Consider the following 141707-nt stretch of genomic DNA (forward strand, 5'->3'; position numbering starts at 1 on the left):
TGGCTGCCTACACGTCTTCCCTAATTCTACTCATTTTTCAAGACCCAGTTGAAATGTCACATCCTTGCAAATCTTTCCCGAACTGCTCCCACTATTTCACACTAAGTGGAAGTAAGCACTCCCTTTTTGAACTCCAGCAGCACATGAACTATATCTTTTAGTGCTGCCTTTTTTTTTTTTTTTTTGAGACGGAGTCTCGCTCTGTCACCTAGGCTGGAGTGCAATGGCACGATCTCGGCTCATTGCAACCTCTGCCTCCCGGGTTCAAGTGATTCTCCTGTCTCAGCCTCCTGAGTAGCTGGGATTATAGGCACATGCCACCACGCCCAGCTAATTTTTGTATTTTTAGTAGAGATGGGGTTTTACCATGTTGATCAGGCTGGTCTCGAACTCCTGACCTCATGATCTGCCCATCTTGGCCTCCCAAAGTGCTGGGATTACAGGTGTGAGCCACTACGCCTGGCCAGCGCTGCTTTCCTTTTAGGCCAAAGGCACACAATGAGATAGAAAGGTGTGGCTTAAGGAAGTCCAGCTGGCTGTCTAGACAGGTCCCGTTATACAGTGCTATAACCTTATGGAAATTACCATGATAGAAGAACTGATGTTTAACCTTGCAAACTCAGAAACCTAATTTTAATAGTAAGCAGAAAGTTGAACCATTTCCTGGAGGTGGGGGGTGTCTTATATTTGCTAAGCTCACAGAAACTTTTATATAAAGAGGAATCTGATTAGTTACAATGAAAAACACAATTATCAAAAGAACTAGAATCCTCTAGGTGGCAGATCACTTAATTCTGTTCCTATCGCCAAGACACTTGCTGGGTGAACATAGAGGAAAGCATGATCTTTTTTTTTTTTTTTTTTTTTTTGAGACGGAGTCTTGCTCTGTCGCCCAGGCTGCAGTGCAGTGGCACAATCTCAGCTCACTGCAATCTCCACCTCCTGGGTTCACACCATTCGAGGAAAGCATGATCTTAAGAAGCATTTCTTAGCTGAGGCAGTCTGAGATATTCCCATCCACTACAGAGATGATATGGACAAGGAAATCCTAATGCTCAGTGTGGTTTAACTGAGATGAGGCTTAGACGGGCAATGGTAGTGCTAGCCTTTGTGACTGCCTTGTTTTGGACTGCCATGGCTGAGCAAGTCCTTTTGTTCACAGACTTTCTCCAAACAGGGTACAGAATGGCTGACAGGATTGATTAGGTTCCATTTATTAAATTACAATCATATCTGGCGTCTTCAGATTCCTCCCATACGCCCTTGATTAGAGTTTGTTTTTTTTTTTTGGTCATGTTTGTAAAAAAGGTCTTGGCTTGGGCGCGGGTGGCTCAAGCCTGTAATCAAAGCACTCTGGGAGGCCAAGACGGGCGGATCACGAGGTCAGGAGATCGGGACCATCCTGGCTAACACAGTGAAACCCTGTCTCTACTAAAAAATACAAAAAACTAGCCGGGCGAGGTGGCGGGCGCCTGTAGTCCCAGCTACTCAGGAGGCTGAGGCGGGAGAATGGCGTAAACCTGGGAGGCGGAGCTTGCAGTGAGCTGAGATCCGGCCACTGCACTCCAGCCTGGGCGACAGAGCGAGACTCCATCTCAAAAAAAAAAAAAAAAAAGTCTTGGCTTACCCCCATTGATAGCTAATTTCATGGCTGTATTAGTCTGCTTAGCTAGCATGTTATGCTGCAACAACAACGAAAACAATCTCAGTGGCTTACAAAAAAGGTTTATTTATTGTGCACACAACATTACAGGTTATGTGTGTCAGCTGTGGCTCCACACATCTTCACTCTGGGACCAAAGCTGAAGAGGTAGCTCTATTTAGGACATGCCGCTCTTGTGTCAGAGGAAAGATAATATGGCAAAATCATAAGATAGCTCATAATTTCTGCTCAGAAGTGGTTCATGTCATTTCTTTCTTTTTTTGAGACAGAGTCTTGCTCTGTCGCCCACGCTGGAGTGCAGTGGCGCGATCTTTGCTCACTGCAATCTCCGACTCCCAGGTTCAAGTGATTCTCCTGCCTCAGCCTCCCAAGTAGGTGGGATTGTAGGCACACGCCACTACACCCAGCTAATTTTTTCATTTTTAGTAGAGACAGGGTTTCATCATCTTGGCCAGGCTGGTCTTGAACTCCTGACCTCGTAATCCACCCACCTTGGCCTCCCACCGTGCCTGGACGGTTCATGCCATTTCTACCGATATTTCATTGGTCAAAACAAGGCCAAGCTTGACGACATTAGGGTGAGAAGTCTTTCACCCTCATCTCCTACGGACAGGCCAGATAGCAAGGGCTTTAGAAAGGGAAGGGCAGAGGCTATTGATAATACAGACAATAGCAAGGACTAATATTAGGCTTATATGTACCAGTTGACTGTTATCAGTTATAACATTGACTATTAAAATACTGAAATACTCTAGTACTATCTGGTAAATAGCTGCTGTCCCAAACCTCCGGACCACCCCCTTTCCCTGGGATCCCCTGGGACTTACTAGTCACAAACCAGCAACTGAAGGGTTAACACCTAGCACACAGGGATACCTCCAGGATCCTAGCTGCATTTCTAATTCTGCTTCCTCTATGCTTGAGCACTACTTGTTGTTAAATATATTTAATATGAATCTTAGCTAATTTCCTCTATGTAGATTTTTATTTCTGAGGGCAACCCAATTTCCAGGCTCTTGGAAGGAAATGGACTGCACTCCCTAAGTGTGGTCAATACTTAATTATAACAATAATCACAAATAATAACTTGCGCTGCTTCATTGTCTGCTTCATTGTAACTAAATGTACATTTTTACATTTCTTTGGCAAGCATAGTATATGCAATAATTACTCAATAAATATCTGTAGAGACTTACCTCACCTTTTTCCATTAGCTACATCTGTCTCTACAATCTCAACATACTATTTTCTTATTTGGAGTCTTCCTGTTTTTAATTTTATGCCATTTCTCATGTCTGAAAATGTCATTATAAGTAACTTTTTTTTTTCTGAGACAGGGCCTTGCACTGTCGCCCAGGCTAGAGTGCAGCGAGACGCTCACAGCTCTTATCAGTAACTTCTTTACAACACTTCTGCAATTTAGGAAGCACTCTCACATTATTTCATTCACTCTCCCCAACATTACCAAGAGTGAGGAATTAGATCTTTTTATAGATGAAGGAATTGGGACTCCCTGAAGTCAACTGTCTCATAGTTACGTTTTGTTCATTCATTCATCAAATATTGAGTGCCTGATGTGAGATTTACTGAAATTAGATTTGAGAACAATTTTCCTGAATTCAAGTCAAGGGTTTATTCCACTATTCTCAATTACTTTATCACTAGGGTTATAAACCCAAAGAAACTGAGTAACAGTGTGATTTTGTTGAGGACCCACGCAACATTAGTCTCAGAAAGGCTCCAATGTCATTTGTAAAATTCAAGGTTACCATCAGCAGAGGCAGTCATTCCTCTCAGGGCTTGTTACCTAATGCACTAACTCTCATTGCAGGTAATTCCATTCAAGACACATTTGATGACTATATCTACAGGTTTTGAAGTTGTTCATATTGGGTTTCGACACTTACTAGCTGTGGGGCCTTAGATCCAATCACTTAAACCTTTTTGAGTTTCAGTTTTATCATTTGTAAAAGATATAATCCTGATGCCTTTGGACCAAGTGGTCATGGAAATGAAGAGAGATAAGTATTTGAAAGTCCATGCTCATAGTAGCTGTGGTTTCCAACTGCGTGATGAAGTTTTAAAATCTGCATTCAAATGAGAACAACTATGTCGACGTAAAGTTACAAGCTAACTATTCTTGGTAAGTACTGTTCTTTATTCTGGAGAATATCACTTTACAGTTTGGTGTTAAATGCTCTTTTATAAATTTAAGGTGCCAGTAGCTGTCTACTTGAACGGCATGCTAAATTTGGCATGCCGTCGTCCCAGCGCTTTGGGAGGCCGAGGCGGGCGGATCACGAGGTCAGGAGATCGAGACCATCTGGCTAACACAGTGAAACCCCGTCTCTACTAAAAATAATAATAATAATAAAAATTAGCTGGGCATGGTGGCGGGCGCCTGTAGTCTCAGCTACTCGGGAGGCTGAGGCAGGAGAATGGCGTCAACTCGGGAGGCGGACCTTGCAGTGAGCCGAGATCACGCCACTGCACTCCAGCCTGGGCGACAGAGCAAGACACCATCTCAAAAAAAAAAAAAAAAATTTGGCATGCCATGTCGACCTTCATCCCCCAGTTCTTTCTCCCCAAATTAAAAACACGAATACGCACATACGCCCCTCCTTAGTTCCTAAAGTTCAAGGGCACGCGCACACACCTACTTATCTTTTAACATTCAAGCTCGCACCAAAGACAGATCCACAAGGGTGGGAAGCGTGCTGGAGGTCACCTGGCAGCGCCTCCAGATCCCCGAAAGGGGGCGGGGTCAAAACTCTGAGATCTCGAGCTTCCGAAAGAGGGCGGTGTTAAAACTCCCAGCTCTCATTCCGCTTCACTCTGTCGTCGCCCCTTCCCAATTCTCGCGAGACCTCAAGCAGCAGCGCTTCTGCGCGCTGCACGATACTGGGAGTCCAGGCGCCAGGGGAGGGGGAGGGGAAAAGCGGAGACGGTGCAAACGGCGTGGCCGCCATCTTGCTTGTGCCCCCGCTTCGCGCGCGCTCCGTTCTCCGTGACGCACGCTTCCCCCTCCCCTCCGCCGTGCCTGGGCCTCTGCATTGCCCGACTCCGAAGGAGCGCGGGGGCGGCTCCTACTCTTCCTGGACTCCTGAGCAGAGGCGTGTGAGTGTGCGGGAGGTTCTGTGCGAGGGTGATAGGGGAGCGGCGACGGGGGGAGGGGCAGCGCTTCCCGCCTTCGCCAGAGACCTCACTTCCTCGCGCGGCCGCTGCTGTAGCTCGGTCCGGCCTGCTCGCCGCCATGTTGTGCTCTTGCCTGGCCCGCCGCTGTAGCCGCCGCCGCGCTCGTGTGGTCCGTGTGCCTCGTCGGCCCGGCCCGCGGGCTTTCTCCCATTGGCGGAAGGCGACGGCGGGGGGGCTCGCTCGTGATTGGTCGGTGGCGGGGAGGCCGCGGACCTGGCACCTTATTGGTCGCGCCGGCTCCGGCCTAGGGGGTGATGAAGGAATCTGAGGCTGCGGGGATGCGCGCGTCCTGGGCTAGGGCAGCTGGGGCAGTGACCCCCTGCGGCGCAGGCGTGGGGTTGCGGCAGGAGGGCGAGCCTAGAGGCTTTAAGGGGAAAGAGAGGGTGATGGCCTGGCGGGTACTGTGGGGGTCGCTTAGGCCACGGCCTGGAATGGGGGACACTCACTTTCAGAGGTGCTTTTCCTGATACATGTATGGCGCAAGATGGGGGTGTGCAGGCCCTCACGGTTCCAGGCCTGGAAACACCGAAACCCAAGTGACAGGGTCAGAGGATCTGAGATCCTCTCGAAGGGATGCTAGTGTGACCTAGTTTGGAAGTGGCCCTGAAATCCACTGTGTGAGTGCATGGTGTAGGAAGAGAGGCATCAGGGCTAGGGGCATAGCTGAACGGTAGAATCAGATCAGGGATTTTGCTGGAGAGTGCAAGCATTTAAACACTGAGGTTTTGGTGGAGCCCTGGAGTCCAGAGTCAACGGACCTGGGATGTGATGTGAGGAGCAGGTAAACCGAGAGAAGGATCCTGTTGATAGGTGTGCTCTGTCCGAGCCTTAGGAGGCACAGCATTAAGTAGTGTCAGATTTAAAGTGACTAAGTCTGATATAGGAAGGATTTTAGGGAATATTTTCGGACTGGGGAAGTGTATTAATAGAGCAGTTATAGATTTTGAGTCTCAGGACCATACAAGTAGTTTTGAGATATTGTATGTGAAATTTGCTGCTCTGGGAAGGATACAGGTCATGGCTGAGTTTCCAAAGCTACATTAGCAAATATTAGGTACTTGGTAGTTATTTGTTGAGTAAATATTGCTAGGTTCCCCTTTAAGGGAAAGGGAGCTAGCCAGAAATTTTGAGTCTTGATTTATTTCCTTGTATATGTGCCTAGAAAGTACACCCACTCCCATGTGTACTTTGATTTTTTTGTTTGTTTTTTCAAATAAATAGCTCCAAACCAAAAAAAGCCAGTGCATAGCTTCTTAAGGAACAGGACTTGTCAACACTTTCTGGTTTATATTCAAAAAGTTTTTATTCCAATCCAGAGTCATTCCAGTCAACTTGTTGGGGATATGTTCCTTTTCTGCTGAATCTGAATCATAGTTACTTGTATTGCTTTACATTTGCTCCTTCCAATGTGTGAGGGCTATGGAAACACATTTATGTTAAACCTCTGTGTTTTCCTAATTCGTTTTTCCTTGTTTTTGTTAGGTAGTCCTTTTTAGCTTTAGATGGTACTCTTTTGTTTTCATACCAATTTCAAGAAACTCCTATCGTTTTCAAATTTAGTCAGTTTTGTGTGAATGCAACTACATTTTCTGGAGAAGGGAATTGATAAGCAGAAGAAGAGAATTGCTATTTTGGGGCACATTTTAACACCAGTAGGTAGGCATTATCATCCCCATATTGTAGATGAGGAAACTGAGGATCAGAGAGGTTAAGTAGCTTGTCTATTGTCACTCAGTAAGTGGTTGAGCTGGAATTCAAACCCAGGTTGCCTCATGCCAGAGACTGTAATTTTATCGGCTACATCAGCTGTCAACATAAACCTGACTAATCAAACTTCCAGATAATTTTATATTTCCAAATGGATCATCTACTTTGATTTCTGGGTGTTTAGAGTGTATTAAATGGAAGACTATAATTCGTAAGAATTTGTTGTGCTGCTTCAAGATTCAGACCACAGAATTGTAACCATATAGAATATGGGTTCTTCAGCTAGGTATTCAAATTGTACTCCTTGGCTTCTATTGTGAAAGGGAAGATTTACAAAGTAAATTGCTGCATTTTTCCTGAATCCAGGTAGATAATGGGGAAGAATATGTACAGAAACTTGAAGAGTGCATTCCTTAAAACCAAGCTTCAGAATATTACAGATAGTCTTCTGTGTATGGAGGTAATTTATGCCAAGCGGCAAGGAACTACCAAGTGCATAGTGTAAGGAGCTCACTGGAGAGGTTTTTCAAACATCACCAGTTCCTTAGGGTGTCCCCAAATACGAGGACCTATTCAAAGGCCTAGTACTTTCTTCAGACTGTGGGATATTGATTCTAGGATATGCTTATCCTGAAGAATGTGTAAAAGTAAGACTGGATAGGACAGAATATTTGCAGTTCCAGTTTTGCATGGAAACCTTTACATCAGAGTTTGAGAGGAGACCAGTGAGTTGGAAATCTTAATTGCTTTATGTCTTGATGTGCTTAGGTGAAGCCCTCCCTCGTCTTTATTTACAATAATATTTCACTGTGGAAGAGAGAGGCAAAGCTACAAGTGAAAATAGGGTTTGCCATGCATTTCGTACATTGGTCATTTCAGGCTCATTTGGCTCAGTCATCAAGTTAACCAAATATGAAGAATGCTGTAGATCTATTATGATTTAGTTTCTTTTTTACTAAGGCTAGACAAGGTGATAAAAATGAGCGTATATGTACACCTTTTTTATTCAGCAGGCATTTCTGGAGCAACCTGCCCTTCAGCATTGGTGACCACCTTCATTCCATGTTAGCCCCTTACACCCGTGGCCACCTTGTTAAGATATGGAATTGACCACTCTAGAAATCTTGAACTCTCAGGAAATCTCAGTAGATCTGAGTTTATGTTGAAAACTTGTGAACCTCAGGTTTTTCTTCAAGCAGAAATTAAGCTGTATGCTTTATAGGCTGTGTCTATGGAATCTTATTTAATTCTTATGACAAATTATTCTGTTATCTCATTTATACTTACACATTTTTTCTTTGGTCAAAACTACTAGAGACTGGGTGCAGTGGCTCATGCCTCTGATCCCAGCATTTTGGGAGGCCGAGGCAGGTGGTATTTGAGGTCACGAGTTTGAGACCAGCCTCGCACACGTGATGAAACAAAATTACAAAAATACAAAAAATAGCCTGGCATGGTGGTGGGCGCCTGTAATCCCAGCTACCCGGAAGACTGAGGCAGGAGAATTGCTGGAACCCGGGAGGCGGAGGTTGCAGTGAGCTGAGATTGTGTCACTGCAATCCAGCCTGAGCAACAGAGCGAGACTCAGTCTCCCAAAAAATAAATAAAAATCCCCAAACCGTACTAGAGAAGATTTTACAAGGCATTTTTATCCCCTTTTAGTTTCAGAGAAATGTAAGGCAAAGCGAAATGAGGATTCAGACCACAGAATTGTAACCATATATGGGCTCACCCCATTCTATGTTAGGGAGCTATGCTGAGAGTCTTGTTTTGGGTTTTGTTTTTTGGGAGTTTTACTCTGTCACCCAGGCTGGAGTGCAGTGACGTGATCTTGGCTCACTGCAACCTCTGCCTCCTGGGTTCAAGCGATTCTCCTGCCTCAGCTTCCCAGGTAGCTGGGATTACAGGCATGCACCACAACACCCAGCTAATTTTTGTATTTTTAGTAGAGATGGGCTTTCACCATGTTAGCCAGGCTGGTCTTGAACTCCCGACCTCACGTGATCCACCTGCCTTGGCCTCCCAAAGTGCTGGGTTTACAAGTGTGTGCCACCATGCCCAGCCAAGCTATACTGGGTGTCTTTTTGAGGTAATTTTGAAATTTACATCTTTTAGTTCAAAGGTACTGAGCCACTAGGATCTATGAATCAAACGCAGGGATACTACAGTTACTACTTTTATTGAATGCTTACATTGTACCAGCTAGGATATAAATGTATTATGTATATCCTCATATACTATGAGGTAGATAATATAGTCACCCTCATTTTTACATGTGAGGAAACTGAAAAGTAATTTGCTTAAGGTCTCACAGCCAGTAAGTAACAGAGCCCAGATTCAGACACAGACACAGATTTGTAATTCTTTTTGTTGTTGTTGTTGTTGTTTTTTGAGACGGAGTCTCGCCCTGTTGCTCGGGCTGGAGTGCAATGGCGTTATCTTGGCTCACTTTAACCTCCGCCTCCTAGGTTCAGGTGATTCTCTTGCCTCAGCCTCCTGAGTAGCCGGGATTACAGACGCCTGCCACCATGCCTGGCTAATTTTTTGTATTTTTAGTAGAGATGGGGTTTCACTATGTTGGCCAGGCTGGTCTGGAACTCCTGACCTTGTGATCCGCCTACTTCAGCCTCCCAAAGGGCTGGGATTACAGGCGTTAGCCACCGCGCCCAGCCACAGATTTGTAATTCTTATTTCTTATGTAAGTGAAGCCCTTACTCTTAAACACTGTGTTGAGACCATAGAATGTTATGGGAAAAGAAAAAAGTCCTGGCTTCTTAGCTCAGGAAGCGAACTTCAGTTCTTTCAGGTGTGTCCTTTGTACTGAGACTTCAAAAGAGTGAGATGACCTTGGCAGGGTCACTTGGCTATGCAAGGGCAGAGCCAAATCTTGCCCACATCACTGGGTTTCTAGATAGGTGCTCATTCCACTGGATAGCATTGACTCTCCTGTGGAAGCATTGACTTGATGGCAGAGATGACTTTAAGTGACAAGTTTACTTCATTCATGGGAATGAGAATGGCAGAGGACATTACTAGGGTCACAAATGACCTTCTTGAGGTCAATCCTGGCCCTCAGGCATACAACCAGGAAGAACATTCCTTTGCCAGTAAGTTGTTCTTTTCCATTCTGTTTCTTGTTCTCAGAGGAAACTGGTTGTGAGTTATCTGATGTCTTACAGTCTTTCTTTTCATTTTGTTTATTCAGTTTTTCATGCATGCACTGTCACAATTTAGGAAGGCTACAAGGTCATTTTAGTGTTTTCCTGCAGAGACTCAAAGCACTCAGCATAATTTAAGTAGATTAATTGCAGGAGGAAATGGATTTTTAAAACCGGCCAAAAAGTGCCTTTGGGAGAGGACGGTATTAGTTGCGGATTGGAGTCAGGCCAAGGGAAGAATTCTGTCTCTGCAATGCATTTACCCTGACTGTGCTGGGGCAGGTTCTTAACTTGTTTCTTCCTCTGTGAAGTAATGACAATAATATCTACCTTTAGAGTAGTTATGAGAAATGAATATAATAGTGTCTGGTAGATGCCTGTCACTTAGTGGACCTTAACAAGTGAGAGAACACATTTTCGTTTTAGAACAGCATGAAATCTGTCCTTTCAGCCAGTTACAGCTTCCTTGATATGGAGGGGTAAGGCCTTTTGTAATTGTCTGCTCTGTTATATACAGTACGATTTCCATATGGAGGAGCAGCCACTTGGCCTGGAAGAACTAACCTAATTTAGTTGTGCTGTTGTGGTTTAGGAGCTGATTTCCAGTGGACCAGTGTGAGGTCAGTCTCACTTTTGAATGTACAAAGTAGTAGGATCATTTGTTTCAGGGGAAGGTTGTTTCCTGATCTCTTTGGTTCATCCCCAAGTGTTGAGTGGTAATGATTGTGATGAGATGAAAACTTTTTCATATTTGACAAATAGCAATGATGATTAAAGTCGGAGCAACCAGTGTTTTCGTTCTGACCAGAAGGAGAGGTTTGCATTATAGTCATTTAAAATTTTTGTAACTGTAGAAATTATCAGTTGAAGTAGGACTGTTGGTTTGGTTTGTGTGATTTGTAGTCACTTGAGTAACATTTTCTTTGAAGTAAGCAGGAAGACAGTATTGCGGAATGGTTCAGGAAAAATCTCTCTGCCTGTAGAAAATTTTGCCAGATTGCAGGAGTTGTTGCACCCTTCCCACACTTCTCCATGTGTTAGCAGTGATGTACCTGAGAGCTGTGAGACAGCATCTATACTCATTTTCAGTATTGGAGTTGTATTTTCCATTTTGTTATTTTCAGAACTCCAGATAGTTTACTTCCACATCCAGTACTTAGTGAGAGCTTTCTGTTGTATAAACTTGTAGTTTAGAGAGCTCAACTAGAGTCTAATCTTTGCATTTGAATGTTTCCCGTAGAATATGTTTAAAATAAAGGTCGAAATACCCATGTCTGGTCAGGCACGGTGGCTCACCCCTGTAATCCCAGCACTTTGGGAGGACACGGCTGGCAGATCACCTGAGGCCAGGAGTTTGCAACCAACCTGGCCAACATGGTGAAACCCCGTTTCTACTGAAAATAGAAAAATTTGCCAGGCATGGGGGCAGACACCTGTAGTCCCAGCTACTCGGGAGGTTGAGGCAGGAGAATGGCTTGAACCCAGAGGCGGAGGTTGCAGTGAGCTGAGATCATGCCACTACACTCCAGCCTGGGCAACAGAGCGGGATTCCCTCTTTAAAAAAAAAAATTCCTTATTGAAGGTACTATATATAAGGTGTCCTATTTAAATGAATACCATTCATTCATTCATTTATTTGCTGGAGTCACTCTGTCGCCCAGGCTGGAGTGCAGTGACATGATCTCAGCTCACTGCAACCTCTGCCTTTTGGGTTCAAGTGATTCTCCTGCCTCAGCCTCCTGAGTTGCTGGGACTACAGGTGCATGCCACCATACCTGGCTAATTTTCATATTTTTTGTAGAGACAGGGTTTCACCGTGTTGGCCAGGCTGGTCACGAACTCCTGACTTCAGGTGATCTCCCTGCCTCAGCCTCCCAAAGTGCTGGGATTACAGAAGTGAGCCACTGCGCCCAGCCTGAATACCCTTAATTTAAAGCCAATAGTATATCCTTTGCCTGCCGGGTTCGAGCTTTAAAGTCAATAGTATATTCTTAATAAATAAGATTCAGTAATTGTCCTATTATTCTTAAATACATTCATGAGTGTGAACCATAAATAGTGATCTTGAGCAGTGTTTCGAAGTGTTTCAATAAGAGGAATGGGCCAGGCGCGGTGGCTCATGCCTGTAATCCCAGCACTTCAGGAGACTGAGGCGAGCGGATCATGAGGTCAGGAATTCGAGACCAGCCCAGCCAACATGGCGAAACTCCATCTCTACTAAAGATACAAAAAATTAGCTGGGCGTGGTGGTGGGCGTCTGTAACCCCGGCTACTCCAGAGACTGAGGCAGGAGAATCGCTTGAACCCAGGAGGCAGAGGTTGCAGTGAGCTGAGATTGCGCCGCCATTGCACTCCAGCCTCGGCGACAGGGCGAGACTGTCTCCAAAAAAAAAAAGGAATGAGATGACTCCTAGGAAATGATGTTAGAGTATAGAATATTTTGTATCATGTCTTTGGCTTAAATCTATGAATTAATGAAGGTTTTCACCATCCCTAATTACTGTTACCCATGGCCTCCAGAGCTGTAAACTGTCCAGTGATCTCTATGAAGTGAGATTCTTTGCCCAGTGTTAAGAAGATATATCCCTTTGACACTGGCATGATTTGTTCATTTTAAAAGAGAAGAGAGAAAGGGCTAATAAAGTACACATTATCTGCACAGTTGACATCCTTGTCATTTTAAATTGTTTTAAAAATTATTGCTGTACCCTGAAGGTAAGTAGCACAGAATTTGCTCATTATGAAATGACAAAGTTGGGGCCTTTTAAGAAGCCAAGCATGCTTGGTTGGCAATCACTTAGGAGGCAAAGGATTGCTATTTATGGTGGTATTTAATGTCATTTTCAGTAGTACTAAGTTAAAAAGGAAAACGCCATAATGTGTGTAAAACTCTAACCATTTTGAAAGGTTGTTAGAATACAGTTGCCTATAGTCTTTTCATTCCACTAAAATTTGTAAGTTGGTTTAGAGCAGCATTTCCCAAGCTCTTCCACTGAACATTAGTTCTGTGTAGTGCTAATCAGTGTCCTTTGGGGATGAGAAGAGGATCCTTGACAAAAAATGACCAAAGTGAAATGCCTTTCTTCACTGCAGAATTATTATTCAGAGCGTTGGTGCTTATTTGTCTATGACTCTTCAGGAGGGAAGATACATTATGCAGCGTTACTCAGACTTACTTGGTCATGCACTGCTGTTTGTGAGAACACCTAATAAACGTTTCATGCTATGACTGGTGTGTAGCGGAGCCCAGTTAAGCAGTTCTGGTGTAGTCTATGAATAAAAAATGAATCATTTTGCATAAGATAGCTTGGTAATCATAGGAGAGGACTTTTCTGAGAACAAGATACATCTTCAAGGTAACATAGACTCTTAGTGATAAATGTGATTTCAAAGGTTATCTAAATCCAATGGCCAATAACAATAATAATAGTAACAGGTACCATTTTTTGAGTACATGATTTTTATCAGGCACAGTGTTGTTATTTTACATGCCTTATTAACCACTGGGTCTTAGTGATTTTTAAATCTTCTTTATTTTTTATTTTAATTAATTTTTTTGAGATGGAGTCTCACTCTGTTGCCCAGGCTGGAGTGCAGTGGTGTGATCATAGCTCAGTGCAACCTTGAACTCCTGGGTTCAAGTGATCCTCCTGCCTCAGCTTTCTGAGTAGCTGGGACTACAGGTATGTAGCACCATGTCTGCCCAGCTACTTTTTTTATTATTGGTGGTGACGAGGTCTTGCTATGTTGCCCAGGCTGGTCTTAAATTCTTTAGTTCAAGTGATCCTCCCACCTTGGCCTCCCAGAGTGTTGGGATTACAAGTGTGAGCCGCCGTGCCTGGTTTATTTTTTATTTTTATTTTTTGAGATGGAGTCTCAGTCTGTTGCCCAGGCTGGAGTACAGTGGCGTGATCTCGGCTTGCTGCAACCTCTGCCTCCCGGGTTCAAGCGATTCTCCTGCCTCAGCCTCCCCAGTAGCTGGGATTACAGGCGTCTGCCACCATGACTAACTAATTTTTGTATTTTTAGTAGAGATGGGATTTCACCATGTTGGCCAGGCTGGTATCAAACTCCTGACCTCAAGTGATCTGCCCACCTCAGCCTCCCAAAGTGCTGGGATTACAGGCTTGAGCCACCACACCCAGCTTATTTTTTATTTTAGAGACAGGGTCTCGCTCTGTCCTCCAGGCTGGAGTGCAGTGGCATGTTTATAGCTCAGTGTAACCCCAAACTCTTAGGCTCAAGCACTCTTCCTGCCTCAGCCTCCCAAGTAGCTAGGACTACAGGTGCATCACCACGCCTGGCTAATTTTTTATTTTTTAATTTTTGTAGAGAACAGGGTCTTGCTTTGTTGTCCAGGCTGGTCTTGAACTCAATGCCTTCACTACTGCTTTTCCAGTCACCAGATAACTTTAGCATCCTGTTTTCCACATTAGTGGTCTAGAGTGCTGCCATCCTCCCACTATGTCCCCTTCTCCAACTTGTTCTTCACATTGCACGCAATGGTAAGGAACTAAAGAGTCTTAAACATGGGGCTGGCACAATCAGAATTACACTTTAAATGTGGGATTGATTGTGCCAGTCCAGTGTTTAAGACTCATTAGTTCCTTATCATTGTCCTTAGAATAAAGTTCTAATATCTCAGCTTTGTCCAACCCTGTTTACCTTTCTTTTTTTTGAGAGGCAGTCTCGCCCTGCCACCCAGGCTGGAGTGCATTGGCACAATCTTGGCTCACTGCAACCTCTGCTTCCTGGGTTCAAGCGATTCTCCTGCCTCAGCCTCCCAAGTAGCTGGGATTACAGGTGCCCGCCGCCATGCCCGGCTAATTTTTGTATTTTAGTAGAGATGGGATTTCACCACTTTGGCCAGGCTGGTCTCAAACTCCTGACTTCAGTTGGCCTCCCAAAGTGCTGGGATTACAGGCATAAGCCACTGTGCCCGGCCTACCTTTCTAACTTTTACTTCTAGCTTCTTGCTTCTGGGCTGCTGCTATACCAAACTGTAGCCCTTTCAGGAATGTAATACTTTCTGTGAGCTTCAGGCCTTTGCACATGCAGTTCACTTTGTCTATCCTGGTTTTTATTCTTAGGATTTTAAATCTCCTAAGAAGCCTCCTCTGACCAGCCTAAAACTTAGGTGTAAGCCCTGGGGTAGGTGCTATGCTTATTTCCTCCCATAGCATTTTGCATTTGCCTGTGTTGTAACTCTTAATGTACAGCATTATGATTGCCTATTTTAACATTCCTCTTCCTTACAGTAGACTTTAATCTCCTTAAGGACAGGAACTGTGTCTTGTTTAGAATCCCCAGAGCTTATTTAGTACAATGGCTATGCTTATAATGTAAGTATTTATTGAACAAATGAAATTATCCTAAGCCCTAAAACCTTGCAAGATGTTTTAGTGCAGGAAACTGGCCTCAGTGGAGTTAAATAACTAGCATGAGGTCACTCACCTAAAAAGTGGTGAGGAGGGATTAAAATCTAAATCTGTCTAGCTGTAAAGATTGGGCTTTTTTTCCTGCTGCTGCACATGACTGCGCTCTCTCATGTTGCCTTTACACATCCCTGTCAAGTGTTCAAACAGCCCGTGCCTAACAACCCCATTCATAGCTTCTGAGGAAAGTTGTGTCATCTTTGGACAGCCCTGAGAGTTGAAGTGAGTCCTTGCAGAATAATTTCCCATCTGTTGATCTTAATTTATGCTTTGGAGAATATAACCTATTTTCAAAAAACAAGTAATTCAGAATTTGTCATCTCCTTAAGGTCCATTTATTAGTTTATTTCATTCCTTCATTCACTGAGTAACCATTTACTGAGCACCAGTGCAATGTTCCTTTATTCTAATGATGTGGTCATTGCTCAGAATGTTTCTGGGCCTTTTTTGGGGATTATCTTCAGAACTTCTTTTTTTTTTTTTTTTTTTTTTTTTGAGAGGGAGTCTTGCTCTGTCACCCAGGCTGGAGTGCAGTGGCGCAATCTCAGTGCAACCTCCACCGCCCAGGTTCAAGCAATTCTCCTGCCTCAGCCTCCCAAGTAGCTGGGACTACAGGTGTGTGCCACCAAGCCTGCTAATTTTTTGTATTTTTAGTAGAGATGGGGTTTCACTGTGTTAGCCAGGATGATCTGGATCCCCTGACCTTGTTATCCGCCTGCCTTGGCCTGCCAAATTGTTGAGATTACAGGTGTGAACCACTGTACCTGGCCTATCTTCAGAACTTCTATCAGATTATTTTGAAGATGTGTGAACATAGTTTTGTTTGTTTGTTAAAACTTGAAGGTGGATTGGATTTGAGAAATAGCTACTAGTTGTTCAGGACCAAGTTGAGTGAAAGATAATGGGTCAGAAATTATAATCTGGCAGTCCTCAATTTTCTTCGATTTTCTTATAATGTTTTTTGAGATGGAGTCTCACTCTGTTGCCCAGGCTGGAGTGCAGTGGCATGATCTCAGCTCACTGCATCCTCCACCTCCCAGGTTCAAGCGATTCTCCTTCCCCAGCCTCCTGAGTAGCTGGAATTATAGGCATGCACCACCACGCCCAGCTAATTTTTGTATTTTTAGTAGAAATGGGGTTTCACCACGTTGGCCAGGCTGGTCTTGAACTCCTGACCTCAAGTGATCCATCCACCTCAGCTTCCCGAAGTGCTGGAATTACCGGCGTGAGCCACCATGCCTGGCCTATGTTTTGTTTTTTGTTTTTTGTTTTTTTTAAACTTGAACTGAAACTTGAAATAGAAAGATTTGGCATTAAAACAGTCTGTCTTTTACTTCTTAAAGAATCTGGGCTGGGTACAGTGGCTCACACATATAATCCCAGCATTTTGGGCGGTTGAGGTGGGAGGATCACTTGAGCCCAGGAGTTTGAAACCAGCCTGGGCAATATGGGGAGACCCTATCTCTATAAAAAAAAAATTAAAAATTAGCTGGGTGTGGTGCCGTATGCCTGTGGTCCTAGTTATGCAGAAGACTGAGGTAGGAGGATCACTAGAGCCCAGGAGGTCAAGGCTGCAGTGAGCTGTGATCATGCCACTGTACTCTAGCCTGGGCAACTAACCTTGTCTCAAAAAAAAAAAAAAAAAAAAAAAAGAGTGTGAAGCTGTTATTGCAGTTAACCAGATTTCCTACATGGCCTTCTTCAGTTGGAGCTGTGTAGCGGTCACTCCTTTAGATGGGACACACACTTGGCAGTTTTCCTCAATCCCTGTTACTCCCTGTTGTTACTGACACTGTGGCTAAAATCGGGTTTGATTTATATCTCTATGCTTTGGGGATATATGTAGATAAAAATAAGACACTTGCTGCTTTCAAGAAGCCCTTTTCTGGTAATAGAGGCATATTAAAAAAATAGTTATAATATGTGTACCTGCTATATAATCAAGTGTATATTTAGGTATTAATTGGGCACCTACCACATTCCAGATATGTTGAGTGCTTTCAGTTATTTAAGCCTCAACACTCCTATGAGTTGGTGTTATTTCCTCCATTTTACACATGAGGAAGTGAGCTCAGAAATAGTTAAGTATCTTGGCCAATGTGCAGCTAGTAAGCAGGTAGCTATGATTCAAAAATCATTCTCCCAACCAAAAGCATCAATTCTCACTTTGCCTTCTTTGAGAGTATTGAAGCTTCAACGGTGTAACCAGAGTTACTGGTTTTGTCTCATAGTGATTTGAGTGCTTTTTTTTGGTTGTTGTTGTTGTTGAGACAGAGTCTCGCTCTGTTGCCCAGGCTGGAGTGCAGTGGCGCGATCTCAGCTCACTGTAAGCTCCACCTCCCAGGTTCAAGCGATTCCCCTGCCTCAGCCTCCCGGGTAGCTGGGACTACAGGCACGTGCCACCACGCCCAGCTAATTTTTTGTATTTTTAGTAGAGACAGGGTTTCACTGTGTTAGCCAGGGTGGTCTTGATCTCCTGACCTCATGATCTGCCCCCCTCAGCCTCCCAAAGTGCTGGGATTACAGGTGTGAACCACAGCGCCTGGCCTGATTTGAGTGTTTTTTAGGGTAAGAAGATGCAATTGGCTGCTGAGATCCAAGACCAGGGAAGAATGTTAGCTGAAATCCTAGAGATTCTGTTAGATTCTCAGTCCACAGTAATGACAGGTAGAAGAGAAAGCTATAGTAAGTGAATGAATTCAGCTGCCAAATGGAAATTCAAGAATAATTTGGGTTCTCTTCCTACTGTGGCTTGAATTCTAAGGTAAGTGTTGATGAGAAGTAGGACTTGAAGTAGTTTCCTTGCAAACTGCCAAGAAGTAATAAAAACTATGCTGAAGACCTTCACAGGGTGTTAAAGGTCATGATTGGTTTAATCTGGTACATCCAAAGCAGAGTCGAAGGGCCAGCTTTTGAAACAGTGATCAGACATTTGCTGGGATTAGTGGTGAAAAGCCTGGGTTTCCAGTCTAAAAACTAGAGAATTTTATGGCACCTGGTAGTCTTCCCGTACTGTCCTTTATGGCTAAGGAGTTGCTTTCTGCAGGGCTGCAGAGTATGCTAGAGATAGAAGAGAGGTATTTCTTCGAAGTGACTTCAGGGCCTTAAGCAGGTTTTCTCCCTTTCTGAACCTTAACCTTCTATACTTCAAGGAAGTTGAATTGGATGACATTTAATACTTCTCATTTTTTCAGTGCTTATTCAGGCATAGTACATATGCTTTACATATATTACGTTATTTAATCCTTAAGTGGCTCTCTGGTATACATGGTGATATCTATACATTATAGATAAGGAAACTGAGGCTCAGGGTTAGTTCAGTGTCATATAAGTAGAGTCAGAACTTGAAACTAACACTGCCTGACTTCCAAGTGCTTAGTTGTTTTGCCGTGCTGGCACTAATTAGTAATCAGCGAGGTTGTGAACATTTTCTCCCTATTCTTCTGCTCCCTACCCCCACCCTTCAGATGAGCTTCTTTGCCTTGTCAGCTGACTGACCCTCAGGTGTTCTGGGGCTAAGAGAAGCTCCGGTACTGATAAGCCCTGTTGGCCTTCTGCCTTCTCTTCCCAGGATGGGAGTAGCTATTCAGAATCTGTAATCTAAACTTTTGAGAAAAGAATTACGGTACCTATAACACATCCTGTTATCATAACCAAACTCTTTATTTGGATGCCATTGTGAAGTTGTCTCACAACCCCTTTAAATTTTAACAGTGTACTCTTGTTAATGATTTACCTACTTGTTTCATGCCCTTATAAATGTGGTTTGTTACTGGTTAAATGTTCCTAATAATTTAGTAGTAAACTTTATAACAACTTATAGGGTGCTATTTGGTCATACCATTGACTAGGTCTCTTAACTGGCAGATCAAATTTAACAGTAGTCAGATTTTAAATTTTAATATTTATTTATTTACTTACCTGAGATAGAGTCTCTCTGTCACCCAGACTGGAGTGCAGTGGGACGATCACGGCTGATTGCAGCCTTGACCTCTTGGGTCAAGTGATCCTCTGGTCTCAGCTTCCAAAGTAAGTGGGATCACAGGCGTGTGCCACCACACCTAGCTAATTTTTGTATTTTTTGTAGAGATGGGGTCTTACTATGTTATCCAGGCTGATCTGAAATGCCTGAGCTCAAGTGATTCTCCTTCCTTGGCCTCCCAAAATGCTGGGATTACAGGCGTGAGCCACCATGCCTGGCCCAGATTTTTAGTTTTTAAATTTGTTGAAGTTGGATAATGGTTTATGCTATCTATACATATATATGGCACCTAAGAATTTCCTTGGATGTGCTTGAGGTATTCCATGTCTTGGTAAGCAGTGTGGTGCAGTGGAAAGAGTACCACTCTAGGTGGGACCCGAGTTTGAATCTAGATGTATGGCTAGGGGCCAGTTTTTTAACTTCTTTGAACTTCACTCTTTCTCACTGGAAAAAGGGTATTGTAGTGAGAATTAGAGGGGTAAAGTCTGTGATGTACTTAGCACAGAACCTGGCACTAGTAGTTGTTCAGAAATCATTTCATCATGGGAAATGAGTGGAATGTATGTAGAGAAGTTAATACGGCAAAGTGATAGGGCAGACCACCTTGCTCCTATTTCGGGTCCCTGCTGAATCTCTGCACATGTCAAGGATGAGTTCTCATGTATGGTCAAGTGAGGAATTTCTAGAAAAGATCTCATCTATCTAGCAAAACAACTGTGTTTTTCAGTCCTAGGATATTTAGCTTTGGTGGGAGGAAGCAGATCTAAGGAGATTGTTAAAGGCCTCAGGTGATGAACGGTGAGATGTTTGTATTTGAATGTTTTGCTGAAAAAAGAAAAAAAGAAAAACATGCTAATTGATTTTCACCACATTAGGAGCTGCCTCTTAAAAAACCTAAGCAGCTGGTCCAAAATCCGTAAGAAAATCTTTGACTACCACTGGTAGCCTTTGGCACCCTGGAATATTTTCTGTAACTACAGTGAGACAAGTAAGAATACTTGTAATATCTCTTCTGAGATCAACTCTGTTGTGCTTATTTTTAAAAATATGGGGCCAGGCGCGGTGACTCATGCCTGTAATCCCAGCACTTTGGGAGACCAAGGTGGGTGGATCATCCTAGGTCAGGAGTCCGAAACCAGCCTGGCCCACATGATGAAACCCTATCTCTACTAAAACTGCAAAAATTAGTCAGGTGTGGTAGTGGGCGCCTGTAATCCCAGCTACTCGAGAGGCTGAGACATGAGAATTGCTTGAACCCAGGAGGCAGAGGTTGCAGTGAGCTGAGATCACACCGTTGTACTCTAGCCTCGGTGACAGAGGGAGACTCTGTCTCCAAAAAAAAAAAAAAAGATAGAAGGCTGGGGTGCAGTGGCTGACTCCTGTAATCCCAGCACTTTGGGAAGCCAAGGCAGGTGGATCACTTGAGGTCAGGAGTTCAAGACCAGCCTGGCCAACATGGTCAAACCCTATCTCCACTAAAAATACAAAATTAGCTGGGCATGGTGGTGGGTACCTGTAGTCCCAGCTACTAAGTAGGTCACTTGAACCCAGGAGGTGGAGGTTGCAGTGAGTCAAGATCGTGCCACTGACCTCCAGCCTAGGCAACAGAGGGAGACTCCATCTCAAAAAAAAAAAAAAAGAAAGAAAGAAAGAAAAAGTGAGAAAAAATGTGTCCTCATCCAGGCACAGTGGCTCACGCCTGTAATCCCAGCACTTTGGGAGGCAGGGGCAGGAGACTCCCTTCAGCCCAGAAGTTCGAGACCAGCCTGGGCAACATGGCGAGACCCCATCTCTACCAATTGAAAAAAATTGAAAAAAGAAAGGAAATATAAAAATTAGTTGGCGTGGTAGCACACACCTGCAGTCCTAGCTACTTAGGAGGACAAGGTGGGAAGATCGCTTGAGCCCAGGAGGTGGAGGCTGCAGTAAGCCAAGATCATGCCTCTGCACCCCAGCAACACCCCAGCTTGGGTGACAGAGCCAGACCCTATCTCCAAAAAAAAAAGGAATGATTTTTATCCTTTGTGATGTCAAACTCTGTGGCTGCCTTAAATAAATTAGTTAATCCATCAAATTATAATGTGCTTTTAATAAAACGTCATCAGCCCTCTGCATCTAAGCATTCAACCAACCATGGGTCAAAAATATTTTTAAAAATTGTGTCTGTATAGAACATATGCAGACTTTTTTCCTTGTCATTATTCCCTAAACAATACAGTATAACCGCTACATGTATAGCATTTACATTTTATTAGGTATTATACGTAACCTAGTGATGATTTAAAGTATACAGGAAGCTGGGCAAGGTGACATGCACGTGTAGTTTCGCTCACTTTGGTAGCTGCGGTGGGAAGATTGCTTGAGCCCAAGAGTTTGAGGCGGTAGTGCCCTGATTATGCCTGAATAGCCACTGCATTGCAGCCTAGCAACATAGTGAGACACTATCTCTTAAAAAAAAGTATACATGGGAATGTGCAAGTGTTTTATGCAAATAGTGTACCGTTTTATATTAGGGACATGAGCACCGAAGGATTTTGGTATCCATGAGAGGGTTGGCTGGGGAGTATCCTGGAACCAGTCTCCCATGGGTACCAGGGGATGATTGTATTCACTGATGTTCTAGCTTTTTTGTCATTATGTTTGTGGTACTTTCCTTCTTAGGTTCCTGGTTGACATTCTAGAAATGCCACTGTCTCTGCCACTAACTTCATACATTACCTTAAAATTTTTCTATTTAAATTAGTTTGTGTTTTCAAATAAAGTGCTTTGCCTTGATACCAGTCTGTGCCTTTAAAGTGCCACTAACATAATGACAGATGCCTTTTAGAAATCTTGCAAACTATTGTATGGCCATTGGCATCACTCTGTTAGTGTTAAAGAAGCTGCATTTTCTTTGCACTAGCCCTACCCAGTTTTTTCTTCTTTTAATGCTCAGCGGAAAACTGAAGATGGTCACAACTTTCCGACCTTGTGCACATTGCTTCTCTGGTCTATTACCATAGGATACCGTAGCAGTATCTTACAGACATCTTTGATGGCCAATCAGCAGCAGTTAAATTACCGTAAATTTTTTAAATGGAACTCTGACAGCCAATAAGAAATCCCGTGGGTGGGAACAGTAACAACCCTTTGGCTTGTTTTTAAGAACAATTCTAAATTTTCAGTATTCTGTTTTAGAAACACATGATTCCCTAGTGCAACTGCTATGTGCATTTGCCAGGCATTTCCACGCCTTAAGTGTTCCCCATAGTTTGAAGTCTGAATCTGACCCCTGTTCTGCTTCTCAAGGTAACTTTAAAACAGGAAGTGTACAAAAGAGGTAACTGATGACGTGAACAGCCAATCGTGGCTTTGTGTTCTTAGCCAATAAAGCACTTCAGCCAATGGGATCACTGTGGAGGCAAGGTTTGGTGTCAAATAGCATGCTAGATTGAATGCCTTTGACTGTTAAAGTGGAAGGAGGCTGCAGGGCTTCATTGGAGCCTCGGAGTTTTTCACTGAGGCAGGGGTCAGCTGAAAGACAAAGAAAAATGGCGAATAGTTTGTTGGGGGGTGGGAGGACAGCTGTTCGGGCTTTCACTGGAGTGGACATTCCAGACTCAGGTTTCTGCATCTCCTGCTGCCTTTTGTTTCCTCCGTCCTTTGGGGGGAGGGATAGGAGTGACTTAAATTCTCCCAGTCCGAGGAGGTATAAATAACTACATGTAAAATTAATGCAGTTCCCGGTAAGTTTAATTCTTTGTTTTGTGTTGAAATGATAGAAACTGTTTAGCTTCAGAGAGTGTAGACAAGTTGCACTGTTCAGAAAATGGCCACTTTACATTCCATGCATACCTTTTGGTGCACCTAGAATACCTTGCTGTGTTTAGATTTTGCATGTCCTTCAACTAGGATTTCTTTCCTAGTTGGCTATCGACAGGATCAGGTACATGGAGAAAGGCTAATCATTTTTCAGGGGCACACAGAAGCAAAACACTTTTCTGTTTGCATTGGGTAAACTTAACTGTTTTCCAAATAATTTTCCTTTGTTCAAGTGCACTGAAGCTTTCCTATGGAATAAGCTGAGTTGTTGTGAGAGTTTTTCTGTTTCCACGCACTTTGTTGACATCTGTGTTTTCAGATATGGAAGCGACACGTTGCTGTTAGAAATTTGTGTGAAAATATGATTTGCACTGCTGCAGGTTCTAATGGTGAAGGCCCACATGCCAGTGTGAAATTTTCCCATAACTTTCTTGATTTACCTGTCTACCTCTAGATTCTAATAAGTACTAATTAATGTAGTAACAGTCTTTGTTTTTAATGCACATTTTAGCTTAGAATGCTGGTTAGAAACATCTTCACTTATATTGACAGTGACAAGAGCAAATCTTTTTCCATAGATTTCACACATTTTGTCAGGTGTTGATTTAGTTCTTTAAAATGATATGAGCAAAGTGCTTTTCATTTTTCCGTATTAAATATTTAAAATCCTGCAGTTTATGAATAGGAAAGTTAAGAGTATAGGCACCCTATCTTTTGCCCTTGATATATATATATATATATATATATATATATATATATTTTCTCTTTAGGGGTACAAAGCTAACGTAGGTTGCTAATCAGTAACCGGCCAGTTATTATGAACAGTGAAATCTTCAATCCCACATACTAAGATCTATAATACACCTGATTTTAAAATGCAATTCTTTGTTTTCTTTTTATTTGCAAATACGGAATGAAGGTCATTGGAACATTTCTGCAGCAGACTCAGTGTGGAGCCATGAGCCAGCAGCACTTAGCCTCTGGGTAGGGAAAAGGAGCAGGCCCTATTAGAGGAGAAGTTTCAAGGGTGTTGATTTGCCTTCCCTAGCTTCCCCTGTAATAAAGGATTTACCTGAGAGGACTGATAGGATTTAGATTTGGGGCTCTTGGAGTTGGAATGATATAGCAAGTCAAAGTTCTAGATGCAGGCCTCTGTCGTTGCTTTCAAAAGTGACCTTGAAAAACTGCCGGGGAGTTGAAAGATTGAAGGACAAAGTTTGTTTATACAGATTTGGACTGAAAAGCTCTATTTAAGATGAAAAGAGACTGTACTTCTGAAATTCAAGTCGAGTGGTTAGTAGGAATATGTTATAGATTCAAATTAGGAGTTTTCAGGGAATAGGACAATAGGGCTGCATTCATTCTCTCTCCCACTCTTTTTACTTCCCTCCCCCCAGCAAAAAATTCTAAATTCTTTTGGTATGATAGCTGAGTGAACTGCCTAACAGATTCAGAATTCCTTGCATGCTACCATGTCTTCTTTGTAATCTAGAGGGTTCTTAGTGAAGGAATAGTATTTTAGGAGTTCAGAGTAGTTGTATTTGTGAAAGTTTTGGGGAATTGGAATGCTTATAAGAAGAAAATGTTCATTCTGGGAATTTAAGTCCTAAGATAAAGAAGTATGTGTTAAGGATTACATTTTAAGAGGTACTTACTTTGATTTAAATTTACTTTTTTAAAGTCATTGATTATTTATATGTTATCAGTTGTTCCAGGTTTTATATATGATTTTAAAAACAGTTGTAGGTACTGTCTTGACCCTCTTGGCCCTACAAGAAGGCCTGTAGCAGGGGAGGCAAAAGTGAAGGTGTGGTACAGTATGAGGTAAACCATAAACTTGAGAACTTGGTGGATTTGGCTTCTTGGAAAGACACCCAGTCACTGCCTCTCGCCGAGGTTCTTCACCATTTTTGGATCATAGACTCTTTGAGAATCTGACCCACTACCTGGAAAAATGCACATGGGCATGCCTGTGCAAAACCTTTGATGACTAAGTTATTTTCTAGTGTATGTCAAATGGTGTTTAACACTTTAGCCAGATAGATGTTTACTAGACAAATGAAGAAAACTTTGCTTCCAGAAAGAGCAAAGACCTTCTAGAGAGCTAACTGTAATTTGGACCATGGGTGGCTGTGTGTGTAAGTGGGGGAGGCTTAGATAGGGTCTAGAGATGTCAACATTTATTTACTCTGATCACAATGTTTGAGGCGATATGGTACAGACCATTTAAAGTCAAGAGATCTGTGTTCAAGCCCTAGTCACCTTTATCACCAGCTTTGTAGTTTGGGCAAGTCAGCCATTTAGTGTTAGCTTCCTCACATGTAAAAATGGTACCTAAAAATAGTGTCTTATTTAGTGGTGAGTCCTGAATGAGATCATGTGTGTCAAAGTACTTTGCAAATTGTGAAGAACTACGTAATATTAGTTGTTACTAATCCAGACTGTTTGGGGGATGAAACCTTTATGAAGATAGGTGTGGCATCAAAGAAAAAAATGCCAGTATTTTAATATTTTTAAAAAGGAGTTAGTTTAAACCTGACACATGTCTTTTTAAACTGCCTTCACCTGCATATTCCTGTTTATGCTGACATGACCCTATTTATTTAATGCATACGTTGAGACCATCCTTTACTGTGAAAGATTCCTGTGAAAGAATTTTAACCCGTTTGTCAAAATTTAAGAACCTCTCAGAATAAGATGAAATGGGTATGCTGATTTTTAAAAAAACTCTTATTAGATTTAGGAACCTCTCAGAATAAAATCTGGAAGCCTGTTCAGTTTGCATTATGAGATTTGCATTATAATGCAGGTAAGTTGTAATGGTTGCAGATGTTTTACCAAGCAGGGGTTACATTTTTAGTTTGTATACCAAATATTTATAAAGTAAACTGGAACTATTTTTTTTTGTTTGCTTTGTGATTATCATGTCAGTTTTCAAGCATGGGAGGTAGGTATAGCCTGCAGTATATATAGTAAGCAAATAAATGTTGGGATGAATGCCTTTTTTTTTTTTTTTCCCCAGACAGGGTCTTGCTCTGTTGCCCAGGCTAATATGCCAGGCTGAAGAGCCATGGCATAATCATGACTCACTGCAGCCTCCACCTCCTGGGCTCAAGCAATCCTCCTACCTCAGCCTCCTGAGTAGCTGGTACTACAGGCATGTGCCACTGTGCCCAACTAATTTTTTTTTTTTTTTTTTTTTTTTTTAAATAGAGACGGGGTTTTGATTTGCTGCCCAGGCTGATCTCACACTCCTGGGCTCAAGTGATCCTGTTGCCTTGGCCTCCCAAAGTGCTGGGATTACAAGCGCTGGGATTACAGGTGTGAGTCACTGTGCCCAACTGTGGGATGAACACTTTTAAAATAAGAAATAATTGATCGCTTATCAAAAATCTAATGTAAATTTCACACAGTTAATACCCACTGTGAGATACTTTTCTAACATAATTGGTGGAAACTCATGGGGATTTCTTTTTAATCTAGCCTACATGCCCAGTGTCATCTATTTTTAGGACTTCCTTCCCCGCTCCCCCCCCCCCCCGGGGTGGGGTTGATATTTTGTGATGTTTGATTTCCTGTCCTATTAGGTCACTTCCTCTCAGGCCTATGGTCAGTCAGCATTGGTGTCTGCTTCCTATCTGTGCTTTGAAAGAGTCATATTCAGACAGAATGAGGTTTGGCAAAATTGATACTGACTTTACCAAATAAAATTCCAGTTCCAGGGATGTGTAGGTTTAAAAACAGCAACTGTGGTCACTTTGGGCTTTTGTTTTTAAAACAAGATGAGGTCTCCTTCTTAAAGAAGCTAAATACTTTTGTGGGGGCTTCAGTAACCCAAAAAATGTATAAAAGCTGAACATGGCTATCTTCATGAATGGAATGATTTTTGCGTATTCTTATTACTGATAATATATGCATACAGAGTTTGAATACGTCTAAATTAGGCTGATAGGAATCACTTAGAGATCTAGTCTAGTTCCCTTCTTGGCAAGTGGGGAAATTGAGGCCCAGTAAGTTCAGGTGCCCTAATCCAAGTCTTTCAGCTTTTTAGGAACAGGCCTGTACAAGTTTAGAGATTTGACTCCCACTCAATTTGTTGCACGTTTCTTTTATTCCTGTAGGTTGTTTTCACTTTTTATTTTTCATGTTTCTTTTCCTTTTGGCACTTCTGTATAGGTTTGCTGTTTGGATATAGAAGGAACAGAGAGAAAATGAGCCATGGAAGAGGTTCAGAAGTCTTTACCTGAAGTGTGTTGGTTAGAAAGTCTGCTGCAGCAGATTTAGTGTCCCTTTGGGATCTGAAGATACCTTGCCTCAGCCGGTTGCTTATTCAGAAAGCTGAAAACCAGCTAGGAAGCTAATGGTGCTCACCTGTGAGGTATTCCAGAGAGCCGGGTTGCTGTTATGCATTATGAAGAAGTTAGGGTATACAAACACATGATCTGCATGCCAGTTAGTGTTTATTGTTTTTGTTTTTTGTTACTGCATTTCAAGAACAAGCTGATTCCCAAAAAAGTTTGTACCTGGCTCTTAAAGTGAGTCCACAAGCTAATCTGTATTTAATAAACACAGATTCCAGGGTCATTTTAAGCATTTGAGAAGACGGAAATAGGAATCATTGTTTATAGACACCCAAAACAATATCTTAACTGTACTGACTTGACTCTTTCCCATCAGCAAAGTGGTATTATGTGTGTATGTGCTTGTGTATGGTTGAGTGGTTTTTGTTCTTATCTTTATATTCTTTGATAGACCATGATATACTTTAACATTTTTAATTTTTCTGAAGGTGATGACCTTCATATGTTTAGACAAAAGTTATAGTTCATTGAAAGAGTGAGGGCTTGAATGATGTAAGTTATATAATATTTAAGTCCTAAAATATACTGACTGAAAATTATGATAGACATAGCTGGATAGACTATACTTCATGTCTGCATTTCCCAGAAGTTTAGTTTTCTTTCTTTTTTTTGGAGACTAAGGTCTTGCTCTGTCACCCAGGCTAGAGTGTAGAGTGTAATGGTGTAATCATAGATCACTGCAACCTTAAACTCCTGGGCTTAAGCAGTCCTCGCACTTCTCAGCCTCCAAGTAGCTGGGACTACAGATGCATGCTACTAGGCCTGGCTAATTAAAAAAAAATTTTTGAGGGCTGGGCACAATGGCTCATGCCTATAATCCCAGCACTTTGGGAGGCCAAGGCAGGCAGATCATGAGGTCAGGAGATCAAGACCATACTGGCTAACACGGTGAAATTCGTATCTCTACTAAAAATAGAAAAAAATTAGCCGGGCGTGGTGGCGGGCTCCTGTAGTCCCAGCTACTCGGGAGGCTGAGGCAGGAGAATGGCGTGAACCCAGGAGGTGGAGCTTGCAGTGAGCCGAGATGGCGCCACTGCACTCCAGCCTGGGCAACAAAGTGAAACTCCGTCTCAAAAAAAAAAAAAAATTTTGACTGGGTGTGGTGGATCATGCCTGTAATCCCAGCACTTTGGGAGGCCAAGGCGGGTGGATCACTTGAGGTCAGGAGTTTGAGACCAGCCTGGACAACATGGTGAAACCCAGACCTTACTAAAATAACACCAAAATTATCCGGGCCTAGTCCCATCTTCTCAGGAGGGTGAGGCACAAGAATTGCTTGAACCGGGAGGTTGCAGTGAGCCATGATAGTGCCACTGCACTCCAGCCTGGGCAACAGAGTGAGACTCTGTCTCAAGAAAAACAAACAAACAAACAAAAACTAATTTTTTTTTTTTTGTAGAGATGGAGTCTCATTATTTTCCCTGGCTGGTCTCGAACTCCTGGCCTCAAAGGATCCTTCTACCTTAGCCTCAAAAGCACTGGCATTTACAGGTGTGAGCGTCTGTGCCTGGCTAGTTTTCTTTTTAATCTGTTCTTTCTGCTTCCTCAATATTGGGGCTCAACTCTTTATAACGTGGTCAGATTCTATTTGTGTTATCACTCTTATCTTCTTGTCTCTCCCTTTGGGATCCCAAAGTCAGACCCCGCTATTCAGTAATTGATCAAAAGTTTTTCTCTACTTACAGTATTTATTCTAAATTAAATTACAGTCTAGAACCTGCGGTGAAAATGGGGAATCAAAGGATAAGGAATGAAGTTAAATTCCAGTATAGAGGAAGAACTAAAGAAAAAAACAGATAGTAAATGTTTAACTTTAAAATGGCATAACATTGTGACCTTGTGTTCCTTAGTTCAAAGAAAGAAGACTAAAATAACCACAGCAAATAGCAGCGCGAATTCACTTGGTTATCCTTTCTTCTTGGAAGTACTACGGTTTTGGTCTGTTTCCATAGTTTCAATTACATAGAAAACTAAAGGGAAGACCTGCTTGATTGAAAGTATCCAGATAAAATGAAATTGTCTTCTGTTTATCTAAGCTATATAGTTCTTACCTTCAAGGAAATGCTAAAGTTGGATGCTTTTTACACTTCCTTTCACCAATTCACCATGCATGCGTGTCTTTTTTGTGGAGAGTTTAAAAAGGTATACAAATAAAATTTTACTCTGAGACTGATGATGTTTATCAAGTATTAGAAACGGATACGGAAAGAACAAGCAAAATACACAATTCAGAAGAGGGGAGACCTTGGCTTAGGAATGAAGGGAAACTGTTTAACTGGATGTGGACTCAGGGAGGTAGGGGCAAGGACATTCCAGGCGTTGGGAGCAACAAGAGTAAGATCATGATTCAAAAAGTACATCTTGGGTTAAAGAGAGCAGTAAATGGTCCACTGCTTAGAGCATAAAGAGATGAGTTAAGGACAGGAAGGAGTGGTAAAAGAAAGACGTATGGAGAAGTAAGTTGGGTCAGATGTTGAAGGGCCTTGTTTGACAGGCTAAGAAATTTGAACAGTCTCTGCTTGACATTGGTGACCATTGGAAATCTGGAGTAGTAGAGTGATGTGGCGTTATGAGAGCTGCGCTTTTATAAGATTTATTACACATCTTAGGTTCACAACCTTTATAGGATTATTAAGTTTAAAATAGGTTGTAACATAAAGGGCTTAGAATTGTACCTGGCACACAGTAACCCCTAATGAGCATTGGCTATCATCATTTTTATTACATAGAGGCGATGAAGGTCTGAACAGAGATAGTGGTAGTATGAAGAAAGTTCAGGAGATGGACACTGCTGGACCCTGTTACTATAGAATTTAGCAGCTGATTAGAATTGAACAACAGAGGAGAAAAAGTGCAAAATGATACTGAGGTTTCAAGTCTGGGTGACTGGAGGATAGAAACAGAAATTCAGGAAGAGCAAGTTTGCGGGGAAAAGAAGATAGATTTGATTTGGGGCACGTGGAATTTCACTTCTGGGTAGCTTTCTGGTTGTAGATGTCCAAGTTGTAGATGTCCAGCTTTCCGGTTGTAGATGTTCAGTGTATGCAGGAGTGAATGAAGCTTTGGAGAAATACCAAAATTGGTAATGTATATTTGGAATTTAGGCTCATAAAGATTATAACTGAACCTAAGGGACAAACAGGAGAGAATCAAGAAAGAGAATTGACAGAAGACTAGTGCTACATGTCAAAGATGGAAGCACAAAAAAGGTCTGACTCTAAAGTTGAGAAATCCAGAAATGAGCATGGTAGAGTTCTCTAGGTCAGTGTTCTCTAAGCTTTTTTTGGTTGCACACTCCTGTTGTCTGAGTGTGCAGTTCCCATGTATGAATTAATATTCTTTACTCCAAAAAGTTACTTGCTCAGTTTTTTAGTATTAGTTTAGTAAAAATAGAGAATATCTGTAACTCCCCTTAATCCAGGCATATACAACAAGGTAAAGATTTTGTTGTTAGCCTACATCTTCCTTGCAGTACTTGGAGCACCATATGTAATACATGGTCTTGTGACAAGTTCAACTAAATGAGGGCATCAGTATCAGCTCATAGGTTAAATATTCGAGAAGCTAATATTAACACTTTCTGTGTGTGCCTTGATAAGTAAAAGACTAGAAATACTGCCTTAGAATCTGGTGACCTTCACTTGCTTTAAAGATGTACAAATATTTCCTTGAGATTAGTACATATACCACATCTCCATTCGGTACAAAGACTACATTTTATTTTCTGAGTTGCATTGGGCTTAATCTTACTGGTTTTAGCTTTGTAAAATCTCAAATGGCAGCATCCTGCATGAAGCTGACCAAAAATACATATGTAGAAATTTGGCAGCATTTGCTGAGCAAGTAATTTATAGCCCACATGATCATTATAGCACCAATGAGCAGCACACAAAATTAATTACCAGGAATGGGACTAGCCTCATCTGTAGGATTTAGCAGAATTTTTAATATAAGGCACCTATATTTAGTTTCTAGGCTGCGTATGTTGTAATTATCCTTAATCTAAAATAAAGGCAATAAGAAACTTTTCACTAGAGAAATAGTGGTAAATTTCCAGCCATTTTACCTCATTTTTTATAATCTGAACTCCATGATTATTTTCCTCTTGGAAATTCATTGTCCAGATGCCCATGAAGCTCCCCTTAAAGGTGGTTAAGCAATGTAATAGTATGCGGTGTTTATATGAAGCATAGTACTTTATAGTTAGTGAAGTGATTTCATACTCATTCTCTTATTTGGTATTTACCTAATGTAAGTAGGACAGACGATTATCATCCCCCATTTTGAGGGTGACAAAATGGAAGACAGAGCCTAATGACAGAGGCTTTTGCTGTTTATACTGCACTTTCTTACTATATATGAAAAAGAGTCTATAGCTGTGTCCATCTTAGGGGACTAATTTTTCCTCCTGCCTTCCCTTTTCCTATACTTCCTTCTCCCTTGAAAGGCTCAGAACTTTCCCAGAGTTCTCATCGACTCTCATATTATAGACTACTTATCAGGCTAATCATAAAGGGAGCAAACATACAGTCAAATTGAATTACCTTTAAAGTGTTTGTCAAAATAGGTGAACACAGTCACTTTTTGGAACAAAGCATAGTACAAGTAGATAGATACAATTGAGCACTACTAGTGTTTTTGGGAAATCGTCTTTAATGAATCCTAAATTCACCAAGGTCAGATAAGTAGTTGAAGAATTTTTTTCCAAATAGACATGTGGTTAGAATTGTATTAGGTGTTCTGTGGTGTTCCTTAGCTATGCAAGTACACACTTTGTGGTACGTATTGAGGCAGCTCCCAAATTTGGGTTCTCATCTTGAGCCACAGAGATCAATATTTTTAGATGAATCATTGTGTTCTTTTTTTTCTTTTTGAGACGGAGTCTCTCGCTCTGTCACCTGGCTGGAGTGCGGTGGCGCGATCTTGGCTCACTGCAACCTCGGCCTCCCGGGTTCAAGCTATTCTCCTGTCGCAGCCTCCTGAGTAGCTGGGACTACAGGTGCCCACCACCATGCGCAGCTAATTTTTGTATTTACTAGAAATGGAGTTTCACCATATTGGACAGATAGTCTTGATCTTATGACCTCGTGATCTGCCTGCCTTGGCCTCCCAAAGTGCTGGGATTACAGGGGTGAACCACTGCGCCTGGCCCGTGGTGTTCTTAAATAATCAGTTGCTTTAAATTTCCTAGCTATGATTTATAATCCTTGCTTACCCCTAGTGAGGTGGAACAAAGGAATTCTGATTTCTTGGAGGAATGGCTGAATAAGATAACTTTATCACCATGTTCACAATGTAGCAATAGCTATAATTTTGAAACACTGCATAGAATTTAGCCAGGTGATTCCTCATATAAGTGGGTAGCTATGAAAACATCTCCAATAAAGGGGGCTGGGCTAAGGCTCTTCTTCTGAATTATAGTGAAAGAATAGAGTGACTTCCCATCACCAGGCCCCCAGAAAGTGAACTTGATCCTTTCTATCTCCACTCTTGTTTGGTAACTAGATGGCCTAGTCCCACTCCTCTGATGCAACTGCAGTTTAACAAGCTTGAAAACCTTAAGCTTTCTTGTTTAAGCTTTCTACTTTGAAATGTGTAAGAATCTGGTATCTTGATTTTTTTTGGAGTACTTTTTTCAGGAGAGTGATCAGGAAAACTAAAGGTAAAAAGGCCTGGTGGATTTGTGTTCCAGGCTGAGAAAAGCTGTAGGTTCTTAAGTTTTGAGTTTTCTATTGTTATCAATTCTAAAGTAGAAGGAGATGATTTAATGAAAGAGCACAGAATTGAGAATCAGAAGACATGGATTTTAATTTCAGCTGTGGCATATACTTATCCTGGTGACTTCTGCCAAGTTCCTCAGTCTACCTGAATAAAGTATCTTTGTTTGTCAGATGGGAATATTTGAACCTGTGTTGCTTATCTTACGTGTTTATGGTGAAAAACACATAAAATAATGTGAAACTACTTTAAAAAGTATAAAGTATGTACAAATGTAAGAGATTAGCATAACTATCTCAGTCACTTTGCACTCTTTGAAGTGATCTTTATGTTCTCAGTTCCTGACAGCTGTATACATGAAGGTAAGAGATTTAGGATTTGGTTGGCTTGGAAGATTTGTCTCGTTTCATGTCCTTTTCCTTTCTTTCTTCTCCTCTTTTAAACATTTAAATCAATGATAAAAGACACTAAGCAGAGGGAATAATTCACAGTGTGTCTGAATGAGCAGAACCCAGACAGCCAAATCAATACAGCCAAGCTCATATTGACATTCTTATAACGCCCTCTAGGTTTTTAATTGACAATTTTCTGCCTTCTCCTGTCCCCCTACCCCCCTGGTTTTCAGATGTATTAACTCACACCAGCACAATCTTCTGTTTTTCAGTGGAGCTTATGATTAGATAATTGTCTACATTTGTGCTACATTTTCCAAAGTAGAACAAGTTTTTCTCCATCCCCGCTCTTGTGGCTCTTCCATTGGATTACTGCACAAAGGTTACTGCACAACTGAGCATAGGTACTTAAGGAATTTTCCCATTTGCCAGTTTAAAAGAAAAGCACCTAGAATGAGGCCAAGGATACTTGGGGTCTTAAAATAGTTCTTGTCCATGCATGGTGGCTCACGTCTGTAATTCCAGCAGTTTGGCAGGCCAACGTGAGAGGATCACTTGAGGCCAGGAGTTTGAGACCAGCCTGGGCAAGATAGCAAGACCCTGTCTTTACAGAAAATTTTAAAAATTAGCCAGGTATGGTGGCAAGCACCTGTAGTCCCTGCTACTCAGGAGGCTGAGCAGGGGAGGATCGCTTGAACCCAGGAGGTTGAGGCTTCAGTGAACCATGATCATGCCACTGCACTCCAGCCTGGGCAACAGAGCAAGACACTGTTAAAAAAAATTTTTTTTAAAGTTCTTGAGGAACCTGTGTTTTTCATTCAGTAGATGTGGATTGAATCCCCACTATGTGCAAGGCACGTTTGCATTGAGGATGTGTCAGAAACAAAATGATTATGTAAGACAAACTGGGGAAAAAATAGGAACATGAAAAGTTTAAGCTTAAAAAATAATATGCCCCTTAAAAAAGAATATGTTACACAAGTCTGAAGCAAGTGAATATGCTAATTAGAGAAATAGATTTGATTGTGTGCCAGGAATGGTTTCTTGGGGAGAAAAAAAAATAGTCATCACTGATGAGTGAATGTGTAGACAGTATTGAATTTCTTTACAGTTGTACTGTAAAGGCAAGCTTCTTATCAGTGCTGTTGCAGAAGAGCCTTAAACATTGGTTTCAATCCATGAAATAGTCTGAGAAATTCCGGTTTTCCAGAACATGTTTCCTTCATGTTCACTTCAGGATATTGGATATAGAGGGAAGTGGGTGGAGCTCTCTTTAGAGCTCCAAACAGAATCTTTTGCTTGGACGATGGGGCCAGGTTGAGTGGGGAGCTGCCTGGACTCCAGGTTCCCTCTACCCTCTAACATAAGCAAGATTCCTTTCACAAGACAAAACAGGCACATACTCCTAGCTTGTGGAATTCTGAGGTATCCAAAGAGATGGTGGTGGTTGTTGGGGTTTTTTGGGCTTTTTTTGAGATAGGGTCTCACTCTGTTGCCCAGGCTGAAGTGCAGTGGTGCGATCATGGCTCATTGCAGTCTCCCAGCTCCTCGGGTCAAGTGATCCTCTTGCCCCAGCCTCCTGAGTAGCAGGAGCTACAGATGTGTGCCACCACACAGACTAATTTTTGTTTTTGTTTTTGTTTTTGTTTTTTCTTTTTTGTAGAGTCAAGGTCTTGCTATGTTTCCCGGGCTGATCTTGAACTCCTGGGCTCAAGCGATCCTCCTGCTTCGACCTCCAAAGTGCTGAGATTACAGGCATGAGCCACCATTCCCAGCCCAAGGAGACATATTCTAAGAATTTAAGGCTGGGCGCGGTGGCTCATGCCTGTACTCCCAGCACTTTGGGAGGCCGAGGCGGACGGATCACGAAGTCAGGAGACCGAGACCATCCTGGCTAACACAGTAAAACCCTGTCTCTACTAAAAATACAAAAAAATTAGCCAGGCGTGGTGGTGGGCGCCTGTGGTCCCATCTCCTCTGGAGGCTGAGGCAGAAGAATGGTGTGGACCCAGGAGGTGGAGCTTGCAGTGAGCCAAGATCGCGCTACTGCATTCCAGCCTGGGGAATGGAGGGAGACTCCATCTCAAAATAAGTAAATAATAAAAAATAAATAAGTAAAAATTAAAAAAATTTTTAATACGTTTTTGGATTAGTGTGGAGAGAAAACCTAGTATAGCTGTTGATCATTGACACTCCCAGGGATTTAAATTTGGCTCATTCCCATTTTCAGCTTGAGTTCTTTGCTTTTTTGGAACTAGTACATTTGTTCCAAATTTAATAGTTTAAAGGGCTTTAAAAATTATTTCGTGTTTATAAAAGAGATAGGAGAGCATCTTTCTCTATTTTAATATGTATTTCCATGCATCTGAAACTAGACTTTTTAAAGAAATAGGTTAAAAACAAAGTAAGTAGTCTAAATTATAGAGAAAAAGAAGCTAGTTGGTCTTTAGTCTTGGTACCGTATCTGGGACTCTTCAGACCAGTAGTTGGTGTCTTGTCCAGCTTCGAGCAGTCATGATGATATGATGCCATCTGGCATTTGTATGAATCTTGCTATTTTTTGAGGCCTTCTAACATGTGTTTTACCATTTGTGTGTTTCAGCTGCCCTGTGGGATATTGCTGTAGATGATAGAGAAGTTTCTAAGAAGTTAAGAAATTTGCTCAAGATCACAGTTCACCAGAGAGCTAAGAACCCCCAGGTCCAATACGTTTTATTTATTTATGTGTTTACCTTGTGCTTTAGTGCCCCCAACTGTTCACAGCTGAGTATTCAAAGTTGCTGCTAACCCGCCTAGAGACATGCAAAGGGGAAGGATAAAACAGAAAAGAAAAAAGAGTGACAGAGCTTAAATAGTGCAAAAAGTGGGAATGAGCAAGTTATAATAAATTAAGACAGAATTTTAGAGCTTTTGCATTTTGACTCTATCATTTATTATATTGTGATCTTGAGCAAGTAACTTGATACCTAACCATCAACCTTATCTATAAAATTGGAATAATATTGATAAATGTATCACTGAGCTAAATAAGGCTCAATTGAGGATGATGTATGTGGCATGTATTTTATGAACTCTAAAGCCCGTAAGTTGGCATCTTCGAAACATTCTTCAGAATTACACTGCTTATCTCTGCTGGACACACAAACACAAGATACTGCCAGAAACTGGGCAAGAGGCTATTTGTGAATCTCAGAAAGGACCTAGTAAGAGAATGATGCTTTGTTTTAGAATACAACTTAACTTAGGCTACAGGCACTCTTTCTGTCTCTAGCTCATGTCACAATTCCTTTTTGGGATTGAGGCCTGAAAAACCAGTTACTTATCATTCTTCCTACAAGGATTTATTTACTCGTTAGGCTGGAGGGTCAGAGAGACTAACAGATTCTTCTATGCAGCAGAGCGGGTCTGGCCCAGGTTAGTTCTAATTGAGGATGAACAGGTGAGGGAGGCAGGGGAGCTAAATAACAGTTGTGTGATCTAGGACCAGCTTCTCAACCTCTGGTGTCAGTTTCCCCATCAGTAAATCAGGGATAAACAAAACACTTAACAATGCTTTAAAACAAGATCAGAATATTATCTGAAACTTTTTCTTTTTCTTTTTTTTCTTTTGTTTTTTTGAGACAGGGTCTTGCTCTGCTGCTCAGGCTGGAGTGCGGCGGTGGCGCAATCATAGCTCTCTGCAGGCTTGACCTCCCAGGCTCAAGCAATCCTCCTACCTCAGCCTCCTGAGTAGCTGGGACTATAGGCGTGAGCCACCATACCTGGCTAATTTTTTATTTTTTATTTTCTGTTGAGATGGGGGTCTCACTATATTGCCCAGGCTGATCTCAAACTCCTGGGTTCAAGTGATCCTCCCGCCTTGGCCTCCCAGAGTGCTGGGATTAGAGGCATGAGTTACCACATGTGGCTGAACCTTTTTCCTTAAAGGTCCAGATATTTTAAGCTCTGCAGCTGTATGATTTTTGTTGTAACTCTTCAACTCTACTGTTTAGCATGAGAGCAGCCATAGACAATATAAACTAATTAGGGGCTGGGCATGGTGGCTCACGCCTGTAATCCCAGCATTTTGGGAGGCCGAGGTGGGCAGATCACTTAAGGTCAGGAATTCAAGACCAGCCTGGTCAACATGGTGAAACCTGTCTCTTCAGAAATACAAAAATTAACTGGGTGTGATGGCAGGTGCCTGTAATTCCAGCTACTTAGGAGGCTGAGGTGGGAGAATCGCTTGAACCTAGGAGGTGGAGGTTGCAGTGAGCCAAGATCATGCTGTTATACTCCAGCCTGGATGACAGACCGAGGCTCCATCTAAAAATAAATAAACACATAAATAATTAGGGTTGATGCCTTCCGGTGAAACTGTTTCTAAAAACAGGCTGTAGGCCAGATGTGGCCTGTGAGCTATAGTTTTTAGACCCTTCCTTGCTTTAGAATACTTCACTAAATACTTGATCTTTTTTCTCCATCATACAAAATACTGCTTGTGTTTTATTGGTGTCATATATGCAGAGATGGTTTAAGTTTGAGCATTCAAAGGATGAGGAAGAATGTGTGTGAAGTAAGATGTTATGTATCATTTTCTGTTCCACAGAAATAAGTTTTCAAATGTTCTGTTCATGCCTTCCCATCACTTTCATTGTTTATACCAGTTGCTGTGCCTTCATTTTTTTTCTAGTTATAGTACAACTATATTATGATCTGGCTCCTGTTTCAAAGATTATATTATACTAGATACCAAATAGAAAAATAGTTTTGTTTTTGAAGGAAAAGTGGCTCTTCTGCCAGTTCGAAAATGTGTCCTTGTGAACAGATCTTTAGGGAGAGCAGTATGCAGCCACTTCCAAGCCTAAGTCTTTTAGGAAGCATGGTTTTCCAGTAGGCACTTTGAAAAGCAGCTTCTTCTTAAGACAGATGTACCCTCAAACGTCAAACTTGGCATTAATCAGAGTTGGGGAAGTAGAGCTATGTTATTCATTCTTGTATTATAGTAGTGAAGACTATTCAGTAGCCTGCCAGTAAATATGACCAGCTGGTACCCAGCTATGTGTGTAAGTAATAAGGTTTCAGGCACTAAGCGTAGTCCTTTCTTGCATGACTATATAAAAACTTTAGATGAGTTTAAACAGAGACTATTGAACCTTCTGTTCTCTCTAGTCACTTTGCCTTCCCTTGTATTCATTCATTTATTGCATCTTCAAGTAGTGAAGTGTAGGACTTCCCTACCAAACCACCAGACCCCTTTGGAATGTGTTCAGTATGCATCATTGCTGGAGTGGCTTAGTAGAGTGACTGACCCAGGGCCACCAGCTAGTAGGCAGCAAGCGGCCAGTACACAAACATAGGTCTTTTAATTTTCAGACCAGTTCTTGTGAAATTTTCAATTTTAGATTGGTTTTTATTTTGGAGAGTATAAGCTTTCTTAAGGCTAGAAATGCTTTTTAGCTATTGTGGTTGATAATGGCATAAGTCCTAAGGTCCATCTGTGTAAACATAAAAACCAAATTGTCTGTTAGTAAATAAATCCTACCCCCCTGTCCCTCATCCATCCATTTATTTTTATTAATATTCTTCCTTTCTCTGTATCTCTCATCATCATTTAAAATACAACATCTTACAAACCTTAGCTCATTTAAATGAAGAAACCTAGAACTAACCTCAACAAATACCTGAGCAGTACTGGAACATAAAATGCTTGTGATAGTGCTGCCACTAGAGCAAAATACAATAAAACTAACATAATAAAGAGAGTCACACAAATTTGTTGGTTTCCCAGTGCAAATAGAAGTTATGTTTGTGCTATAGTGTTGTCTATTAAATGTGCAACAGCATTATGTCTAAAAAATGTACATATCTTAATTTTAAAATATCTTATTGGTAAAAATGCTAATTACCATCTGAACTTTCAGCAAGTCATAAGCTTTTGCTGCTTGAGGGTCTTGACTTGATGATGATGGCTGCTGACTGATTAGGGTGGTAGTTGCCGAAGGTTGGGGTGGCTTTGGCAATTTCTGTGTATGTGTTTTTCTGTTTTGTTTTTGAGATGAGTTTCACTCCTGTTGCCCAGGCTGGAGTGCAGTGGCGCGATCTCAGCTCACTGCAACCTCTGCCTCCTGGGCTCCAGCAATTCTCCTGCCTCAGCTTCCCGAGTAGCTGGGATTGCAGCCCCCTGCAACCCCCGCTCCCTGGTCCCCCACACCCAGCTAATTTTTGTATTTTTAGTAGAGACGGGTTTCACCATGTTGGCCAGGCTGGTCTTGAACTCCTGACCTCAAGTAATCCACCCACCTCGGTCTCCCAAAGTGCTGGGGTTACAGTCTCCCAAAGTGCTGGGATTACAGGTGTGAGCCACCGCATCTGGCCTGTTTTTTTTTTTTTTTTCTTTTGGGAGAGAGTCTCACTCTGTCACCCAGGCTGGAATACAGTGTCATGATCTCGGCTGATTGCAACCTCTGCCTCCCAGGTTCAAGCCATCCTCCTACCTCACCCTTCCAAGTAGCTGGGACTGCAGACACATGCCACCACACCCAGCTAATTTTTGTCTATATTTTTTTGTATAGACAGGGTCTGCTGTGTTGCCCAGACTGATCTTGAGGTCTCAAACTCCTGGGCTCAAGTGATCCTCTCGCCCTGGACTCCCCAAGTGCTGAGATTACTGGCGTGAGCCACTGGGCCTGGCTGGCAATTTCTTAAAATAAGGCAGCAGTGGAGTTTGTTGCTTCAGTTGACTCTTCCTTTCCTGAAAGATTTCTCTGTAGCATGCTTTTCTGTTTGATAGCGTTTTACCCAGAGTAGAGCTTCTTTCAGAATTGGAGTTTGTCCTCTCAAGTCCTGCCACTATTTTATGAACTAAGTTTATATAATATTCTAATGTTCATAGCATTTTCACTGGTGGTAGGTTCCATTTCAAGAAATCACATTCTTTGCCTTCTATAAGAAGCAACTCTTCATCTGTTAAAGTTTTACATGAAATTGCAGCAATCCAGTCACATCTCAGGCTCCACTTCTAATTACAGTTCTCTTGCTGTTTCTACCACATCTACAGTTACTTCTTTCACTGAAGCCTCGAACCCCTCAAAATCATTCAGGAGGATTGGAATCAACTTTAGACTCCTGTTAATGTTTATATTTTGACCTCCTCCCACGAATTTTGAATTTTTTTTTTTTTTTTTTTTTTGAGACAGAGTCTTACGCTGTTGCCCAGGCTGGAGTACAGTAGCACGATCTTGGTTCATTGCAGCCCTGACCTCCCAGGCTCAAGTGATCCTCCTACCTCAGCCTCCCAAGTAGCTGGGACTATAAGTATGTGCCACCACACCCAGCTAATTTTTGTATTTTTTGTAGAGACAGGGTTTTGCCATGTTGCCCAGGCCGGTTTTGAACTCCTGAGCTAAAGCAGTACTCCCACCTTGGCCTCCCAAAGTTCTGGGATTACAGGTGTGAGGCACTGTGCCTGGCCATGAATATTCTTTTTTTTTTTTTTTGAGACGAAGTCTTGCTCTGTCACCCAGGCTGGAGTGCAGTGGCATGATCTCGGCTCACTGCAACCTCCACCTCCTGGGTTCAAGCGATTCTCCTGCCTCAGCCTTCCTAGTAGCTGGGATTATAGGCCACACCACCATGCCCAGCTAAGTTTTGTATTTTTTTAGTAGACAGGGTTTCACCATGTTGGCCCAGCTGGTCTCGAACTCATGACCTTGTGATCTGCCCGCCCCGGCCTCCCAAAGTGCTAGGATTACAGGCATGAGCCACTGTGCCCGGCCTGCCATGAATATTCTTAATGGCATTTAAAATGGTGAATCCTGTCTAGAAGGTTTTCAGTTTACTCAGATCTGTCTGAGGAATCCCAGTCTATGGCAGTTGTATCCTTATGAAGTGTTTTTATTTTTGAGACAGTCTCACTCTGTCACCTAGGCTGGAGTGCAGTGGCGTGATCTCGGCTCACTGCAGCCTCATGCTTTGGCCTCTAGAATAGCTGGGACTACAGGCGTGCACCACCAAGCCCGGCTAATTTTTGTGTTTTTAGTAGAGATGGGGTTTCATCATGTTGGCCAGGATGGTCTCAAACTACTCACCTCGGGTGATCCTTCTACCTTGGCCTCCCAAAGTGCTGGGATTATAGGCATGAGCCACTGCGCCCAGCCCTGTATTTCTTCAATAATAAGACTTGAATGTTGAAATTACTCTTTGATCCATGGGCTGCAGAATGGATATTGTGTTAGTAGGTATTAAAATACTAATCTCGGCCGGGCGTGATGGCTCACGCCTGTAATCCCAGCACTTTGGGAGGCCGAGATGGGAGGATTACTTGAAGTCAGGAGTTTGAGACCAGTGTGGCCAACATGGCGAAACCCCATCTTTACTAAGTAAATTAGAAAAATTAGCTGGGTGTGGTGGCGCATGCCTGCCATCCCAGCTACTCGGGAGGCTGAGGCATGAGAATCGCTGGAACCCAGAAGGCGGAGTTTGCAGTTACCTGAGATGACACCACTGCACTCCAGCCTGGGCGACGGAGCGAGACTGTCACAAAACAAAACTCTGATGGAGTTATACAAGGAGATTAATGTTATTTGTTTTTTGAGATGGAGTCTCACTCTGCTACCCAGGCTGGAGTTCAGTGGTACCATCTTGGCTCACTGCAACCTCTGCCTCCTGAGTTTAAGCTATTCTTCTATCTCAGCCTCCTGAGTAGCTGGGGTTACAGGTACCCACCATCACGCCCAGCTAATTTTTGTATTTTTAGTAGAGACTGGTTTCACCATGTTGGCCAGGCTGGTCTAGAACTCCTGACCTCAGGTTATCCGCCTACCTCGGCCTCCCAAAGTGCTGGGATTACAGACGTGAGCCACTGTGCCCAGCCTCCATCAGAGTTTTTGGATGACCAGGTAGGTATATTGTTAGTGAGCAGTAATATTTTGAAAGGAATCTTTTTTTTCTGAGCAGTAGGTCTCAACAGTGAACTTAAAATAGTGAACCATGCTGTAAACAGATGTGCTGTCATCCAAGCTTTGTTCCATTTATAGAGCAGAGGCAGAGTAGATTTAGTATAATTCTTAAGGGCCCTAGAATTTTTGGAATGGTAAGTGAGCATCGGCTTCAACAGGCATTGACTTCTCCTCTAGCTATGAAAGTCCTTGATGGCATCTTCTTCCAGTAAAAGTCCATTTTGTCTACACTGAAATTCTATTGTTTAATGTAGCCAGTTGCATCAGTTACCCTAGGCAGATCTTCGGGATAACTTGCTGCAGCTTCTACGTTAGCACTTGCTGTTTCACCTTATACTTTTATGTTACGGAAATGGCTTCTTTGCTTAAACCTCATGAACCAACTTTTCTTTTGCAGCTTCCTCACCTCTCTCAGCCTTCATAGAATTGAGGAGAGTTAGGGCATTGCTCCGCATTAGGCTTTGGCTTACAGGAATATTGTGGTTGGTTTGATCTTCTGTCTAGACCACTGACACTTTCTTCATATCAGCAGTAAAGCTGTTTGCTTTCTTATTTGTGTGTTCACTGGAGGAGCACTTTTAATTTCCTTCAAGAACTTTTTCTTTGCATTCACAGCTTGGGTAAGTGTTGGGTGCAAGAGGCCTAGCTCTTGGTCCATCTCAGCTCTTTTTTGTTGTTGTTGTTTTGAAATGGAGTCTTGCTCTATTGCCCAGGCTGGAGTGCAGTGGTGCAATCTCAGCTCACTGCAACCTTCGCCTCCTGGGTTCAAGAGATTCTCCTGCCTCAGCATCCTGAGTAGCTGGGATTACAGGTGCCCACCACCACGCCTGGCTACTTTTTGTATTTTTGGTAGAGCTGGGGTTTCACCATGTTGGTCAGGGTGGTCTCGAACTCCTGACCTCAGGTGGTCCACCCTCCTCGGCCCCCCAAAGTGCTGGGATTACAGGCATGAGCCACTGTGCCTGGCCCCATATCAGGTTTTGATGTGCTTTCCTTACTAAGCTTAATCATTTCTAACTTTTGATTGATTGATTTAGAGACAGAATTTTGCTCTGTCACCCAGACTGGAGTGTGGTGGCACGATCATAGCTCGCTGCTGCCCAGGGGATCCTCCCACCTCAGCCTTCTGAGTAGCTAGGACCACAGGTGTGTGCCACCAGGACTGGCTAATTTTTCTTTTTCTTTTCTTTTCTTTTTTTTTTTGTAGAGATGGTGGGTGTCTCTCTGTGTTGCCAAGCTGGTTTCGAACTCCTGGACTCATGCAGTCAGCCCTTCTTGGTGCCCCAAAGTTCTGGGATTACAGGCGTGAGCCACCGCACCTGGCCTTTAGTTTTTAAGTGAGAGATGTGAGACTCTTCTTTTACTTGAATGCTTAGAGGCCGTTGTAGGGTTATTAAGTGGCCTAATTTCAATTGCTGTGTCTCAGGTAATAGGGAGGCCCGAGGAGAGGGAGAGAGACAGGGGAAAGGCCAGTTGGTAGAGCAGTACCTGTGAAGCACAGTAAAGTGAAATGCAATAAAATGAGGTATAGTTGTAAAAATGATGTCATCTCGTGACAGGAAGATATGATCAAAATGCAGGTCACAAAAGTGAGTGAAGAAGGTATGTGCCTTGGTCATAGAGAGATACTTGTTGACATGTTAAGTTGGAGATGCACAGGAATGGTTGGGAACTCAACCCAAAAAGCCTAAGGGCTGCAAGTTGGATTGGGGAACATTAAAGGGAAATGACAATACCAACATTATATTTGTTTCGCAGTCAGTACTGGGCTAAGATATATTTGTTTGCATTTGACAGTGAGAGCATTATTTTTAGGTAAAATGTGTCTTCCCAGGGTGGTTCAACTAGTGCATTGGGTCTTCAGATAATGTTATTTGATTATAGTATTGATGAAGAAAACAGAAATCAGTTCCTGGCCGGAGTCACTCTCTGTGTGGAGTTTGAGCATTGTCCCCGCGTCTGTTTGGTTTTTTCCCCCAGTACTCTGCTTTCTTCCCACATCCTGAATATGTGCATGTTAGGTTAATTGGCACATCTAAATAGTCTCAGCCTGAGTGAGTGTGTGCCCTGTGATTGAATTGTCCAGGGTTGCTTCCTACCTTGTGCCCTGAACTGTTGTGATAGGCTTCAATCATCTGCAACCCTCAACTGGAATAATTAGAAAAATAATCATCTTACTTTTTTTTTTCTTTTTAGACAGAGTCTCGCTCTGTCTCCCAGGCTGGAGTGCAGTGGCATGATCTTGGTTCACTGCAACCTCTGCCTCCTGGGTTCAAGTGATTCTCATGCCTTAGCCTCCCGAGTAGCTGGGATTACAGGCACCTGCCACCATGCCTGGCTAATTTTTATATTTTTAGTAGAGATGGGGTTTCACCATGTTGGTCAGGCTGGTCTTGAACTCCTGACCTCAGGTGAGCCTCCTGCCTCGGCCTCCCAAAGTACTGAGATTACAGGTGTGAGCCACTGCACCTGGCCTTTCTTTTTCCTTTTTTTGGGGGGTTGGGGGAGACGGAGTCTTGCTCTGATGCCAGGCTCTAGTGCAGTGGTGGCGCAACCTCGGCTCACTGCAACCTCCACCTCCCAGATTCAAGCGATTCCCCTGCCTCAGCCTCCTGAGTAGCTGGGACTACAGGCGCGCACCACCACACCTGGCTAATTTTTTATATTTTTAGTGGAGACGGGGTTTCACCATGTTGGCCAGGATGGTCTCAATCTCCTGACCTCGTGATCTGCCCACGTCGACCTCCCAAAGTGCTGAGTTTACAGGCGTGAGCCACTGTGCCTGGCCCTGGCCTTTGTTTTTCTTAATCTTTATTAAATGTATGTATAGCTCATAGTTATTTCAGTGTTTAATATTAGAAGTGTCTTGATCTTTATTTAGAAGTTTGGTGATGTTTTTGTGACCAGGAATATGGCATAGGAACTAACTCTTATTTATATCAATTAGACTTTGGTAAAAATGTTGGTTTTGTTTTGTGTTTGGCTTAAGTTGCAGTTTCCAAGAGCCTATCGAAGACATTAAGGAGGACTTACTCTGCTTTTGGAAGCAGCGTTGGTCAAGAATTGGGTTTCATTTTAGGGGAGCTTCCTGTGGTCTTTTTCCCTTGAACAGTTGTGATGTTAGGTTTTTAAATATTATCTCCCAACAACATCTGTTTGGTTTTAGTTACCTCCAAGAGCTGTATTGTGGGTTTAGGCGTACTATGAAAGAGTTTAGTATAGAGAATGAAGTGCACGCCAAGGAATAGAGAGCTGAACTAAAGTCTAAAGGTCCTGAGTTTCAGAAACCAGGTCATATTGCAATAAACCTTAGATTTCTTTTTATTTATGAGGTTGATAATTTTGATACATCCTGTTGTTCCATGCCCAGGCATATCACTAAGGGAAGATTTGGCAGGCATGGTACCTGGTTGAGAGCAAGAGCTTGAAAGATTTCCAAGACAGCTTTAAAAGAGGAACACTCTGATTTTGGAATGTTTTGAAAACTTCCGAGGTTTCATTTTTTCTTTAAGAATGACAAAGAGTAACTGGATATAAGAGTAACACCTAGATTGCCCACTCATTAGTGGTCTGATTAAATCATCTCACTTCTGCATGATTTTCCCCTTATCTTCTTGCTAATGGATGGCCAGGCAGAGATATTTATCCTCCTCCTACTTACCCATTGTCATTAATATTTCAGACTTTGCTAATCTATCCTGGTCACTTTTCTGAAGTGGTTCTGACTTTCAAAAGATTTACACTTGGGAATAGTATGCACCCACATTTCCAGCCTTTAAGTCCGCCTTGCAGCTTCCAGGACTGTCTTAGATGTTTGTGTGTGTGTGTCCTTTCTGTCCTCCCCTTTTATTTTAAATCTACTTTAGTAAGTCAGTTTCAGGTAGATTTCTGATTGCAGTCTTGCTTTAAAGTCCTGGAGCTCATTTATCGTTTAGTCTAAGCTTCTGGAATAGCTTGTATAACCATTTCCTTTGGTTAGGCAATTCCAATAAGTATTTCAGGACCAAGCTTTCCAAGATGCCTTTTTTTTTTTCCCTGAAAGGCCATAGCCAGCATCAGTCTTGTCCCTCCTCTTAGGGGTAATTAGTTATCAGACTGTGTGCTAGATATTGGGAGGGATCCAGAGAGATGAATCATATGCAGATCCTACTCTCAAGGAGCTTGGATAGCAGGAGGGGAAATAAGACATACACATTGATGTGTACATCATACAAGGTATGAAATACAATGAATGGTTGTACAAGGTAATGTGGTGAGGGCAGAAAAAGAGGTGCAGATCGGGGCTCCTTAAGGCTCCCAAGGGAGGGAGCAGTTCCAGAAAGCAATAGAGAATACTTCGTGGAGAGATAGCAATTGAGTTGAGTGCTTGTAGTCCCAGCTACTTGGGAGGCTGAGGTAGAAGGATTGCTTGAGCCCAGGAGGTGGAGGCTACAGTGAGCCAAGATGACGTCACTGCACTCCAGCTTGGGTAACAGAGCGAAACCCTGGCTCCGAAAAAAAAAAAGAGAGAGAGAGAAAGAGAGAGTAGTTTAACATAGAATGAAGAGGATCCTGGAATGAGCCTCTTCTTTCTTTTATTTTTTATTATTGTAATTTTTTGGGGGCAGGGTCTCCCTCTGTTGCCCAGGCTGGAGTGCAGTGGTGTGATCATAGCTCACTGTAGCCTCAAACTCCTGGATTCAGGAGATGCTTCTGCCTCAGCCTCCTGAGTAGCTAAGACTTACAGGTATGTGCCACAATGCCTATTTAAAAAAAATTTTTTTTTTTTACTCTTCTTTTTGAGATGGAGTCTTGCTCTGTCGCCCAGGCTGTTGGGCGGTAGCATTATCTTGGCTCACTGCAACCTCTACTTCCCAGGTTCAAGTGATCCTGTTGCCTCAGCCACCCAAGTAGCTGGGATTATAAGCATGTGCCACTACGCCCGGCTAATTTATTTTGTATTTTTAGTAGAAACGGGGTTTCACTATATTAGCCAGGCTGGTCTTGAACTCCTGACCTCAAGTGATCCTCCACCTTAGCCTCCCAAAGTGCTGGGATTACAGGCATGAGCCACAGCCCCTGGCTTAAAAACAAAACAAAACAAAACAAAAAAACCTTTTTTTAAAGACAGAGTCTCACTGTGTTACCCAGGCTAGTCTCAAACTACTGGCCTGAAGTGGTTCTCCTGTCTCAGCCTCTGGAGTTGTTGGGATTATAGATGTAAGCCACAGCACCCAGCCTCCTCTTACTTTTAAATACTTTCTTTCCCTTATTATCCTAGAAGATGAACCCATGGGCTTGTAGATGTTGTAAATGGACGACTTCTGTAGCAAAATCAGTTTATTTGCAATTAATGCATTAAGATAAGAGGTGGTGATTAAGGTTGCTTTATTTATTTATCTATCTATCTATCTATCTATCTATCTATCTATCTATCTATCTATCTATTTATTTTTGAGACAGAGTCTCGCTCTGTCACCCAGGCTGGAGTGCAGTGGTGTGACCTTGGCTCACTGCAACCTCCACCTCCTTGGTTTGCAACCCCCACCTCCTTGGTTCCTGAGTAGCTGGGACTGCAGGCATGTGCCACCACAGCCAGCTAATTTTTGTATTTTTAGTAGAGACAGAGTTTCACCATGTTGGCCAGAACTCTTGACCTCAGGTGATCCACCAGCCTTGGCCTCCCAAAGTGCTGGGATTACAGGCGTGAACCACCACGCCTGGCCTGCTTTATATATATAATTTTAATTGTTGGGTGTTTTTAAAGCTCCATGCAAAGAATGGATCTGCTTTATGGAAAGCCTTTTGACTAAAAGTACTCACTTTTTCCAGGAATTTACGTTAACAATTTATGTTCTTCTAAGAGACATTACTAATAATATCTGCAAAGGTGTTAGAAAACATGCTCCAAACCTTTTTCTCTCTTTTCCTTGTGAGAAGATCTTATGTCCTTCAAAGGAAGATTACTTTTGTCTTTTGAAGTCAGGAATTTATAAAAAGAGTTTGCTGGATGGAAAAACCATAAAGGCTGTAACTCTAAAACCTAATGTAAAGAAGAACAGTTAGAGCTGTCCAAAGATGGGAAAGAATGTCTTACCACTAAGCCAGTTTCCTGGAACTGGAGTGGGGGGCCCTCAAATGTAAGGCAGTTGACCACTTAAGATAGAATCACCTGGGGTTGGGCAGAGGTTGAAGAAAAGCTGCGAGCATCTTATAAACAGGTGGGCCTGAGTGTCTCCTTATGTCTTTTTTTTTTTCAGTCCTAAACTTCTGTGATGCAGTAAAATGTAAAGGATATTATTGACTTGTATTTTTTGCATTTACCTATTTGGGATTTCCTAATGTAGGTAGGCTTCTCAATTTTAAAACTTAACCTTTAATACATTTTCAGTTCCAAAAATATTTGATAACTTCTGTTTTGTACCTAACTTCCACTACCACAGCATGTGGCTCTGAGCCAGCCACAGATTCATGATCTGTTGACTACACAGATGTTTGGAGGCTGATCATGCCTGCACATCCGTAGTTGGGACAGTTCAAAATTTAAAAACAGACTGCACAGATGGTTCTAGATGTGCTTTTTGAATTGTGTACCTTTGTAATGTTTTGGGGGGATATCAGAAGACAGCCAGAATTTGTTACCAGACTTTTAAATTGTACAGATCTTTGTACTCCAGCTAAACCTACTCATCCATTAGCAAGTATACAGAGATATCATCCTGGCAATTGCGCATCTTTCTTCTTTGACCTTAGCAGTTTGCTTGGCAGATTGTGCCAAGATGAGGCCTGTCCAGGGACCCATGCAATAAAAGGTTAGATTCTTTTGAAGTTTTTTGATAATTGTTTTTATTTCCAGAAAGATATTTTTGTTTGCCCCATTTAAAAAGGTTAAATTGAGTCACTCTCTTCACTTTCATGAGTACCTTATAGGAAACTATTAATAATGATAAATAACTAAACTACTTTAGATTACCTTAATTTGTTGTTGTTGTTGTTCTTAGTGTATCTAAGAGAGTAGCATATAGGCCATGTGTATGTGGTGATAAATGAAAATGCAGGGGTCTTACTTGGTTATTTAGGACTTAAGATTTTATCTAGTCATTTTCAACTGTGATCGAACACTTCCCTTTAACTCCCTTCAGAAACTCCAAGATCATATTGTATCCCAGGTACAAGAATTTCTGTTCAGCTGTTTGTAGGCCTCCACCACAAGAAATTGGCTCCAAACCTATTCCCATTACATCATCACCCACTAATGTCATTACACCAGAATGAAATCTGCTTTGAAGCTTGTATTTTTGTTTTCCTTCCCTTTCTTTCCCCTCATTATTTCCTTTAGAAGGGAAAGGGAAGAAAAAAAAAGAAAAAAACCCAGAGACCTGTAAACATTTAACAGTGAATTGGATATCCCCACAGGCTAAACCTAGAGTTGTCAGCTTTCATTCCATTCTGCTGTGATAGGGTGTTCTGCTCAGTGTGTATCCACATGGAGCCTGGAAAGTAACAAGTCTAGTCATGTGACAACTGGCTTTGGTGCTTGCTTTCAGCCCCTCAGAATTAGTTCCTAATGACTCACATAGTTCTCTGCCAGCATCCCGTCACTGGTATGTTAAACCTTTTCAAATAATTCCTCAGAATAGAAATTCTTAGGAGAGCACTAAATTTCTCCATTCTTTGTGTTTAAACTGTTCTTGCACTTAAATATTTGCCAGATAAGTGCTTAAGACATTATAATACAGGTTGAGTATCCTTACTCTGAAAATCTAAAATCCGAAACTTTTTGAACCCTGACATGACGCTCAAAGGAAATACTCATTTTGGATTTTGGATTTTCAGATTTGGGATGCTCAACCAGTAAGTATAATGCAAACTTACTCCAAAATCAAAAAAAAAAAAAAAAAAAATGGACTGGGCTTGGTGGCTTACGCCTGTAATCCAAGCACTTTGGGAGGACGAGGCAGGTGGATCACCTGAGGTTAGGAGTTTGAGACAGCCTGGCCAACATGATGAAACCCCATCTCTACTAAAAATACAAAAAATTAGCCAAGCTTGGTGGCAGATGCCTGTAATCCCAGCTGCTTGGGAGGCTGAGGCAGGAGAATCACATGAACCTGGGAGGCGGAGGTTGCAGTGAGCTGAGATTGCAACACTACACTCCAGTCTGGACAACAAGAGCGAAACTCTGTCTCAAAAAAAAAAAAAAAAGTCAAAATCCCAAACACTTCTGGTCCCAGGCATTTCAGAATTTCACGTAAGGGATACTCAACCTGTGTTATCTACAGTTATACAGTTATAGCTGATATGGGGATCCTTATTCATATCTTCCCTCCTTTGTCACAAAGCAGTTGACTAAATGCAGGTTCTAGCCCTCTTTCTGTATCCTAATTTTAATTCTTTTTTTTTTTTTTTTTGCGATGGAGTGTTGCTCTGTTGCCCTGGCTGAAGTGCAATGGCATGATCTTGGCTCACTGCAACCTCTGCCTCCTGGGTTCAAGTGATTCTCCTGCCTCAGCCTCCCGAGTAACTGGGATTACAAGCATCTACCGCCATGCCCGGCTAATTTTTGTATTTTTAGTAGAGATGGGGTTTCACCATGTTGCCCAGACTGGTCTCGAACTCTTGATCTCAGGTGATCCATCTGCCTCGACTTCCCAAAGTGTTTGGATTACAGGTGTGAGCCACTGCACCTGGCCTCTGCTTTGTTTTTTTTAACTGTCTTTAAGGCTTCCGGTTGCCAGTGTGCTGTGTTAGGCTTTATGTTTAATAACATGGTTCAGGTTCGGGAAGAACTGGCAAGTAGTTTCATTTCAGAGGCTTCATGTTACCTACACAGTTATTGGCCTCATGTCCTTTGAGGCAGATTTGCCTGAGATTAGAAGGAATCATCATCATCAGGAGCCCCAGAGAAACAGGACCACAGTGTCTAAAACAAAAGAAGAAACCTAGCACACACACTCTTTTTTTTTAAGAGACAGAGGCTTGCTGTGTTGCCCAGGCTGTCTTGGAACTCTTGGGCCCAAGTGATCCCCCTGCCTCACCTTCCTGAGTAGCTGGAACCACAGGCATGCGCCATTGTGCCCAGCTTGGCTTTTATCTTTTAAGACTCTGGGTTTACATTTCTGTACAGTACTAATCACTGGGGACTTTTAATGTAAAAATTTGCTGAAGGCTGTGGCATGGAGTGTGAGAAGCCACAGAGAATTTGAAAAAGCTTTGGAGGGAATGGCATTGAAAATTATGGGCTAGACTAGGGCAACAAAATACTTTCCTCACCCCACACCCATGTAAGAAGTTAAAAGTCCTTGATTAACATTAGGATTTTAGCTTACATTTCTAGCAACTTTTGATTTTCTAGTTGGAGCTCTTTAGCAGTCTCTATGGTATAAGCTAGATAGAAGGAAAAACTTTCCTACCAATGTTTTTAAGATGTAAGTCTGTGTTAAAATCTTTTTAGTATAATTATATACCTTATCAAACTGAAAAATTGAATAGATTCATAAAAACATCCACAAAGATACAAATGCCTAATCTGGACAGAAAGTCTGACTTTATTGTTTCTAATGTGTCTTATGTATGTGTTTATTTTCAGTTGTCACGATGTCCACAGAAGGAGGATTTGGTGGTTCTAGCAGCAGTGATGCCCAGCAAAGCCTACAGTCATTCTGGCCTCGGGTCATGGAAGAAATCCGGAATTTAACAGTGGTGAGGAAGAATGAGAAACTTTTATTAGAAACTTTTAAAGAGTATAAGGGCTATGGGAAATTAACCAAAACTCAGACTAAAGCATTTTTAATTTCAAGCACATTTACGAGGCATAGTTCATCCCTGACCTGTGGGTAGGAAAATGAAAACATATGCCTTCTGTGAGGTAACTGCAAGAGTGTCTTTTATATCTCAGTGGTCTTCCATAAGCATGTGGTGTGTAGTGGATACTTTGACTTGGAGGTAGTTTAATGTGAGGCATATCCTTTAGGACTTGTAGGAAAACAGAGATCTCATCTTCCTTCTGTAGCTCTAGCTCAATTTTTTAGGCCTGATTTAATGGTCCTGCCACATTTCTAGAACTTGGTAAAAACTATTGGACAATTTATTCAACAACAAATCTATTGTGAGCCAGGAACTCTTTCCAGGTGTTAAAAAGATACACTTTGATCACTGTTTCTCAACAGCTGCATTATTGACAGTTTGGGTTAGATAATTCTTTGTGCTGAGGGGCCGTCTTATGCATAACAGCATGTTTAGCAGCACCCCTAGCCTCTATTCACTAGATGCCAGTAGCACCCCTCCCCGAGTTGTGACAACCAAAAAATGTCTCCAGACATTGGGAAATGTGCCTGTGGGCAAAAATCATCCCCTATTGAGAACTACTGACTCACAATAATTAAATATAACCTTGACCTGTGAGGAGCTTACAATCTAGTAATTACAACCAGACTCATTTAGTCAGTAGGTATTTATTAAGTACTTACTGAATCAGGCACACTGATGAGTCCTGAAGCAGTAAAAGTCAAGGAGCACAAAGGACATAGTGCTTGTTTCTTTCTGGTTGAGTTAGGTAAGAGTTTAAGTAAAGGGAACATTTTTGTTGAGTCTTAAAATATGAGTAAGCGTTCACCAGATGTGAAGGATGGGAGGGCAAAGACAAGGGCATGCATAAAGGCATGGAGGCCCAGTGGGGAGGGCCTTATAGTTAGAGGAACATCAAGACATTCAGAGTGCCTGAAGGTTACTGTGTGTTTAGTGGAGGTTGAGGGAAGGAGTAAGTATGTGGTGTGAGAGTGGTAGTGGAAGGTGAGGCAGGTTAGAGTTGGAGTATTTTCATAATACAGTTGTCATGTCCTTAATGAAGAATGTTCATTAAGGTGTCATTTTAGTACATACTGAAGGAGTTCTCTGTGTTGGCTATGTCATTCCTGCCCTGGAAATACTAGTATCCTGGCAGAGCAGACACTGGATTCCTTCCTGATGTAGAATTAATGTTGCAGTTGCTTAGGGTTAGTGACCTTTACCTTCTGACGTTACAATGTCAGTTTATTCATTCACTCAACAAATACTTATTATGTACCAACCAAGGCTATGCTAGATACTGTGGATATGGTAATGAACCAGACAGACAGGATCATTGCACTGAACCAGACAGACAGGATCATTGCACTCATGGAACATATATTCTGATGAGACAGGCTAATAAACAAGTAATTAATGGAATGAAATAACTTATTATGATAAATGCCCACTGACTTCAGGGATGAAAAGTAATTCATGTTTTGGATATACCTCTGGGTCACATTTGTTTATATGAAGAGTTTTCAGCAGTTGAACTTGGCTTGGCCTTTCTCAGACTGGCCTGGGTTCAGAGTGGATTTCCACTGAAAAGTCATTGTTCCTCTTCTGCAGTCTAAGGTAGTAGTTATCTAAACTGTCTCAGATATAAAAGAGAAGGTAGGGAGAAATGAAACTATAAAGTCAGAAATGGGGTGTTTTGTTCATATTTTAGGGGGATAATCTCATGATTACGCTTATCAGCTTTTGGTGCTGGGGTCAGCTTGGTGTAAAATGAATGCTCTCCTGGGGTGTGGTGGGACTAGGCCAATCGAGCAAGTCTGTGCTGCAGCTTGAGCCGAGAGACATAAATCCAGGATTAGGCAAGTGGCCAGATAAACTCTGGAGGTTTAAGCTCAGCACGTAACTTTTCTGTTTTGTTGGACTTTGATTTTTTGTTTTTAGTTGTAGTAAAAAAACACATAAAATTTCGCCCCTTATCCATTTTTAAATGTACAGTTCAGAAGTGTTAAGTGTAATCACATTGTTATGAAACTTATCTTGAGAATTTTTTCATATTGCAGTACTGAAACTGTGCACTCTCTAAACAACCACCATTCTGATTTCTATGAATTTGACTATTTTTGATACCTCATAGAAATGGGATCATATCGTACAGTCCCCTACTTATGATGATTCTACTTAATGTTTTTTCCACTTTACAGTGGTTAGAAAGTGATGTGCATTCAATAGCAGTTGTACTTTGAGTACCCATTCAACCATTCTGTTTTTCACTTTCAATCTACTATTCAATAAATTATGAGATACTCAACACTTTACTATAAAATAGGGTTTGTGTTAGATTATTTTGCCCAACTTCAGGGTAATGTAAGTGTTCTGAGCACATTTAAGGTGGGCGAGGCTAAGCTATGATGTTTGATAGGCTAGGTGTAGTAAATGCATTTTCAACTTAGGATCTTTTCAACTTACAATAGCTTTATCAGGATGTAACCCCATTGTAAGCAGAACAACATATGTATTTGTCTTTTTGTCTTACCTTATTTCACTTAGCATGTCTGTTGAAGCATGTGACAGGATGTCCTTCCTTTTTTATCTTTTTTCTTTTTTTTCCTTTTTGGAGATAGAGTCTCACTCTCTCTTCCAGGCTGGAGTATAGTGGTACAATTATGGCTCACTGCAGCCTCGACCTCTCAGGCTCAAGCAATCCTCCTGCCTCAGCCTCCTGAGTAGCTGAGACTACAGGTGCGTGCCACCACACCCAGCTAATTTTTGTATTTTTCTGTAGAGGCAGGGTCCCACCATATTACCCTGGCTGATCTCAAACTTCTGGGCTCAAGCAATCCTCCCACCTCCGCCTCCTAAAGTGCTGGGATTATAGGTGTTAGCCACCATGAGTGGCCTTTGTTTTTTTCTTTTTTAAAGAGACAGGGTCTTACTCTTTTGTTCTTTGCTGGAGTGCAGTGGCAGGATTATAGCTCACTGTAGCCTTGAACTCTTGGGCTCAAGGGACCCTGTCTCCTCAGTCCCCCAAGTAGCTAGGACTCTAGTTGTGCACCACCGACCTGGCTAATTTTAAAAAAAATCTTATGTAGAGATGGAGGTGTCACTGTTGCCCAGGCTGGTCTCAAATTCCTGGCCTCAAACAGTCCTCCGCCTTGGCCCTCCAAATTACTGGGATTACAGATGTGAGCCATCATGTCTGGCCTATCCTTTTTTTTAAAGGCAGAATCATACCCTGTTGTATGTATATACCACATTTTGTTTATCTGTTCATCTGTTAATGGACATTTGGGTTGGTTCCACCTCTTGGCTATTGTGAATAGTGCTGCTGTGTTACATGAGTGTGCAAATACCTCTTCAAGACCCTGGGCTTTGATTTGTAACCTGCTTGGTTTACAAGTTTGATTGCCAACAAAGCTGATCATGATGCTGACCAAATTTTAGTACCTAGACTTTTAGTCTATCGGAAGTTAAAAGAGAATTACTTTGAGGGATTCAGTTTTGGTTCAGGTTTTGTGTGTGAAGAGAAAGAAGAGTAAAGAGGAAGTTGTCTTTAGTCATTCTTGTATTGGTGACTAATTAAAATTCTCCTACGTACTTTTGAAAGGGACTCCTAGACCTCTGCCAAGCTATGTCTTTTATATCAGGTGCTTAGAACAATGTCTGGCATATAGTAGGTGCACAATAAATATCTGAACAAATTAGACTCCACTTCAGGTTTAGTGCAAAGCAATATCAGTTCCATGTTTGAGTAAGAATGCAATCCAGTAAAGTCAAGGTAATTTTTTTCCCTTTGTATGACTCTTATTTTCCCCTCTTCTCAGAAGCACAACACGTGATGGCATCTGCTTCTCTGACTGCGCTGCTGCCTGTGTAACATGACCAAACATTTTAGCATTTAATCTGTGCCTTTCCAGAACTCAACAATACTTAAAACCAGACTTCCTCAGATGTGTCAGAGCCTCTTAGGTTGACACCTCAAAATATCTAACAGATTAAAAAAAGAAAAAAAATTCCTTATGTTTAAACTACCCAATCATAAGTAAAACTTATGAGAATATTCATAAGGTGTGATCTCAGACTGGGACACAAATTGTTCCAAAAAGAAGTAATTGAAGTTTGCTAGATGATGTATTTCATGATGTGTTGGAAACACTGGCCTCAAGTCCTTTTGGTCTGAGTCCTGTAAAACAATTTATATCTTTCATTTTAGCTTGTTCTCTTGACTCTTAAAAGCTCTGTAATTGTCTGTAAATCCAGGTGGTGTTCAGCTCGGATTGAAATTAATTAAAAACCATACCAAGATGATTGTTTCCCAGAGTGATTGTGTAAAATACTATATTCCTGCACAGCAGAGCTCTGGGAACAATATATAACAGACTTCTTCATGTTGAGTTTTACCCCACTGGGCCTCTTTGAAAATAGGAAAGAGAAAGCTAACTTTGTCTTTACGGAGGTGAGTTGGGGGCAGTTGGGCAACGAAACTGAATTTCAAAAAGAAAAATCTAATTCTGTACTTACTACTTTACATCCCATTCAGCCTTCAGTTTACTGTAATTCAGTGCCTAGGTCACTTTCTTTTAATTGGCAGTTTCATCTTTTCATTCCTCAGTGCCTTCTGATTGGGTGATGACTTTCTAACATCACAATCAAATCAGATAACTGTTTAAACAAGAACTTGGTGGTGAAGGTTGGTGGACTGTTACAAAACAGGACCTGTGCTGTGTGAGCCACTCCTGTAGAGCAGTGCTTCTCAAACTTTATTGTCTGTATGAACCACATGAGGGAGGATCTTCTTAAAATATTGATGCTGATTTAGTAGGTTAGGAACGGAACCTGGGATTCTGTTTCTTTTGAGTTCCTAGGTGATACCATTGCTGCTCCAAGGACCTTACTTTGAGTAGCAGGGCTATAAAGCAGTAGTCCTTAACTCTCACTTGGATCATAGTCACAGGGGAGTTTTCAAAAAACATGATGCCAATACTCTACCCACTAGAGCAGGGGTCCCCAGGCCCTGGGCCATAGACCTGTATGGGTCCATGGCCTGTTAGGAACCTAGGAACTGGGCTGCACAGCAGGAGGTCAGCAGCCAGTGAGCAAGCATTACCGCTTGAGCTCCCCCTCCTGTTAGATCAGCAGTGGCATTAGATTCTCATAGGAATGTGAACCCTATGGTGAACTGCACGTGTGAGGGATCTAGGTAGCACACTCCTTATGAGAATCTAATGCCCACCCTGCCCATCTTTGGAAAAATTGTCTTGCACAAAACTGGTTCCTGAGGTTGGGGACCACTGACCTAGAGTTCCTGATTCAGCTGGTCTCCAGGAGAGAGCTCAGGCATCTTGTTTTTCAAAAGCTTTTCAGGTGATTCTAACGTGCAGCCCCAAGATTGAGAATCATTGCTTTCACAAGGGTTGAGAATCTTGACTTGCCAGAGTGCCTGACTGGGTAGGCCTGGAAAAGATTTCTCTTTATTATTTGAAACTCTGGATGTTCTTTAGTGCAGCCCAAGATCCGCTGACTTTTCTTTGGCTCCAAACTCTCATTGAGTGAATTCAGTTTTGAATTTGTCTTGAAATGCAGCAGTTTCAGATGACAGCATTTTTAACATAGTTCTTTAGTAGTTGTCAGGAGCATGAGAATGTTCTGAAAGATAATCTGCTCTTCTCCTTACTGATGTAACTCCCAAAAGTAGGGGGGAAAAAAGTATGTGTCAGCTGTTCTTCCAGTTGGATCAGTATCAGGAGAAGGAGTTAAGGAGTTAAATGTTACTCCCTTCAGTTACATAGTAGCCAGTGAAGTGGGGAGCATGAATCCAAGTTTTAGGGGCCTCAGTCTACTGTTTGTAGAGGGCCTCCCCTTTCCAACAAGCTTATGGTAAATCCTTACATGTAACTAGAAGGCTACAATAGGATTAATAGAAAACTGGGTGGTTGTCAACAGGGTTGAACCATACACACACCTCAAGATCCACTTTTACACACTGCTCCTTGAGATCTCAAGGTTTCAGGAACATGGAACAATAGTTTGTCACAAATAAAAGCTTTGGGAAGGAGATTAAAGCAGAGCTTATTATAAATTTCTGCCGCATTTTACATATCTGCAAGACGGGAATGATCTCTTGATCCTTGACTTTTGTTGCTTTTGATTAAAAAATAGAAATTGAAGGAGTAATATTTTACTCTTTCCATTTGGGGAAAGAGGTCTTTATCAGCTTTGGGCTTTAGTTCAGTAATCATGGAACATTCTTGTACAAATTATATTTAAAACCAAGCCAAATGAGAGCACACTTGCAAGAGAGCTAAATCTATGATCATCTTGTGCTGTATGTATCAGCCTGGGAGGCTTTCCAAAGGAATGATCATCCCTAGCATTCTCTTTGGCATTTCTGTGTAGTGTCATCATCTTCTGTGATATGCCACACAAGAAGGAAGACCAGTGGTTGATTTCTGGGATTGAACTTTAAAAAAAATCTCTTAAGGATCTGGCTCCAACCCAGTATCCTCTTTCCTGCTTCTCCCCTCTATACTCAGGTCGTAGATCTAAAACTTAAATAGACTGTGATTTTTTTGTATCTCTGTCTTTGTTGTTCTGTCTGAATAACATTCTCATACTTTTTCAACAGGCAAATTCCCAGAATCCCTTAGACACAGTTCAGATGTCATCCCCTTTGTGGAACATTTCCAATCCCTCACTCTCCCTCCAGCCCCACATTGCTAGCTGTCCCTAGCAACGTGTCCTTCTTTGTGTCCCCGTGGGATTTTATATCCCTCCCTTCCAGTTTTGGATAGGGGATTATAATGTTTTCATGTGACTGTCTCTGACAAACCACATGCTTTTCAAAGGTAGGAGTAGATGTGTATTTTTTCTTTCTTTCTTTTTTAAATAGTAATGGGGTCTCACTATGTTGACCAGGCTGGTCTCAAACTCCTGGCCTCAAGCGATTCTCCCATCTCAGCCTCCCAGAGTGCTGGGATTACAGGCATGAGCCACCGTGCCTGGCCTACATGTGTATTTTTGCATAGTAGTAGGTATCATACATTTACTATTAGTTGAGTTGCTTGAATCAGTAAGTGAAAGAGCAAGGGGAAAAACAAGAATAGAATGAATCTGTGCTCCTATTTCCTTTTGTTGAAATTTTAATAAACTGAACTTCTAAGTCCCCGTTACTCCAGGGTTAGTTTTAGTAGAGGCTTTATGGAAAATGTTGATACCTAATTTGGAAAAGGAAAAGATGAAAAATTGGTGTTTGAAGTTTGTAGAGCAGAGTGGTAGCCAAGCAGCTTGTTGGGTTTGCGTGGAAAAATTAGATGTCTTGGTGTACATTTTATCCTAATGGATTCTCTTCTTTCTGTAATCATAAAATAGGTTCTGGGAAGACTGTTGATGGTTTTCCAAAATAACTTTTTTGACATATATTTGAGATTTTCTGTTGGTCTTGGAAAAGAAAGTTCACTTATGCTTGTTAATTACATCTAATCTCAAATAATAGCTGCTTCTTCCATAATGTGATGATGCAAATTTCCAGGTGAGCATATTGGGTTTAGTGAGTCATATTTCAGACCACTTATAGAGTCAATCATTTGACACCTAGTCCCAGTAAAGATTTTGCTGATTTTAGCTAATATCTGCCTTTGCACCTTTCTCTTCATTGCAGCTCAGAAACTCAAAATTGATTTTTTTCCTAGAATTGCATCCATCATTGGGCATGCGTTTAAATACCAGTAGTTTCCAAATAAAACAAAAAAGGGCTTAAATCTCAAATTATTGAGTAGTGCTGGTCAAAAGCCCTTCACTAAATTATATCCACAGTGAAGTTATATGGTCCTCCCCCACTCCAGGCTTGTTTAAGAAAAAATAACACAGCTGTTCCTAAAAGGCAGCTGATAAATTCACCCTCATCCTTTTTCTGTACTCCTCTACCCCCACTTGAAACAAATTTTGGAGACAAGGCCTTTGCTACTGTGATGGGAAAGGAGCTCTCCTCCCCAATTTCTGTTGACAAGTTAGTGCAAATATCAGAAATAGCCACTGTCAGCTGTGAAGAACTGTGGGTCACTGTGGTCAAGTGCCCCGGCGTTACTGTTACAGTTTATCACTGAATGGAAGAAAGAACTGGAACTTTAGAGGAATACCCCTGAGACAGAAATCTCATTTTAATCTGCATATTGCAGACTGGTAAACTTACTTGGAAAAAAAGTGAAGGCGCTCATAATGTCCCTTTATGTGCTGACGAAAACAAACAAACCAAAAAAAACAGATATTGCTTGGGGCTCCGTTTCATGAGGGCACTGTTAGAGGCCATCCTAAGCTTTTTCTAAAGCCCACTAATTCTTTGAAGACCTGCATATGTTAAGAAGAATTTTGCTCTGGAGCTTGTATTTTCTTCATTTCATCTGTACCTCCTCTCCCGACTTCCTGAAGAGAAGGATTAAGCCAGAGTGCTTCCTGCTGCCTGTCATGCTTTGCCACACTGTTGATTGTGCCCACCATTTATGCATCTCTTGTTGTTCATTTCAGAAAGACTTCCGAGTGCAGGAACTCCCATTGGCTCGTATTAAGAAGATTATGAAACTGGATGAAGATGTGAAGGTGAATTCACATTCATTTTTATTATTTCTTATTGAAGCTGAGTGATAGGTAGGTTATTGTTCATTGCTCTAGAGCTCAAAGTTTAATTAAACAAGAACACACAAAAAATTACTGTCTGTTGCTTTGTTATTTGATTCCTGTTTAAAATTGTTAAGTGAGCCAAAATTGAGCAGTTTTGGTTACTATATGGATCATCCTGAAAATTAAGGATATCCTGGGTTTTTTAGATGTTGAAAAACAGTAGTTGTTGGTTTTTGTTTTTTCTTTTTCTTTTTCTTTTTTTTTTTTTTTGAGAGTTTTACTCTGTTATCCAGGCTGGAGTGCAGTGGTGTGAGCTTGGCTCACCGCAACCTCTGCCTCCCAGGTTCAGGCGATTCCCATGCCTCAGACTCCCAAGTAGCTGGGATTACAGGCGCCTGCCATCACACCCAGCTAATTTTTGTATTTTTTGTAGAGACGGGGTTTCGCCATGTTGGCCAGGCTGGTCTTGAACTCCCGACCTCAGGTGATCTGCTTGCCTTGGCCTCCCAAAGTGCTGGGATTACAGATGTGAGCCACCGCATCTGGCCTTTTCTTTCTTTTTGAGACAGGGTCTCACTCTGTCACCCAGACTGGAGGGCAGTGGCATAATCATGGCTCACTGTAGCCTTTACCTCCCAGGCTCAAGTGATCTTCCCACCTCAGCCTCCCAAGTAGCTGGGACTGTAGGCACATGCCATCATGCCTGGCTAATTTTTAATGTTTTTTTGGAGCAGGGGACAGGATCTCACTGTGTTGCCCAGGCTAGTCACGAACTCTTGGACTCAAGCAGTCCTCCAGCCTCGGCCTCCCAAAGTGCTAGGATTAGGCATGAGCCACCATGCCCAGCCGGTATCTCACAGTTCCTTTCACAGTGTAGCATATACATGTATCATCAAGTCAACAGGACAGTGCCATCATCTTAGCATCTTATAACATATAGTTTGTTGATCTGAACTCTTAAGAAATTTTTGATAATGATATTCAACCTGCTCTAACTTTTTGACCTGTGAGTTTCTTTTACATGAATAACACTTGTGAGAGGGTTTGCTTGGGCTTGGCCATTTCTGTATTCCTAGGAGTCCATCTCCATTATAGATCTCAGAGAAAGAGGAACTCTGTCTCTTTACCACTCAAAATTAATAGTCTTTTGTATTTTCACAGAAAGCTAACAATTGATAGCAATTTTCCTTTTTATTAGCTCCTTTCTTCCTCACAGTAGCCCTGTGAGATTTGATATAACAAGAATTATCAGTTCCGTTTTACAGATAGTGGAAATAGACACAAAGGTTAAGTGACTCACCCAGAGTGCTAGGACCAAGATCGCATTTCCCATCTGCTGCTGCTTTAACTCCAGAGCTCTTTCTGTGATTGTAGCCTGCACAGACTACCTCACCAAAGGTTTAGAACCTTGTTTGACCAAGAGCTTCAACTTTGAAATCAGACACATCAAGTTTATATGGCTTGAGCACTTCCTATGTGCCAAGTCCTGTGCTGGGTACATATATTATTTCATTTGATTGCCACAATAAAACTGGAAGGTTATCCTCTTTTTCAGTGTGTGAAAAACAAAGCCCAAAAGGATGGGAAGCCTGCAGTTTTACCCAAATCCATTGGCTTTCAAGCTCATTCTCCTTCCCCATATTGTTTCTCCTTAGATTAGAACCTAAACCCTGCCACTTACTGGCTCTATGGCTATGGGCAAGTCACTTCATCTCTCTTAAACCCTAGTTTCTTTGAAAGGCTATTATAAGGGTAAGAAAGCACCTTGCACAAGGTTTGGCACATGGTAGGTGCTAAATAAGTATTCTTTCTCCCTGTTCCCTGCTTTATTCCTACTCATGGATTTATTTTACCTTGGAATCTCTTGAGCATACCACCTCATTTTTTGACCCTTGCCCCATAGTCCCATGCCAGGCAATGAGGCAAGAGACAGACTGGTTTGAATGACTTGCTGGTGATTGACAGGGAGGGCCTGTGTCTGTTACAGATGATCAGTGCAGAAGCGCCTGTACTCTTTGCCAAGGCAGCCCAGATTTTTATCACAGAGTTGACTCTTCGAGCCTGGATTCACACAGAAGATAACAAGCGCCGGACTCTACAGGTATTATTGCAGACTTAGATTAGGAAAACTGGGGTAAGCAGCCACCTTTGCCTGTTCTGCTGCATGGCTTTGGACCAAAGATTGTTCTTCTTTAGGCCTCTATCAAGCTGACATGTAATTGGCATCTCCACTGTTGGGAGGCAGACATATTTTCTAGCCATGGTGATTGTGTTTCTCCACCAAAAATCTTAATTCTCTCCTGGTTTTCACAGCTTAGTGACTGAACTCTTTTCCCTTGGTGAGCCCTCACTATAAACAGAGGCTCAAGTGATAGAGTATTTATCTGTTTCCAGACGTAAACAACTTCTGCCTGGGAGCCTTGAGAGATTCCAGGAAAGGACAGTTCCAGGAAGTATCAGTGGTCTCACTAGCTTCATTAGGCTTTTTGTTCCTTGTCTGCCTTCCTGGGAGTCCTCTTCTTCTTCTCCTTCTTCTTCTTCTTTTTTTTTTTAATTTTAATTTTAACCCAGCAAATCCACATACATACTGTATGCAGAGCCCTTGGTCATTGACTCTAGAAACCCTCACCCTATAGCCAAGCCCTGGCTTTTAGAGGAAAGGTTTCCCAGATACAAGAAGAAGGGTGTAACAAGTATAAAACAGTGGCGCTATTTTAACAGTGAAGCCAAGAAAATAAATTGTTTTCTCTTCTTGTTTCCCTTTACCTGCAAAGTAGAAAATACATGTGTTTATTCATTTATTCTAAAAATACTTAACTGAACACCCACAGTGTGTGCCAGGCACTTTTCTAGGCTCTGGGGATTAACGATACACAAAACAGACAAAAATCCTTATCTGTGGGAAGCCTTCATTCTAGTACAGCTTGTCAATGCAGCTTAAAGTTAGGATTTGTGTACATTACTATATGAAAGTTTTAAAGCGAAAAAAGGAAAAAATACTGAACTCCAATAAATGAGATGCATGTTGAAGTCACAGAATTTATGCTGCCTTGAAGTTAGTCTGTGGATCCAGAGAGAGCCAGTTAAAACTCCCTTCAAGATCAATTCAGATTAGAAAATAAAATAGGTGGCCGGGCACGGTGGCTCACGCCTGTAATCCCAGCACTTTGGGAGGCCGAGACGGGCGGATCATGAGGTCAGGAGATCGAGACCATCCCGGCCAACACAGTGAAACCCCATCTCTACTAAAAACATAAAAAATTAGCCAGGCGTGGTGGCGGGCGCTTGTAGTCCCAGCTACTCGGGAGGCTGAGGCAGGAGAATGACTTGAACCCAGGAGGCGGAGCTTGCAGTGAGCTGAGATCAAGCCACTGCACTCCAGCCTGGGTGACAGAGTGAGACTCTTGTCTCAAAAAAAAAAAAAAAAAAATAGGCAAAACACTTGGACAGACCTTCAGAAAAAAAGATAAACAAATGCCCGATAAACCCATGAGAAGGTGTGCAACATCATTAGTTGTCAGGGAAATACAAATTAAAACCGCAGTAAGATACTGGTTTATACCCACTAGAATACCTAAAATAAAAAAGACTGACAGTACCACAGTTGGTGAGGAAGTGGAGTGTCTGAAACTCATATATTACTGGTCAGAATGTAAAGTGGCACAGTCACTTTGAAAACCTTTTGGCACTTTGTAATAAACATATCCCCCTACTCTGTAACCCAGCCATTTCACTCCTAGGTATGTACCCAAAAGAACTGTAGCCATTCTTTTTTTTTTTTTTTTTTTTTTTTTTGAGGCAGTCTCTTCAATATCCCAGGCTGGAGTGCGGTGAGTGATCTGACTCGCCACAGCTCACGCCTCCCGAGTTCGCGCCGTCTCCCACCTCCCAGCCTCCCAGAGTAGCTGAGACTACTGGCCCGCCCTGCCCGGCTGAACACTGTATTTTAGTAGAGGCGAGGAATTTCACCATGTGCTCAGGATAGTCTCGATCTCCTGACCTCGTGATCCACCCGCCTCGGCCTCCCAAAGTGCTGGGATTACAGGCTTGAGCCACCGCACCCGGCCAGCCATTCTTATATAAAAATGCTCTTAACAACCTTCTTTATACTACCCCAAAACTGGAAACAACTCAAGTGTCCATCAATATAGGAATATATAAACAAATTCTGAGGTATTAATGAAATGGATTCCTCCTCAGCAATAAAAAGAAACAAACCATTGCTCCATACAACATGGATAAATCTCAAAGATACTATGTTAACAAAAGGAACCGGAGGGAAAAAATTACATAGTGCATGATACAATGCATTATTACTACCACCTATGGTGATAGAAATCAGAGTTGTGGATGCCCAGATTTAGGGGAGTGTGGGGAAGGATGTTGACTGGAAAGGGCTAGAAGGAACTTTCTATATTCCTTTTTTATTTTTTGAGACAGGGTCTCACTCTGTGGCCTAGGCTGGAGTGCAGTGGCTCAATCACAGCTCACTGTAGCCTCGACCTCCTGGGCTCAAGTGATCCTCCCACCTCACCCTCCCAAGTAGCTGAGACTACAGGTGCGTGCCACCATATCTGGCTTAAAATTTTTGTTGTTGTGGTAGAGATGAGGCCTTACTATGTTGCCCAGAGCTGGTCTTGAAACTCCTGGCTCAAGCAATCCTCCTGCCTCAGGGAATTTAAAAAGCAAAGTAAAAATTTTAGGAAGACCAACTTAAGTATATCTATGTTTCCAAAATACTCTAGAACATTTTGTTATATATTGGAGATGTTTATTATTTTTCTTTTTCCTCTTTTATTCCATCGGTAAATGAGCCATTTAGATAGATTGAGTAGGTGACATCAAAAAATGCGACACTATATTGTAGTCATCTTAAATGAGTCCTGGCAGTCTTAAGATGGGCCCTGCTTCAGTTGGAAGGGTTTATCATCAAGCCGGTGGTTGGCAAGAAGGGTGGACTAGAGTTTTGCATTTCAGAGGCTTGGGGCCATCACAGATACAAGGGAAAGAAAAAAAAAGAAAATTTCCATCCTCTCCTGTTTTGTCTGATGAGTCACCTTTTAAGGTGTGGTATATAGAGTTTGCTAAGGATTTCTGTTAGTATGTTGACATTTTCCCCAGCATTTTATTATAAAAAATTTCAAACATAAGCAAAGTTTACAGTGAATACCTGTAAACTTACAACCTAGATTCTACCATAAACATTTTACTATGCTTATTTTATTCCCATATCTATTTATCCCTCTATCCATCCTTCCAAGTAGTCTGTTTTTAAGTGCATTGTAAAATTTACTTTGCCCAAATACTTTAACATGCGTATCATTCACTAGAGTTCAGTGTTTTTTCTTATTGTTTTTCCTTTTGCTTTAAATCTTTAGTAAAGTACACAGATCTTAACATACATAATATGTTGGGTTTTAGTAAAAATCTTTTAATTTTATTATTCAAAGAAAGGAAGTATCACACTTGGAGAGAAACCCCCATTAGAGCAGGTCTTGGTTTCAGTATCATTAGCCATCTGACTCCTATGTTGTCTGACCTCTCCTGCTGCTGTTCATAGCACAGACTATGAATACCAGAATTCTCCTAAGCTACGGTTTTTATTTGGGAATTCAAAACTGCAATGATAAACCCATGGTTTAAGCATTGCAATTGAGAATTCCCAAATAAAAACCGTAGCTTGTGAGAACTTAGTGTATACAGATCCAGTGACTTGAAAATGTTGCAAAAAGTTGTTGAATTAGGATTTTACCTAAGAAATCCAAAATAGATTATAACTACTTGTGAACCAAAGGGAAAATATTATTTAGGGCCTTAAAAGGATTATAAACCTAACTTTGCTAACCCACAGAATGACCAGAAACCTACTAATTGAGATTACTAAGTTTATAATTTAAAAATCGCGGGGAGAGGATCAAGCAGGAGTAGCAGTGGTTGGAGGCTCAGATATCCCATTTTAGAGTGTGAGTTACATGTATCTCTTTCTTTTTTGTTGATGATTGTCCACCAGGTCTGATCATTTAAAGTATATGAGTTTGGCTGTGCTTATTTCAGCTGTAGACTTGCCCATGGGTGTTTAGTTTGGCTTAAAACTCATCTTACCTTACTTGGAGGGTATAAAGCCAAGTGAACTAGTTTCTCCCCAGGCTAATTTTTCACACCACTTTTCTTTGTTACAGAGAAATGATATCGCCATGGCAATTACAAAATTTGATCAGTTTGATTTTCTCATCGATATTGTTCCAAGAGATGAACTGAAACCTCCAAAGCGTCAGGTGAGCTGTGAAGGCATTGCAGTTGCTGCTGACTGAAGAGCACTTTGCATACTGGTGTCAGATACGCTCCTTCTCCTCTCTCAGCACAAGTCATTTGCTATTCCTTTTGCTCCTCGTTTCTAGACCAGATTCATTCTGAACATATCCTTCTGTTACTCATTTCTGGATACTTTTAACTCAGTGCCTCTGAAGTGGTGTTTCAGTGAAAATAGACAAAATGAAAATGAAAGACTTTAGTTACAAATGGTAAAGTGAAGCTCATTTCAAGGTATCTTAGGAAGTCTATCAGAGCTCTTCATCTGGGATGGAAGAATATTCCCAGAAAGTTGTAGATTTTAGATTTTTAAGAAACAGCTTCTCTGTGTGCACAGTGGTATTTGGAGTGAATGGACTGTGTTTCTCATCCTTTATATTGTGGTTCTTTATATCTTTATATAGTGCCCTGACTACGCACTAGAATCACCTGTTGGGGTTTTAAAAATATCAGCACCCAGGCTGTACCCCACATCAGCTGAATCAGAATCTCATGATGGAGCCCAGGCAAGGCATCAGTACCTTTTAAAACTCTCTGGATGCTTTTAATGTGCAACCAGATTTGAGAACCACCACTTGAGCTGTTTTCCAAGCAATCACAAGAAAGAATGTGAATGTCTCCCTTCCCCTCTCTTCTGCCTGCCCCTCTCCAAAGGTCACACTAGTTGTTTTTTCAGCACCTTGGGTGCGTATAGCTCTTAATTGTGATTGTAATAGACCTCTGTCCTTTAGAGCTCATTGTTTTAAGCATGCAGATTGCATGATTCACTAGGTGTAGTAGAGACGCTTGGGAAATAGTGGCAGAATCTCACAGGAGCAAAGCTGGGCCTTGTGCTGCTTGCTTTGTTATATGAAACTTTATTTTTAATGAATTAGTTCATAGTATATTATCCCTAGAAGTAGTCATTCAGTGACAACCATTCTCCCCATCCCAGCCTGTATTAATAGCCAGCCAGAGAAAGTCTAGGAGAAGTGGCATCCTAATCAACATTTGTAATTCTGACCCTGCATGAGGGCCTTCGGATTAGCAAGCCCTCTGCCACCTCCTTACTAGAGTAGGGTGTGCCTTACTGCGTCTCCGTTCTTTCTGGGCAGTCTTTGCTACTGTAAACATCCTTGACTGGAAGCTGTAAGGTGTTCAGAGGAGCTTTCAGTCGGATGTTTACAGCGGCAGGCTGCCACGGTCGTCCCCAGCTACGCATCGGCTTTGAAACATTGCAGGTTTGTGCCCACAGGCTCAATTCCTCCTCTTGGGGGTCCTTCCCTCCTCTCTAAGCAGTCACAGCAACAAGAACTCAGGCCATTTCTCTTCCTTCAGAACAGAGAGTATCATATACCTGCTTTCCTTGTTGAAATTGTTTTCTCCTTTTGTCTATCAGAAGCCCCCTTTAAAACAAGATGGTGAACTCTGTGATGAAATCAGGCCTTGCTCACTCTCATTGTGCTAAGTCCTTGTTTTCTATGGGCTGCCTGCTGAATACACTGGCTGGAGAGAAGGGTCACATCCTGTCAGTTCCTTCAAATTCCTCAGTGCTTCTGGGTCTCTCGGGGTGTCACACGGCTCCTTATTCCATCTTAGCCAGACTCGAAATGCTGTGATCCATCTGCTTTTAAAGTGTGTTTAGCTGAAACAGCTTCTTGTTGCTTGGATTTAGTTCTTTGTAGGTGTTCAAGCCATTGATTGGCATCGTATTCGGGACAGCTGCTGCCTGGCCTTTGAAAGGTTGAGATTGCTGAAAGCTGGCCTGAAATTCTAAGATAGCATTTTTAATCCTCTGTAGACATGAAGTTTTCCCAGGCTCCAAATTGGCTGGCACCTCCTGAAGTCCTTTAAAACGCCTACTCTCCAAAACCCACCCTTTCTGAAGGAGGCAGCAGTTCACTCTTGCTGCTAAAAAGAATGTACTTTTTTCCAGTCAGGGCTGACTGCACAACACTGTAGAGATGACCCTAGGATGTGATGCTGCTCTTCTCTGGCACTGTTCGTCAGTCTCAGCTTCTGAAAAGATTCCAAGAGCAAGCCCTCTAGTTGGGGAGGCCACTGCTAAAGTTGAGCAAGTGCCCCATTCTGGATTGATCCAGTCATTAAACGATTGTTCTACCACTTGGGACAACCTCCCACTGCTGGGATAAGGAACTAGCCAGAAATATTGAATTGTGAGTCCTAGGCCCTGACTTCTCAAAGATGCTTGGGAGTTTCGCTTGTTCTTCAGAGAAGCAAGTAAAGATTATTTGAAAGTAGTAGGTAGGTGAGGCCTGACTTCTGCCCCACTAAAGCTATGAGTTGAAAGTTCCTGCCCATTGAAATGTCATTATCTTTTCACCCATTTCTTTAAACCAAGCATAATCATTTCCTTGCTAGCTTGACTTCCACTGGCAGAATGAGTCTTCATAATGCAGAAGAGCCTTAGATATGCCTTCTTCCATTTCATTGATTTGAGAACAGTTGTGCCTTGTCCTAACAACACAAACCTAGGTGCCTCCACTTGATTCTCACAGCATCCTAGATATTGTCTAGTTCATAAACAGTTTAAGAGGATTTAGTAAGCAGCATAGGAGGAGCTCTTTACCTGCTCTCACAGTTTTTGGCAAGAGGTATTTTGGGTTCTGGAAGGGGTTTTTAAAGGGTTTGCTTTTTGTCTGACGAAAAGATCATATTCAGTACTAGATCAGCTGTAGTCGGGGATAACTGGAGACTAAACAATCACAGGTCAGGGCTAGAAAATGCAGGTGTCTCCCTGCTGCCTAGCTTCCTACACAGATGGTTCTAGGGCTTTCAGTCCTGTATACCCTCTCATTACCCGAGAGCTTTTTCAAGTTAGGTCTGGATTTCAGTGATTTGTATTTTTTGTAAAATAAGAAGGGAGATCTCAGTGGAACCCAAGTACCTTGAACCTACTTCAACAACTTTGCAAAGAGCAGTTGGCCTCTGTTTCTTGGCTGCAAAAGGTATCAGTATTTTAGCCTTGCCACAGCCAAGACCTAGTTTGCAGGCTGACATTTATTTATAATGATGATAAGTTGGGGTTGAAATGGAGTTGACGTTGCCATTTTTAAGTTGTTGTGGAAATTGAGACCTAGATGAAAATAAAAGGGAATCTCCTTTTCCTTCTGCCTCGGCATAATCATATTGAGGGTTAAAACTGTTTGTGTCTGAAGCACAGAATATATTAACCTAGAAAGTCAGTTCATACATTAACTGAGAAACCCAGAATATTACAGGTATCTCCCTAAGCTGGATAGATGGCTGTCAAGTAACCGTGTCATGCAGAGACCCATGTTTCTCAGGGGCTAGATACTGGCAGTCCTAGTTTTAGTGTCCTGGCCCCCAGTCATCAGGCAAACAAAGGATACTCAGCTCTGTTCCACAGGGGACACCAGCTGCTTCCCCACACTGTAGCCACAGAGTCCTAGAGGTACCAAAAGAGAGTTTAGAGACTACTTTTTTCTATTGGTAACAACAGTTGGGTTTAAGAGAATTTGTCATACCACCAACTTAGATTCAGAGAAGTACTTTCCTGCCTCTGTCTGCCTGTCTAAATAAATCCGTTCATCATTCAGCAAGCACTTATTGAGTGCCTACCTGGGAACGCAGGGGATAGCAGAGAGCAAGAGGGAGCTAGGCTTTGCCCTCATGGCACTTACATTTTAGTAGAACAGTTAATTTGACATGAAAGTGCAAAAGTGTATACTATGAGGACAGTACTTTGGAAGCACGGTTCAGGGCACCTAACATAATGTTGGGAATGGGGTCAATACCAGCTTTGTAAATGTTACTTTGGGGAGTTTGAGGCAGCCCACAGGGTTTGTGTACTTCTAAGAAGTGTCTTTTCCTCTTTTCTGGAACATGGCAAACTTTGCCCTGAATAAGGACATGAGTAAATTTAGCTAATATTTTTAGCCAGCCCAAGTGGTTCTATGTTTTTATTGTTTTTGTTGTCCCAGGCAGGGGCACCATGTGTCACACAGGTCACTCCGGATCAGACGCCGTTCTGTGTCAGTGGTCAGGGGCTGACCAACCCTGGACCCTGTGGGCTATAACCATGCTGTAGTGTGTGTAAACATCCTACACTCTCAGCTGTGAGCTCAAGGTGGCTGGGAGAGGGTTGTTTACTCCTTCTGCCATGGAAAACATCAGCTGAAGAAGGAACAGTCTCCACTCCGCAGATCGGACAGAATGCGACCTCCCTAATCAGCCAAGGCAGTACCCCAGCGGAGAGCTGTCCATCAGGCCCCCTGGGTTGCGCTTCTGTGGCTAAGTACAACCAGAACCAGATGTGACACTGGATAGACATGCCCTCCGTGACCACAGAGCTTTCAACAAGCTGTGAAAAGCTGGGTACTTGCCTACCAGTGCTCTCGATCCTGAAAATTTCAGCTCAGGAAAGGCCCTGTTTCCCATTAACCTGTTCTGTCCCTCTTGAAGTGGTGGGGACAAAATGAGAAGAGTGCTGCCTGTTTGGGAGATTGGGACCAGGCCTGAGAGGCATGATGTTTGGGTAGCATCTTCCCAACACGTGCAGTTAGCACTGTTCTCAGATCACAGGCCTTGACAGCATTTACTGACAAGCACTGCTGGTGCGTGGTTTTTAGTTACAGTAATTATTTGCCCGTTTGCAACTTATCATGCAATGGGTGATTATTTCGTACTTGGCTATATGTTTTGTGAAGCCTATAGGATCTGTTATTTTTAGTTTGATTTAGCATAACTGGTCTCTTTGAATTCCACTTTCCTTTGGCTTCAAATGTGGAGAGCTCAGCATTCAGCAGGCAACTGCACATAGCCTGTTTGGGGGAAGAGTGGAAATTCACTGTGGCGGTTGCTGAATCGGTTCTTTTTCTCTTACCTGTCTCTCTTTCCACCCAACAGGAGGAGGTGCGCCAGTCTGTAACTCCTGCCGAGCCAGTCCAGTACTATTTCACGCTGGCTCAGCAGCCCACCGCTGTCCAAGTCCAGGGCCAGCAGCAAGGCCAGCAGACCACCAGCTCCACGACCACCATCCAGCCTGGGCAGATCATCATCGCACAGCCTCAGCAGGGCCAGGTCTGTGAGCTGCTGAGGATGCCCATCCAGCAAGACAGTGCCCCGTGCCCCTTAGGTTTTTGGATGGGCAGAGCTTGATGAGGGCAGAGAGGCAGCCGGATCATTAGAGAGCACTGGATTTAAAGTCTGGAAACGGGAACTTTTCCCCAGATTCAGCTACTGGGGTGAGATGTCACCCTAATCTCTCTGGACCCTGTTTTTCTCAAAGGTCAAATGAAAGTGTAGTGGACAGTATGTTCTCCAGGATCCCTATTAGCTCAGAAATTTTAGGAGAGAAAAAAAATGTCTGAAATGCCTTATGAAGAGTAGTGGGATCTCTGTAGAGGTACTAAAGTGAACTCCATGCCTGCTGTCTGTGTGTCTGTGTCAGAAGTGGAATTTGTGCCCTTAAAAGGAGAGATTAGGTATCATTGCCAGTTTGCATACTCCTTCTCCCCGTCATTTCTGTGTCCCATATTTGTGTCAAGTGACCTTCTCTTTTCACGATAGTAATCAGAGGACTCTTTCTCTCCCCAGTAGTATTGTTGAGAGCAGTAGCATTCATGTTTGTTGGGGGTCATGTGAGGCTGCAGAGAACTCTGTACTGTGAGCTCTGAATCCAAATTCTCTGTCAATCATTATTTATTCATCAAACACTGAGCATCCTCTGAGGGTAAAGTCCTGTACTATGTACTGGGGATACAAGCATGAATACAACAGTCCTTATTTTCAAGGAATTCACAATTTAGTTGGGGATACAAATACTTAAAGGTTGTACCTCCACATGGGAATGTGTACAGGGTGTTATAGGAACACATCAAAAGAAGTACCTTGGCTCAGCGTAGTGGCTCATGCCTGTAATCCCAACACTTTGGGAGGCCAAGGTGAGAGGAACCCAGGAGTTTGGGTTACAGTGAGGTAGGATCATGCCACTGCACTTCAGCCCAGGCAGCACAGCAAGACCTCTTTAATTAAAAAAAAAGGCAGGGACATGTGGTGGCTCGTGTGTAATTCCAACACTTTGGGTGGCCAAGGCAGGGGGATTGCATGAGCCCACGTGTTCAAGACCAGCCTGGGCAACATGGTGAGACCCTGTGTCTACCAAAAAATCAGAACATTAGCCAGCCATGGTGGCATGCACTTGTGTCCCAGCTACTTAAGAGGCTGAGTTGGGAGGATCGCTTGAGCCAAGGAAGTCAAGGCCTCAGTGAACTGTGATTGTGCCATTGCACTCCAGCTGGGGTGACAGAGCAAGATGCTGTCTCAAAAAAAAAGTGTGTATATATATGTATGTATGTGTGTGTGTGTGTGTATGTATGTGTGTGTGTGTGTGTGTATATATATATATATATATATGAGGATGAGTAGCTAAGAAAGATGTGAAGGAGATGGTCAGATAATGTTCCTGAAGGAAGTAATATGAGTCTTAGGGAACAGTGGAAATTAATCAAAGAAAGCGGGAAAGGGTGGTATTGCCAGTTGAGGGCACAGCATAGGCAAAGGCTTAGAAGTGAGAAACAGTACAGGGAGCCATGGGAAAGTAGTCAGCATAAGAGACCATCTAGGCAAGTTTGAAAAGATAGGTAGTGAACACATCCTGGACAGCCTTGTGTATTCTAATAAGGAGCTGAGTTTGCCTAGAAGAAAAAAAAATGGGGTGGAGGTAGATGGATGGATTGATGTTTTTTTAAAGATAGGTTCTCACTTGGTCACCCCGGCTGGAGTAGCACAATCATAGCTTACTGCAGGTTCAAACTGCTGGGCTCAAGCAATCCTTCTGCCTCAGCCTCCCGAGGAGCTGGGACTCCCAGGCGTATGCCACCACACCTGGATAATTTTTAATTTTTTTGTGGAGATGGAGTCTCATTAATGTTTCACAGGCTGGTCTCGAACTCCTAGCTTCATGCCATCCTCTCACCTTGGCCTTCCACAGTGGTGGGATGACAGGCATGAGCCACCATTGTAATTATGATTTGTCCAGGTGCAGTGGTTCACACCTGTAATCCCATCACTTTGGGAGGCCAATGTAGGCGGATCACAAGGTCAGGAGTTCGAGACCAGCCTGGCCAATATGGTGAAACCCCATCTCTACTAAAAATGCAAAAATTAGCCGGGCATGGTGGTGGGTGCTTGTAGTCCCAGCTACTCAGGAGGCTGAGGCAGGAGAATCTCTTGAACCTGGGAGGCGGAGGTTGCAGTGAGCTGAGATCATGCCGCTGCACTCCAGCCTGGGTGACAGAGCGAGACTCCGTCTCAAAAAAAAAAAGGTAATTATGATTTTAGGATTTATTCCCTGCTCATTTACTTATCCATGTTACAAAAATGTATTGAGTACTTGTTTTATGCCAGACACTGTGCTAGGCAGGAGGGTTCAAAGATAATGGCTGCTCAGTCACTGCCTCAAGACCTCAATTGCACCGTGATGCCTAAGGGACCTTCTTTGGCTAATGCTTGTGCCTCTACAGTGGTGAAAGCTTGACCTGCCAAAGGCTTTATCCCTTTACAGAGTGAACTTAGAGGGAGTCTGCCAAGGGCAGGCTCTGATTGGCTGATCATCCTAAGAAGCTCATGGCTGTTGTGCTCTGACAGCAGGGCACACCATACATGATTTGACAGCTGCCATGCTAACACAAGCCCTCATTTTCCTGAAATGATTTAGAAATACCTTGGAAATCCTCTTGGGAAAATTGGGTTGATATAGTACAGTGATGAGTTGGCAGCATGCATTTCTTTTTAGTCAGCGAGAATTTCATCTATCCTCTTCTCTGCCAACCCAGACGTGCTCATCTTGGAGCTGATAAGGCTTGTGAGGATGGTGAAGTTGGTCCTTCCCAGCATTTCCTGGCTGTTCTTTCACCATCCTGCTGCTTCAGGGTGGCCTTGTGCTGTGTCACACCTCCCTGGACCTGTTGTGATGGCTATTTCAAGTTGAGTGCAGATATACTTCGTAGGACAGAATACATATGTATCAAAGCAGAGTTGGAAAGAATGCATATTTTGGTAAAATTAATCCTGTGTTTTCTGTCATAAATTGGAAACTTATTTATGGAAGTTGGGAATAGGCTGAGTTGAAAATTGTGGTACAAGAATGGAAGAGATGTTTTCTGTTAGCCTAGCCCACTGCATGTACTTTTAGAACACTCTGTCGTCTTTCTTTCCTGCCCTCCTCCAGTTTGTAGTAATTTCTCCTTAGTAATCCCTTGAATCTCATCTGTCGTTCCCAGAACACATCCCCTTCCCTTGTAACTTTGGATGCATAGTTGTAATTTTCAGTAATCTATGCAGTCAGAATTAAGAACATCAGAATAGCAACATCAGTTGAAGTTTATGATTCATTGAGACTTCCATAGTCGTCTTATTGAGGTGATTAATTCAGAGTGGGGGAGACAGAGTGACAGAATTCAAGTCAGGGATTGGATATACAGGTGTAGTTTAAAAGGCTCCACCCACACACACCCCCGCCGCCGCCGCCGCACCCCCCATCACTACCACCACCAGATGAGCCAGATAGGCTCACTGCTCTAGGTAACCTGTGAAAGTCACAAATAGTACTAAAGTTTTGAGATTTGAAAGAATAATTGACCCTTTTGGCAGCTTGTGTCTTTACCATCTCTCAGAAGAGTACATTTCATAGGACTATAACCATTGTGTGTGAGAGACAGAATCTGCCAAGTCATACACATTGGGCAGAAATTTCTTAGATCCGAGATTGCTGTTTTTAGAAAGTTAGAGTTCTTGCTTTCTTAAATTCTATTAATTAGGGGTACACTTAGTTAAGAGTCTGTGTCTTAACAGTGCCCAGTGAGTTAGCAGTGTTTGCTTTCCTGTGGGAAGCCATGCTGTGGTCCAGAGTAGCCATCTGGCCAGTGTGGGCAGGAATTGCTCTGCGGCTTGAATGGGGTGAGAGCCAGTGTGCACTAGGGTCAGCCTCGGAGATGTACCCCTGTGCGTTATTTTTCTCTCAGTGTCTTAAATGCCTAAGAAAGAGCACATGACCCTGAACTAACTAAATCCGTACCCTTTCCATTTAATGTTACCCTCCAAATTCATCTGCCCCAGACTTGACTTTGACTATTTCTGAAGTAAACTGTCATGGTTGCTTTTGATTTTTTCTGTAGTGTATGTGCCTTATCATCACTAAAGGGGCTGTGAAAATTTGCAGCATTTGGGGCACAGAGATTTATGTTTGGGACCCATGCAGATATTTGTACTGTGAGCCTTAAAATATTTTTGGCTTTTCTTTCATTTTGGAGAGTAGCTTTAGCAATGCTGTAAACCCAGAGGACTCTGCATTACTAGTATTGAGATGAGTTTAGGCATTCATTGAGAGGGTTTGCTCCCGGCACACTGCTCGTTATTAACCTCTTGGTAATCCTGTGGGCTCTAAGCCTGAACTCATGCAGCATTCTCATAACTCTTCCTTTCAGACCACGCCTGTGACAATGCAGGTTGGAGAAGGTCAGCAGGTGCAGATTGTCCAGGCCCAGCCACAGGGTCAAGCCCAGCAGGCCCAGAGTAGCACTGGACAGACCATGCAGGTGATGCAGCAGATCATCACTAACACGGGAGAGATCCAGCAGATCCCGGTGAGTCCTGCCCTGAGGTTTGTCTTTACAGCTTTATAGAAGGAAATACTTAAAGATATATCTATGCCTTGATATATATCTATATATCTCACACACACGCACAATACTTTTTTTTTTTTTTTTTTTTTTTTTTTTTTTTTTTTTTGAGATAGGTCTTGCTCTGTCGCCCAGGCTGAAGTGCAGTGGCTTGATCTCAGCTCACTGCAGCCTCTGCCTCCCAGGTTCAAGCGATTCTCCTGCCTCAGCCTCCCAAGTAGCTGGGATTTTAGGTGCGTGCCACCACACCCAGCTAATTTTTGTATTTTTAGTAGAGACGGGGTTTCACAGTGTTGGCCAAGCTGGTCTCTAACTCCTAACCTCAGGTGATCTGCCCGCCTCAGCCTCCCAAAGTGCTGGGATTGATAGGCGTGAGCCACCACACCCAGCCCACAATACTTATTTTTATGTGTGTGTGTGTGTGTGTGTGTTTTGTTTTTAATCTATATGCCAGTGTTCCTGAACACAACTTGCTTCACTGTGTTTGTTCCCTGCTTTCCTTTAATCTAGGTTCAGGTTCCCCACAGTGGGGCATCTTCACTCGATTTCCCCTCATTCCACCTATGCAGGGAAATCATTGTAACCACTACCCATGACAAGGCCCAAAGGCCCTGTGAGGCAGTCCTGTATTTGATCAGCAGAGGATAAGAGGGAGGTGTATAGGGAAGGCCATAAATACACTTGTTGCATATTCATGACTCATTTCCCAGTGGAGCCTGCAGCAAAGTGTATTTTTGGCTTTCATATAACTTATCCATTCCTTTACTGTGGACTGCTGCTTCCTGTGTGCCTTGAGGGATTTCAATTCTTAGATTTGTTGGCTTTTTTATTTGTACTCCTTCTTTTGTAAAATGTGTCCTTGTCTTAACACTTGCAGTCTGTACATGGTAATTTTGACCCCCAAAACTGGAAAGTGAGTGAAACAGAGCGGTCCTTCTATTCCCTGCCCTTTGCCATTTTTGTCATAAATGAAACGTAGGCAGGTATAGAAACTCACATAGACTTGGTTAACCACTTCCTCTGTGAAAATAACTCTGAAAGTATCCTTAGATCAGTTTAGGAATTGTTCTTCATCTGAAGTTAACATGGTAATAGGCCAAGAGAAAGCTTACGAAAGCGGCGTGTGTATGTCTCTTTCTCCACCTCTCTCACGTGCGCTCACAATACCCATGGATTGCATGACTGAGCTCTGCTTTGCTTCATTGTTTCAGTCCCCAACCCCAAGATTTCTGTTGAATGGTTCTCGTTTTTGCAAGTGAAGGCACCGCCACAGGTTCATTTAAGCCAGAGAATAGAGAGTTCCACCTTGCAGATACTTTAACCCTCTGGGACACAGAGCTTTACCTAGCAGATTTGTTGCAGAATTCACTATTTCATCTTCACTGGCTCAGGCACTTTCTGTAGGAGTCTTCATTTCCAGACTCTTTAGGCAGCTCATTGGAATGTTCCTAATAGTGATGAGCTTCAGGAAGGAAACTTTATTTGCCTTTCAAAAACCCAGAGCTTATTTTGTCTGTAATTAATGTCAAAAAGCTATGAGGATCCCCAAACCTGTCTTGCTGTAGAGAAATGAGGGACGGATCATCACCAAATGTCTTAACCTAAGCTAAAAAGGAAAACTCTTGCTTCTGTTGAAGAGCTGCTTGGAACCATTTGGCTCACAGCTTTTCAGTCACATTTGGGTTTCTGCAAAGAGCTCTTCCCAGCTAGAAAATTTTACATTCGTGTAGCTGTCATTATACCTTCTCCCACTCCTGTGACAAGACTTTAGTCTTCTTGTGATCCCTGGCTGGAGTTCTGGGGACTCCTGGGACTAGCCACCATCAGTCTCTGTAGATGAGGTTTCCCATACCTCCGCGCAGCTGCCTTCCTCCCCACAAGCAACTTAACATTGTTGCCAGGAAGCTGCATTATAGGATTTAGGTGGGGAATTCAGGCTTGGCACCACAGCCTCCCAGCAGCTTCTCTTGGCATATTCTCAGGAAAGAAATGACTGCAGGTCATAATACTTTTGCCCTGTCTCCTTTGAACCAGATTGTTAATGGTTTTGGATTGTGTGTCCCTCCATCTTGCCTCAAGTGGGCAATTCTAGAATGGTCTACCATGAATTTGAGAGGTCGTTTTTTCTTGGTAGTTCAAATTCTGTGAGGCTGGGAGTCTCAGAGAAGCATTTTGATTGAACACTGTGTGCAGGAGTACAGCTTCATCCCATTAGCATTTTCCTCACGGAAGAGTCCTGCAGCTCGTGAAGACCAGAGGGAAATTTGCTCCAGAGCAGAGGCAACACTTACCTGTTAGCCGCAAGAAGCTCCTCCTTGCAACAAAGCAGACTGGGCAGCCAGGGCAGGTGGTTTCTGGGGCCCCCAGATAGAGACCTAGTCTATCCATGCTCCCAGAACCCCTTTCATTTCCTCTAAATTGAGGGTGTGAATGTCTGCAGTCCTTCCCTGCTGACCATCATCTTTGCTGAGCTACGGTTCTCTGATATGGTAACTGCCTTGGTCCTCTTTTCATCCCTAGCTCAAAGCACTAATACTTTCATGGTACACTGGAGCATTAAGAGCCTGAGTTAAGGCTTTTAGCACACAATTAAATGCAGCATGTAGTATTATTGTATTATCTGAGATTTAATCGTAAGCATGAGAGACTCTAAGGGCGCTTTTGTAGCTTTGGTTTCCCATGATGGGGTTTTCTGTGAAAGGTTTATTGATTCTGCTTCCCTTTGGGAGGTGTTTGGCCAGAAGCTAGTGCTGAACACCAAGGATCCTAAAAGCCCCACAGACCCCCATCCAGCCTGGCTGTTGGGGAGAGAGATGGTTAAGCAGGCCAGCTTTTGCCTCCAAGATGTGCAGCATGGGGCAGGGCAGTGTGAGGGCTATGATGCGGAATGATGGCTGTCTGCTTTGGGCTCCTGGCGGACGCTGGATCTCTTTACAGTATTGGGAATTGTGGGAGATGGGAGGGAAAGAGGCCCACACTTAATGTACAGGCATTCTGATCATGTCAGTCAGATAAATTCCGAAGATAAGCCGTGATCATGTAGCTAAAATCCGGCAAATAACGAGCATGCAGCCATGCTGTTCTCACCTTTGTGACAGGATCTTCTGGGAGTTTTTTCTGAAGTCCATTCAGGGAACATATTCTCTTCTGTGTTGTGTGACTTGTGGATGTTCTGGTTTTGCTTGTTTTGACCTCTCTTTAAAAGGGACTTTTTTCAGGGCAGGCTTCTTTGGAGGGCTTGAGGGGTAGGGGGCAATCACCATCGCTCGTCATGGAAAGTTTGCCTGTTTGAGATTATGCTCAATGTCTTATGGTCTCTTTGTCTCTGCCCCTGCCCTAGGTGCAGCTGAACGCCGGCCAGCTGCAGTATATCCGCTTAGCCCAGCCTGTATCAGGCACTCAAGTTGTGCAGGGACAGATCCAGACACTTGCCACCAATGCTCAACAGGTATGTGCCCCAGAGACACAGGGCTTGTGTTGGAGACCAGGAGCAGGTGGCTTCTGACAGGAAAGGAGCACTCAGCACACAACTGTCTTGCCTCCTCATCCTTCAGCCAGAGGCACCACCCCCACACCCTCCATATCTCTTCTGCACCCAAGAGGCATGGGTGGTAATTGGAACATTAGGTTCAAAGTGTTTTCTCTTACTGTCTTGTTCTCAAGGGGCAAAGAAATGCAAGTCAGGGGAAGCCTCGAAGGTGCCTGAAAGAAATCTTATAGGTGTGCACACCCGTCAGACCCGGGATATGTTCGACAGATCTCCTAATCGTCAGGCTGTTTCCATCTTTAAACCCAAGTGGCTGTTGTGTTCTGGCACCTCCTGTGCCCTTTGGAAAGCTTACTTAGATTTTACCTCCACCTCCTTTTGCATCCCTGACCAGAAAAATTGCCCCTCTCCTCTCGTGCTCTACAGTATTGATGGCTGAGTCACAGATGGTGAGGGGGCTGCCTCCCTGGGCTTGGGGGTATTGAGGGATGTGGGCACCATTTGTAGAAGATGGGGGGTGCTGGTCAAGGGGAGGCATTGTTAATGGATTCTTTTGCCTCAGACCCAAAAAAAGCAGCGATCGTTTAAGAGCTGGACTTGTCTGGCCCAGTTGCATTTCTGGTGATGTATCTATTGACAGTGGTGACAGAGCTGAGTTTGTAGAGCAGGTCTCCAAAGATCTCATTTGGGAAAATATGAAGAATGAGCCAAAAGCAAGGCTTCTGAGTTCCATATAGTCTCTGGGATCATTAAGGGCTCGCTCTTTGCCCACTCCCTGGCTTACCTAAGGACTCGGCTCTTCCGTAACTGATACTGACTCACACCCTTCCCCCAGCCCCTCTTTTTAACCTTGTAAGATTCTTCCCTGGGATCCTAAAAACATAACGGCATGGGAGTGGGAGGAAATGAGAAGGAAGCTTCTTGGTTCCTCAGAAGTCAGTTTGGGGCTGGGCACGGTGGCTCATGCCTGTAATCCCAGCACTTTGGGAGGGAGGCCGAGGCCGGTAGATCACTTGAGGTCGGGAGTTTGAGACCAGCCTGCCCAACATGGCAAAACCATTTCTACTAAAAATACAAAAATTAGCTGGGCGTGGTGGTACACGCCTGTAATGCCAGCTACTTGGGAGGCTGAGGCACAAGAATCACTGGAACCCAGGAGGTGGAGGTTGCAGTGAGCCGAGATTGTGCCATTGCACTCCAGCCTGGGTGACAGAGTGAGACTTTGTCTCAAAAAAAAAAAAAAAAAATTTGGTTTTGGGAACAGAACTAAAGCCAAAAAATGGGAGAGGTTGGGGAGAAGCAAGAAAGCGGTAGCTGAAGGCAATGAAAATCTTTGTAACAACAGGTTGTAATTGTGACGACCTAGTACTTAGTAGGTGCTCAGTAAATGTTTGTTGAAGCAGAATGAATAATATGTAAATAAAATTTAAAGGTAAGTGAAATCTCAGCTAATATGAATGGCAATCCTGCTCGCCACAGAGCAGTTAACCTTCTTATCTATGTGGAATATTTTCCATTTGTCTCGGGCTCACTTGTTTATTCTGCAGACATTTCTGGAATACTTATTTTGTATGGGCCCTGCCCTCAAGCAGCTTATAGGCTGTTGGAAGGAAAAGGACCAAAATAAGGAACAATAGTAAGAAATAGTCGCCAGGCGCGGTGGCTCAAGCCTGTAATCCCAGCACTTTGGGAGGCCGAGATGGGCAGATCACGAGGTCAGGAGATCAAAATCATCCTGGCTAACATGGTGAAACCCCATCTCTACTAAAAAATACGAAAAACTAGCCGGGCGAGGTGGCGGGCGCCTGTAGTCCCAGCTACTCAGGAGGCCAAGGCAGGAGAATGGCGTGAACCCAGGAGGCGGAGCTTGCAGTGAGCCGAGATCGCGCCACTGCACTCCAGGCTGGGTAACAGAGCGAGACTCTGTCTCAAAAAAAAAAAAAAAACAGTCATGAAGCCTTTTATACCCGTTCCCTTTCTTGTTCCTCATAGCCTCATGGGTAGGCCTGCAGGGGTTGTTTTTGGCCGTGGTGAGGACATTTGAGAGGACAGTCCTTGTCTTGCAGGCTGGCTGTGATGATTCCAGGAAATGGTACACAGAGGACACTGCTGGTCAGATGTTCCATAGGAACACATGTGCATGCACACCGCAGTCTTCTTTCTAGTTTACCAAGCTGCTTCCAGCAGTTGTCATTATATATGCAGTTCTGCATGTCAGTAAATTTATCTAAAGTCCATTCACAGTCCGCAAGTAAGATTTTAAGTACTCGTGATAAATGTTGTATTTGTTCCACTCCCCGTCCCTCCCCCTTTCTCCTCCCCTCCCTTGGCCTAGAGGACTGCACAGTGCCTCTCTCGGAAAAAGTACTTCATAGGTTTGCCATGAGGACTGCTGGGGCCAAGGCCACTTGCTTGCCAGGGTGTTTCATATTCCAGTCAGATGATCTGGGTGATACAGGTTTGGTTTGGAGCCCACCTTCTAAGAATGAAAGAGACCACTCACCACTTTGTCTAACACTTTGCAATCCACCTTCACTGGCTGAAAGACTGACTCTTAGGACTTCTACCCCAAACCATAGCACCTAGGAGCCATGTGTTCTGTTTGAGCCTCAGGACCTTCAGATGAGTGGGTGGTTGAGGGAGTAGGCATTCATTAGAGAGATGGGGGTGGGAACTATCTATTATGTGCTCAGGATTCTCGATGTCCCTTTGTGCTGCCAACTCCTGGGATAGCCATCAGTGCTAGAAGATTAGGAGGGGCCCTCGCTTTCTTACTACCCATTGAGCTGGGCACTTTATATGCATTGTCTCATTTGATCTTTATAACCTTCTTCTGGGTGGTGGGCTGGTGGATCAGACCCTGGAGCTGACATGTCAACTCTGCCATCTTGATTCTTACAGATTACCCAGACAGAGGTCCAGCAAGGACAGCAGCAGTTCAGCCAGTTCACAGATGGACAGGTAGGGTACCCAGCCTGGGCAGGGGCAGAGGGTGAGGAATTGCGGGGCAGGGTAGCAGGTAGTATCTGGGTTTGGATGGTTAGGGCAGCTGTCCTGTCCTCTCCTAACAAGGAGTGGACAGAAATTGTTAAAACAAGTACAGTATTTAAATCAGGGCACCTATCCTTTAGTTTTATAGACTTAGTTGTAACTAAAAATAATCTTAGACCATGTAGCCCCAGTTGCTGTTTTACAGATGAGTAGACTGAACCCTGGAGATGGGAAGTGCCTTGTCCATGCTCCCCTAGATGTTCATTGCAGAGACAGGACTAGAGAGCAGGTTTCCTGTTTCCCTCTCTAGAACTGTATTTTTTTCCCCTAAGCCATAATGTTTTTTAATAGCATAGACTGTTGAGTTGCAGAGAACATGTGACCTCTTGAACTCTCTGGGTACCTGAAATTCAGTAATTTTCAGTCCCTGCAAGGAGAGGATCTTCCCTTTTCCCTCTGCTTTCCCCTCACAGTACAGTACCAGAGACCACTGAGGACATGATAGGATGACATGCCCAAACTTGTGCCCTCTGCTGCTCAAAAGGGAGAAGAGCTGGCATCAGGACCCACCTCTGGCTTCTGCCAGCACCACATGCTAGGCTTACATGTCAGGGCTCCCGTGAGGTCTTGGCTTTTGGTTTCTTTGGGGAGCGCCTGGAAAACCAAGTAGTCAATTAGCCCTGCCCTTCCTAAGTGGCTGTGTGAGTATCTTCTCCACCCCTGAAGGGTCTTGGCTATAGTTAAGTGTTTATACCAGGCCACCTCCTTAGCAGGGCCCATGGAGAAAATTCAAATTCAGTTTAGTTTCAACCTGAGCCGGATATTCTGAGAAAAGGAGGAGAGGAGGGGGTAATCCTACTGCCCCTGCCAGTGTAGATTACCAAGAGTTGGGGAAATGCTGACTTCCAAGCTGCTGGTACAGTGGTTCGAATTGCTTGTGTTTGCCACAGAGGAACAGCGTGCAGCAAGCTCGAGTCTCTGAGCTAACGGGAGAGGCAGAGCCCAGAGAAGTGAAAGCCACAGGAAATTCAACTCCCTGCACCTCTTCCCTGCCCACCACACACCCCCCCTCACACCGGGCTGGTGCCTCCTGTGTCTGCTGCTCCCAACCCCAGCAGAGCTCCACTTCCCCTCCTCCTTCTGACGCCTTGCAGTGGGTGGTGGTTGAGGTATCTGGGACCCCCAACCAGCTCGAGACCCATAGGGAGCTGCATGCCCCTCTCCCAGGGGTGACCTCACTCTCTCCTCTCCACCCCTCGCAGCAGCTCTACCAGATCCAGCAAGTCACCATGCCTGCGGGCCAGGACCTCGCCCAGCCCATGTTCATCCAGTCAGCCAACCAGCCCTCCGACGGGCAGGCCCCCCAGGTGACCGGCGACTGAGGGCCTGAGCTGGCAAGGCCAAGGACACCCAACACAATTTTTGCCATACAGCCCCAGGCGATGGGCACAGCCTTCCTCCCCAGAGGACCCGGCCGACCTCAGCGCCTCCTGCAGGCTAGGACACTGGTGCACTACGCCCCATGCCTGGGGGCCAAGATTCTCCAGCAGAAAGATGCAATATTTTTTGTTTCCTTTTTTTTCCATTTTTTTCTCCAAGGAATCAATATTTCAATATGTTGAGCTATGTGTCCAATGCTATGAAATTAAAATATTAAATAACATATTTATGGCATTTTCTTGAAGAGTGTGGTTAAAGAAATATTTCTTCTTTTGTTTTTTTTTTGTTGTTGTTTGTTACCGCCACTTCTTTTTAGGAGCAAATCTCCCCAGGGGTGTATGGTATTTCTTGACTCTTGGAACAGCTGCTACCCCCAAGACTTGCCACGTTGTTCTGCCCTCAGATGGAATTAGGTGAATGTGTATAGCTGCTTTTTCACTCGTGGTCCTCTCCCCATCCCTTGCTCTTACGCCAGAGCTCTGTGTATTTGCATCCAGAGGCCATGGAAACATTCCTTGCATTTAAGAGATTTATTCCCCATGGAGAGTGGGTGGGTTCATTGCCACACTCTTTTCTCCCAGGGACCCAGGAGACTAGGACTTTGTGCGTTTGCTGCCCACCTCCCCTTTATTTTTTAAATGCATTAAACACTGTGCTAGTCTCCTTTGCATGGACTTCAGACTGCATGAAGTGCAATAAATCTCATTTTAGATAATTTAGAGTCTGGGTTTCTGTGTCTGGGGGCATTCATGGGGCCACTTTGCTTGGAAAGGTTCATTTTGCCCTCAGGTTGTGTCTGGGAGAGAGGGCCAGGGGATGTTCAAAGCGAAGGGAACTTCATGCTGTGTATGTAAATCAAACAGGTCCTTAGCCGGTGTGTGTGTGTGTGTGTGTGTGTGTGTGTGTGTGTGTGTGTGTCTGTGTGTCTGTCTGTCTGTCTGTCTGTCTGTCTTGCTGTGTTGCTCACTTCAGCCTCAGTCTCCTGGGCTCAAGCAATCCTCCCACCCCAGCCTCCTGAGTTGCTGGGACTACAGTCAGGTTACAGTCAGGTACCACCATGCCCAGCTAACTTTTTTTATTTATTTGTAGAGACAGGGTTTCACTTATTGCCCTGGCTGGTCTTGAACTCCTGGGCTCAAGTGATCCTGCCACATCAGCTTCCCAAAGTACTGGGATTACGGGCATGAGCCATTGTGCCTGACCTACCTCAGCCAGTCTTAAAAGTGAACTTCGGCCGGGCGCGGTGGCTCAAGCCTATAATCCCAGCACTTTGGGAGGCCGAGACAGGTGGATCACGAGGTCAGGAGATCGAGACCATTCTGGCTAACACGGTGAAACCCCGTCTGTACTAAAAAATACAAAAAACTAGCCGGGCGAGGTGGTGGGCACCTGTAGTCCCAGCTACTCGGGAGGCTGAGGCAGGAGAATGGCATAAACCTGGGAGGCGGAGCTTGCAGTGAGCTGAGATCCGGCCACTGCACTCCAGCCTGGGTGACAGAGCGAGACTCCGTCTCAAAAAAAAAAAAAAAAAGTGAACTTCATCAATATATTTGCTGCTCAGAGATGCTTGCCTGCTGGACTTACTAGATTCTCACCATGTATCAGATTGAGCTGTGTCTCCTGCCTGGTTGAGGGTCAAGAGGGCATCTCTCATGGAGAAAGCTGGCTCTATCAAACAAACCTGGGGTAAATCCTTCCAGTCCTGCCTGGCACAGGCTGCTGTTCAGCTACCTGCTGTGGCCACGCCCATTACCAATGGCATGGCATCTGCCAGAGAACAACCCAGGTGCCTTGTCAGCCAAGAGTTCTACAGCCAAGACCTACTTCCTGTTAATTGAAGCAGAGAGAATAGAGAGAGCATTCCACTTACTCATTGGCCACAGAGGCCAGTGATGAGCCATCTTTCTTACCTCCACCATGCCATCCTTCCAGTTGGAATGAGCTGCTGTTGTGGGAAGAACAGTGAGCTGGGTGCCAGGAAATGTAGGTATTTGCCCTAAACCCATGGGCAGATACCTCCCTTGTCTTTGGGACTGTCTCAGTGAGTGAGGTGGAAATTGGGGAAAGGCTTCTGTTAGATGATTTCAAGTCTGAACCTGATGCTTTTATGATTATCTCATGAAATATCCACTGTAAACCATGGGGGTAAGACATGAATTGGTTTTCAACAAGTAGTTTCAGATAACTCGAATGCCCTCTGCTCTTTCTTCCTCCCAGGAGATTGCCCAGATTTCTGGGATCTGCTTAAATACTTTGCCTAGATTCAAGTCTGGCCAGCTCTACCCTTTACTCCAAATTGGGGCATCCTGTTGCTTATATTGTCTTGATGATGGTAGCTTATAAAGTACTCAGCATCTACTTCACTATGCCTTACCTCAGTCCATAAGAAAAAACTGCAATGAAAACAACACAATGAAATAATAAATTAGGAAAAACAATCTGGTAGGAAATCAGGATTATAGAAAACAACACAAATATGGTTATAAAGACCTGTGTAGTTATTAGAATTATTTGACCCTGAGCTTCCTGGCCACCAAAGCAAAAAGAGATGAGACGAGGTAAAGTCTCATCTTACAAAAGTCTTATAAAGTCTTTCTTATAAAAGACAACTTTTTTTTGTTTGTTTTTCAAAGGCAAAGTTTTTTTAGCTTTAAGGTTTTGGATACATGATGCTGTGTATTCAGAATGACATGGAGTGTCATCAGGGTAGGTAAAGCAGGTGACAGTTCACCATGAGAAGTCACTAAGTCGGCCCCCATAACACAGTGAGTCAGGGTCAGCCCCCACATGCTCGCGACTCCCAAATTCAGTCCCTCCTATATCTAGTTATCTTTATTCTAGCTCTGGACTTTTTTCTGAAGGGGATCTTCTGGCCTTTCCAGCTGTCCTGAACTCAGTCTTAGCGAGACATCATATAATAGCAAGTTTTCACTGATATCCGTGTGCCTAGCCCCGCATGCAGGGAATGCAAGAGGGAGAAAGTGGAAGTGCAGAGGGACCTCAGGCAGAAGCTCCACAATTTAATTTCCTGACATCCTATGTCCCGCCTTGTTTGCTCTGGTTCATTCCTGAAAACCCAAGTATGATTGTAGTTTCAGGCCAATGAGTGGGTCCCCATTTTCCTGTAGACTTCCATTCTTGTTTTAGAGATGTTTCGGTCAGTTGTGATTAGCAAGCAGCTTCCCTGCTGAACACTTTCCCTTTAAATTGCCCTGCCAGCAGGGCTCATCCTGGTGAAAACAAACCCTTTGGTGCAGCCCAAGAGAGCCCCTATCTAATACCCAGCATGATCCCCTTACATCCGGAGCACTTTTTAAACATTTTTCCTAGCACTTGCAGCATCCATCCTCCCTCCCGATGATCTTCACAGTGACCCTGCAGGGGAGACAGGAAGAGGCATCATGATCCCTGTGTTAGAGATGGAGTCATGGGAGGGCTAGTGAAGTGCAGTGACTTGCCCAAGGTCACTCCATGAATTAAGGGTGGAATTGAAACCAAAACACTGATCTCCTGACCCCCTGTGCATACACAGTTGCTCCCTGGCCAAAGGTGACGTGTATATAGGTAAGAAAGAGGCAGGCTGTTGAAATGTGAACTATCCCCTTTTATTCAGTCTTCCTGAACTGACTGGCCCAGCCTTGAGTATGTGTGAAATAAATAAAGCAGTTGGGTCTGGTCTGGGGACAGCTGGTGGGTGGGATAACTTGCCACAAGGATGACTTTGGAGACTGGAGACCCCTGGAATCAGGAGCAGACCATCTGGCTGGCTTCCTTGCCGCTCAGGTCTGTGGAGGCCACAAGGGGGCAGCATGCAGCCCTCACCTGTGTCTCTGGGAGGTGCCCTGTCCCACTCATCCCAACTGTAGACAATTCTAGGAACTAGTGGGAGTGTGACTGTCCCCTTTCTTAACCCCCTTCCTGATGAGACCCTCACCCTTTGAAGGGAGGGTCCTCCCTAGGATAATAGTGAGAGCTGGAAATTCTGCCCTCTCCAGAGTGTTGCCTCAAGGTCGGTGGTTAGATTTTAATAAGGACTTTCTGACAGCTCAAGTTGGTTCAAGGTCCTTCTTATCTCCCCAGCTTTGTTTCTTTTCACTCTCCTCTCCCCCACCACCTCCTGTACTCTATGGTCCTGTCACACCCAATTACCGATCCCTGAACTTTCCTCCATGTTTTCAGAATGTGCTAGCTACAATGCCTGAAATGCCCTTTTACTTCCTTTTTCACTTATTGAGCTTCTATACATCCATCAAGGCCCAATTTAAATGGCCCTTGCTGAGAAACTTCAAGACCTCTTCAATGTTCCCATGTGAACTTCTACAACCTCTATTATTAGAGCTCATATACAGTCGCTCAGCAGATGTTTCTTTGGCACCTTCTGTGTGTCAGATGTTGTTTTAAACATTGTGAATACAGCTTAAAACAAGTCTGACTTGGCCGGGCACGGTGGCTCAAGCCTGTAATCCCAGCACTTTGGGAGGCCGAGACGGGCGGATCATGAGGTCAGGAGGTCGAGACCATCCTGGCTAACACGGTGAAACCCCGTCTCTACTAAAAAATACAAAAAACTAGCCGGGTGAAGTGGCGGGTGCCTGTAGTCCCAGCTACTCGGGAGGCTGAGGCAGGAGAATGGCGTGAACCCGAGAGGAGGAGCTTGCAGTGAGCTGAGATCCGGCCACTGCACTCCAGCCTGGGTGACAGAGCAAGACTCCGTCTCAAAAAAAAAAAAAAGTCTGACTTGTCTGCTACCATGGAACTTACATTAATGAGTGGGCTGAGGGTGGGGGTTGGGTTGGGGGCGGGGGAGAGAGACAACGAACATAAGACCAAGTTAGCCTCTGAAGAAACCCTCAACCTTGCTGTTAAGAGTTTTCTGGTTTGGGCTGTCTTCCTCACAGGCAGTCCTCAAGTCCAGGGTCATCTCCACCTCTGGAGCGCAGCACAGAGCCTGGCACCAAGAGGGTAACAGTAAACTGATGAGTGAGTGAATGAACACAAAACCATCCTTGCAGCCACACTGCACATATTCTCACTTCTGTTCATCTGCTCTCACCATGACATTTTTTTCTTGTTAAGAATTCTTTTTGTTTGTTTTGTTTTTTTGAGATGGAGTCTCACTCTGTCGCCAGACTGGAGTGCAGTGGTGCAACCTCGGCTCACTGCAAATTCTGCCTCCTGGGTTCAAGTGATTCTCCTGCCTCAGCCTCCCGAATAGCTGGGACTATAGGTGCCTGCCACCATTCCTGGCTAATTTTTGTATTTTTAGTAGAGACGAGGTTTCACCATGTTGGCCAGGATGGTCTCAATCTCTTGACCCACCCACCTTAGCCTCCCAAAGTGCTGGGATTACAGGCGTGAGCCACCACGCCTGGCCCTTGTTAACAATTTTTTATTGAGCTATGATAATATGCCAGGCAGGGGTGTTCAATGGAGATTATTGTTTAAGAAATTTCTGTCTAGGAAAATATGTCTAAGGCCAGGCATGGTGGCTCATGCTAGTAATCCTAGCACTTTGGAAGATCGAGGCGGGAGGATCACTTGAGGCCAGGAGTTTGAGACCAGCCTGGGCAATTTGGTGAAACCCCATCTCTACAGAAAAATACAAAAATTAGTCCGGGCATGGTGGCACATGCCTGTAATCCCAGCTACTTGGGAGGCTGGGGGGGGTGGATTGCTTGAGCTGGGAAGGATGACTTGAGTCCAGGAGGCAAAGGTTGCAGTGAGCCAAGATCATGCCACTGCATTCCAGCTTGGGTGACAGAGTGAGACCCTGTCTCAAAAAAAAAAAAAAAAGAAAATACGTCTAAAGCTTGGTACTCATGGATTCTCATTTCATCTTCACATCCTTGTTAGGTAGGCATTCTCCCTATTTTATAAGAAAGAAACTGGGGCTCAAAAATGTTAAAATATTACCCAAGGGCACCAGCTGGTTGACTGGAGCCAGATGCTCCTAGGCCTCCTATCCCAGCTGACCCAGCCCCCATGGGTTTTGCCCCCTCCACTTGTGATTATTTTCCTACAGAGAATGAGAGTCCCCTTCCCACAAACTCCTGGGTAGGGACCTAGCTTTTATCCCACAGTTCCAGCCATCTATAGGCCTCAGTGAGGTGGCATCTGAGCTCCTAAGAGGAGAAGACCCTCGTATGGAGGCCCAGTGCCCAGTCACATGAGCAACTTGGCCATGGCTTCCTCAAGGCCTCCTGAGCCAGGCTGCTGGTGTCTCCCCCAGCTTGGGTGCTGTTCCACTGCCACGGCTCAGGAAGAGGGGACAGAAAGACACTAAGACTGGCACTCAGGAGGGAAGAACCTGAGCTGGACCAGGCTGGGCTGGGTTCCTATGTCTGGCTGGTGCTGAGGAGAGGTCTGAAACAGAACCCAGCCTCCCTCCAATCCCTGAGCCTCCAGCCTCTCCTTAGAGTCTTGGCTGTGTGCTGTGCCCATCATCTCTGTGAACTCCCAGCCCCTCCCCCAAGCTCCTGGTCTTCTCTCTTTCTGGGAAGGTCTGTGGAACAGAAGCTTTCTAAGATCTTGTATGTGTCAAATGTCTTTATTTTGCCCTTTCATTTAAGTGACAGTTTGGCAAGGTATAGAATTCTAGGTTCACAATTATTTGCCCTCAGCACTTGGAAGATATGATTCCATTGTCTCTTGGCATCTGTTGTTGCTGATGAGAAGTTTACTGTCAACTCAATTATTGGACCTTTGTAGATAAGCCATCTTTTCTCTCTGGTGGCTTTTAGAATTTCTATTTATTCTTGATATTCTACGCTTTGACTACAAGGTGTCTAGATAGAGTTTTGTTTTCTAAGATATCTTACTAGGTAGTCTGTGGGCCTTTTAAATCTAGAAATTCATTGATTATTTTTGGCAAGTTTAGTCACTCCAGTATCCCTTTTTGAAACCCTTAATGCATATGCTAGAATTTCTCATTCAATCTTCTATGTCTCTTTTCTTCCATCTGTTTAATCTCCTTATTCTGTGCTTCAGTCTGAAGGATTTCCTCAGTTCTAGCTTCTAATTCATTAATTCTCTTCAGATATATCTGATAACCTATTTATTGATTTTTTAAAAAATGTTAGTGACTTTAGTTTTCATTTCTAAAATTTCTAGATAGTTCTGTTCATTTCTGCTACATGTTTCTGTTTGATATCTTTCTATTCTTGTTTTATAGATGCTACTTCTTCCTTTATCTTTTTGATGATTTTAGCTATATTAAATTTCCTTTCAGATTGCTCCATTAGCTCTAGGTCTTTATGTATAAATTCTCCCATGAGAGGTATGTCTCTCAAGGTATGGTGCTTCTAATGTGTTATGGAACTTATCCTTGAGATTATTTTCAGCACATTTTCCTGACTGTGCCCTGGAATGTGGAGGCCACCCTAAGGGATGATTTCTCAGTTGTATGTGCCTAAGGCATGTGGAAGTGCACCAGCGTCAAATCAGCTCTTATAGCAGTGTCTTGGTTTGGGATTTTTGCATGGCCTGGATATCAAATCCTGAGCCCACACCCCATGTGGACAGGCTGAGGTGTCACACTTATAAGGGTCCGCTTTCTGCTTAAAGCCAGGGGCCAGGTGGCTAGCAGACAGAGATTTTAATCCTGTTCATGGAAGGCAGCACTTTACCAGACCCAGCTTTAAACAGAAAGCCTACTGTTGCCCCTGGCATTTTTGAGGTTGGCAACTATACTTCCCACCCTCCCACCCCACTGGACACTGGACCCCCTCCTCAGAAATACACCTTCAATTCCTGCTTGCCACCAGGAATTACCTCTTATGGTCTTACACAATTCCCCATTCTTGCTTTTGGAGCTTAAATATGTATTTTTTTCTTTTAATTATCAGCTGGGCATGGTGACTCACTCCTGTAATCCCAGCACTTTGGGAGGCCAAAGCTGATAGATCAATTCAAGGCCAGGAGTTCAAGACCAGCCTGGCCAACATGGTGAAACCCCATCTCTACAAAAAATACAAAAATTAGCCAGGCATGGTGGTGAGAATACAGTAGCTGTATTCTCAGCTACTCGAGAGGCTGAGGCAGAGAATAGCTTGAACCTGGGAAGCAGAGGTTTGCGGAAAGCCAAGATTACACCACTGCACTCTAGCCTGGACAACAGAGCAAGACTTGGTCTCAAAAAAAATAAATAAATAAAAATAAAAAATAAAAAAATTATTTAGCACTTACCTTGCTTTGCACACCTAATATTTCAAAGAGGAGGAATGTAATAAGTGTTTAATCAAGCTTGACATGGAAATCCTGGTCTCTGAGCCTCCCATCTTTGTCACTGAGTCTCTAGCCTCTCTTTGGAGCACCCATTCTCCTCCCTGAATCCCATCTCCCTTACCAGGTTGTCAGCCTCTTTCTGAACCCCATTTCCTGCTACTCAATCTCCAGTCCCTCCTACTCACGTCATCTCTCTCCCTGAGCCCTCATCCAAGTTTCTCCCACCAGGAGAGCATGGAAGTTCTTTTCCACTGCACACTCAGCAACTCAGAAAAGTCCTTCCTTTTCATTTTTCAGCCAACTCCATTGTCCCAGTGGTTCTCACTGAGAACATGGAGTTAACCAGCAGGACCACAGCACTGTTGCCTTCTGCATGGTCTTCCAGGGGTAGAGGTTAGAGGAAGGATCTTAGAGGAAGAATCCTGAAGGCAGAGGAGGAGCCCTGCAAGAAGGGAGGGCTTTGACCTTCATTTCCACGCCCCTTTCTCCTTCTGTGTCTCCTCCCTGTGGGCCCCCTCCAGCCCTGAGGATCAGTGGGGGTTTGATTTCACTGAACTCAGCAATACTGTTCCCTCCCCACTTCCTGTGGCTCTGAGCTGACTGGCCTGCTTGGTCTAGGCTGGGGGCAGGTCAGTGCCACACCCAGATCCGGGGAAAAGAAATTCCTTGGGCCCCTCCAGCACCTCTCGCCTGGTGGGTGGCCTAAGTCTGTTGTCCTTTCTGGGCTGCAGAGGGAAAAGGAAGAAGGCCTGATCTTTCTCTCATGCTTCCGCCTGCTCTCAGTAGAGGTGGGTTCCCAGAGGTCAATAATGTGATGCCATCACCCTCTGAGCACTCTCCACTCCAGTCCCCTCCTAGGAAGGCTTCCTAGATTGACAAGAGCTGCTAGGACCAGGGAATTCCCAGAGCATCTCCCTGCTCCACCTCAAACACGTACCTGAAAATCAGTACGACAGATGGGTCATGTGTGTACAGCCCCCTGCATGGTCTCTAACTTTTTCATGCATTATAGCATTCAGCCCTGATAGCCAGGGATGGGGGGCGGGGTGGGGAAGAGGTGGAGTGGCTTGCCCAAGGTCCCCAGGTAGTCCACAGGTGGAGCTAGGACTGGAAGCCCAGCCATGACTTGTAGTTTAGGGCTCTTTCTGTCCCTAGCACTGCCAGCCTCTCTGGGTGCTGGTGCTTCCCACTTCACCCATCCTGGGTTCTCTCCTAGGGAGCCACAGCCTCTGCAACATGCCCAGCCTCAGGGCCTGGCCAGGTTCCCTGTTTCTTATCAAGTCAAATTGGACCCTCCAGCTTGGCATTCAAGTCCTCCTGCATCCCCCTGGCTAAGCTTGCTCTTCCGAATGCTCTGTAACATCCTTCCCACACCAATACACTCACACACACACACACACACACACTACAGCAGCACCTGGGTGAATTAAGAGCTATACAAGGCAAGTCTCTTCACTGAGCCTCAGTCTTCTTGACTATAAAATGAGACTGAACAGTATTACTGCACAAGGTTGTGGGGATGCTGAAATAGACAGTGCAGGTAAAATATCCTGCACAAGGCTTAGGATTTACTGCAGGCCTCATTAATGGTAGCTGCAGGCATTACTGGTTGTACTTCTCTGCGTCTCTCCCAGTCCTCCCCACTCCTGTCCTTAGGAAAGCTCCCTCTGTCATTGCCTGTGGAGACTTATCCCTCCTGTGACCTCCAGCAACCCTTGGAGCTGTAAGAAAGCCCAGGGTCAGGTGGCTAGCAGGCAGAGAGATTTTAGGAGGCGAGTGAGTGGAACCCAGACCTCCTCACCTCAATTCAACTAGCACACCTCTGCTCCAAAGCTTTGTACACATTGGGGTGCTACCTTACAATTCTGTCTGTAAAAAGGATTCCTTTGCTGATAAAGTCTAAAAATCACCGACTTAAACCACCCCACTTCCCACTCCAGGAAAGGAACCTGAGCCCTTGATTGACCTGGGGTCACAGTGGGAGTCACTGACAGGCTAGAGCCTAGCCTGAGAGACCTTAGTCCTAGCCACTCCCTGCCCTCCATCCTTTCAGACCTGGAAGTTTCATCCCTTGGTATAAGTAAGTTCTAGAGAACAAGGATTGGCCGTGTGTGGTTATCCTCAGCTCCCAGCACCCAGTGCCCAGCAGGCAGGTGCCAGTCAGTGGAAAGCACAGGTCACAGACAGTTCTGGGGGTCACCAATAGGCTGTGTAGACTTAGGTGAGTCCCTGTGCCTCTCAGAGTCTCAGCTGTCTCAAGCAAGGTGCTGCTCTCTGGCCCAAAAGGGACTGGACCTGGCACACAGATGGTGCTCAGCAAATGGGAGCGCTCACCCTCCCACCCTTCCTCGCAGTCAATACTTGCTCCATTGATGGATGATGGGGACAGTGATGAATTACAGGAGATCTTGGAGCCCTGCCCACTTCTTGCACAGACAGGGAAACAAGTCCAGGGTGGGGAAGGGACTTGCCCAGGTGGGAGTGAGTGTCGGTAAGTGCGTCTCCTCAGCGGGGCAGGGAAGCTTTCACAGTGTTTCCAGGGTGGAGACAGGGCTTGCGGTGGAAAGGAAACTGCTGAGGGTGGGGTCAGGGGAACAGGTGGGAGAGAGGGAAGGAGGAGGGTGGGGAACCACAGTGTCCAGTACCCTCCAGCAGAGGGGCCAATTGAGGGAGCCTGAGACAGCTGTTTGCTCAGAAAAGTGTCTTAGTCACTAAAGGCTGTGGTGGGGAAAGGCCGTCCTCCCAGTCATGTCCTGGGAATCCGGATGGGGCAGGAAGGCTGTCCGGTGACCCTCATAGTGGCCACCTGTCCTCTCTGAACTGGACTTTCTCTTCTGGCCCTTCACTCCTCCATGTGCACACACACGCCAAGTAAATTTGCTGTGGCCTCCTGGAATCATCTCCCCCGTCCCTCCCACCCCTTAGGAAGAGTTCTGTGTCCCTCCATTACCCATATGCCTGCAGGAGAAACAGGCCTCTATGCCCTATGAAAGTCCTTCCTGAGATCTAACTTCCATCCCTCTAGCTGCAACCACAGTCTCTTTCCTCTTTCTGCTGCCTTTGAGCAGGTAATCTGGAGTGGAGTTGGGAATGATGAGAGACTCTCCCTGCAGTGAGGGCTCCTCACAAGGTGGGGAAAGAACCTTTGTAGTCCCTCAGCTGGGAAGAGAGCCATGGGATCCAGAGGTGATGCTGAGCTTGAAGATTAGATTTCCCAGAACAGACCCAGTTTCAGATATTCTGGGTGGTAAGGGAACCTGAATTCAAATTCCATTTCTGTTACAGAAGAAGAGCCTCAAAAAGACCCCCTAGAAACATCCCCAAGGCCCTTGCAACTGCTTTCCTGTGCACCTCTCACGTCCTACACCTTAGTTCCATTCCCCAGGATCCATGATTGAGAAGAACCCGCCAGGCAGTCCCACAGAGGGAGGACAGTGCCGCATATTTTGGGGGTGCCATCTTCAGCTCATAGAGAGAAGATGGGTTAACTCAGCCCAGGCACTGCATCCCTAGTAGGGCCTTGGGGTCCAGAAACCATCCCCAGCTTCCAGTGGAGGATCTGGGCATAACCTGCCTGGGGGCACCAGGCTCTGGCCCTGGGCACACCTTGACCAAGAGCAGCAGAAGAGATTCAGGTCAGACCCCAGAGGGCACCCCCAGCTAGGCAGAGGGGAAAGGATCACTATGGGGTAGGGGTGTGGGCCTGCTGCCAAGCCCATCTTAGGGACCCCCGGTCCCTGCAGCCCACGGCCCTGCCTCCCTCCCTCCCTCACTGGCGCTCAGCAGATCAATGCTGCCTTTGCTGACAGCTGAGAATCGAGCTCGCCTTCCCGCCCCTTCCCCCGCCCCTCCCGCTCGGCTTCGTCCCTCGAGATCCTCCCGGAGGAACCGGGAAGAGTTTGCTGCGGAAGGCTCACCCTGGGGCAGGGCCTGCGAAGGGAGCGGCTGGTGTGGCCGCAGCTTCCCGTGGAGGAAGAGGGAAAGAGGATCGTGAAACCCAAGTTACCAGCCTTGTGCAGGGCCCAGGAAGGCTAAAGGAGAGGGGCTGTCCCCTACAGCCACAGAGATAGAGGTCGGGGACTAAGAAAAACTTTCCTGCTGGAGAGGGAATGCCCTGGGACAGTCTCCCCTTTTCTGGCTGGGATTCTGTGGACCTTGGGTAGGGGCTATGTGTCCCCCCTAGGGCTGGCTCAGAGCTCATCTCCCAACACTCCATCTGCCCAAACCCAGTTCCCTGACCTGGGAGTGAGGCAAGGGAGCAGGCCTCTCCATCCGGGAGGACCCTCTTCTGGGCAGGGTGGGTCTTCCCCCATCATGATGAAGGGAAGCTCAGAGGTGGCAGTCGGTGGGAGAAAGATAGACACACCCAGGCCCACTGTGCTCCACACACCCTGATGCTGCCCAGCAGCCCGTGGGCTCCAGACCTTTCAGGTAAGAGCAGGACAACCGCCGCTGCCCACCCAGCCACGCACAGCACTGGGCACACTTTAAGCACACGCACCAGGCACACAGGGCTCGACCCGGACAGACACACCTCATCCCCTTTGGACTCCACCTCCACTTTCGCAGCCACCCACACCCGACCCACAACTCACACTTCACTAACTCCATCCCAGCACCCAGTAGACCCACAGCCACCACCCTGCACACACAAGTAGACGCCGCTCCACTGGTCTACACCTAAACTCCACGGGACACTGCGTCCCTTCCCCTGCCGCCCGCGGCCACAACTCCACGTGGACTCCACTTTCCACAAGCACACACGAGGCGTCCCACCCCGGGCTGGCCTTCGGGCCCCACTGCCCCACGCAGCCGTGGACACCGCTTGCACGCGCCCGACTTCCCGGCCCCGCGCGCTGCCCCCGCCACGCGGTTCGGCCCAGGCACCAACTCGGCCGCCCGTGCGCCCTGCCCCGCCGCCTGCTCCGCGCGTCCCCTCCCTCCGCCTCGCCTCGCTTGCTCGCTCGCTCCCTCCCGATTTGGGAAGGCGGCCGTGGGGCGGGCGGGGGAGGGGCGGGGCGGGGGAGGGTGACATGTGAGCGGCGCGCGCCGGTGGCAGGTGGAAAGGCGAGCGGCATGGAGCGCGTAATAAGAGAGTTGGAGTCGGAAAGAGCAGCCCCAGTCGCCGGGGAAGCGGGCGGTCAGTGCGGGCTCCGGAGGCCCCCAGGCTCCGAGCGCCCGCCCGCGGCCCCGGCCCGGCCCCGAGCCCCCACCGCCCGCGCCTGCCCCGGGTCGCCCCTCTGGCCCCGGGTCCGAGCCATGCGCCGCTGAGCGCCCCGAGCGCGCCCCCGCCCCGCACCGTGCCCGGGCCCCGGCCCCCCCAGCCCGGCGCCGCCCATGGCCGAGGCCCCCCCCCGCCGCCTCGGCCTGGGTCCCTCGCCCGGGGACGCCCCCCGCGCAGAGCTGGTGGCGCTCACGGCAGTGCAGAGCGAACAGGGCGAGGCGGGCGGGGGCGGCTCCCCGCGCCGCCTTGGCCTCCTGGGCAGCCCCCTGCCGCCGGGCGCGCCCCTCCCTGGGCTGGGCTCCGGCTCGGGCTCCGCCTGCGGCCAGCGCTCCTCGGCCGCGCACAAGCGCTACCGCCGCCTGCAGAACTGGGTCTACAACGTGCTGGAGCGGCCCCGCGGCTGGGCCTTCGTCTACCACGTCTTCATGTGAGTTTGCGACCCCGCGCCCTTCCGCGTGTCCCCGCGCGAGCCTGGCCTCCCTGGGTACTGCCGCCCCGCCCCGGCTCCGCCTTCTGCCCCCTACCTCAGGGCCGACCCTCATCTCTCTGCCCCCAGGCCTGAGCCCCATTTCTGATCCCCTCGCTGAGCCCTACCCTAAGCCCTGATCTCCCAGGCCTGACCCTTGCTTGACCTCGCTTCTGACCTCCCCGCACCGCAACTGCTTATTTCCATCCTGACCGCCAACCTCTGCTGCTCTGTCCCAGGTACTCCCCACCGCCAGCTGCCTCCCCCGAGTCCGCTCAGCGAAGTCTGGGGCCCCTGGAGTGGGCGCCCTTTTGCTCTTCCCCACCACTGCCTCCCTGTGTTCCAGACACAAAGAGGACCCCTTGGCTCCCACACGCTTCTGTCACTTGCTCCCCAGCTTCTGAGCTATGAAGGGCTCCCCTCAGGGGTGCTCCTCTCCAGGGCAGCCCTCATTCCCACCCCTGGCCAGCTGACTGTGGGTGTATGGGGGTCCCCGTGGGCCACCTGGGCCCTGACACTCGCCTATGCTGTGTCCGACTTTATCTGTGTCTTCCCTCAGTCTTCCCCTCCACCCTCAACTTCCCAGTGGCAGCAGCGGCCGCCTTGCCTGCCCTGCCCTGCCCTGCCGGCTTGGCCCAGCTCGCCTGCCTTGCTGGCCTGCAGCACCAGGCCTGGCTCTAAGCACCAGGGGAAAAAGAAAGAGGAGAGGGGTAGGTTTGGAAACACTGTCGCTGCTGGGGCCCCCTCCTCCCTCTCACCAGGCTCCTACAACTTTCAGAAACACTGACCCCTCTTGGATGTAAAGAGCGAATTTTGGCAGCTCAGAGCTCAGTCTTGGGGGACGGCCTGGCCCAGCCGGGAACATGAGAGGCCCCGCAGATATCAGTTGAAGGGCTGGGCCTGACGCTGGGACGCTCAGAGATGCCCAGAGAGAGACCTCTGGTCCCTGGAAAATGTGTAGCTATTAATCCCTTTTTGCTGCCAACAGAGAGGGCCCTTTGGCGCTGGGGTCTCCTGGGTGGCCCACCTGCCTGCACACCTGACCGTCCAGCAGCCCTCCTGCTGGCCTGGCTGTCCCTCTGCCAGCCTGAGTTTCCACCTGTGTGCAAGTTGGCCAGTCTGCTCATCTCTCCACCTAACTGTCCGCAGTCCTTCTGCTTGCCTGTTTCCATCCATCTGTGGCCTATGCAGTTATCTGGGTGCCTGTCTGTGCATCTGCCTATCCACCTGTCCACCTGACTGTGCACTCTTCCTCTACCTCTCTTTTCCACCTGTCTCTGGGTCTGTCCTTCCGCCTGTCGCTTGGGTGCCTGCTGGCCTGCCTCTGCCCCATCTGAACTGGGCCCACAGAATTTCAGAGGTGAAGGGGAGAAAGATGCGGCACAGGGAGGGGCAGGGTGGGAAAGAGGACTCTCTCGGCCATTAAGTGCGTTGGGGGTGGCAGCCTTGACTCTGCAGAGATCTCAGCTGGGCTAGCCCAGGGCAGAGAGTTGAAATTGCTCAGGACATGAGGTCAAGCTTTGGTTCAGGGTCAACTGTTAGGAGTAGCCCAGCCCTTAGTGCCCATTGGGAGGCCTGGGATGAATGTTTGTGGCTATAAAGAGGCCTGTTGGAGTGAGGAAGGCCCAGGGCTGGTGGAGTTGGGGGTGAGGGGATGGGGACTGCTCCTTAGGAGTGGCTGAGTGCCCAAGGAGGGTGAGACACCCCCCAGAGAACAACTGTGCCCTCCGTGGGCTCCTCTTGAGAAGTGACTTTTCCAAGGCATGGCTGGGCCTGGGGAAGCCAATAGGGCTCTGAGGTTGGGTCCTTATCCCCCAGGCTTGGCCTCATGGCCCCCACGAGGGTCAGTGGAGGTGAAGGACCTGCCTCCTGTCCCCTGCCAGGCGCTATGGTTGCCTCTTTGAAAGGACCGCCCCTTCCTCTCCAGGAGCTAATCCACTGGCACCTTTGCCCCACATCCTGCCCTTTCCCAATGCCAGGAAATGCCCTCGCCAGGGCCGTGCTTGTCCTGACCACTTTTCCCCGGGAGCCCAGGGCCAGGGCATGTCTTGGGAGCTCTAGGGGAGGAAGTATGGTGTGAAAGCGCCCTGGTGTTTAAGGATCTCAGGGAATTGGTCACCCATCTTAGAGGTCAAAGGGAGCAGAGGTGTCAGGAACCCCACCTCTTGTGTGCTCTGTGACGTTGGGTTGATCGCTGTGCCTCTCTGAGCTTTAGGTCTGTAGGTCGTCAAAGCGGGTAGAGGCCCCAACCTTGCGGCTCTCTCTGATGAGGTAATGGAGTGGAAAAGAGCTTGGTAAGCTGCGGGGGCCTGTCTGAGCGTGAGAGATGGTTGTTCTTATTGGGGCTGGGGGAGGGGGCCCACACGGAAGGTCTCTCTTGTTTTTGAGGAGCTCCAGATGTGGGGTTTCTCAGTCACACTGCAGGGTCTTGCCAGGAAGTACTTCCTGCTGTTGGACTCCTAGCTTGACCACTACACTTTTGGTCAAATCCTTTCTCTTCTTCCCAATCTCCCTCAGTGGCAGCCCAAGTAAGGGGAGTCCAGGGAGTACCGTTAGCTAGGACCCCCTTCCCAGAGATGCAGGCTGTGGCAGGAGGGGCCCCAGCAGAAGAGCCTGCAAGAGAAGGGCTCTGAGCTGGGCGCAGTGGCTCTCTCCTATAATCCCAGCACTGTGGGAGGCTGAGGTAGGAGGATCGCTTGAGCCTAGGAGTTCCAGACCAGCCTGGGCAACATGGTGAGACCCCTGACTCTACAAAATTTAAAAATTAGCTGGGCATGGTGCTGCACACCTGTAGTCACAGCTACTTGGGAGGCTGAAGTGGGAGGACCGCTTGAGCCCAGGAATTCTAGGCTATTGTGAACTGTGATTGCGCCACTGCATTCCAGCCTGAGTGACCGGATGAAACCTTGTCAATTAAAAAGAGAGAGAGAAGGGCTCAGGAAGGAGGGAGCTGGGGTGAGAGGAGCCCATTCCCCCTAGGGTATGCCTCCCTCCCATCTGCCAGCCGGTCCCCTCTGAGCCCCACACAGAACCTACATCTTTCTGGCTCCAAGAGGTGGAAGATTGCCTAGAGTACAAGCCCGGATTCGGCCTGTCCTGCGGCAGCTGCAACCTCTGGGAAGAGAGGACTGCTGACTCCTGTCTTCTCCTGTTGGGATCCAGAATGAGGGGCCACTGGGCCCCTCTCCAAGTTTTCCCTCTCTAGACCCTCAGTCTGGTCACCAAACCCCATCCCACTCCTACACCCCCGTCCCTGATTTAAGCCCTCAAGCCTTCACAGACCCTGCTCTCTGAATTTTAAGAAACATCACCTCGTGGCCCATCCTGCTCACTGAGCCCTTGAGGGGAATGCTCTCGGTCCCCTTGCTGCCCCCTCTCAAAGGCCGCTGCAGCTTCCCTTGAAGTCAGAGTGCTGGAGGGGGCTGGGCCAGACCCTATCTCCCTCCATCCTCCCCAGCCACTATGAGCCGCATGCCTGCTGCTCCCAGCCCCCAGGGCCCAGCAGACTTTCTCTATGTGAAGGTTTGCGGCTCTGTAAACATCCTCCCTCAGCCTTGTCCCTGGGGTCAGAAGCTGTGGGAATGGGGAGGGGAGGAGGTGGCAGCAGCTTCTGGGGCCCGCAGACTCCTAACCCTGAAGCCCCTGACCTCCCACCCCGGCCATCTGAGAAAGAACATCGCCTGGGTTGGAAATCATCCCAGCAAAAGGTCCTCAGAACCCTCAGGCATCCCCACTAGGTCAGTCGGTCCTCACATTTTGACAGCCCCATTTTACTTGTAAGGAAACTGAGGTTCTGGAGTCCAAAGTCACCTGGGAAATGAGTAGCAGATACAGCGGACTCTGTGCAGAGACCTCAGCTGGGCTAGGCCGGGGCAGAGAGTTGAAATTTTTCCTGCTTCCCTGTGCGGGACTGTTCTCTGTTCCTAGTGGCCACCAGGCTTGGCTCTTGGAGTCTGAACTGAAATCTCTGGTCGTGTGTGCAGCACCAGCTGCACCGTGGCACCGTGTTGAACTCTCTCTAAACCAGTCTCATTGTGTCCTTCTGCAGCCTTGTGAGGTGGGCACTGTTGTCCTCCTCTTTTGACAGATGGGGAAACTGGGACTCAGCAGAGGCCACCCAGTTAATGTGGAAGAGCCTCAGCCCAGAGCGGGGACAAACTGGGAGCTGTTGCTCTCCGCACCACAGCCTCAGCTAGCAGCACCCCAAGCCCAGGCTCCTCAAGAACAGCACTCCTGTGTCATCTGTCTATCCATCCCCAGCACCCTGCACACAGTCAGCACGAGGTGGGCTGTGATGGCATTTTGTGGAATTGAGTGGAAACTGCCAGCCTCACCCACTGCAGCCACGTTTTAGTTGTAGACCCACGTCACTGCTGCGTACCTGTCTGAATGTCTCACACACACACTCACTGCAACATCGACACACAAACCCAAACACACACATAGCATCCATCCAACAAAGAGTTCTAGCTTACAGCTGCCCCTACCTTTTCCCTGACTTCATAGACACTCACCATAGACACACACCCGGGCCTGTGGCTCCAGCCCAGACCCCTAGGACAGAACAAAGCTTGCTCCTGTCCTTGAGTTTTTGGCCTTCACCTATACACAACTGCAGGGCTGCCCTTGCGGATCTGTGTGTATTTTCGTAGCCATCCTGGAGGGCAGCCTCAGAACTGTGGAGGAGTGGGGTGGCTGGCTTCCTAGAACTTCGCTGGCCTTTGCTCCTCCTGGAGGGCCCTTGGAGGTCCTTCGATCTGACCTTGTGGTGTACTGCTGGGTACACCAAGACATAGAAAGGGGCAGCTACTCATCCAAGGTCACACCTAGTGAGTTCGTGGAGAACTGTGCCAGGAACCCAAGCCTTTTGTCTCCCAGATCAGGACTTTAGATAACAATTGTCCCAACCTAGCCAATAGGGGGGATGGATGCTCTAAGAACTTTGCCTTGTGATTGGGAAAGTCTTTGAGTGTGACCCACATTTTTCGTGCTGCTGTTTTTCAACCCCAGTCCTTTTGCTTGGTCTTTGTAAGGAGCTGGGGAGACCATCCTGTTCTTACACTGCCCTCCCCCTCCCTCTTGCACTCCCCCTCACACTCCTTTGCCTCTTTCTTCTGGAGTTCTTTGGTGTCACTGGAGCCGGTTCCATCTCTCACTGTCTGCCCACCCCACCCCAACTCCATAGTACGTTCATTCTTCCATTGAAGATGCCCTGCTGGATGTCTAACTTCAATCCCTGTTGCTGCTGAAGCCCTTATCCTTGGGATATTTAAGCCAGGAGTGTTTCAAGAGGTGATTATTATTCTTGGGCTGATGGCAGCACTTTGAGTGGATGATTAATTTCAGGCTCTCTGAGCCAGTCAAAGGAGCTGGAACTGCCTGGGAGCAGGGAAAGAGGAAGGCCAAGGCCCTGCCCACAAAGAAGGCTGCCCGGGGAACTTCCCCAGACTCCCTCCTACCTCCCTAGCACCAATGCAGGTCTTTAGGGAAGGTCCGATCTTCTTGTGGGCTACGGAGCCCCCCAGCAGGGAATTCTGCATGTTTGCCCTGGGGGAAGCTCCTAGTGTGGGAGTTGAGAGGCTGGCATAGGGGAATAGCAGGGACTTTTTGTTTCTCCAAAAGCTGTCCTGCGGGGAGCAAAGAGCACGGGCTCTGAGGCTGACAGATCTGCGTTCCTTCCTGGTTCTAGCCTTAGCAGTCATGTGTCCTTGGGCAAGTTACTTAACCTCTCTGGGCTTCAGTTTTCTCATCTGAAAAATGGGAATAATCCTAATACCTGCCTCTAAGATTGTCAGGACTGGATGAGATAAGGCACCGAACACTGCCGGGCACTGTTAGTCATGATCATCCTTACTGTTATCATTATGCTGTAATCACTGTCCTCATTCTCCTCCGGGGAGAGGGTGGCAGGTGTGCTGGGCTCAGCAAGATGAGTGTGTCTAAGTGTGCTCCGGAGGGAGCAGGAGCTATGTCTGCCTGGGTCCCGGGGCGAGTGGCTCTCCACAGGAGCTGAGGCTGTGTCTTTTGGGCCTCCTGTGGGCCCTGCCCGTCAGTGTCTGACTTACATTCTCTCGTGTAACCCTCACAGCCATCATATCAGGTGGGTGCTGTCTTCTTCATGTCACAGTTGAGCAAAGTGAGGCTGGGTGAAGGGACGTCACGCAGCTCATGAATGGACCCCAGCCTGGCTACCTAGGATGCTCACTGATTTGTTTCTTCCTTCGTCTGACAAACAGTTACAGAGCATCAGCTCCATACCAGGACCAGGGAGCCAGAGAGAGCTAGACCATGCCTGTGCCCTGCCTGGCAGGGCGGGGGATTGGGAGCACTATGAGGAGGTCTCAGAGTCTGCCGGGACCACTGGTCTCAGCTGCCTCTTCTCCCAGGGAGATGTTTGGAGAGAGATCTGGTCTGTGTGCAGCTGTGAGTGTGTCTATGAATTATGGAAGGACAGTGTATGCCAGAGGGCCATTGTGCGGCCGAGTTTGGGCCTCATGGTCCAACCCTGGCAACTGACCTGGCCCCAGGGAGATCAAAGTAGAGCCATGATGCCCAGAGAGACAGCCAGGGACTCCCGGGAGAGGAGGGCACTCCCCCACTCTCTACAGAGCAAATGATTACGGGGAATGAGGCAGGGAATCCCAAGGGAGATTTAGAGATCTTAGTCCCCATGCTTACTAGGAAGGTGCCCACCCCTACTCTACCTCAGTTCCTGAGCCTCGGTATCTTCTTCTGTAAAATGGGCCTAACAGGAAAGTGGACCTCTCAGGGCTGCCTGGCACACAGTCATGCTGGGTGAATGAGAGAAACTGCTGTCTCAGGACCTTGAACTTCATAGGGTACCTCATAGGAAGCTCTCTTCTAGCATCTTCTCTGGGGGCCCCTCAGGGGACAGGGTGCCACTTCACAGGGCACTCAGGGGGCTGCCTGCCCACATTGGAGGCTCTGAGGGGCTGGAGAAAGGATGCTGAGCAGACCTCAGTGGCTACACAGAGCCCCCAGGACTCCAGGCTCCCTGGCAACACTGTCGCTGGGGCAGGAGCTGTGTGCCCTGGGGGTTGGCACGGGGAGGGGTGAGGAACAAGAAGGGCAACCCTAGGCAGCAGATTGGTTGGGCTGGGAATCCATGGGCAGCGCCTGAGGGAGGGAGGCAATGGGAGCTCAGCGATTCCCTCCCTCCTCACCCCTGGAGATTTTGGGGAACAGTGGGTACAGTGGGGTCTCTAGCCTAAAGCCTGGAAGGGAAATCTTGAGGCACGTTCTCCTGAGACTCCTTAGACACCCAGGCCAGGAAGGTGGGACTGGAGGAAAGCTCACTGGAGATAAATGGAGCATGGTTCCCATCAAAGCAGGAGAGATGGAGGTCAGACAGCAGGAAGGACTGCCCAAGAACCAGGAGGTGAATGAGATTTCCTGGGGTATTATTTCAAAAACCTGGAGGCCCCCATCTAGCTGGGCTGGACAACATTTACTTGAATTGTCCCTATCAAGCTCCCACAGAGTGAAAGATGGAGGGGAGATGCCTGTTCCCTTTGAGCCCAACTTTGGCGGGGTGTGGGTGGGGGATGGGGTAGGGATCAGATCGGGTACCCACTGGCTTTTGGGCAGTGGTGGGAGGGTCACAGGCTGCTCCTCCTTCCCCACCACTTCTCTCTGGGAGCCTCAGGCCTGTCCAGGTTGCTGTCTTTGGGTTTATTTTTTGCTGGGCTTGGCCGTCCCCCCGGGAGGGGAGGGGACAGGGAGAGAAAGAGGAAAAGCAGGAACAGCTTTGTCAGCACAATCTCAGGCGTCTTCACTCCTGCCCATCTTGGCCCAGCTGCCACCCTCTACTAGAGGGACCAGCCCCTGGGCACAGTAGGGATTCAGACCCTGTGGAACTTCCTCCCTTAGAGGCAGGACCAGCAGGTCGGGAACTGGCCTTTCTATCCCCATCCTCTCTCCATATATCCCTGCTGTACAGAACCTCAGGCCTCAGAGCTGGAGCAGATCTACGGGCTTCATTTCACAGATTGGGAAACTGAGGCTAGAAGGGACCTGATGGCTCAAGGGCACAGCCCACACGGGGCCTTTTCCACTTTCCCTCCTTATACTGGGGTAACATGGGAGAAGTGCTGCCTCCCCGCTGCCCCCCCGCTGCCCGTTCCCTGGGTGAACTCATTCACTCATCTCATTTTCCAGCCTCTGGGGATTGGTGGCAGTCTGGTGGGAGCGACAGGGGATGGGGAAAGGACAGTGTGACCCATGGCCCAGCAGAGAGAGGGAGATACAACCTGGGGACGCACAGAGCCTGGGTGGGGGTATCAGTCCCTCCCCTCCATGCTTTTTATCCTAAAAAAAAAAAATACATTCGCCCTATTTTACAGACAGGGGGATTAAGGTATAAAGAAGTTAATAACTTGCCCAAAGCCAACATAGCTGACAGGCGGTAGAGGCAGGATTCGAACCCAGCATGTCCCTCTCTGGGAGCCATGCATTTAGCCACTCCACCATGCTGCGTCCCCAGGGGGCCCCTATGGGCTCCGCTCTGTCGCCCAGGCTGGAGTGCAGTGGCCGGATCTCAGCTCACTGCAAGCTCCGCCTCCCAGGTTGACGCTATTCTCCTGCCTCAGCCTCCCGAGTACCTGGGACTACAGGCGCCCGCCACCTCGCCCGGCTAGTTTTTGTACTTTTTAGTAGAGACAGGGTTTCACCGTGTTAGCCAGGATGGTCTCGATCTCTTAACCTTGTGATCCACCCGTCTCGGCCTCCCAAAGTGCTGGGATTACAGGCTTGAGCCACCGCGCCCGGCTTCTTTTTTTCCTTTTCTTTCTTTTTTTTTTTTTTTTTTTTTTTAAGGCAGGGCCTCACTCTGTCACCCAGGCTGGAGTACATGATCACTATGATCACTGCAGCCTCAGCCTCCTGGGCTCAAGCGATCCTTCCACCTCACCCTCCCGAGGAGCTGGGACTCCAAGATACCCAGCTAGTTTTTAAATTTTTTTGTGGAGACAGAGTCTTGCTATGTTGTCCCGGCTGATCTCCAACTCCTGGCTCAAGCGATCCTCCCATGGCGGCCTCGGGAGCCACCATGGCTGCCTGCTGGGCCTTTCCTTCTTGAATGCACCCCCCTTGACTTTCCTCAAATCTGCCTCTCTGCCTTTTCTCTCTTGGTTCTATCAGCAGCTCTGCCTCCTGTTTCTGCCCCTTGAATGTTGGGGCTTTGTCTCCAGTCCTCTTCTCAGTACGTAGTTTCAGGGGGTGGTCTCATACACTCCTACATCAGGGGTCACCCCTATGATGACAGCCTCCACTCTGCAGTTTCATCCCTGCGCTTCCTGCCTGCTGACACCTCTCCTCCTCATCCCCTGGGCATCTCAAACTCAGCATCTCCCTCCAAACCTGCCCTCCTTCCTCAATCCACATGACAGTGACTCCCTGACCCCCAGTGCCCAAGTCAGAAATGCCCTCCACACAAGCATCCTTTGCTCTCACCTTAAGAAATGACTTATAATGTCCCAAAGCATTGCACTGTTTAGGGCTTCTGTACTTTTCCTTCTGCCTGCAACTCCCTCCCCTCTCCTGCCTGCTGCGTCATCTGGCTAACTCCTATTCATCCTTCAAGCCCCAGTTTGAGCACCACCTCTTCTTGGAAGCACTCCCTATCCCCATTACCCCAGGCTTGACTGAGGCCCCTTCAGTGCCCCCAGAGCTCTGTTCACCCAGCCCTGTGTGTTTTTTGCTTTTCTGCATGGGACTGTGAGAACTGGGCAGGTGGAGTTGAGCACAGTTCTTGGCATGTGGTCAACAATGAGTGAATGTTTGCTGAGTGAAGGATGAAGGTGGCATTGAGGCCAAGTAGTAAGGATGAGAAAGGTTTTGCCAGCTAGAGAGAAGTGGAGAAAAGACCCCTCAGCCCTCTGTGTGGAGCACTGAACTGTGGGTGCTCATGATTTTTATCTCAAGTGAGCTCCAGGTGGAGGGAACAGTGGAGCAAAGGCCTTGAGATGGGACTTCCTTCCCCTCACTCCTTTGCCCCAAGACCTGCAGAGTACAGGGCCTTGATTGACAGGCTGTGGAGGTGGGCCTTACCCTGTGGGCAGTGGGGAGCCATACATGGTGACATGCCAGGGTGGGGACACTGGATGGAAACCAGGGCTTGACTCTTTCTGACTGAGTGCTCTGCCGACATGAGGTCATCTAGTTCTTCCAGTACCCACTAGGTAGCAGGCACTATTATTGTTCCCATTTTGCCGACAAGAAACTGGGGCTCAGAGAAGAGAAATACCACATACTAAGTTACACAGCTTGTCTGTGGTCGAGTCAAGACTCAAACCCATGTCGGCGTCAGGGCCAAGCCCGAGCTTTAAATGGTTCTCAGCCTTGCCAGCTGACCCAAGGCAGTTTCCAGTGGCCTAAGGCAAAACCGAGGAGAATCAGGATGGGGTGGCGACTCTTTCATAAAGCTAAATTTATTCCATTTAAAGGACTGTCTTTTAGTATGAGATGATGTCCTTTCTTTTATGAAATGATGGGCTGGGGAAAAAATGTCCTTACTTGGCAAAATAAAAAGTTGACAACCTTATGCAGTCTCCAAAGTGTTTTTGGAAATTTTACCGGTGGTGCGTGAAATCCCTGAGTTTGGGCGCCAACCCGGCTCCTCCCCACTGAGCTGTGGAGCCAGAAGAGGGAGGGGTCTAGTAGGGATGGAGGGATCAGGGAACAGAGGAGCCTCAGGCCCCGCACTTTGCAGTGAGGACCAACCCAGGGCTCTTTCCTAAGATTGGGTTGGGCGGGTCGGGGGGCAAGGGGCAGATCAGCCAAAATCAAGGGCTCGCCCCCTCAGTTAAAGGAGCACTGGACCAGGAGGCAGCAGGCTAGGGCTCAGCTCCTGCCTCTGCTTCCTGGAGGCTGTGTGATGCCAGGCGGGTGACCCAACCTCTCTGAGGCACCAGCTTCCTTACACATAGAATGACAATTGCCATCTCTCCCTGCTCACCTCATGGGGCTGCCTCCCATAGCAAGTGCTTGGTAAACTGCAAAGTGCTGTGAAGAACAGGGGGGTTGTGGTGGTTTTACCTTATATATATTTTTTCCTTTTGAGACAGAGTTTTACTCTTTCACCCAGGCTGGAGGGCAGTGGTGTGATCATGGTTCACTGCAGCCTTGAACTCCTGGGCTCAAGCGGTCCTCCTGCCTTAGCCTTTCGTGTAGCTGAGACTACAGGTGCACGTCATGGCGCTAGGCTAATTTTTAAATTTTTTGTAGAGCGGGGGATCTTGTTATGTTGCCCAGGCTGGTCTCGAATTCCTGTGCTCAAGCAATTTTTCCCACCCTGGCCTCCCAAAGTGCTGAGATTACAGGCGTAAGCCACTGCACCCAGCCCTGGTTTTACTATTCTTATCTTGCCATCACAGGCTCCCACTTCTCTAGGGTCCTAGGCCCCTCATCTCACTTTCACTTTTCACTTACACTGCTTTGAGCCCTGAGGAAGAGATATATGGGGGAGGGGGGCAGGTGGAATGACACAGGCCCTGTAAAAGCATGGTGGCCACACTAGCAATACCTGTCCTCAGGCTCCCCTGGAGGACAGCTCAGAGATGCCCAGGCTGGAGGCCTGGGGAACTCTAGGAAAAGAATGCACGAAGCCAGAGCCAGGCTAGAGTTCTAAGCACAGACTTTGTCAGTGAGTAACAAGATTCATAGTCTAATCTCTACCAGGTATTGTGCTAAATATTTTTCACACTGCTTCATTTAATCCTTCCAACAGCCCTATGAGGTAGGTCCTATCATTATCCCCATTATATGGAAGATGACACTGAAGCTTAAAGGTTAAACACTGCCCTTGTCACACAGCCAGGAAGTGGCGAATGCCCAAGAGGATGGCAGTTTTCTGGGCTCAGCTCAGACAACTGAGTGCCTGGAGAGGCCAAGTGTGCAACGATTCTGTGACATGAGAGGGTGGGAACAGTTTGCAGGACTGTGGTGGGGGGCCGAGGGGGTAATCAGTGCACATCAGCGGCACCGGTTTGGGGTGGGAAAGCAAGAGACACGATCCTGCCGGCTAGCTTCTAGCAGTCACCTCCTTCTCTGAGTCTCAGCCTTCCTCTCTGTTCTGACTCTCAATAATAACCAAGATCATAATAGCAGAACCTTACTGAGTGCTTACTGTGGACCAGATGCTGCTCTGACAGCTCGCTATGCCTTCTCTCACTTTTTCCCCTCAATGACACTATGGGGGTAGGCATTGTTATTATGCCTACTTTTCAGATGAGGATGTTGAGGCACAAAGAGGTTAAGTGACTTGCCTGGGTGCACGTAGCAGGGCCAGGATTCTAACCCCAAGAGTCTAGCTCTACAGGCTGTGATCTTACCCACCTAACTCACCCGTACTATGTCTGCCTGCTTCTAGTTGGCGGGGGGGTGGATATGAGGAGCTGTCGAGCTTTAATGTTCGAGGTCCTGGGCCAGGCATGGTGGCTCACACCTGTAATCCCAGCACTTTGGGAGGCAGAGGCAGGCCACCACCTGAGGCCAGGAGTTTGAGACTAGCCTGGCCAACATGGTGAAACCCCATCTCTACTAAAAATACAAAAAATTATCCGGGTGTGGTGGTGGGCACCTATAATCCCAGCTACTTGGGAGGCTGAGGCACGAGAATCGCTTGAACCCGGGAGGTGGAGGTTGCAGTGAACCAAGATCATGCCACCACACTCCAGTCTGGGCGACAGAGTGAGACTCCATCTCAATAAATAAATAAAGTTCAAGGTCTTGCTCCCACCCTGATTCAACCCTGGGGACTCATTCCTTCCCTCTCGCCCTTTCATTTGAGAAGCCTTCTCTTCTAAATGAAGTTCAGCTGCTTATGCCAGTCCCCCCCGGCCAGGCCCTATGCCAGACTCGGGACAGAGCAATGAATCAGACCTTCCTCTGCTCCCTGGGGGAGATGGGCTGGGAAGCTGGCAGTTACCAGGCAGGGTGATAAGTGCCACTGTCCAGGCAGCATGGAGTCCTGTGGGAGCCCAGCACAGAGGGCCAAGCCCAGCCCCAATCTGGGCATGGTTGGGAAGACTTCCCAGAGGAAAAGGCTTAAGTTGAGACTGAAAGATGAGTAGAAGTAGGAGTTACCCAGGTGAAAAGGAGCAAGGAACAGTGTTTCAGGCAGAGAGAATAGCACAGGCAGAGACCCAGAAGTGAGGCTGAACAGGGCATTTGCAAAGAACAGCAAGAAATCAGAAGAGTGGGATCCTAGAGAAGGCAAGAGGTATCTGGAGAAGAGGCTGGGATGTGACAGGGCCAGGCTCAGCAATGAGGACACCGGGCTGAAGGGCTGCAGCTTCCTGAGGGGGATGGGAAGGAAGTGATGTCAGGAGTAACATGGCAGATTCGTGTTTTAGAAACTCCTTTCTGGGACTGTTGAGGAGGATGCTGGAGGGGTGAGGACTCTGGCAAGGAGCCCTGGGGATGCTACCAACTAGTCCCCCTTTTTCCTTTACCTTCCCCCCAGGGTCCAGCCCCCTGAAAGTCTCCTCCAGAGCCATCGACCAACCCTGCCCAGGGCCTGGCTTAACCTGACTCGGAGCCCTAGGACTTTGCCTATAGGGAAAGTCCAGCTGCTTATGCAAACTCTGGCTTGCGGGGAGGTGTGTGTGGTTGAGCTGGGAGCTGGGGGGTTTGTGGGGGTGGCCTTGGAAGCAGAGAGGGTGGGTGCAGGCGCCGAAGCTGTCTGGAAAGGGAATCTGGGGATATGAACTTGGGGTCCATGGAGGTCCCTAGAATAGCGGCCTTATAATGGCTCCAAGAGGGTACACTGGGATTTGGCCCAGATAATGGAGGGACACCCTGGCGAAGGGGCAGAGTCCTGGCAGTTCAGCTAGCCCCAGCTCTGTCTTTTTCTTGAAGCTCAACAGAGTGTGGAAATCACTGGTGTCATCCAGCCGCCTCATTCTTCTGAGGGGGGAACAGGCTCAGAACAGGGCAGGGACTAAACTCAGGTCAGCAGCAGAGCCCAGACCAGAACCCAGGCTCAGTCCAAGCATCTTAGTTGTCTCCAGTGATGACAAATAACAGTGAAAACCTTTCTGCAGAGCTTCCCAGGAGCTGGCCTGGGCTTAGGCACCCTCTGCATGGTCTTGGGCAGATGTTTTTCACCTGTCGAGCCTTAGCTCGAGGTCCAAAATACTACGTGTACTGGGAAGGAGGTCCTGTCTCCCACCGATGGTCCACAAAGCTGTTTCAGGCATGCTGGACCCATTGTGGGCTTTAATTACTGTTTGTTCAATGAATCCCACTGAATTCATGTAACAACCCTGGAGGAAGATACTATTATGCTATTTTATGCTGAGGCTCAGAAAGGAGAAGTGACTTGCCCAGGGTCATTCAGCTGAGAAGTCGCTGACTCAGGGTTGGACTCCAGGGGTCCAGATGCCTGTCTAGGACCCCTGATGGACACAGCCCCATTTTTGAGCCTGTGCTCTCAGTGAAAATCTGTTGGTGTCTCAACAAGACCCATCGTCAGCTGGGCAGGGTGTGCATATGTATGTGGAAACTGGGCTGGGCTGCTGGCTGGAACTCAAGCCACACCAACCCCTGTGCCCCTGCGTTTGGACCTGCCTGCAGCTGCTGCCATGGGGGAAGGGGACCTTGCCACTTGCCCTCCTGCATCAAGGGTTTTTTTTCTCCTTGGCCTGGCTGCCTGGGCAAAGGAGCTGGCTGTGGCATGACCATGTGGGCACCTGCCAGCCCCTCCCTTGTTGGGGTCTGGTCATTTAATGCCCTTCACATGACAGGCATGGGGTGGGCCCTGGGCTGGGGAAAGGGATTTGCACTCTCCTAATCCAAGGGCTGCAGCCCTCCCTCTGTCTTGGCCAGGGCCGTGGGAGAGGTTTGTCCTTGCCCCGTGCCCAGCAGCCCCAGCTCAGATCCCTGGCACACACCCAGTTCCTCTGCTTGGGGCCTTCCCCTGTCCTGCTTCTGTTCCCCACCCTCCTACTCTGTGAGCAGAATTAGGAGCTAGGGGGCAATGCTGGGGCATTCAGGACTGATGGAGGTACAGTGCTACATAGCATGTGGGACTGAAAGATGGGGGCGATGTCAGGGAGGTTCAGGGCGTATGTTGGGGCAGAGTTGGGGTAAGATATTGGGGTGCAGAGCAGGAGTGTTTGGGGCTCATCCTGGGCCACCCCTTCCTGGAAAAATTTGGCTACAAGTCAGGGAGGCAAATGTGTGGGCCATGCCCCCCTCCTTGCTAGGCAGTAAACACTGCCGTCGCCTGGGAGACGAGAAAACATCTTGGTCCCCCCACGGTTGTTTATACCAGGACTCCCTCTCCTTCTCTGGCCTGGTCTGGCCTCCCCACTCCTGAGCTGGGCAACCTGAGTTGAGGGTCCAGCGCCCTGTCATGGCAGGAGGCCCCAGCAGCAGGCCCGCTGGCTCCCACCAGGGACTGAGCACTCACCACCTCCTGGGGGCCTGTCCCATTGGAGGCCCTAGGTCTTATCCCTCAGAAATATGCTCCCAGGCCTTGGCCTCCACGAGGGAGACCTGGGATTGCGCCCTGGATTTGCTCCAACCCACTGCCTGAATGCAGTCACTGGCCTCCTGGTAACCTCAGCTTCCCATGTTCAGTAGCAGGCAGGATCTAGATTAGAGCCTTTCACACTGTTTTAAGTCATAGATCTGGTTCTTTGAATGACACCTGACACAGAAGCACAGTATATAAAACAGATCAAAGCAGGGCTGCTCTGGGTGGAGTCACGGGTTGGGACCCAGAATTCTACCCACTCAACCTATATGGCCCTGGCATATCAACCCAGAGCCTGTACATGGTCCTCCTTGCTCTAGAACACATTCCAGGTAACCCTGGAATTCCCTGGCCAAATACTTATGCCTACTTCCAGGGTCTGCACAGACCCTTCTCCAATTCATCCTCCCAGGGGCTGTCAGAGCAGCCCTACGCTCAAGGACGGCTGTTGGCAGTGGGTATAGCGAAAGCCTGGAAGAGCAGGCTGAGGCACCCCCAGGAGTGCACCCAAGGCCTTCCTGGGGAGGGATGGGCCCAGTGTGGAAAGAGAATCTGAGGATCAGAGGGTAGCGGGGGCTGGCTGTCCCTTCCCTGCCAGATTCCAAGGAGTCCAAGAACTAAAATTCAAACCTAGATCTTTGTGAAGGTATATGTGTCAGGAAGGACAGAGCGTATTTTATTTAAAAGTTTGTTAACTTGATTGAAACTTTTAAATATTTAGACTTAAGGTATGTGAGTCTCCATTTATACTCTCTCCCCAGTCCTGCCAGAGTTAGGGGTGAGCTTGCATCAATCCTCCTTCCACCCACCCACCCACCTCTGCAGCAACCCCAAGACAGCCTTACCCCGAACTCTCAGGCTTCACAGGACAGTGTGGAAGTCCCATTCACTGAAGCTTAAGGCCCTGGTGACTATGTCTTTCTGTTCACTCCCTAGATACTGTCTGAGCATCAGCTGGGGCCAGGCTGGGGGTTGTGGAGGAGCCAGACTGGCCTTGCCCTAGAGGGATGGATCTCAGTGAGGAGTAAGTGGGTAGGAACACTCTCACTCTCATAAAATAGTGTGACGATGGGCGCCTGAGGGGGCCCACAAGGGCCCTGGGATCCTAACCAGGGGCTAGAGAAGCTCTTCTATTCAAAGCCAATCATGGATTGATGGGGTGGAAGAGAGACAGCCCAAGGAGGGGAGGCAGCATAAAAGCCACCAAGGTGGAAATGTACAGGGAATGGGGAAGTCGAGTGTGGCTGGTGCTTAGGGTGTGTATACAGCCTCAACTGCTGGTCTAAGGAGCTTGGGTTTTCTATTTTAACAGTAAGAAGCTGTTGTAGGATTGTAAATGGGGTAGGGGCTGAGGAAGAGGCATTCCGACTGCAAGGTAAGTGGGCTGGAGGTGGGGATGGGGGGCTGGAATTGTGGTGGTCAGTGAGAGGCTGGCTGGGGGGAAGGGGAATGGGGGTGAGTCCTGGGCTGGCCAGGAATAGGACTTGAGGGGCTAGGAAGAAAGAGGGGATCTTAACTCTGCTTTCTGGGACCACATCTCCTATCTCCTCCTCCTTTGTTCTGTCTCAGTTTTTGTCTTCTTCTTCTGCTATTCCACTGCCCTAGGTCTCCAGGCTGGGGAGAGGGGCACTCACCCTAAAACCCCCCTCCCCAAAGCAAGCCACTTCACACAAGTGGCCAGGCAAGAGGCCACAGTTGTATAAGAGGCTTTTCCCAGCTGCCTGGACCACTCATTCGTTCATTTATTCATTCACTCACTCAACATTTATTGAGAACCTACAATGCACCAGGCCCTGCACTAGGTTTTGGAGAGAAAGTAGGAACAAGATCAAGTACCTGCATTCATGGAGCTTACATTATGGGGGGCGGGAGGACCAGGAACCGGTGTCTACCATCTGGCAGTCTGTGCCTGGGCTGGATGCCTGGGAACAGGGACTCTTCCCATTACCTACTTATTTGTTCCAGCTGCCCCGTGTCAGCACTCACCTCTCTCGACAATGAGAGAGGAGAAGGGGTCCCATGCCCAGGATGCTGGCCCCAGGGAGCACCTGTCTCTGTAAGAACAGCCTGGGCCTCGGGGCCAGGACCTGGGCTCAGGCCTAGTTCTTCCTACTCACCCCTGACTTTGAGCCCTTTACAAGGACCCGACTTTGATTTCTTTATCTGTGGGGTGGGATTTGGGGAGGTCCTGAGGAGGCGAGGGGACCAGAATACTCCAGTATTCTCCCTTGGTGGACAACTCCTTAGGCTATGATGGGAGGGGGCAGGGGGCTTGAGACTCAATATTATCATCATTACCCACACAAGATAGTAATAGTTGCTACCTACTGTGTAATTTATTCCGCACTATCTGTATGGTCGGTGCGTCTTCTCTCCCCATTTTCCGGATGAGGAAACTGAGTCTCAGTAAGGTGAAATAACTTACTTGAGGTCACACGTGAAACTACCTACTCCAAGAGCCCTTTAGGATGGTGCTGTGAGGGTGCTACCTGGCACCTGCCCCACCTGGGCACTCAGCCTCGAGAGTGGAAACCCAGCCCTATCGCCCCACCCCATGTCCCCTCGGGGGCTGGAACCATCCCGAGCCTGGGCACTGGGTTCTGCGACCCTGGCCAGAACGGTACCAGGGACCGGATCAGACCAGGACTCAGCTCAGGGGCCTGGGCTCCTCTGGGTCCTGGGGCGCGCACTCCCCGCATTTGGCGTCGGTGGGTGGGCGAGGTCGGGGCGGCGACCCCCTCTCCGCCCCCGGCCTCGGGGACGCGGCGGCACCTTCACACTTTCCGCTTGGCCCGCTGCTCGCCTTTCAGGCCGCCGCGTTTTCAATTGTTAATTTGGAAACGGAAAAAGTAGCCGGCCGGGCGGGGGAGGCCGCGGGGAGGTAACCGGAGCCGCAGCGCCGCCCCCGCCCCTCCCGCTCTCGGGGCCTGGCGTTGGCAGAGCACCGCCCCTCCCAGGGACTCAGGAGCCCCGCCCACCCTTCCCCGCCCCCGGCATGCCCCGCACCTTCCCGTAAGCCCCGCCCCCGCCGAGGCGGGCCGGGGGCACCCGGGAGTGCCGAGCAGGGGCGCCCCTGCTGGGGAGAAGGGGCCCGGGCGGGGGAAGTGGGCAGAGGGCTGTGCTGGGGGAGGAGTCCCCCAGGAGCCCTCCCCCAAGGAACCCGTACCTCTCCCGAGAAGCCGCGCCGGGTGTCTGCTTCCAGTGTCCCTGCCTGAACCCAAGCCTTTCTGCAACCCCTCTGCGGGTTCACCCGGGGAAGACCCCTGCCTCCAGACTGCCGGACCAGGGATCATTGGTCCCATTAGAAAGTCGAAGAAACTGAGTCTCGAGAGGGACAGTTAACTTGCTCAAGGTCACACAGCCAAGGCAGAGCTGAGCTGAATTCAAGCCCATTCTTTTGACGGAGATACTTTTAGGGACTGTCTGCCTCATTTAGAAGAGGAGGGGGCATCAGGACCAGAGATACAATTTGTCCCTTCCCCCTATATCCAGCACCGTTTCTGTGGTTAGTAAGTTACTGGAAGTTCTGCTTTGGTCCCCCCTGACCCCTCGTTGCTATCATTATTCAATTATGGGAGGGTTTTGGAGGTAGAAGGAGGTCCTCTAAACTTCCCATGTAAATGAAATGTAAAAGACCCTCCTCTTCTGGAGACTCCCAGAACATGGAAGTCCCTGTGGACTGGCAGCTTCAGGAGCCGTCCACGGCCTTACTTCCCATTAGGGAAGCTGGAATTGCCAGTCCCAGATGGATCAGCAAAAAATAGGACCCTGAGAGACTCCCACCCAATCCCTTCCTCCCACTGAGGAATAAGCTGAGACTCAGACACAGTTTGCCAAGTCTTCAACTGACTGGTGGCGGAGTCAGGAGAGAGAACCCACCGACCCAGCTTTCTAGCTCTGTCCACGCCCTTCTGCTTCTCCCTCTGCTGCACCCAATCCTGACACCTCTCTCAGAGCCACCACACAGGATCCTGCTCCATCAGCTGGGCTTGCAGGCTGGGCAGCCTTTCTTTTTACAGGCGGAGGAGACTAAGAAGAGTATCTGCAGATGTCCTCCCAGCTTCCAGTTAAAGAACCTCCCAACCACCCTTCCACCTTAGCTGTGGGACAGGCCCAGAGAAGCTGCGCTCCTGGCCTCGAGTCACACAGCAAGCCTTTTCCAGCTTGCAAAGCCCGCTGGATTCAGTCTGGCTGGTCCTGGATTTGGGGTTCCCAGTGGGAGCATGGCTCTCAGGGCAGCTGTAACCAGATGCCCCAGGTGTGGCCTGTGAGTTTGCATGCTGCTTTGCTTATTAGTAACAAAGGCATTGAAACCCCTCTTCCTCATTGTGTCCCCAAACCACCCACTGGGTGGGGTCCTCAATGGCTGAATCTACAGAACTCCTGGGCTGGGCTCAGTCTTGGCACCTGAGCTCCCCTGGGGACTCTGCCCTCCGCAGTGCTCCTTTTTGACCCTGTCAGCTTTTGGTGCTCTCTCTGCCCTGGAAGTACTGAGAAACCAGTGGCAGGGACTAACTCTTTCCCTTGATTTGGACTCTTCCCTCCCTCTCCCTCCTCCAGTATAGTGCGCAGGTTCTGCTGACTCAGAGGACAGAAGGCTCCTTAGAGGTTACCCTGACCCCTGCCAGGTTCAAGTAGCTGGAAAACTGGGCAATGCTTGAACCCAGTGCCACAAGGTCACATGCAGCAGGAAGGGCAGGGGCAGGTCCCATCCTGGCCCCAGGATGAGGGAATTTTTGAGGCGGGAGTGAGGGGCAGGTGCCTGAGTCCTTCTACAGAAAGAGGAGAAATCCAAAGAATATTGCCTTAGGAATCAGGAAATCTGGGTGCCAGGCCCAAATCTGTCTCTGATCTACTGTATGATCACAGGTAAGCCAGGCCCCTCTCTGGGACTCAGTTTCCCCATCTATAAATGAGAAGGTTAGTTAATCTCTAAGGGACCTTTCAGTGCCCAGATATAGCCAGTATTGGGTCATGTCTTGCCACCTCCGCTTCCCCTCATACAAGTCACCATCATCGGCTGGTAGTGGCTCATGCCTGTAATCGCAGCACTTTGGGAGATGGAGGCAAGAGTATCGCTTGAGCCCAGGAGTTCGAGACCAGCCGGGCAACATAGGGAGACCCCGTCTCTACAAAAAATAAATATAAATTAGTCGGGCATGGTGGCACCCACCTGTGGCCCCAGCTACTCAGGGGGCTGAGGCTGGAGGGTTGCTTGAGTCCAGGAGGTTGAGGCTGCAGTGAACTATGATTGCACCACTGCACTCCAGCCTGGGTAACAAAGTGAGACCCTGTCTGAAAAACAAAAACAAAACAAAACAAAACACACAGGGTGAAGTGGCATGTGCCTGTAGTCCCAGCTACTCAGGTGGCTGAGGTGGGAGGATCATTTGAGTCTAGGCGTTCTGGGCTATGGTGAGCTATGCCAGTTATGTGTCCGCACTAAGTTTGGCATCAATATGGTGACCTTCTGGGAGCAGAGGGCTATCAGGTTGTCTAGGGAGGGGTGAACTGGCCCAGGTCAGAAATGGAGCAGGTCAAAACTCCTGTGTTGACCAGTAGTGGGATCGCACCTGTGAATAGCCACTACACTCCAGCCTGGGCACATAACAAGACCCCATCTCTTAAAAATAAAAACAAACAAAAAGTCACTGGCATCTCGTGCCAGGATTATACTTTCCAACTCACAATAGGGCAAACGTCATTGCTCCCTCCTCCCCGCTCCCCCACCATAGTCTGTTCACTCAGCAGCCTGTGTGATCTTTTCAAACATAAGGCAGATTGAGCTACTCCCTGCTCAAAACTCCCCATCTCACTCAGAGTAAAAGCCAAGACCCTCACCACAGCCAGTAGATGGTCTGCTTACCACCTCCCCTGCCTCTCTGCGCTCATCCCCCACCACTCTCCCCTTGCTCACTCCACTCTGGGACCACTCCTTTCCTGGTGGTTCTGGAACACAGCAGGCACCCTTCTGGCTCAGGTGTCTTGGATTTGCTTTTCCCTCTGGAGGTGAATTGGGGGTTAAGGGAGCCTGAGGTGGGGGCTCTGACCTAACCCTACCAGTCAGAGCTCATACTCAGACACAGCGTGAGTAAAGGTGGGGAGGGGAAAGAGCCCATTTGCCATTGTCAGGGACAGAGCTATGATAATGCAATGCCAAGTGTCAGGTTGGGCACCAGCTGGTGAAGAGCAAGTTGGCCTGGTGGGTGGGGCTTTCCTTGCAATCAAGCTAAGGGGTTTGGGCCTGGGCCCACAAGTCGGTGGATTTCACACTTTTTAAAAAAGCAGCAAAGCTCTTTGTTCACATGAAATTTTATGCCAAAGCCAGCATGTAAAACTGAGCCGCCCGAATCTGCATGGAGCTGCTCAGTGGAACCGAGGGAAGGTTTCCACTGGCCATCTTGCTTGAGTTCCTCAAATCCCGGCTGCTTAAATTCCACCCCATGGTTCCTCTTCCTTTCAATGGCATCCTGCTTGGGAGGGCCCATGCCTCCCTGTTTGAGAAGTCAGCTCTGCCTGCCCAGTCCCCACAGACGGATGCCCCCGTGTCCTCTTTGTTCCACTCTGGCTCTTGTCAACACATTGCTCAGCCCACTGACCTGGTACAACAGGTAGGCTGGCTGGCACTGCAGAAGGAAGCAGACAGAACAAGTCAGAAGGTTTGGGGCTGGTCCAGGTGGGAGAGGAGGAAGCTATTCCTCATCAAACACCTTGTCTAGAAGACACTGTCTTTCATGTCCCGTGGGACAGAGACTATTCAAGCTGTCTCAATAAAAACTGGCTTCTGTACTATCACATTTGGTATTAAGAAAAAGAAAAATTGGCTTCTGGAGATAGAGGACAGATAGGTAAGGAAAGAGAAGAATTCTGAGAGGCTTCAAGGCAGAAAGCACATTTTGGATTCATGGGATAGAGAGCAGGGGGATGAGGTTCCAGCGTAGTGCAGTCTCGTGGCCCATCTCTCTCCTCTGCCAACTTTCCTCTGTGGTTCTTAGTTCCATTCCTGCAAAAGAAATCTGACTGGCTCAGCCCAAACTGTGGGTGGGCCCTTCTTGGGTCAGTCTCCAGGTCTCCATGAATCTGTGGTGGCCAGGAGAGTGCCGTGGAGCCAACCACAGGGCTGTCATGTGTCGCTCTGCAGTCTGGGTGCCACAAAGGGGCCGGCTGAGAGGGCTGAGGGGTGCTGGAATCCAGCCTGTGCCCAGGGGTGGGGCAGCCCAGAGGAAGGGATGCCTGTTCTAATGGGTCCATCTAGAGGGGTCAAGTTTTTCTAACTTGTCAGGCTAACGGGAATGCCTTTTTTCTAATCCATCCTCCAAGAGGGGGCATTTTTTTCATAGTTTCTTCTATGTGCTGGCGGCTGCTGTCCCTCCAGGGACAGCCTCAGAGAAACTGAGCTGAGGGCCAACTCTCTCCCTTCTACCCCACTGCTGGAGAGTCATAAGGCAGAAGGGACTTTGACCATTACTGAGTAGTGCTCCACCTACATGTTGCAGACAGGGAAACTGAGGCTCCATCAGGACCCCATGGCAATCTCTAAGCCCCAGTGCAAGCCTCTGGCCCGGAGAAGCAGCGGCGGCAGTGGCGGTGGCCCTGGTGTGGGGCCCTGGGTCACGTGCTCTTGCTCCCTTTGCCATATTTAGAATCGCTGGATCAGGGGAAACTTCTCCTCCCAGCCCCTGAGGATTCTTGGAAAGAGCCTCGCTCTGAGGCCTGGCTTACTGCCCCTCCCCTTATTCCCCTGCAGGAGAAAGTAAGTGCCTGCTCTCCCTAGAAGAGTCTGGGGCTCTCCAGGCTGCACCCCCTTGTCAGGAAGTGCCTGTCAAGTCTAGCTGAAGTCCCTTCTTCAGTATCAGCTCTGGTTTGGGGTTTCAGGAACCCCTTTCTTCCAGAAGGTGGTGGTGGCCATAGCTTGTGCCCTCTAGGGACCTTGGCTGAATGAGGACAGACAGGCCTCAGGGTCCCCCAGCTGAGGGAAGACAGAGCCCTGCCTTTGGCTGTGGTCTGGGGGGCAAGGAAAGAGTCACACGCTCCCCAGGCCAGATGCACAAATCACTTGAACTTGGTAGTTGGAGACCAGTCTGGAAAAATAGCAAGACTTGTCTCTACTAAAAAATCAAAAAAATTAGCCAGGTGTGATGGTCCCAGCTACTCAGGAGGCTGAGGCAGGTGGATCTCTTGAGCCTGGGAGAGTGATAGTGCAGTGAGCTATGGTTGCAGCACTGTATTCCAACATGGGCAAAAGAGCAAGACCCTGTCTCAAATGAAAAGAAATCAGGGAACCTGCTGGTGGCTGGGCAGTCCCCAGACGCTGGCAGGGCTCAGTCTGGAAGGGACGCTGAAAAGACGAGAGAAGGAAGGAGGCTCTGGAGGAAGGAGGGGGCAAGGCCTGGATCTGTATTTACCTTGGCCTTGGTGTATAGTTGGGGGTGGGGAGGGGTCCTCTTCTCACACAGGCTGCTTCCTACTGGATAATCAAGCCTTAAAAGCAAACAGCAACACAAAACCTAAATAAAACCCTGAAATGCATGTGTTGAGTGCCTGTGATGTTCCAGGTCTGTAGAGTCATCCTCGTTGCTGAGGATAATGGTCCTCTGCTCCCATGGGACTCCTCTCCAGGCCTGGTCTTTTCTCCCACCTTCATCTCCCAGTTCCATACCTCCTCCATCTCTTCAGAGCCCCCACCCCACCCTCCTGCCCACTTCTGTGAGTTGGGCCTTGCCTCTTCTTCCCAGAGCAGCCCCCAGTGAGTAGGGGCTATTGGCCTCCTCCCTTCCCACAGCCTCCTCCCACCCGCATGCCTGCCTGTCCCTGTGGAAGCTGGAGGGGTCCTTCCTGCTCTACACCAGCTGCTCCCTGGCTGTGGATCCCAGCCTCCCAGCTTCCCCGGGGACGTCATTCCATTGATCACTCCCTCTGTCTCCCTGCATCTTCAACTTCTCCTTCTTGATCTCCTGGCTCCTTCTACCCTGGCTCTCTCATCTTAAAAGGAAAGAAAAAGATTCCCTGTGCCCTGCACCCTTCTCCAGCTACAATCTCTGATCTCTTCTTTGCAGTCAAACATCTTCAAATAGTTAAACCTACACTCACTGTCTCTACCTCCTCACCGCCCCTCCCCTTCCTCACTTTATCTGGGCCTGTTCTAGTCTTCCTGTCCTTCTGAGAGAAGGCTGCCCTTGCCAAGGAACCCAGTGACCAGTGTGTCACCAAATCCAGGGGACATTTTTCACGCCTTATCTCACTTGACCTCTTGGCAGCATTTGACACTGTTGTCCACTCCTGCTTTGAAATGTGTTCTTCACGTGGCCTCTCTGACACTTCTCTCTTCTGCTTTCCCTCCCAGTTCTCTGGCTATCCCTCCCAGTCTGCGTAGAGGGCCTCTGTTCCTGCTGCACCGCTGGGGCTCCATTGGGTCCTCCTCTAACGTTGCCACATGCTCTCTGGACTGTCTCAGCTGCTCCCGTGACCTCAGTCATCACCTCTCCCCTGATGTCCCCCAAATGCATTTCCAGCCAGGTCTCTCTCTTCATACCCATGGAGTGTTCGCCCAGTGCCCACAGCCCTCTCTCTCTCAACATGTCCAGCACCCGACACTTGCTTCTCCACCAGAGTCTCCCCCGTCCCGTGAAGGCACTCATGGCACCTTCATCCATCCAATGCCCAAACCAGAAATAGAGGTTATTCTCCTTCATAGTTCCTGTTTCCAGTTAATCACCAAACCCTATTCCTGCAGTATTGTCCAATCCATCCACCTCTCTTCCCTGCTGCTACCACCCCGGGCCAGGCCACAGTCATCTCTCGTCTGAGCTATTGTGGAGCCTTCTTGGTCTTTCTGCTGGGTCTTATCTCCTTTGATCTATTCTGTGTACTCCCCTAAGTGGTCCTGAGATGCAGATTGGACTGTGTCGTTTCCTCTCTTAGAACTCCACAATTGGCCAGGTGTGGTGGCTCATGCCTGTAATCTCAGCACTTTGGGAGGCCAAGGCAGGTGGATCACTGGAGGTCAGGAGTTCAAGACCAGCCTGGCCAACATGGTGAAACCCCGTCTCTACTAAAAATACAAAACTTAGCTGGGCATGGTGGTGGGTGCCTGTAATCCCAGCTACTCGGGAGGCTGAGGCACGAGAATCTCTTGAACCCAGGAGGCGGAGGTTGCAGTGAGCCAACACCATTGCACTCCAGCCTGGGCGACAGAGCAAGACTCCGTCTCAAAAAAAAAAGAACTCCACAATGACTCGCCATTGCCTTTGGGATCATGTTCACAGTGCCTGCGAGTGCCACTCAAGGCCCTTGGATCTGGCCCTCTGGGTTTTTCCACTGCCCACTTCACTTTAGGCCACATCCTCCAGAACTGCTGGCCATTCTGGGCTCTGCCTCGACGGCCACATTCCCACTGCTTGCACATCCTGCTTCCTCTGCCTGGGGCAGCCCCACCCCTGTCCAGTTACCTCCTCCAAGAAGTCTTCACTGATCCCTCCACTTTGGTTGTGTGGAAGGCTTCTTGGGATTCTCCTCAACCCCTTGAGTACACTGTCATGGCCTCATCCATCCCGTCACCCCTGTGTTATGTTCTGTGTTGTTAATTCCTTGGGACCTGGATTATTCATTTCTGGTTTTACAATAAACCTGGCTGAATGTAGATGATAATTAATGTGTCTGAAGTGAATATAGCCCAGAAGGATCAGGTGACAACCTCTTTTCTGCTGTGAGATTCCCTGCCATCTCCCCTACCCCCATCATATCCCCATCTCTCTGGCCTGGCCTCCCAGCAGCTGTCCTTCCAGGGACATGTTGGACATGTCGAGAGAGAGAGACAGAGAGAGAGAGAGAGAGAGCTGTGGACACTGGGCAAACGCCCAGTGGGTATGAAGAGAGAGACCTGAGCTTGATCCAGGGACATCCCAGACAATCTGGAGCTAAACTGATGGCCGATCCTCTCCACCCGACTTCTGGAGAGTTACCAAGCTGCAGGGACCTTAACCATCATTGAGTTGTCCCCGACCTATGTGTGTGTTTCAGAGAGGGAAACTGAGGCCCAGAGCATTACCAGGGCCTGGTGGTCCAGATGGTCTTGGGCTCAGGTCCTGCTCTTATGACTTTGGACAAGTTAATCTACCTTTCTTTTCTCATTTGAATAACAGCTTTATTGAGATATAATTCATACACTGTAAAGTTCCTCTTTTTAAAGTGTTCGATTCAGAGGATTTAGCTCTGCAGTCACCATAGTATACGCCTCTGAGCCACCCTCTCCTTATTGGGGTGATTATGGTACGGTTCCATGGGGTTATTGTGAGAACTGATTAAGAGCATGCGTATAGAGGGCTTGGCACAGTACCTGGCCAATAGGAAGCCTTTGGCCAGCAGGAGCAGTTATGGTTATTACTTCAGGGCACAGCACGAGAGCCACCTCCCCAGCAGAGCTTTCCTCCTCCTCCTGCCCTGTGGCCGCTTCTGGACAGTGACTTGAGGAGGTATAAATGGGGAGAAGGCGGTGATTGCAGTTGTTTAAAAAGCCCTGAGCTGGCTAATAACTGAGTCAGCTGCAATTGCTCCATCAGCTAAGCCAGTGATTCTCAAAGTGTGGTCCCCATAGTAGCAGCAATGGTATCACCAGGGACCTTTGTAGAAATGCAGATTTTCCATTTCAAACTTACTGAATCAGACACTGTAAGAATAAGGTCCCAGAAATCAGTATTTTAACAAGCCCTCCAGGCAACTCTGACACCCACCGTAGTTTGAAAACCACAAATCTAAGCAAACCATTCACTTTTTCATGTCTATCCTCTTCCTCCCTCCTGAACGAGCGGGCTAGTCATGGGATGGGGAGACGGGGGATATGGAGAGGAAAGGTTGTATCAGCCTTGTGATCAGCCCAGCTGGGGAGAGCCAGCCGGGCAACACCCGCCTGTCCCATTCTGCCTCCTGGGCTGGGCAAGGGAGAAAGAACATGGGCCACAAATTGCAGTCAGACATGATAGGCAAAGATGTCCTAGAAAGTGGCTGCTAGTCTGGCCTGTCTGATGGGGAGATTAGAGAGGGCTGAGGCCAGCCAGCACCCATGTTTCATCTATATTTGTATAGATGGAGAAACTGAGGCCCCAGGGGGGGCCAGAGAGAATACTTGGATAGTCCTTTGTTGGATGAATGCCACACCCTAGTTGTGGCAGGCATGAAATCCCAGCTAAGGGGCTCCTTCACCTTGTCTCCTCTACCCCTGACCTCCAGATACTGATCTCTCTTCTGCTGTCCCTGTGTGAGGAACCCCCTCCAGGAAGCCCAAGGCAGCTTGAGGGTCAGCCTGAGCTGCAGCTCTGCCACAGATCTACTGTGTGATCCTGAACAAACCTGTCCCTCCCTGAGCCCTATTTCCTCATCTGGAAGATACGGATAATTATTCAGGTGCCTGGAACACAGGATCTTTTCTTTTTTTGAGAGACAGAGTCTGGCTCTGTCCCCCAAACTGGAATGCAGTGGTGAGATCACAGCTCACTGTAGCCTCAACCTCCCTGGCTCAAGTGATCCTCCCACCTCAGCCTCCGGAGTAGCTGGGACCACAGGTGCACACCCCCATGCCCGGCTAATTTTTGTTTTGATTTTTTTGTAGAGACAGCATCTCACAATGTTGCCCAGGCTAGTCTTGATCTCCTGGACTCAAACAGTCCTCCCACCTTGGCCTCCCAAATGTTGGGATTATAGGCGTGAGCCACCGCGCCTCTTCCCAGGGTGTTTTCTATTAGTCCAAGCACACCCCTTCAAATGTAATGAGAGTATCAAGGGTATAGAAACTCTTAGCCAGTGGGTTAAAGCAGGGAGAAGTGAAGTTCGAGGGCTTTTTAAGCAGTGCCTGCCAAATGGAGATGGTCAAGGTCAGAGGGGTGCCTTTTTAGGAAAGATATGGGGCAGCCAGAGGAGTCAGGGATGGATGTGCTTTGGGGACCTCTTCAGTGGGTGCAAACTGGAAGCTTTGGCTTGGTGACACGGTGTTTTGATGTTTGGTTACAGTGAACTCCTGCTATTCATTTACTTAGTCTTTCAATAGTGCTGTGAAATCAGTCAGTCAGAATAAGGGGCAAGAGAGTGGAGATGAGGCCATTGTTTCAGAGAGGGAATGGCTGGGGAGGCCCCTCCAAGGAAGTGGCATTGGAACAGACCTGGGTAAGGCAGAGGAAACAGTAAAGCAGGTTCAAAGCCTGGAGGTGGAAATATGTTAGGTGTGTTCCAGGACTGGCAAGGAGGCCAGAATAAGTGGGGTGCAGTGAGCCAGCGGGAGAGTGCAGAAGGTCAAATTTGGAGGTGGAGGTGGAGGCACAGACCTCGCAGAGCCTTGCCAAGGAGTTGGACTTTCCCTCTCTAAGTGCGATGGAAGTCTGAGGAGAGTTTTGTGGAGAGCAATGGTTTCCAGTTGTGCATTGTGGGAAGATGACTCTGGCTGCTTTGAAGAGAGTGGTCACATTCAGGCGTAGTGGAGGCAGGGAGGCCAGGTAGGTGCCAGATGGTGGCGGCTTGGTTGGGATGGTGCGACCTGGCCTGCCCAGGGATAGATTCTGAAGGTAGAGCCAATGGAATTTGCTCAGAAGGGGATGTGCCGGGGGAGGGAAAGGAAGAATCAAGGAGCCTGAGCCCTGGAGGAGCCCTGGTGCCGTTACTGAGATGGGGAGCAGGAGGTGAGGAGGACTTGAGGACAAATTGAGAACTGGTGTTTGGAAGTGTTGGGTTTGAGAGGCCACCAGACATCCCAGAAGAGTCACTGAGCAGGCATTTGGACACACGAGCTGGACACCTGGGAGAGGCGGCCGCATCCTCACACCTGCTGAATGGCAGAGGCGACTGTGGTCAAGGGGTGGGGCAGGATCCAAAGTGGGCTTTTCCTGTTTGTATTGTTAAGAAAATGCATTTTAATTTTTTTTTTTTTTTTTTTTGAGACGAAATCTTGCTCTTGTCGCCCAGACTGGAGTGCAATGGCGCCATCTCGGCTCACTGCAACCTCCGCCTCCCAGGTTCAAGTGATTCTCCTCCCTCAGCCTCCAGAGTAGCTGGGATTATAGGCACCTGCCATCACGCTTGGCTAATTTTTGTATTTTTAGTAGAGATGGGGTTTCACGATGTTGACCAGGCTGGTCTGTAACTCTTGACCTCAGGCTATCCGCCCACCTCGGCCTCCGAAAGTGCTGGGATTACAGATATGAACCACCATGCCTGGCCTGCATTTTAAATTTCATATTAGTTTGTTATTACCCAAACAACCCATGTCTGTTCTAAAAAAAATATTAGGAAATACAGGCTGGGTGAGTGACTCACACTGCCAGCTCTGGGAGGCAGAGGCAGGAGGATCACTTGAGCCCAGGAGTTTGAGACCAGCCTGGGCAACATAGTTCAACCCCATCTCTACAAAAAATTAAAAAATTAGGGGGGTGTGGTGTCATGTGCCTGTGGTCTCAGCTACTCAGGAGGCTGAGGTAGGAGGATGGCTTGTGCTCAGGAGGTCAAAGCTGCAGTGAGTCGTGATCATGCTACTGCACTCCAGCTTGGGTGACAGAGTGAGACCTTGTCTCAAAAAAAAAAAAAATAGAAAATACAGATAAGCAGAAAGCAAAACAAAAGCCAAATTACTTAATTTTACCACCCATAGATAGCCTTGCTGACTCTGGGTACGTGTATAAAAACCATCTTTATTTCAAACATTGGGATCACATTGCCATTAAGGTTTTATAATTTGCTTTTTTTTACAATTGTGAAGAGGAAATTTTATAGATGTGTAACTACTGACATGGCAAGAAAAGTGTTAATGATGGCCGGGTGCAGTGGCTCACACCTGTAATCCCAGCACTTTGGGAGGCTGAGGCAGGCAGATCATGAGGTCAGGAGATCAAGACCATCCTGGCCAACATGGTGAAACTCTATCTCTACTAAAAATACAAAAATTAGCTGGGGATGGTGGCATGCGCCTGCAGCCCCAGCTACTCAGGCGGCTGAGGCAGCAGACTCGCTTGAACCCGGTAGGTGGAGGTTGCAGTGAGCCGAGATCGCGCCACTGCACTCCAGCCTGGCAACAGAGTGAGACTCCATCTCAAAAAAAAAAAAAAAAAAAAAAAGGAAAAACTAAAAGAAAAGCAAAGCATTAATGAAACACTGAGGAAGAAGGCCCCAGAGTGGCCCACTGCTGCCTGAGCTTCTGAGGTCAGCTGAGAAACAGGACGGGAGGGTGTCTATCAAGGCCAAGGTAAAGGCTTATAAAGTCCTGGCTGCGGCCATTCCCTGAGGAGGGGGCTGCATGAGATGACCTCATGGAGGGCCCTTCTGGTCCCAAACCCTGCTTCAGCTGCAGTCCTGATGCAGGTGCATGTGGCCGCTGTCTTTTTTTGTGATTAATTATTGAACACGAGGAGCTGGTGCTCTTCTCTTCTGTTCTCCAGTGCCCCATGTTTTTGCTGACTCAGCTCTGGTCTGGAACTGGCCAAGGAATAAGCTCTTCTCGAACTCATTCACTCAAAACAATTTACCGACATCTGCCACCTACCTTCTCAAACCAGGGGCATTTGCTGGGATACACTTGACCCCCAAAATGGCCAGGAGCCCCTGTCCAGGAGGTGCAAGTGAGCCAGGGTAGTGCCATGCCCTTTGCATGTCTTCCTCCCATAGCCTCCATTTCATAGATAAGGAGATGGCTCGGAGAAGGCAGGTGACGCTCCCAAAACCACACACACAAGCAGGACTGGGATCCAAACTCAGATCTCTCTGACCTTGAGCTGCTGCCGTTAAGGTCACCATGAAACATGAATATAAATAAAGCCACATAGAAAGTGACTTGGGCCACACACAGGGAGGCAAGCATCGGGAGGTGGCAGTTCTGAAGTGGGGATAGTGGGGTGCAGGAATCAGAGGCTCTGCAGAGCATGTAGCATTTGTGTTCCTGTAGGCATGGAGGGTGAGCAGAGTCTCGCAGGCACAGACATGAGGTGTTCTGTGTAGCATGCACCGTGCCAGCAACGGTGCAGACGTTGGGAGACTGGGGACATCTGGGCAGGCTGGCAGGTCAGTACACAGAAATGTATTTCCAGAGAAGCCCATTCCCTCTGGAGTCTCCTCCAGGGTGCGTGCATGTTCAGCACACCCCATCCCAAAGAGGGGTGCTCCTGGAGGCCACCTCATTCGCCTTTGCTGTGTCTGCAGCCTGTGACCTCTCACCCTGCTCTCCTTCACCCATCCACATACCGCCAAGGCCACCAGCTCCTCTCCTCATGCCCTTTGTCCTCTTTCATCCACGGGGAAGTTGGGAACCCTGGCTCTAATCTCGGCTCTGTCCTGGGCACACTGGGTGACAAAGGGTGAGTCCTTCTTCCTCTTCGGGCCCGTTTCCTCGTGGTGCAATGGGAGAGGAGGGAAGTATTAGATGTGCTAAAGTCTAAAGTTCCTTCCATTTCTAAGCATCTGGTTCTGGGCCACTCTGTAGTTTCACACTGTCTGCAGGGGAGTTCTTGACCTCGATGGCCCAGCTCCACACTGCCCAATTCCCCTCTCTACATCCTCTCCCCACTGCATCCTTCCTTCTCTACCTGTCCTCCATGATCCTCTTTCCTTTTCTAGCTATCTTGTTACTTAATTCCACGAAGGCAGGGACAGTTGTCCCAATTCTGCAGATGAGGCCAGGCTCCTGCCACTTTGGAGTGCCTAAGAAAGAAGGTCCGTCCTTCATCTGCTGACCTTCCCTGAGCCCTGGGCTGACCTCTGGAGCACTTCTCCCAAGACATCTTAAAACCAAGCTGGGGCTGTGGCCACCACTTGTGGGTGCCTAGACCTGGAGGAACCTTGAGTCAGTCTGTTTCCACTGCCAGCCCAGACGGACCTGCTACTCACAGATGAGTGACTACCTCTCTGAGCTGCAGCCTGCAGCAGGGGGCAATTGAGACAGTTGTGAGGTCCAGTAGCTTGGGGCTTGGGGGCTGTTGCCTTTGGTGCCCAGCACAGAGCTGTAACTCCAGGGAATTCTGATTCTGATTGCCACGTAATTCTCTGAAAATAATGCTCTCCTCTCTTGGCTCTGTAACCCCCTGCCAGGGGCACCCTTGGCCGCCCTGTCCCTCCAACAATCTAACCCTCTCCTTCATGCTGCAATTGTAGATTTTTGCTGGTCTTCAGTTGCCTGGTGCTGTCTGTGCTGTCCACTATTCAGGAGCACCAGGAACTTGCCAACGAGTGTCTCCTCATCTTGGTAAGTGCTGGGAGTCCAGGACTGAGGGGGGCTGTGTAAGGTAGCACCTCTGGGCTGAGGGCTGAAGGTGGAAAGAGGCTTCTCATACCATGGCTCAGAGAGCAGCTTGCTGTGCTGTGTTCCCTCAGCTGTGGCTGCCCCTCTGTGGGCATCATCCCCACTCTATAGTAAGTGTTGGGGGACCTCCTGCCTCTATGCAAGGGCTTATGATGGGTCCAGAATAGAAGTGAGTAGGCTCCACCCCTTCTCAGGACAAAATCTGCAAACTCCACATGTGGTGGATTTTAGTTCAGTTTTTGCCTAAACACAAAACACCAAACGGAAGCCCCACAGAGGGAGACAGCTGACAGCCAGCCACCCTCTTGTCACCCGGTCAGAGTTAGGGAGTCTGAGACAGCTGGGACGGGGAGGGCATGTTGAGGAGCAGAAAAATCCGATCAGCTCATGGGGGCCGGAAGGGGAGGACACGCTCGGGCTTTTAGTCTTCTTGCAGGAGGCGGAGGGGGTCTCCTGCCCTCCCGAATCCTCAAGTCCAGGAAACTCCAGGAGACGGGTCTGAGGAGGCCCTGGTCCCCCTAACCCAGGGACTCTTGGCTGGGTCCGCGCTGTGACCTGGGCCTCAGTTCTGGAGAGTGAGGACCAGAACTCAGGCTCCTGGTCCCACAGGAATTCGTGATGATCGTGGTGTTCGGCCTGGAGTACATCGTCCGGGTCTGGTCTGCCGGATGCTGCTGCCGCTACCGAGGATGGCAGGGTCGCTTCCGCTTTGCCAGAAAGCCCTTCTGTGTCATAGGTAATGAGGCGCGCCCCGCCCGACCTGACCCCTGACCCCAGGAGCCAGGGTGACGCCTTGACCCCAATCCTGACTCTGACCCTGAAGACCGGCACAGATTCAACGGACCCTCCCCCTCGCTCCCCAGTCCCTTGCCACAGCCCCAGAAGTCCCCGCCTCCTGGTCCATGCGCGGGGTGGGCTGGCTGCGACCTCGCCGCTCCCGCCCCTGCAGACTTCATCGTGTTCGTGGCCTCGGTGGCCGTCATCGCCGCGGGCACCCAGGGCAACATCTTCGCCACGTCTGCGCTGCGCAGCATGCGCTTCCTGCAGATCCTGCGCATGGTGCGCATGGACCGCCGCGGCGGCACCTGGAAGCTGCTGGGCTCAGTGGTCTACGCTCACAGCAAGGTGAGGCCTGCGGACGGCGCGCGGAGGCTCGAGGGCGTGTCTGGGGCAAGAGCAGAGCGGGCAGGGCGGAGAGGGCGAGGCCAGAGGGGCTGTCTCGGTGCTGGGAAGGGGTGGGGCCTGCGGGGATTGGAGCCCGAGGTCTAAGTGGGTGGGGGCAGAGTGGAGGTCAAAGGGTTAGGTGGGGCGGGCCTAGGAGTCCGGACCAGATCAGGGGGCGGGGCCGGAGAGGCGGGGCTTGAGGGTTTTCCCTAGATGCTTTTGGGTTTGAAGGGCCCTCTTGCAAAGTGGGAGGCGGCTGAGAGTGGGACCTGAGGTGCCAGAGGTGGAGGCAGGGTAGGAGTGGAGGCCCATGGAAGCCTGGGGAGTGGGACTTGCGGGGCGGGGCAAGGTGGGCAGGGTGCTGGAGTCCTGGGCACGGAACCTGGGACTCAGGAAGGCGAAGCAGAGAATTGGGGGTGGGGGTGGGGGTGGGGGTGGGGGTGGGGGTGGGGGTGGGGGTGGGGGTGGGGGTGAGGGTGGGAATAGGGGTCGGGGTAGGGGGAGTGCTGGCGGTTTCGCGAAGGCCAGGGCAGGGTCGCCCTGATGGGAGGAGCTGAGAAAGAAAAGTGAGCCAGGGACTCCGGGAGATGGGGGACCTTTATCCCCTTCCCGTGTGGAAGCCCCACACATCTCCCAGGCAGGCACAGCCCTCCTCACCGCGCCCCGCCGCCTGCCCCGCAGGAGCTGATCACTGCCTGGTACATCGGGTTCCTGGTGCTCATCTTCGCCTCCTTCCTGGTCTACCTGGCCGAGAAGGACGCCAACTCCGACTTCTCCTCCTATGCCGACTCCCTCTGGTGGGGGACGGTGCGTGAGTCTTTGTAGGGCTGCCCTTCTCCCTGGGACCCTCCCTGGGAACTTCCCGAGATATGCCCATTGTGACTCCTGACTCAGGGTTGAGCGGGCCTGTCCCTGCCCTCTCACTAGAGCTGGAATCTCCCTGAGACCAGCCCCAATGCTAACCCCCCAACCTGCTCTGGTGGACCTGCCTCTGTCCCCAGCTAGCCCCCAACATCAAGCCCTTGTGACTGTACCCCTTTCCCCTGACCAGCCCAGGAGAGGGAGAATCCGTCTATGACCCTAACCAGCCCCCATGAGTGACCGCGGGCCCCTTCCCTCATGATCAGGCTCCTACCTGCCTGTACCCCCAACAAGCCATAGGTGGCCCCCGTGACCAGTCCTGCTGGTAACCTGTGTCTCCAGATTACATTGACAACCATCGGCTATGGTGACAAGACACCGCACACATGGCTGGGCAGGGTCCTGGCTGCTGGCTTCGCCTTACTGGGCATCTCTTTCTTTGCCCTGCCTGCCGTGAGTTGCCTCCTGCTCAGTTGGTCGGGGAGGCTGAGGGTGGGACCTGCTCAGCCCCTGTCACAAATCTGCCTGGGGAGCCTGGGGCACCTCAGAGGGGCAGGGATGGGGACACCCTTGCAGCCTCTTACTGCCCCACCACTGCCATCACATTCCCCCAACCATGCCCTATCCCTCTAGGGCATCCTAGGCTCCGGCTTCGCCCTGAAGGTCCAGGAGCAGCACCGGCAGAAACACTTCGAGAAACGGAGGATGCCGGCAGCCAACCTCATCCAGGTACAAGATGCCCAGGAAGAAGCCCCAGGAGCAGGGCTGTATGACTGCACTGGTGTGTCAACCCTGTGTGCTGACCCATGTCCCCAGCCCAACGGTGACACCACTTTGAAGCTCAAAGGGGCTATGTGACTTTCCTGGGGCCACATGCCAAGTCACACACAGAGCCAGGATGCTCACTGACGGTGCCAGAAACTTCCCCCTGCACCAAATGCCTGGTTTAGGGCTAGCCAGAGCTGCCCTATTGCCCAACTCCAGCCCAACTTCACAGGGCCTGGGAAGGGGCAGAGCCCAGACAGGAGCCCTGAGGCCTCTGGTAGAGACCCACTGTTTGCCCCATCAGCTGTGCAGCAGTAAGCCCACCCCACTCCCAGCACATTCATTCACTCCTTCATTCATTCCACAAGCACTCACACAAATGAAGAGAAGATGGTGCAGACAGGGCTTTTAGGAACCTCAACATTTAGCAGGTGGGTGGGCTGGCAAAGTTGAACTGGTCAAGGAGACAGAGAAGGAACAGCCAGAGGGGTGGGTAGGAAGTCAGGAGTGTGTGGTCTCAGTTTCCCTCTGCGCCATGGTGTGTTGTGACTGTGTGTGGGCTGAGGCCAGGGCTCTGATTTTCTGTGACCCCGGGACTAGCCTTGCCTTTTTGCTAGTCAGGAGTGTGTGTAAGAGAACTCCTTGCAGGAAATGCTTCAGGGAATACTGGCCCAGCCCACCTCTGCCTGCTCGCCAGTGTGTCACCCTCCAAGCCCCAAACCCAGGCTTCACTCAGCCCCTCCTTATCTGTCCTCCCCAGGGTAGAACCCTCCTCCCTGTCCCTGTTATCTCCAGCCACCAGCTCAGCCTTTTCTTCTTAGCGTCCCTTGGGGCACAATGGCTACTGTCCCCTGGGAGCTGGCCTTCTGAGGGGCATTGTAGGGGCAGATGGCTGGCACTGTCCATGCCAAGAGACAGCTGGTATTGTGGTACCCATAATTAATGAGACAGCTCTGGCAGCTGCTCCCCAGCCCATGCCAGGGGCCTAGGCAAGCAGGAAGTAAAAATATTCCTGTCTTAGGAGGGTGCCTGGCTGGTGAGGTCAGCGGTGGCAGCCCCTTAAGGACAAGAGGCATCCAAAGAAGGGAGGCATACAGGGCCCAGCTCTGCCTTGTCCCACCTAGCAGCCTCCATGTCTCCCTGCTCTCGCTGATGGCCACACTCACAGTCCCTCCCTGGCTCTTCCTACGTGGAGGGAGCGGGAGTCTTTCCTCCTGTCTGACTTTCGTCCCTCCTGCTGCAGAGGAAGCTCGGCAAGTCCATGGACGCTGAGGGGTTGGTAGGTAATGCTTTTCCTCCCCTCTCAGTCCTTAGTATTCCCGTGGGCAGTGACAGGCAGCTGGGAAAGATGGAGTGGCATTGCTAGTAATAATAACGGCGTTCTGCAAACATTCGCAAAGCACCCACATGTGCCAGACACTATATTTGCACTGAGGAGGCAGCAGTAACCAAGACACAGCTTACGGTCTAGGGGGAGAGAAAGTTATCAATCAAATACACAATGAATAGGTATTTATCAAACGTGATAAAGAGAATAAGAGGAGTGTTTAACAGAGGAACCTGGCATGAAGTGCCTACTATATGCCAGGCACTGAGCTTGGCATGTAATATACAACTGTTCATTCCTCACCACACCCTGCAGTATTACATGCGTTTTACAGGTGAAGAAACTGAGGTTCTAAAGCTTTACTTAATTTGTCCTCACTCATAAGGGGCAGCGCTGGGATTGGAAACCCACGTCTGCCTGACAACAAAGCTCTTAACCTCTCTGCTCTATGGTCCCTGGCTCTGATGTTGATCTGCTTTGTCCCCTCGGGGAAGTCATTTCTCCCTAGGCCTTACTTTCTTGGCTGCCGCTGTTGGTGGCTGTGAAATTGGAACTGGCCTCTGGCTCTGGGTAACCCACAACTGGACCAAAGACTGGGTTCTTTCAGGGGAGAGGGCTGGTGGGGACGGAGAGGCCTCACTGATGCCCCATCCCCCACGTCCCCCATACCACCAGGCTGCATGGCGCCTGTACTCCACTGATATGAGCCGGGCCTACCTGACAGCCACCTGGTACTACTATGACAGTATCCTCCCATCCTTCAGGTAGGTCCTGCTAGGGGCAGGGGTGGGTGGGGGGCTGGCAGCAATGCCCTTTGAGGACAAGTGGCTGAGACGCAGCCCTGGAGGGTGGAAAGGGGGTGATGGCTCCCAGGGGAGCACTTTGGGCTGGCTCTGCAGATCTTATGTAATTGAGAGCCTGGAGTGTCCTTTATTCTACTCTGCTATGCCCAGGGAAGGGGTGGACACTGGACATAGGGCATTGGTGAAGCCCCGGCCCATGGCTGAGCCCCGGCCCCTGGAGTGCTGGCAGTGTGCATGCTCACCCATAGGTGATGCCACCTAGGGCAGTGATACAGCCAGCTCGTCTCCCCTCCGTCCTGAGTCGGGGACAGAGTTAGTGGATATTGCAGCTGGTTGGAGAAAGTGTGGGGTGGGCAGAAACATGTGTTCCAGACTTAGGTACATGTTCCCACCCTGGACTCCCATGTGGGAATATGTGCCCACTTTTACTGTGCCAGTCAGCAGCCTCAGGGCCCAGAAGTGGGTCTGCCCCACTGGCCAGGGCCACGCTAAGACTGCATGGGGGTGGCACCACGCGAGGGATTATTAATAGCATCACGAAGGTGCATGTGGCCAGGTGCCTGGCTAGGCCCTCAGGCAGGAATGAAAACCATGGAGCCCAGTTCAGTCCCATGGGCAGGCGGGCATCAAGCATGTGGCTGGGCCAGGATGCTGTGCTCAGCGCTTCTGCAGGCGCCTTTTTTGCCTCATTAGTTCTCCAGGAGCAGCTGTTGCGCGATCCCACTCGCCCCTGCACCTGGCTTCCCCATCCCCATGCCCTCCCGGCCCTAGGGGCTTCCCAGGGGAGAAGCAGGAGAGGAGGGGCTGGGAAGAGGGGCTCCCACCATCACACTGGTGCCCCCCTACATCTCTCCACCCAGCAGAGGCAAGCTCCTACCTCAGAGTGGGAAGGTGACTAGATTAGAAGAGGCCTTTTTTTCAAGGTCAGGCATTCGAGAGTGGGACAGGGCTGCTTTGTAAGAAATACGATGTATATGAGGGGAGATCTGGGGGTGGGGGTGGTAGGATGGTCTAGGACCTCTGCCTAGAGGAACAGAGCCTAGTCTGGAGATTCTGAATCCACTGGGCATCTGCTCCCTGGACCTCAGTTTGCTCATCCGTACAATGGGAAGGCAGGCAGGAGAGAGGGAAGATACCCTCCTTGGCTCATGGCAGCAGGAAATGGCCTGGAGAGTTAGGAAGAAGCCACAGTCCCAAATCTAGTCTCCAAAACCCCAGTGGCAGGAGTGAGTGCTGGAGGGGAAGGAAGCTGGGCTAGCCACCCTGCCACACCGCCCTCCTCAGCCTCCGTCTCCCCTTAAAATCCAGAGTCAGATCTGGCGGGAAAGGATGTCAGGGCCGCTGCTGGCCTCTGAGCAGGCACGGCACGTTCAGGCAGTCAGCTTGATGGACTGAGAGTAAGCTCCTTGCGTGACTGCCCTTGAGCTGTGCCAGCCTTCACATCCAGGCCTGGCATCCCTGGGGATTTCCCGGGAACTGGGGGTAGAAAGGGAGTGGGGAAGGCCAGTCTCCCACAGTCCACCCTGTCCTATTCTGGCTGGGCTCTCAGTGAACACCTCTAGAGCGCCAGGACCTGGCAATATCTGAGCTCAGGAGCTCTGTGCCCACTGGGTGAGGGGGGCGGTGCCAGAGCCCTGTCTACCGCTGATGGTGCCCTCTCCTACAGAGAGCTGGCCCTCTTGTTTGAGCACGTGCAACGGGCCCGCAATGGGGGCCTACGGCCCCTGGAGGTGCGGCGGGCGCCGGTACCCGACGGAGCACCCTCCCGTTACCCGCCCGTTGCCACCTGCCACCGGCCGGGCAGCACCTCCTTCTGCCCTGGGGAAAGGTAGGGGCCCCGTGCGGCTGCCACCTCCTCTTGCTTCTCCTCCTCTTCTTCCATTCTCTGTCCTCATCCTCTCTCAGACCTGCCTTCAGCCACTTCGTGGGTGTCTGGGCCTGTCTGGGGGACTCCTAGGCCATCAGAGGGCCAGACAGGTACAAACTGAGGGCCTCTCTGGAGGGGCCAGGCTGGACTCACCTTTTTGTCCTGTGGGGCTCTAAGGGTCTGAGTGGGAGAGGTGTCCATGCCATCCTTTCCCATCATCTCCTCCGTTCATGGCATTGTCCTCTTTCTTTCTCTGTTCCTACGTCCCCCTCACTCTTCCATCCCTGCACCCCCCATCCCTCCCGGGAAGCTGGACAGAGGAGGAGGCCACTGGCCACAGGTGCTTACGGCTCAGGTAATCGTGGGCACCCTCCTGGGGTGTGAGGGCAGGGAACCCCCTCCCCCCGGCATGTTGCTGTAGGAGGGGCTTGGTACTGAACTCGCCTCTCGGAACGAGATGCCAGCTGGAAAGAGAGCTCTGTGACTAAGACCTCTGTAGGACCTGCCTACACTCAGCCAGTGACTAATGTTCTTTACTTTGCAGCCTGTGTCTGCAACTTTGCTAATCCCAGAGGGTCCTCTTGGGGTTCTTTTTCCTTCCTTAGTGAGGTACACTTTGGCACTCCCAGCCATCTCTTTCCCCTTGAACTGTCTCTCCTGGAGCTTTTTACAAAATCTTGAAAGAAGAACAAAGAACAAACAATGCTCACCCCCACATAAACGTTCCTTAACAGAAGAATTTCAGGCATGTTTGGATGAAGGAAGCCTGTGGACTCACAGCATGGGAAAGTGGCTGCTCTTGTAGAGGTTTAGCTTTGAGGTCGGGGGTTCAATCCCCCTCATTCTTTTTCCCCCCGGCCTTTACCCATCTCTTTGTTTTGTCTCATCTTTACACATCACCCCTGAACCAGCCAAATGGACATCTGGCCTTTGAGCTTCAGTGTCATTCTGAGCCCCAGGCCCAGAACAAAGGATAGGAGAAGAAGTGAGCCGCCGAGTGACCAGCAGGGGAGGCGTGGTAGAAGCTTGCCTCTGCCACCCGATGCTGTGTGTCCTGGAGGAAGTCTTCAGGTCATTCTGAACCTGTGTGTCCTGGCGGAAAATCAGCAGTGTTTAGGCTGATCAGGGCTCTGGGAGCTCTTGAGTTTCTGGGCTGAAAAGGCCTCAGGAGGAGTTTTGGTGCAGAGGATGCAGGGAGCAGCCTCCCGTCCTTGTTCTCAGTGAGGGCACTTCTGGGCCAGGGGCTGAACAGGAAGTGGGTGGAGAGGGAGAGTCCCTCCAGGTCTGGGGCTGGAGGGAGGGGAAGCGTGACCGCCAGGCCAGGCTGAGAGCTCCCTGGGAGAGTAGGGCCCCTCTCAGATTCTCTGCCCAAAGGTCCCTCATTGTTACCTTCATCCCTACCAAACATAGTTTCCAGGTGGAAACTCAAGAGTTTTTGTGTCCCAGCAGTCCTGTCCAGGACCTGAACCGGGGCTCTCTGTGCTTCCAGTTCACTCTGGTCTCATCTTGACTGAATAGGAAGGCAAGAGGAATGGACATTAGCCTGGGGCCTAGCACCTGTACACTCCTCACGGCTCCTCTGGTCCCTGACACCTCCCCAGCTCCGGGGCCCAGGAACAGATTACTGCTAAGGGCTTGGCTATCACTAACTCCCAGCCTCGTATCCATCTGCCTGGAAGGGGATTCGGCGTGTGTCTGGGACACATGGTGATGGTAGTAAAGTGGCCCTTTCTCCCAGGGACCCCAGGAGGCTGAGCTATGATTTGTAGATCAGTCACCAGGCTCAGGCCCAATGGCCACATCATTCATCGTGGCTGTCTAGACCACCAGCCAGGACATCCCCCTCCACCAAAAACACACGTACAGATACACACTCAGTTGGCCACACCTCTGGTGGTGCTTGGGGATGGACCTGGGCCAAGTGTGCTCACAGGAAGTGGTGCTAAAGGAGCAGGACTTCCTGTGGGATGGCACTGCCAGGGCCAGCACCTCTCCTCTTTAGGGTTTTGCGATGAGTTTCTCAAACCATGGTCTCCAGACCTCCTGCATCAGCATCCCATGGGGTGTTTGTTCAAAATGCAGATACCTGGACCTGTCTCCCAGCCCACAGGATCAGAATCTCTGGAGAAGAGATACAGCCTTCTGCATATGTAACACGCTCCCCAGGGGATCCTTATGCAAAGTTTGAGAACATCTACATTCTGGCGATGGGGCTGGAGGATGATTTAGGTGGGGGTCCTTCTTTCCCAGCAGCCACTGGAGGCCGGCCCCATCCCGGCAGCTCCCCACACTCTGCCCACAGCCCTTTCCCACTAACCTCTGTTCGTGTCTTGTTCTCAACCTTCCAGCCAGATGTTTAATAATAAACGGAGTTTCTTTCGGATCCACGCCAGCTGGAGACCGAGGTACCCCCTCGCCTGCTCCTCCCGTCCCCACTCCTCCTTGCCCCACCCAATTTGGGGGCTGGAGAGGAGACGGGATGGAACAAGGACAAGGTGCATGTGCCTGCCGCCTGCCGTCTGCCTTGGGTCCCCGGTGAACCCCTCGCCTTTCTGGGATGCCTCTGCTAGGTCAGGGGCATGGGCCCAGAGTGCCAGGAGGGGCACGTGCAGGAGCCTTAAGGATGTGTGCTGGCTCTGCTGCTGACGCCCTCTGTGATCTTGGCCAAATTGCTTCCCTTCTTGGACCTCAGTTTTCTGTCTGTGGAATGGGCAGATTGAACTAGAGGCCCTCTGAGGGTCCTTCTCACTCTGACTTTTGCCAGGCCTTGAGCTTAACTTTCTGTCTCCCCGCTGCCCACCTGGGGACCTAGCAGATGCCTGAAGGAACTGGGTTTGGCACCTTTGCCAACTCCAGGACCCCAGCTCTTTTAGCTGCATCTCCGTGGCGTTCCTTGGTACCTGCCCTGTGCCAGGCCTTGCTGTGTGCACTAGGGACATGGTGATGAATCTAAAACATCGTCCTTGGAGAGTTGCAAAGAGTAATTGCAGCTGAGTGTGATGAGTGCAACAAAGGGAAGAAGCCCAGGGGCTGTGGAGCCCGGGTCAGGCACACAACCCAGAGGAAGCCCTAAAAGCAGTGGGTTTCAGGGAGGGTATTCCAGGCCAGCGAAGCAGCATGGACCCAAGCAAGGAGGCGAGAGGGAGCGCAGCATGGGGAAAAAAGCTGGCAGCCCAGTTTGGCCCCCCTGAGACTGGACATCAGAGCTAAGGTTGGGAGCAGAGCTGGGTCATGCAGAACCAAAAGCCCAGTGTACGTTTCACCCTGTTGGAATGCTTGGCAACCTGAGTTCATGGAGTCCTGGGTTTCTAAAGGTGCCTCTGGGGCCCTGTGGGCTGGGGTCCCAGAGCTAGGAGATGAGTGGCAGGGCTCCTGGCTGCCCATGTGTGCTTCTGCTGAGAGGTGGTTTTTCCTAGAAATGTGGGTTCTGGACCACAATCTAGCTACTACCCACTATTCATGTGTCCTTGGGCAAATCACCTGACCCCTTTGCACCTCAGTTTCCTCAGATGTAAAATGCAGGTGTAAATAGGGTCTGCTTCCACTAAAACTGGACCTGGCTCCAATAAATGTTGGCCTTATTTGATTTGGTATGTTCAGCAGTTAAGATCGTATTTACCTATTTAAAAAAAAAAACAAAAAACC

At 47.5% G+C, this 141707-nt stretch overlaps 3 protein-coding genes and 1 long non-coding RNA gene across 18 annotated transcripts in view; 2 read left to right on the plus strand and 2 right to left on the minus strand.

Moving 5' to 3' along the window:
- Nucleotides 1-4206: 4206 nt before the first annotated feature.
- Nucleotides 4207-5002, minus strand: LOC101014215. Its single transcript, XM_009205953.4, has one exon. The coding sequence runs from the start codon at nt 4916-4918 to the stop codon at nt 4532-4534; it is 387 nt and encodes a 128-aa protein (XP_009204217.1). The 5' UTR covers nt 4919-5002; the 3' UTR covers nt 4207-4531.
- NFYC (nuclear transcription factor Y subunit gamma) lies at nt 4674-85312 on the plus strand. Of its 14 annotated transcripts, none has more exons than XM_009205923.2 (11): nt 4674-4780; nt 36015-36112; nt 51920-52032; nt 60634-60705; nt 62714-62827; nt 66906-67001; nt 71905-72078; nt 76485-76643; nt 80020-80127; nt 83068-83127; nt 84108-85312. In XM_009205923.2, exons 3-11 carry the CDS (start codon nt 51928-51930, stop codon nt 84537-84539), a joined length of 1320 nt encoding a protein of 439 aa, XP_009204187.1. In that variant the 5' UTR covers nt 4674-4780; nt 36015-36112; nt 51920-51927; the 3' UTR covers nt 84540-85312. The 14 variants fall into 14 exon arrangements, with proteins under 14 accessions (XP_009204187.1, XP_009204175.1, XP_009204188.1 ...); XM_009205924.4 differs by lacking the exons at nt 4674-4780; nt 36015-36112 and adding exons at nt 21818-22865; nt 27118-27319; XM_009205917.4 differs by lacking the exon at nt 4674-4780 and adding an exon at nt 21818-22865.
- LOC103883949 lies at nt 51917-56723 on the minus strand. 2 transcript variants are annotated; one of them, XR_004184425.1, is made up of 4 exons: nt 56635-56720; nt 54650-54758; nt 53608-53749; nt 51917-51997 (listed from the first exon to the last, which is right to left on the minus strand). It is a non-coding gene; the product is annotated as an uncharacterized LOC103883949 (long non-coding RNA). The 2 variants fall into 2 exon arrangements; XR_646350.4 differs by lacking the exon at nt 54650-54758 and having other exon boundaries at nt 56635-56723.
- A 12538-nt stretch (nt 85313-97850) lies between the features above and the next one.
- KCNQ4 (potassium voltage-gated channel subfamily Q member 4) overlaps nt 97851-141707 on the plus strand; it is a 56608-nt gene continuing 12751 nt past the window's right edge. The window contains exons 1-9 of the mRNA XM_031667465.1: nt 97851-98471; nt 131128-131218; nt 131885-132011; nt 132225-132400; nt 133121-133246; nt 133643-133753; nt 133934-134029; nt 136068-136156; nt 137862-138023. Of these exons, the coding sequence (XP_031523325.1) occupies nt 98158-98471; nt 131128-131218; nt 131885-132011; nt 132225-132400; nt 133121-133246; nt 133643-133753; nt 133934-134029; nt 136068-136156; nt 137862-138023 (1292 nt within the window). The 5' untranslated portion in view covers nt 97851-98157. The remainder of the gene's footprint in view (nt 98472-131127; nt 131219-131884; nt 132012-132224; nt 132401-133120; nt 133247-133642; nt 133754-133933; nt 134030-136067; nt 136157-137861; nt 138024-141707) is intronic.

This window comes from Papio anubis, chromosome 1, assembly GCF_008728515.1.
Source record: "Papio anubis isolate 15944 chromosome 1, Panubis1.0, whole genome shotgun sequence".
In the NCBI taxonomy this organism is placed as follows: domain Eukaryota; kingdom Metazoa; phylum Chordata; class Mammalia; order Primates; family Cercopithecidae; genus Papio; species Papio anubis.

Bases quoted from the DNA above. Each gene is read 5' to 3' on its own strand.
- NFYC (XM_009205900.4), top strand. From the start codon at position 48,893: ATGGTTCTAGATGTGCTTTTTGAATTGTGTACCTTTGTAATGTTTTGG. The intron at 76,644-80,019 runs GTGAGTCCTGCC...CCCCTGCCCTAG, and splicing joins GAGAGATCCAGCAGATCCCG to GTGCAGCTGAACGCCGGCCA. The intron at 83,128-84,107 runs GTAGGGTACCCA...TGTTTGCCACAG, and splicing joins GCCAGTTCACAGATGGACAG to AGGAACAGCGTGCAGCAAGC.
- LOC101014215 (XM_009205953.4), bottom strand. From the start codon at position 4,918: ATGGCGGCGAGCAGGCCGGACCGAGCTACAGCAGCGGCCGCGCGAGGA.